Source organism: Citrus sinensis, chromosome 2 (assembly GCF_022201045.2).
Source record: "Citrus sinensis cultivar Valencia sweet orange chromosome 2, DVS_A1.0, whole genome shotgun sequence".
Classification (NCBI taxonomy): Eukaryota; Viridiplantae; Streptophyta; class Magnoliopsida; order Sapindales; family Rutaceae; genus Citrus; species Citrus sinensis.
Window position 1 is genome coordinate 31,646,268 of NC_068557.1, and position 102,300 is coordinate 31,748,567.

At 33.8% G+C, this 102,300-nt stretch overlaps 15 protein-coding genes across 24 annotated transcripts; 5 read left to right on the forward strand and 10 right to left on the reverse strand.

Moving 5' to 3' along the window:
• Positions 1–15,017: 15,017 nt before the first annotated feature.
• On the reverse strand, positions 15,018–17,091 carry LOC102618952 (cytochrome P450 710A1-like). The gene has a single exon (XM_006467421.4). The coding sequence runs from the start codon at positions 16,888–16,890 to the stop codon at positions 15,367–15,369; it is 1,524 nt and encodes a 507-aa protein (XP_006467484.1). The 5' UTR covers positions 16,891–17,091; the 3' UTR covers positions 15,018–15,366.
• A 2,016-nt stretch (positions 17,092–19,107) lies between these two features.
• On the reverse strand, positions 19,108–21,826 carry LOC112495483 (40S ribosomal protein S14-3-like). Of its 2 annotated transcripts, none has more exons than XM_052435418.1 (6): positions 21,659–21,826; positions 21,088–21,207; positions 20,948–20,993; positions 20,425–20,510; positions 20,145–20,274; positions 19,108–19,347 (listed from the first exon to the last, which is right to left on the reverse strand). In XM_052435418.1, the coding sequence occupies exons 1-6, from the start codon at positions 21,659–21,661 to the stop codon at positions 19,331–19,333; spliced, it is 402 nt and encodes a 133-aa protein (XP_052291378.1). In that variant the 5' UTR covers positions 21,662–21,826; the 3' UTR covers positions 19,108–19,330. The 2 variants fall into 2 exon arrangements, with proteins under 2 accessions (XP_052291378.1, XP_006467483.1); XM_006467420.4 differs by lacking the exon at positions 19,108–19,347 and adding an exon at positions 19,550–19,891 and having other exon boundaries at positions 21,659–21,825.
• A 761-nt stretch (positions 21,827–22,587) lies between these two features.
• LOC102618006 (phospho-N-acetylmuramoyl-pentapeptide-transferase homolog) lies at positions 22,588–26,440 on the reverse strand. 5 transcript variants are annotated; one of them, XM_025095718.2, is made up of 9 exons: positions 26,290–26,440; positions 25,914–26,018; positions 25,668–25,751; positions 25,313–25,527; positions 24,689–25,139; positions 24,531–24,595; positions 23,746–23,939; positions 23,190–23,398; positions 22,588–23,040 (listed from the first exon to the last, which is right to left on the reverse strand). In XM_025095718.2, exons 4-9 carry the CDS (start codon positions 25,468–25,470, stop codon positions 22,858–22,860), a joined length of 1,260 nt encoding a protein of 419 aa, XP_024951486.1. In that variant the 5' UTR covers positions 25,471–25,527; positions 25,668–25,751; positions 25,914–26,018; positions 26,290–26,440; the 3' UTR covers positions 22,588–22,857. The 5 variants fall into 5 exon arrangements, with proteins under 5 accessions (XP_024951486.1, XP_024951489.1, XP_024951488.1 ...); XM_025095721.2 differs by lacking the exon at positions 25,914–26,018 and having other exon boundaries at positions 25,686–25,751; positions 26,290–26,436; XM_025095720.2 differs by lacking the exon at positions 25,914–26,018 and having other exon boundaries at positions 26,290–26,433.
• A 562-nt stretch (positions 26,441–27,002) lies between these two features.
• Positions 27,003–31,385, reverse strand: LOC102617721 (la-related protein 6A). Its single transcript, XM_006467416.3, has 11 exons — positions 30,995–31,385; positions 30,707–30,788; positions 29,245–29,339; positions 28,953–29,024; positions 28,794–28,873; positions 28,585–28,669; positions 28,156–28,203; positions 28,001–28,066; positions 27,792–27,929; positions 27,417–27,522; positions 27,003–27,306 (listed from the first exon to the last, which is right to left on the reverse strand). Exons 1-11 carry the CDS (start codon positions 31,241–31,243, stop codon positions 27,182–27,184), a joined length of 1,146 nt encoding a protein of 381 aa, XP_006467479.1. The 5' UTR covers positions 31,244–31,385; the 3' UTR covers positions 27,003–27,181.
• Positions 31,386–32,015: 630 nt separating this feature from the next.
• LOC102617237 (protein DUF642 L-GALACTONO-1,4-LACTONE-RESPONSIVE GENE 2-like) lies at positions 32,016–36,824 on the reverse strand. 2 transcript variants are annotated; one of them, XM_006467414.4, is made up of 3 exons: positions 36,520–36,824; positions 33,685–34,182; positions 32,016–32,795 (listed from the first exon to the last, which is right to left on the reverse strand). In XM_006467414.4, exons 1-3 carry the CDS (start codon positions 36,617–36,619, stop codon positions 32,200–32,202), a joined length of 1,194 nt encoding a protein of 397 aa, XP_006467477.1. In that variant the 5' UTR covers positions 36,620–36,824; the 3' UTR covers positions 32,016–32,199. The 2 variants fall into 2 exon arrangements, with proteins under 2 accessions (XP_006467477.1, XP_006467478.1); XM_006467415.4 differs by lacking the exon at positions 36,520–36,824 and adding an exon at positions 34,405–34,620.
• Positions 36,825–39,812: 2,988 nt separating this feature from the next.
• On the forward strand, positions 39,813–41,775 carry LOC102616924 (prefoldin subunit 6). The gene is made up of 5 exons (XM_006467413.4): positions 39,813–39,979; positions 40,069–40,139; positions 40,269–40,393; positions 41,174–41,234; positions 41,468–41,775. The coding sequence occupies exons 1-5, from the start codon at positions 39,901–39,903 to the stop codon at positions 41,522–41,524; spliced, it is 393 nt and encodes a 130-aa protein (XP_006467476.1). The 5' UTR covers positions 39,813–39,900; the 3' UTR covers positions 41,525–41,775.
• Positions 41,776–49,295: 7,520 nt separating this feature from the next.
• Positions 49,296–54,935, forward strand: LOC102616145 (potassium channel KAT2). Its single transcript, XM_025094793.2, has 11 exons — positions 49,296–51,111; positions 51,194–51,409; positions 51,530–51,685; positions 51,785–51,842; positions 51,953–52,270; positions 52,744–52,983; positions 53,103–53,201; positions 53,299–53,331; positions 53,432–53,617; positions 53,723–54,449; positions 54,646–54,935. Exons 1-11 carry the CDS (start codon positions 50,933–50,935, stop codon positions 54,786–54,788), a joined length of 2,355 nt encoding a protein of 784 aa, XP_024950561.1. The 5' UTR covers positions 49,296–50,932; the 3' UTR covers positions 54,789–54,935.
• LOC102616435 (mannosyl-oligosaccharide 1,2-alpha-mannosidase MNS3) lies at positions 54,849–58,596 on the reverse strand. Of its 3 annotated transcripts, XM_006467412.4 has the most exons (7): positions 58,403–58,596; positions 58,186–58,311; positions 56,984–57,924; positions 56,448–56,709; positions 55,984–56,181; positions 55,716–55,864; positions 54,849–55,550 (listed from the first exon to the last, which is right to left on the reverse strand). In XM_006467412.4, exons 2-7 carry the CDS (start codon positions 58,261–58,263, stop codon positions 55,301–55,303), a joined length of 1,878 nt encoding a protein of 625 aa, XP_006467475.1. In that variant the 5' UTR covers positions 58,264–58,311; positions 58,403–58,596; the 3' UTR covers positions 54,849–55,300. The 3 variants fall into 3 exon arrangements, with proteins under 3 accessions (XP_006467475.1, XP_024950562.1, XP_024950563.1); XM_025094794.2 differs by having other exon boundaries at positions 58,186–58,596; XM_025094795.2 differs by lacking the exon at positions 58,186–58,311 and having other exon boundaries at positions 58,403–58,595.
• Positions 58,597–62,531: 3,935 nt separating this feature from the next.
• LOC102615651 (nuclear intron maturase 1, mitochondrial) lies at positions 62,532–66,449 on the forward strand. The gene is made up of 2 exons (XM_006467409.4): positions 62,532–65,022; positions 65,107–66,449. The coding sequence occupies exon 1, from the start codon at positions 62,661–62,663 to the stop codon at positions 64,752–64,754; it is 2,094 nt and encodes a 697-aa protein (XP_006467472.1). The 5' UTR covers positions 62,532–62,660; the 3' UTR covers positions 64,755–65,022; positions 65,107–66,449.
• Positions 66,450–66,638: 189 nt separating this feature from the next.
• Positions 66,639–67,344, reverse strand: LOC102615359 (hypothetical protein). The gene has a single exon (XM_006467408.4). It carries the CDS (start codon positions 67,278–67,280, stop codon positions 66,846–66,848), a length of 435 nt encoding a protein of 144 aa, XP_006467471.1. The 5' UTR covers positions 67,281–67,344; the 3' UTR covers positions 66,639–66,845.
• A 1,108-nt stretch (positions 67,345–68,452) lies between these two features.
• Positions 68,453–71,910, reverse strand: LOC102615077 (probable hexosyltransferase MUCI70). 2 transcript variants are annotated; one of them, XM_006467407.4, is made up of 4 exons: positions 71,554–71,907; positions 71,016–71,219; positions 70,213–70,773; positions 68,453–69,227 (listed from the first exon to the last, which is right to left on the reverse strand). In XM_006467407.4, the coding sequence occupies exons 1-4, from the start codon at positions 71,804–71,806 to the stop codon at positions 68,872–68,874; spliced, it is 1,374 nt and encodes a 457-aa protein (XP_006467470.1). In that variant the 5' UTR covers positions 71,807–71,907; the 3' UTR covers positions 68,453–68,871. The 2 variants fall into 2 exon arrangements, with proteins under 2 accessions (XP_006467470.1, XP_024950354.1); XM_025094586.2 differs by lacking the exon at positions 68,453–69,227 and adding an exon at positions 69,498–69,796 and having other exon boundaries at positions 71,554–71,910.
• A 371-nt stretch (positions 71,911–72,281) lies between these two features.
• On the reverse strand, positions 72,282–75,802 carry LOC102614591 (probable hexosyltransferase MUCI70). The gene is made up of 4 exons (XM_006468127.3): positions 75,550–75,802; positions 74,864–75,067; positions 74,162–74,719; positions 72,282–72,983 (listed from the first exon to the last, which is right to left on the reverse strand). The coding sequence occupies exons 1-4, from the start codon at positions 75,800–75,802 to the stop codon at positions 72,628–72,630; spliced, it is 1,371 nt and encodes a 456-aa protein (XP_006468190.1). The 3' UTR covers positions 72,282–72,627.
• Positions 75,803–77,515: 1,713 nt separating this feature from the next.
• On the reverse strand, positions 77,516–79,528 carry LOC102614771 (uncharacterized). The gene is made up of 4 exons (XM_006467406.4): positions 79,090–79,528; positions 78,758–78,904; positions 77,994–78,071; positions 77,516–77,906 (listed from the first exon to the last, which is right to left on the reverse strand). The coding sequence occupies exons 1-4, from the start codon at positions 79,444–79,446 to the stop codon at positions 77,700–77,702; spliced, it is 789 nt and encodes a 262-aa protein (XP_006467469.1). The 5' UTR covers positions 79,447–79,528; the 3' UTR covers positions 77,516–77,699.
• A 451-nt stretch (positions 79,529–79,979) lies between these two features.
• Positions 79,980–81,559, forward strand: LOC102614485 (uncharacterized). Its single transcript, XM_006467405.4, has 4 exons — positions 79,980–80,557; positions 80,676–80,816; positions 80,918–81,001; positions 81,106–81,559. The coding sequence occupies exons 1-4, from the start codon at positions 80,075–80,077 to the stop codon at positions 81,211–81,213; spliced, it is 816 nt and encodes a 271-aa protein (XP_006467468.2). The 5' UTR covers positions 79,980–80,074; the 3' UTR covers positions 81,214–81,559.
• A 9,480-nt stretch (positions 81,560–91,039) lies between these two features.
• LOC102614198 (gibberellin 2-beta-dioxygenase) lies at positions 91,040–93,131 on the forward strand. Its single transcript, XM_006467404.4, has 3 exons — positions 91,040–91,685; positions 91,848–92,202; positions 92,560–93,131. The coding sequence occupies exons 1-3, from the start codon at positions 91,279–91,281 to the stop codon at positions 92,833–92,835; spliced, it is 1,038 nt and encodes a 345-aa protein (XP_006467467.1). The 5' UTR covers positions 91,040–91,278; the 3' UTR covers positions 92,836–93,131.
• The last annotated feature ends 9,169 nt before the right edge of the window (positions 93,132–102,300 follow it).

Consider the following 102,300-nt stretch of genomic DNA (forward strand, 5'->3'; position numbering starts at 1 on the left):
CCAGAAAAAAAATCTTAGTTCATTATCTCCTAATTTGATTTAAATTTTATTCCAATTCTCGACAATTTAATAGATATTAAGAAAAGTCTCAACCATTTAAGTTATTGATTAAAATAAAGTGATAAAATACGTAATGATCTAATGAAACTTAAAATTGATTGGAGAAGCCTGATGGCCGAGAGTGCCAAGTAAAATATTTTACTTTTTTTTTAATAAGTAAAACTTTACTTGGATGCGATATAAGCAATTTATTTTAGCTCCTTTTTATAATTAAGCACAGCCGAACTAGAACATTGTTTAGGACCTTACACAGCGGCCGTCTAGGAGGTGATCCAATGGTTGGTTTAAGTTTTAATGTATCCAGGTGGGGTGGACTGGTAAAAGACCTGAGAGAAGAGGAAAATGCAGTTGAGGACGATACTCGCTAGTGCTTCGAAGGACAAGTTAGTGGAGTATTAAAGGAGAAAAAGATAGAGCTCACATGAACCTAAAATTTAATTCTCAAAGTGGAGTACAAAAATGTGAAAGAACTTACTTCCATGAGTTTGACCGAACCTTCATATATTGGGAATTTGGGATGCGCTCCAGGGCGTCTGTTGGTCCTTGTGGACGTATGGCCTGATCCGATCAGCCACACTCCTTCTCAAATAGGGGCATTCTTATATCTTAGATGAGGGTCCAAATATCTAATGACTTTTTCGCTAGGTCGGATTTGCATGTAACGCACCTTTACCGGTAGATCGGCTTGGGATCACATGGTTGTCCTTAGGTTTTCATGCATTGGCCTTCGATTGGCACCCTTAATGAACAAACAGAGCTCAAGTGTGCCACAGCTCTCTAAATGAGGCACTCTTTGCTGGATGTGCTTCCATCCGCACTTCCCCTTGCAAATGACCTTTTTTATGAAGAGTTCTTATGAATTTATTATTATTATTATTATTATTATTATTATCATTATCATCATCGTCGTCATTAATAATATGCTGAGTTTTTTACTTATATCAATTTTAACAGTATGGCCTTAACAATTAAGTAGATATTGTCTGCTTTGTGTACATAGTCTGTTACGATTTTGTTATCCAACTTTATAACCCAAAACTCATAAGCTTAGTTAGGAGAGTCCATGACTTACAAATCAGTAAAGGAACTCACTTGCTAACATATATGTCTATTTAGTTAGGAGACCTCATAAGATATTCATCCAGAAATTAGGTCACAAATCAACTATAATATCAATTATAACAACCCAAGCCCAATAGTCAAATAAATATTGCATGTTTTGGGCATATAGCCCATCACAGTTTTATTATTGGGCTTGCAACCCAAAACGCGTTTGTTTAGTTTAAAAAACCCAGAATTTATAAATTAATCCATAAATTCACTCGCTAGAGATATGAGATATTACATCAATAATATGACAATTCGTTGATGGAATCCCTTCTCTTTCAATGATGCCCCCACTTTGGCGATGTGGATGCTCCCATTAAGAACTAAGAAACATCTATGAATTATACAATCCTAGGGCGGCTCTAATTGCTTATCTCTTTAATTTTTTAGGTTTATCCTTCACAATTCCATTGTTTTCCTTATCATGGACGATTTACGTACTCTTCATTGAGTATTTGGGAATGGTATATTTATGCTCAAAATATTTTTTAGGTAAATGAGAAATTGTTACTCAAAGCACAATTATAGAGTTGAAAAAATTAAAAGAAAATACAATTGTCCCACAAGGGAAAGAAAACTGAAGCATGAAACGTCTATATATGGCTACTCATGTTCATATGGGTAAGAATATGAGTATAGAAGCTCTCTCTTGTGCGAGCTTGATTCTTGAGCTGATTGGAATTAAAAGCAACAGACAAACTAATTGTAATTTTAAACTTTTAAATTAAACTTTTAACTAGCGAAGAAGACCATTTGAGAATATAAATTGACTTGCTCCATTTCTTTTTTTAAAGAAAAAAAATAACTTATTCCCTGCATGTTCATTAGCGAACACAAATAACCGTACAAGACATACAAAACCATGCAAAAACCTACAATAATAATAGTATATAAAAAATGAGTCATCATATAGTACCGCGCTGTATGTAATACAGCTGCTTCAACAGTGAAAAAAAAACTTGAACAACCGGTATTTTACCGGTTGTTCATCTAATAATTTTTAAAAAATTTATTTTTAATGTGAAAAAAATAAGGAAATTTATAAAAAATTAATATTAAAAAGATTTGAGTGAGAAAAATATTTTTAATTTAAAAAAAAGTTAAAAAAAGAGTAAAATAATCATGTTCCAATTTTTTTGGTTAAATATCAATATATTAGGTGGACGTTTCAAATTAATTTCACATGTCCCTAATTTTCGTTAAACTTTCTCAATAATTGGTTTATTTGTTTCCACTTCTCAATCCACTAGTTTCATGTATAATATTCCTACTAAATTCGTTAAATACAAATTTTTTAGGTTAGATTCCAAGTAAATTCATTTCTCGTTAAATAAGTTCCTAAATTTGGTTACACTTTCTCCCTTTTTGGTTTATATGTTTCAACTATTATTTCACAAATTTTACGTTCAATATTCCAATTTGCTTGGTAAGATTTCATTTATTTGGGTTAAATACCGAAATAATTTTTTTTTGTTAAACTAGTTCCCAATTTTGGTTAAGCTTTTTCATATTTAGGTTCACATGTTTCAAATTATTAGTCCACTAGTTTTGTGTTAGGTATTCCTACTAAGTTCGTTCAATACCAATATTTTGGGTTAGATTCTAAGTAATTTTCATTTCCCGTTAGATGAGTTCCTAATTTTCGTTAGATTTTCTCGCTTATTGGTTCAAATATTTCATCTAATTACTCCTCTAGTTTTGCGTTGAATATTCCCATTAACTTGGACAGATTCCAATTATTTGGGTTAAGTGCCGAATTTATTTTTCGTAATTTTATTTTTGGTTAAATAAGTCCCTAATTTTGGTTATATTTTCTCCCTTGTGGGGTTATATGTTTCAATTATAATTTCATTAGTTTTGTGTTCAATATTCCAATTAACTTGGTAATATTTCATTTATTTGGGTTAAATACCGAAATAATTTTTTTTGTTAAATTAGTTCCCAATTTTGGTTAAGCTTTTTAATATTTAGGTTCACATGTTTCAAATTATTAGTCCACTAGTTTTGTGTTAGGTATCCCTACTAAGTTCGATCAATACCAATATTTTGGGTTAGATTCCAAGTAATTTTCATTTCCCGTTGGATGAGTTTCTAATTTTCGTTAAATTTTCTCGCTTATTGGTTCAAATGTTTCATCTAATTATTCCTCTAGTTTTGTGTTGAATATTCCCATTAACTTAGATAGATTCCAATTATTTGGGTTAAGCACCGAATTTATTTTTCGTAATTTTATTTTTGGTTACGTATGTTCCTAATTTTGGTTACACTTTCTTCCTTGTGGGTTTATATGTTTCAATTATTATTCCACTAGTTTTGTGTTCAATATTCCAATTAATTTGATAAGATTTCATTTATTTGGGTTAAATACCGAAATAATTTTTTTTGTTAAATTAGTTCCAAATTTTGGTTAAGCTTTTTAATATTTAGGTTCACATGTTTCAAATTATTAGTCCACTAGTTTTGTGTTAGGTATTCCTACTAAGTTCGTTCAATACCAATATTTTGGGTTAGATTCCAAGTAATTTTCATTTCCCGTTGGATGAGTTCCTAATTTTCATTAGATTTTCTCGCTTATTGGTTCAAATGTTTCATCTAATTATTCCTCTAGTTTTGTGTTGAATATTCCCATTAACTTGAACAGATTCCAATTATTTGGGTTAAGTACCGAATTTATTTTTCGTAATTTTATTTTTGGTTAAATAAGTCCCTAATTTTGGTTATATTTTCTCCCTTGTGGGGTTATATGTTTCAATTATAATTTCACTAGTTTTGTGTTCAATATTCCAATTAACTTGGTAAGATTTCATTTATTTGGATTAAATACCGAAATAATTTTTTTTTGTTAAATTAGTTCCCAAATTTGCTTAAGCTTTTTCATATTTAGGTTCATATGTTTCAAATTATTAGTCCACTAGTTTTATGTTAGATATTCCTACTAAGTTCGTTCAATACCAATATTTTGGGTTAGATTCCAAGTAATTTTCATTTCCCGTTGGATACGTTCCTAATTTTCGTTAGATTTTCTTGCTTATTGGTTCAAATATTTCATCTAATTATTCCTCTAATTTTGTGTTGAATATTCTCATTAACTTGGACAAATTCCAATTATTTGGGTTAAGTACCGAATTTATTTTTCGTAATTTTATTTTTGGTTAAGTAGGTTCCTAATTTGGGTTATATTTTCTCATATTTACTTTTATATGTTTCAACTATTATTTCACTAATTTTGCGTTCAATATTCCAATTAATTTGGTGAAATTTCAGTTATTTATGTTAAATATCAAAATTACTTGTATTACCGGAAACAATAATTTTAATAAGTTGAATTATGTTTGAACCCTTACTATTTTATAAAATATCAACTTACCATATAATACTAAAAAACATTTATTGTAACCCTTAATCTTTTCCAATATTTTGGGTCCTTAACCTAATTCCCTTTTATATATATCATGAGATCTCTTGAACTTGATTGTATATATACTTGAGCTTTTAGTCTCTATACATATTTATTCTCATTTTATCATTTTAGTTGATTATTTTTAGTTATTGTTAAAATAAATTAATGCATTTATTTTCATCTCTCTCTTTACTTTTTAAAATAATTTCTTTAATTTTTCAAAACTTCGACAGTAAATAAAAAATAACATGTAAGAGCGCATGCAATTGCTATGCTTCTCCAAAAAATTATTTTTAAAAATTATGATGGCATAAGTTATAAAAAATATTTAAGCTAACAAAACTTGAAACTTTCTTAATCTATTTGTGTTGAATTTTCTTTTTTCTTTTTTTGGGATCAATTGACTTCAGGAGATTTCTTGAACTTGAAATTATTTATACTTAACTTTTGATCTTTATAAATGTTATGCCCATTTTATAATTCAATTAATTATATTTATTTATCTTTAAACTAAAATAAATCAAGAATTAAGATTTTTTTAATTCAAATTAAATTTTTACCACTGTTTTCTTTTCAAATTATTTTTCTTAATTTCTTATTACTTCAACCAAAAATTTATGCTATTAATTATAAATATTAATATATTATACTTGTATTATTATCACTATTATTATTTTTTTTACTCTTACTAAAATTTTTATTATTACTATCTTGCCCCATGAGATTTGTTAACAATTTTTTTTTAATAATGAGTATCCTTCTTTTTCGTTTTTAAGTATGGATATAATTTTTAATTTATAAAATAAGTTCTTAAATTTTCAAGACTTAACTAAAATAATTTTTAAGAGTTTATTATGACTAATATGGTTATGAACATTTATTACTATAGTAGCAACACTTTATACCATACCATTTCATATTTATTACTATACCAAAATTTGTTTATTTATTTTATGATTATCCCATGAACTGTGAAAATTAACTTTTATATTAAAATTGAAAAATTTCTAAATTTGTATTACATTGATCCAATTCTACTAAGCCGCAATTTATTTATCTTTAATTAATGCTTTAAACACAGTAAACGCAATTCAAATTCAACAATATTTTGTAAAATAAAAAAATAAAAAAAATCAATGCAATCAAGAAAGAAGAAAATATATTAAACATTAATTTTTCTTCCTAAATTAAATATTGAAAGGATATTTTTCTCTAATCGGTAAATTCAACACCGCAATTTAACAATAATGTCGACTTTTATTTTTAAACTATTTTTTTATTACTCCGAATTGCAATACATTTTTATAGGTCATAAAAATTAATAACCAATAATGAAAGTATCTTTATTTATTCAATATCAATATTCATTACTTCAGGAGATATGATCATAAATTTGATTATCCCTTGTACAAACAAAATAAGTTAATCATTTTTCACGACTTAAACAAAAATGATCTTAGTAGCTAAAATTATTTTTTAAAAGCTTAATATATTTGGATGGATATTCCAACTAATATGATGTTACAACATAACACTATGGTATAAGAAACAACATTCACTGATACGATTTTGGTCTGCACTTAATAATGGAGTTTCACATTAATAATTTCACTCAAATTCCAAGAGTACAATTGAACCTTTAGATATACTAAAAAGTAAAAAAAAATACACAAAAATAAAAAAAAAACACAAAAATCTCTCATTTCAACTTTTCAATGCTTGCTTGCTCTTTGAAGATGGAGAAATCATAGAATACCTGTAGAATAAGAACTCAATTTATAGATTAAAAGAAGTTAAAGAGAATTGCTCAATTGGAGGATGAATTAAACAAAAATTAAGTTCATTTACAACCGAATTAGATGGTAGCCAATTCTTGTTCATTACTCAACTATATAGCATTAGTCCATTCAAAAACTTATAATTTTTAACAATATTTTTTTTAATTGAGTATCATTCTCGTTTAAATATCCCTATAATTTTCCATTTACCAAAATAAGTTATTCAATTTTTAGGACTTAACTAGAAATACAATTATTTAGGACTCAACTAAAAGAGTTCTTCAATTTTTATCATGACTAATATGGCATTAAAAAAATATAACCCAGCAGTTATAACATAAGATTATAATTTTGGCGTATTTTTATTATTTTTTAAATGGTTTGTTGGCATTTGTTTGTAAATGAAATTACAATGCCCTATTAATTTATCCAGTGCATAAAAATATTAATCAAATAAAAACTTCCATTCATCCAAATAGGTATATGAGAACTTTTTACAAGCTTGCGGGAAAATAATTTTAAAAACTTTTAGCATCAAATAAAACCAATACAAAACTAAATCAATTTACAATTTTCAAAAGCTAGATTTCAGATGCTGTTAGATCATAAGGGTCTCTGCATGTATAAAAGAAAACCAAATGATATTAGAAAATAATTCTGCGAAGCAATAAACAATATTCAAAATTTCAAATGCTGATACATAGGACCGTAATGGGCGTAGGAATGAAGACGGCGGCAACTGCTCGCTTGTTGGCTTGTGAGGGTTTGACGTGAGTGAGCGTCTTTGATGGTTTAAGGAGAGCGGCTAGGGTTTCCAAAGAAATGTCATAATGTGAGTATTTATATTATTAGTAGAAATTGGAAAAAAAATATGAAAGTTTTCAAATTAATAAAAAAGATAATAAAAGTTTGATGAATAATAAAACTTCCATAGATAGATTTGTTGTAACCATTCAAAATCTCAAAATTCATTTTTGTAATTTGGTAAATAATATTTTCATTTTTACCCGCCAAGATAAAACTTTTTTATGTGAAAATTTTACATAATACATATATATATGTATGTATGTATGTATATATATGTATATATTTTGTTGATATAAAATTAATTATTTACAACTATATTAATAATTTAATATAGATGAGATACACTACTATGTAAATATATTAATAATCAAATTATGGCTATCAGTTAATTTAGTTGTAAATCATTTGAGTTCAAAACAAAACAGTTGAGGTTTGAATCTATGGGCGCAAATTTAGTTGTTATTAAGCTATACTGAAAAAAAATCATATTCAAATTCAATTCCTTTTACCACTAGAATAAAATTATATATATATAATTTAGTTAGAAGTACAACGAAAACATTTTTCATTGCGCATAAGATAAGATTATAACAAGTTCAACATGCACAAATAAAAATAGATTCATAAGATTATATTTCTCTCCAATAGAATAGAGAGTTTCAAAAGTAAATTTAGTCAAACATACTACTTAATATGAAAATGGATTTATAATTTTTATATTTTTATATGGTTTTATATAATTTTATTATTTTTAGTTGTTATATAAATTAACTTAATTTTAGAAAAATATGGATATAAATGTAAGATTGAACAATTTTTGTGATAATTGCGCATCATTCATTATACCAAAATACAAATCATGTAACTATCTAGTGAGTGCAGTATTACTCAAATAATTTGATTTAATTTAGAAATATAATTGCCATGCTTAAATTATATAATTGTAAGTACAATATAATATAACATTATTCAATATTAGTTGCATTTAAATTGTAATTATCCATGTCATGTACCATTATGAATTTGGTTAATGTTTAACAAAAAAATTATTATAACAAAAAAGATTAAATAAAGTAATTAATTTTACATAAGTTTGTATGAATTAATTTGCATAAAAGATTGTTTGTGAGTTTTATTTAAAAGTATCAAATATTAGATGCTTTAAATTTGTGGTATATATAAAACATATTAATGTTAGCCTCTAATAATAACAACAACAATATTTGAGGGGTAATTACATGTTTGGAATCATAATAATTCGATAGTTGGATGAACATTACCCTCATTTTAGTAGGTAGAGATTTAAATCCCTATATGTGTATCATGAGATAGTAAGATTGATTTCTTCCAAATATTTAGAAATAAATTGATTTCATTATATGTTTAGATATTTAGATATTTAGATTGTAATGCAATTAAAGATGATAAAATTGTTTTGATAGTTTCTTAAGCAAAATATCATTACATTTATAACATAATAATAAAAATAGCTTAATTAATATATAATTTATTTTAATTTATTATATTTAAATATTATTCTCATTAGTACATAAGTTGCGTTTTTTAAAGCAAAATATCATTTAATTTATAACATAATATTAAAAAAATAATATAATTATATTTTTAAATATAGTAGCCTAATTATTTAATTATATTTTTTCATTAGTACATAGTTTAAATATATTAACTATATTTTCCATAAATTAAAAGAAAAAAGAAATATTTTCATTTTTTAAAGTTGAGGGGGTCTTTGATAGTTTAATAATTTGGAATTGATTTTCTTAATATTTACCTAAAATGAGGGATCTGTGTGATAGTTACCTTTTAATTTTGGCCTCTTTAACGAATTAAAACGATGGTACCAGTGGCCGGTTACGTGCTGAATTAAAAAAATAGAAAAAAGCAGCTGTACGAGATACAGCGGCTGTATTTTAAGCGGACCCATAAAAAATTGGATACGATTAGGTAGATTCGGTATATAATTAATTAACTAGCTATACCGTACAAGACATGCAAAAACCTAAAACAATAATAGTAAATAAAAAATTGGATACGATTAGGTAGGTTCAGTATATAATTAATTAACCAGCTAGATAAAATATAGGGAAAAGGCGAGGGTTAAGAATCCAAAATCATATCCCGCACATTCCAATCGAATCCCGAGCATGGAATTGACATATTTTGGTATAAATAATTAAAATCAATTAAAAAAAATAAATCAATCGTTTTCGCCAATCCCGTACACATGGAACTGACCCTCCGTCCACAAACAATCAATTTTCGTGCGGCACAAGCGACAGCTATTTTGATCGTCTATTTTTAAATAGACAGCAGCCTCCGTGTTCGTCTTCCGCGTCAAACGTTCCTCCCTGGACGGTCACCAAATTCAATTAGTTAAGTACATTTACCGAATGTTGACAAAAAGTCCACGACGGGATCAGATATAAAACTAAAATATATCCCATTGGAACGAAACTTCTTTCCACTTAGATATCGCAGAATCATATGGCAACCAATTTTTGACCTTTGGTCCGTGGGGCAACTGTTGCGCCATACAACACGTTTTATCGCAAGTAGCCGTTGGATTGAAATTAAAGTGATCTGACGGTCAAAAACTTCACACGTTGTAATTAGATGACGCTGGTCAACCCGGTTACATCACCAGATTCTCCAACTCAGTTGCCCTGGGCACAAACAATTACATCACCACGGAGCAAGTCACGTCGGGCGCTGGAACAAAGCCCTGCCACGCCAGACGCCACAGAGCAAAGCTGCTACTTTCCAGAAGAGGGCCACTTACTCAGCGCGTTCCCTCCCTCTAGACCGAACGGAGTGCAAAAATTGGATAGGGTAATTTTTAAGGACCTCTCTTGAGGTTTAGTGTATTAATATCTAAATAAAATGTATTATCGTAATTATAGATATCTTTTCTACCGTTAGTATAAAAATACATAGAGCGTTAACCGTTAGTATAAAAATACATAGAGCGTTAATATAAAAGGATAAATGTGTAAAAGTATATTTAAAATTAAAAAAATATTTTATCCGATCAATAAAAAATTTGACCAACTTGCTTGCTTTTAACCCAGCCTTGACCAGCCGGCCACGGCTCCACCAACAGCTGGTGGTGGTGCTTTGCCATTGCCGGAGTACCCTCCTCACGCTGGCAACCAACCTCATTTACAGCAGCCTCTGAATTAGCTCCATCCACCACCAAGTATTTACCCAAGAGCATGACTTTTGTCTCACAACAACTAACACGTCGCCGCTGCCCCTTTGGCCATCGCCGACGCTGCCCAACTGCCGTTGCCATCACCCTTGAGCCATCGATACCATGTAGCAACCTTTGAGTCCCAAAACCCAACTGCACAATCTCTCAAAACCCTTGCTCGCGGCTTGTGACTCCATAAACCAATGTTGCAATTTTTACCGCCGGTGATAGTTCCATATCATCGTCGTCTATCTCCTCAACCAATCCACATGCAACCCCAACCTCAATAACATCTTAACAACCATAAACGCACAAATTTTTTTCAACCTGCAATTGCGGCCACTTTCAAGCATCAAGCATCAACAGCCATTTCAAGCATCAACAACTATTTCAAGCATCAAGCATCAAGCATCAACAACCATTTTCATTTTGAGGCCGTTGATTGAGTTTCACTGCCAACGAAATCCTCTTTATACCCAACACACCATCAAGCATCAACAACTATTTTATTGAAGTGCGTTTTCAAAGATTTTGTCTCTGCTTAGACACAATCAAAGATTTTGTGGACACGAGTTTTCAAAGATGGTTCTAATTCGATTTTGTTGATTCTAATGTAGTTTATCATTTTTGCGAGAAGGTAATTTTAGTGATTTTAAGAGTCCACTAACGGTCAAACTAACTGATAACTAAAAGGTAAGGGAGGCATTTGTAATTACAGCAATACATTTTATTTAGGTATTAATACACCAAGCCTTAAGGGAGGTCCCTAAAAATTACCCAAACTGGATATGGTGATCTGATCATCTCTCTTTTAAATTCTAAACGGTTTCAGGAGTTTGGTGGAGAATTAATTGAGAATTTTGACCATTGACTTAAATTGATTGTTGTACTGGTATTCGTGTTTGTGGTCTCAAGGATTCAGATGCAGGAGTTTGATTCAGTTTACCTTGTTAATGAGAGCTGGTGCATGCAAATATTCATCTGTTCTTAATTGTTTTGTTTTTAGTTAAATTAGTTGCACGAAGGAACAAAAAGCTGAATCTGACGCGTGGTGCCCATGGTTTTGTCGGTTGCCCATAAATCATTTAATTATGTAATAGATATTTCCAGCCGTTAGATTAAGCAAAGATTCATCCAACGGGCTTGTCTAATACAATAAAAAAGTATGGTATGGTCAACAGTTGCACTACAGCTGGGTGCTTGTTTAATAATAAATTTTTCTTATTTATTTATTTATTTTAAGTGTTTAATAATAATGTTTAAATTATCATAACATAACTACATAAGTTTAAAAAAAAATTCATAATATACGTTAAATTAAATGTGAAAAGAACTAAGGATGAGAATGTGTGAGTTGAAAGTTGAAACTTTGACCTCAAATATATGAAATTTTGACTTCACGAAATATAAAATCAACACAGACATTCAAATATGTACGTTTTATTTCTAAAGTTATTTGATATGTAACAGGTCAAAAATAGATAATATATTTCCATGAAAACAAATATATAACATTGACATTTTTAATAATATTTATAATATAAGAACTAATTTAATAATTAACTTAAATTATAGTGATCTAAAAGAACATTTGCACACCGTGTTACATGGAATCAAATCTTTATATAAAATTAAAGAAGGGAATGTTTCGAGAACTTAACCAGTTGTATCACCCCCATTGTCTAAAAAGACAAGAATAAAAGTTACGTGATAGTGTATTTGTTACATTTCTTTTTCTTTTTCTTTTTTTAATAAGTATCTTAAGCTTTGTATAGAATTAAAAAAAAAAATTGTAGGTGCACAAGAATTTTAAAAATTTAAATAAAATCGCGGTTGATTGCACTGTACATGGCTGTGCGGTAGTCTTGCCCTTGTCTCGGAACACTAGCAAGGTACAAGAATCACACGTCTTTATGACATGTTTGATTTGAAAAAATAAATTGAGAGGAGAGGAGAGGAGAGGAGAGGGGGAAAAAAAAATGAGTGAGAGATGAATTAACAGGTCAATCAAGCAATAAAAATAATATTGACCATTTTTTTCTCTAATTTTGTATCTTTATCTCTCCTTATCAGTGTTTTCACTCTTCTCTTTTCGTCTCATCCGATCAAAAGGGGACTTTTTAATTGGTCTTTAAAATTCTTGGGACTACAAGTGTACAGGATCATATAAACGTATGTTTGACTATTTATCTCTCAACTTGCTCAACGTCCAAATGAAAGTAAAATTAAAAGGCCAATCAATGAAATTGAAAGGGTCGAGACCAATTGAGCTGCCTTATTTTGATGAAAGATCAAAATTTTACTTTACGTCTTGAAATGTCATACATGCATTGCTTGCATGAACGTTTTTCACGATAATCGAAGCCAATTTTCTATTTTCAGCTCCTATTGGCTGCTACTTTCTGACCATAATCTGCAGATATTTGCCAATTTTGACCAACAAATTGGGTGGATCTATTCAGAATTTCTGCCCATGTGTGATAAAAAATGGTTTGCTTCTGGAATTTTCTGTTGAACAATCTTCTTTCGGTTGAGAGTCGCGCTTTCTAGAATCTAACAATAAGTCTGCTGTGGTAATAGATAATTGGGTTATGTTTCTTTAGTTAATTTTTTCAACCTCCATGACATTTTTTTTTTAATTTTTTATAACAAAACACTGATATTTTAAGCGGAAAAATCCAACAGAGCGATAACTTTAAAATCATAAGGGTTAATGGTTACCACATTATTTGATTATTTTTAACTAATATAAATGATAACTTCGACCAATTTTATAATTAATTCCATTGCCCCTTATCAATCTTCAGTTTCTATCAAAATTTTTTTTTTGCATCCCCACTTTTCCAAATCGATGAGCATTAAATGCGCATAAAATTAGGCTGGAAATAAAATAGTTAACATGAGGTGCACAACCCCTCCCCCCCCCCCCTCCCTTCAAGGGCACGTCTACTGTATCACTTTAATGATCGTTCACTTCTCGAATTAGGAAAAAAAAATTAAAATTTGAAATTGAAATTATTGATAACATTTTTTTTCACAAAATATAGTCGAAAATCGGAATCGAAATCGAAATCGTGGAGCTTGTCTCAAACTTAGAAATCAGGAATGAGAGACTAATTCCTAAGAAGTGTGGAAATTAATTTCTCATTCTTCGGACAAACCATTTTCAACCCCACAATTCAAAAAAAATAAAAAATCAAATGAAACATGATCGAATTTTTGCAGCATCAATTTGCAACCGACGAGCAGCAAAAGCCATGACTATCGCATGCTGGTTGCCAAACGCAGCAAAGCCAATTGTCACGCTTCGTGGAAGTCGAACCACCAGTAATAACAGTTGTGGTGTTTCGATCTAATGATGCCGATGATGATGATGATGGAGCTACCGCCATTGCTGCCGACGATTATTATTATTATTATAAATAATCACAATAATTAAAATATAAAATAATAATTATGAAAATAATTTAAAATAAACATATTAATGAAAATTCAATTCATTTCATTTCAAGTCTGATTTCTATAATTCAAATAAACAATTTATTTTGATTTATACCCCTCATTTTTAAGTAGTCTTTTTCAACTTTCTGTGTAGTGAATGCAGCATCAGGGTCTAGTCGGTGGAACCGGTGAACCACGCGAGCTGGTTAGATGCGTGGGGCAGAGGGCTCGTAGTACCCCCTTCTCTTGATCCAGCCTTTTCTTCGCTTCGGTAGTGAATCACCTACTATCTTGACTCTTATACAAGTTACAGACAAGATTTTCTGGTAAGTCGGGGAAATACAACAATTTTAAATTTGTTGGGTTCAATCCAGTAACATTGAGGTGAAATGACAGATAGTGATGGGTGAATTTCAAGGGAATCCCCGCACACAACATCAGTTGTGAGATTTAAGTCTCGCCGGCACGGTAGGGGGGCTGGGGGCAATTTTCTTTAATGAAAAAAACCATGCAATTATGTCTAATCGGATAATAAATCACCTAAAAAACAAATTAACGGGCCCATAAACAATTAATTCAATTTGATAGTATGACTCACCTAGAAAAGGCAAATTGAGGGACCCATTAACAATTAATTCAATTTCATTAACCTACGAAAATTTTAACATCATAATCATTGACATTACAACGAAAAGAATGCCCACAAGCGAAGATAAAACTTATTCTCCACCGTAATAAGCACATACAGTTAATGTGTTTTAACAGATATCGATCAGCTACAAGGAAATTTAATTTAATCTTTCTGTATGTAAATTAAGTATAAGCTAATAAATGTTAGTTAAGTGCCCGCTCGATGCTAAATCTGTTAAATAAAAACAGTTTTAAAAAGACTTTTGTGGCTAGGTTGCAACCATATCGCCGGTATATGTACACTCCATAAAAATTTAATGTATATGTCATACTTATTTTACCTATTGTTCAATCATTCATTTAAATAATGATTCAATAATTCATTTAAATACTGTCTAGGCAATTTGTTTTATTAACTTTTTCCTTTTAAAGAAAGACTTAAAATTGAGTTCTGGGTGTGTATCATTTTCAACCAATCCAAACTCAGGCAACTTAAAGTAAAATACGGACAACTGTACCCACAGAAACAGCAAGCAGGGGTTGTAATAACACATAAAAAAAAAAATAACTAGAAGGAAGAAAATTACGGGAACAAAGAAAATGACTTTTCTAGTAAATGGAATAACACTTATTCATTGATAGCCACTCTGCGCGATTACCAATCATCAATGTCTTAAGCTCAACACATCTTTTAAACCAATTAAAAAAAAAAAAAGTCTTAACGCACTCAATTCCTTTTTTTTTTTTAATTTTCTAAATAATCCTGGCCGTCCATCAAATATATGCACACCCACTGCCACAGGAGGAAAAAAATTTAAATAAATAAATAAATAAAAACACGTGATCTTTGACGGGCCTATGGAAACCGCGCAAAACAATGAACGCCAAATGCCGACTATTCGAACAGCAGCCGGTCATCAAGGGCATTTCTGTCATTCTAAAGACAGGTTTGGATAACGTGAGCAACGCTTAGAGAGAAAAACCTTGCATCCGTCCTTGGGTGTAATTGTAGGGCTGTACGTGATATCATCACAACCGTCCGTCCTATCTCTCTTGAAATCGAGCAATGTGGCGAACAGTGCTATGAAGAGCACCAAATGATTCAAAGCATACCTCTGGCCCACACATTGGTGAGCTCCAGCTCCAAATACCAAAAAGTTCCTTTTATAGACCTGACCCTCCTGCCGCTCTTCACTAAACCGTTCAGGATCGAAGCGGTCCGGTTCACTGAAACCCTGAAAAGAAGATTCGTAAACCGAAGGAAAAACAATAGTCCCCTTGGGGATCGTGTACGATTCTGTCAATGGGAAGTCTTGAACCGCAATGTGTGGGACAAGTGTCGCCGGTGCACGGTACCTCAGCACCTCACGCGCCACCGCCTGTGTGTACTTCATCTCCCTGACTTGATCAGCCGTTATCAACTTATCAGACTCCGGTGACCAAATCCTCGAGACCTCCTCACGAACTTTGCTTAGAACATGAGGATGGGAGTCGAGAAGCGTGACAGACCACAAGAGTGAGGAAGTCGACGCGTCTTGAGCTGCGAAGAGGAAGTCAAAGAGGTGGCCAGCGATTTCATGGTCTTCGGAATGAAGCGGCGGCGGTCTCCCGGCGGCCCGGGCGGCGGCGACTTCTTTGGCCTGTTCTTGCATCCAGAAATCAATCAAACAGGAAGGCTCGCCTCCTTCAGCCATTCTAATTTTGCTTTCTCGAGTACAAACAGCGAGAGTTTGAACTAAGCGTTCGACGGCTAGCCTGGCGTTCCGAAAGGCAAACCCTGGGAGATCAATAGGGAGCTTCATTAAGCCGACGTTGAAGAGAGTGTAGTCGGATTTAAACTTGTCCCTGGCATGTTGAAGCAAATAAGGTCCCACGATAACGGTCTGAGAAGTTTCCAGATTCATATCGCGAACGAGAAGCCGGAGAGAGATGGGGGTTTTGTCGGAGGCACACATCTTCTCCCATCTCTTCAAGTGTTCGAGGATAATAATCTGCTGGAGGGAGAGGTAGGTAGAGAGGGCTCTGAGTGTAAAATTAGGGGCGATCCGACGGCGGAGATCTTTGTGGTCTTGACCGAACATGTAGATGAGATTGTGTTCACCAAATAACTTCTTTCCAAAAGGATGGCCCACAAGCAAGAAAGCGTCGGGGCGGACGTTGGAGAAAATAAGATGAGAGAGCTCGGAGCTTCGTGTGAAGACAATGAATTTACCGATCACGTAATTGGCAGAAATACCAACGCGTCGGGCAAATGCTGCTTGGTCTTCCCAGAACTTGGAGGGATTACACACCAAAGAGATAGCGTTACCTAGAAAAGGCAACACAAAAGCGGGACCGGGGAGGTGTCGTTTCTTGTTCCAGTAAGTGAACTGCTGAATTAGCAAGAGCAGAGCCAAGAAAGACATTATACATTGAGTTGGAGTGAGAGAAGACACGAGAGAGTAATAATAATCCATTTCTTTTTTTCTTTTTTCTTTTTTAAAAAAAAATTGAGTGGTGAGCAGAAAGTGAAAGGCTGTGTGTGTATCTGAGTGTATTTATTTTGTTTTGTGGAGGGTGGGGGGTGGCAGAGAGGGAGGGTAGACGACGGGGTCACTATAACAATCGTCTATGAACGAGCCAGTGAATGAATATATAGGTAAACAGATTTTGGTGGTAGTTGTCTTTGGCTTTCGTTTTTGAATTCAGAATTTCCTCGGTTTCTAGATTGAAAGTCGCAAAATTGACCTGTGAAAAACAGTAAATAGACGGGTCACGTTCAGAGTAATGGGGGTCCCTTTGTTCTACGAATACAAAATAAGACGGCGGGGAAGGGGCAAAAATGGGGCTGAGCTAGGGGCTGACGTGGCGGGTACAGCTAAGACTGGTCAATAAAATTACTGTACGCCCCCCATCCACTTGCCTTTTGCATGTTCTAATTCGATTTGTCTTTGTCCAATGTTCTCATAGGCGTCTGTTGGGCCGGGGCCCACCATTGTCAATTTTACAATGTGATTTTATCTATTTACTTAGAAAAGCTGTCATCAAACATTATGATCGCTGATCATGTCCCAAGATAGTATACATATAATTCAAATTGATAATTTATGATTTCCACTTTTTTACCTAATAATAACCATGGCTTTCAGTGTTTTTTGCTTTTAAAATTTATTTATTGTGACGACATTTTTATGTGCTAATCCTTCTCGACTCTGGTTTTTATTTATTTATGTCACATAAATTTTTTAGGCCAATAATGCATCAATGGTCGTAATCGTCACTAGCTTTGAAGTAAAACTATGTGAGCAAACACATTATTTAATGGATGCCGAGTCTGCGAGTCCCGGTCCCGGATGATGCCAGCTCTTGTCTGACTATTGAATATAATTTGGGCAAGTAGGTAAAGAAATTTGTTCTCATTTTGACATTAAGAAAATCAGAAAATAGAGATTTAATTATCGTGAGTCTAACGAAATGAATATACCCTTAATTTTATTTCAAACCTTACCCGATACATTGTTCCAATACCAAAAAACAAAAAAAAATAAAAAAATAAAAAACTTTATCCAATACATAATCCTAATTCATACTAGATAAAGCTTATTTCAAATTAAAAAAATATAGATAAATATTTAAATAATAATGCTAGAGATTCTTAACATTTAAATTCAGACTTGAGTGTCCACGCTATGTATCACTTTCACGGAACCAAGATTTTAATTTAATTTATGCTGCGTTTACTTTTTGGATTGGAGTGTGAATCCTTGGATTAGGAGTGTGGAGTGGGAGTAGGTTGTTTACTTACACTAGAATGGAAGCATAGAATAGAGATCAGAATCCAATTTATGTGTTTACTTTGTCTTGGATTAGGAGTAAATAGTTTCAAATTACAATTTTATCCTTATTTAAAGAATTATAGTTTTTAATTACAAAACTAATAAAAAATATATTTAATGAATAATATTTATTTTATTATATTTGTAAATTTATTATAATTATTAATATTCTTAATTATGAACAATAAATTATTAATTTTAATATAAAATGAAACCTTATTTTATTTTATTTAATATAATTATATTAAATTTATTATTATATAAAATAATAATATAAAATTATTTAGTACAAAATTAATATTTTCTTAGAATAAACTATTTATTATTATTAATATTAAATAAATATAGTACTATTATTTTTAAAATAAATATAATAATATTATATTTATTAATTCTCTGTTAATATAATAATATTATGTTAAAATAATTTTAACTTAGAATCAATGTAAATTATTATTTAGTTAAATATAATATTATTATTCAAATAAATATTATTTATTTTATTTTATTAATTATAAAATATTAAATTAAATTAAATTAAAAATGAAAGGATAAAAAGGGGAGAAGTGGGAGTGGATTCCCACTCCCACCTCCCCCAATGGGAGTTCCACTCCCACTCCCCACTCCAAAAATGAATGGGACCCACGGAGTGGGATTCCCAATCCGTGGCCATTTTAAACAAGTAAACGCTGAAGTGGGAGGAATCCACACTTCTCACTCCCACTCCAACAAGTAAACACAACTTTAAAGAAGATTTGAGATTACCTTGAAAGCATATCATTTAAAAAAATTTAAAAGATTGGGATTACAAACCCAAGAGTGAAAATAATTTCTCCCATGCATCCATTAGACGATGAATATAAAATTATTTATTATTCATTAATTTGACTCAACTCAAATGTTGGTATCATATTTAAACGGTTATGGCGTGCAGCAACATTCTTATGCTGCTATTATTCTAATGTTACACAATCCGTTACAACGGATAGAGAGAATTATCAATTGAGGTACGGTGCCTTTGTCCTTCGTCGTCGCTGTCCCCACGCATGGACCGACTCACGTCCCACCTTTCTAATAATGTCTAGCCCTGGACGTAAACTTCATCAACCAAATAAAGCAACAAGCATTTTCAGTGTTAGTCCATCTCAACTATCAAGTACGTCTCCCAGTCCCGGCCCTAGGCCCAAGGCCCATGGCCATGGAGTAGTAAATGCATTTGCTGGCAATGTCAATGTAGCCGTTCACTGTCCCATTTAAGATCATTTACATTCCACCAGTTGTTTAAGCAGGGAGGTTGATATGCAGTCTCAAAGACACATCATAAATTTCAAAATTAATTAAATGACATAACACGCAATGCAAGACACCAGTAATGCCATATGCTCTCAAGGCCACCTATTGTTTTTACAAAAAGCAGGAAAATAAAATCTTTTAATAGCGACAGATAAAACTATAAATTAGTTCCAAAATTGAAAAGTAACTTCAACTAACTTTAAGGAACAACTGTCCCATTCAGAATGCCCGCATAAAACAAGACAATCGGACAAACAAGACAATCGGACAAACAAGACAGCTTAAAGCCTTCTTCCTCTTCTACCACCCTTTCTGCGTGTGCTATCAGTGGGAATAGGGGTCACATCCTCTGAAATATAATACAAGCCCAGAATTAACAAACCTTCTAAATCTTAGTGGAAAAGAAAAAGCAAGACTAACACAATTTATGAGCAAAGCTGATTTCCAAAGACAAGCAGTCACTAATTTGTTACTAAAATTCACTCACAAGCAGCTCATGTAGTCTCCATGTACAAGCACATAGCTCATGAATGTTCAAAAGCATAGAAAAAGATGACTGTAATCTAGCAATATATCTCATCAATGCAGCGCAAAGGCCTTACCTATGCGACCAATTTTCATCCCAGAACGAGCAAGGGCACGAAGAGCAGACTGGGCACCTGGACCGGGTGTTTTGGTTTTGTTCCCACCAGTAGCACGCAGCTTAATATGAAGAGCAGTGATTCCAAGCTCCTGAATTATATGAATGGAACTTAGTCATGTATATTTGAAATAAAAGGTAATTATAACGAACATAAAGTCAGACTGCGAACATAAAGATGACAGCAAGAAAACTTTAAAGGGATTCATACAATCAAGAAAAGAAACAAAAGATATCAAAACCTTGCATCTGGTTGAAACATCTTGTGCTGCAAGCATGGCAGCGTAAGGAGAGGACTCATCTCGGTCAGCTTTCACCTTCATACCACCTGTGCAAAAACAGACCATAATCTTATGACAATATGCAAAAATGGAGACAATTAATTAATCTCATATGCAGGCTAAAAACACCAAAAGCTCCAACATAAGTCATGATCGTAAAATTAGAGAATTCGAGGAGAATCAAATGGATAGAAGATGACAAATCGCTACCAAGAACCAGCAAACCAAAGAGGTAATTGAATGGAATTGCACATAAGGCTTATGTCTGAAGTTCTCATTCTTGCGTGTAAGAATAGAAATTATAAGCTCACACATGCAATAGCATTCAATGAATGCAGTGTGTGCATTTAGACCAGAAGACAAAAATGTTCATTCCCGCAATGAATATGCGAGAACTACACAAACAATACCAACATCCTTAATTAACCACAGCATTGAAAAATTCTGATGCCCTTTAATCCTGAATGATGAGAAAATAACTAACCAGTGATACGGACAAGGGTTTCTCTGCCTGACAGATCAGTCACATGCTGCAGTTTCAAGCATACAAATAAAGTCAATAATAATCATCACCAATAGCTTACTGCAAAATCGGGTCAATGAACGAATACTTTTCACACTTACAATAAATGTATCATTGAACGATGCAAAGATGTGGGCAACTCCAAAGACATGCTCCCCATCTCTCACAGCAGGTCCTAGAGTCACATTCTCTTCCTTAGGCTCCCTATTCTTTCTCCTCGACTAAAGAATCAGAAACATTGTGAACACTAAACATGTTAAAGTCCGTGGAATATTTAGTTTAGCATTTACATTACACATAACCAGAAACAAATTTTCTAGCTTTAAGCTACTAAAGAAACGCCATTAACAAAAATGTTTTCCATTAAACACTTATAATACAGGCTTTCTAATAGTAAGAGAAGATTGTTTCTCCATTAGCATACAATCAAATCATCTCACAAAAAGACATTGACAAAAGGAAAGTCTGCCATAAATATAAATTTGAAACAATCAATTACATTATACTAAGACACAATAAAAGAAAAGGAATTAAATTTTCAAAAGTCGTATACCACGAGAGAAACTAATATACAGATCTAGCGTAAATTTTGCGATTTGACAAAAAAAAAAAAAAGATCGAAGATGCAAAAAAATAAACAAATGAATAAATTGGATTGAGATATGTATTTACCATGCCTGCGAAAACACGAGATGGATTGAGAAGGCTAGGGTTTGTTCCTAGACGAAAGGAAAATGTGAAAACCCTAAACAATAGACTGATGCACTCGGTCTCTCTATAGAGTTTATATGACAGGTTGGACTAGGGTTTTACAGTCCCACGAGATCCGATAGTTTTGAATTTATAAACTAGACCCATATTTATATCTAAACTATTAAAAGGCCCTTACCTTTTTTCGTTTTTGCATTTGTCGTCATAACGTTTTATAGGTTTTCCCCCCCCCCCCCCCCGAAATTGTTATAGTTTATAATTATATCATATTTACTTTAAAAATTGTAACATGCAATCCCAAATCTGCTGCAGATCTAGTTATATGTACTTCTTAATACAAACTTAGAAGTATGTCCAACATTAACAAAAAAAATTGGTATCACCATATTTAAAACAATGCATACCCATTTAAAAAGAATGATTCTCATGCCTTTAACATCTAGTCGAGTGATTTTCAAACAACTTTATTTGATTAATCACTCGAGTTTAAATCATAGAAAAATATCAAATTAAAAATGTTAATTTAAACTTTACCAACCCTCTAATTGAATTACCAAGCCCAGTGGTAGTCCTTCATAATTAAATCTACATTTAAAGGAAAAAATGACTTGTAACATAGATCTTCAAAACTTTTTGATCTTGGAGACTTGGACCATGCAAATAATATTAGAAAGTTAACAAGCATTCGAGTTTATTTTAATGCCGTGAAATAGTAGGTCACAAATTTCGGTGTCACACATTCCATTTGTTGCATGAACTAATTCACAGTTGGAAAAATCATTGTTCACCCAAAAAAATTCCAAACACGGCCGATCATGCTCCAAAGAGTTACCAACTGTAATGGCAAATTGTGCAAGAAAGCAATTTGCCAACAATAGAATGCTAATGGATACAGCTTAATCAACAATTGATAATTGTATTCAGGCATATTTGGATCAAGAGCAGTTACAGCAAACCCTCCAGTAAAAAGAGAGGAAAGAAAAAAAAAAAAAATGTATTCTATATACATGATTCTACTGCTTTCCTTTGCACATTTATGCAAGAAAATGGTAAAAAAATAAAATAAAAGATTGAACAGACAAAACAGGTGATTTGGCCGAAGAAAATTGTTGATTCTAACTCTCAAAATAATTGGAGATAGAAAGAAACTAAGTCAGAAACTATGCTGCTATAAGACCTACGTATCCAGCAAATAAAGCCAACACTGAAGATATAACATAAGCACCAGCCACAATCATCGGTTCTTTAAGCCCACACAATTCCAAGTGATGATGAAAGGGTGCCATTCTAAACAACCTGCGCCCACCTCCCAGCAGGTGCTTGGTGATCTTGAAGTACAACACCTGAAATATAATTGCAATTAATTATCAAATCCAGGAAAAGTCATGAACTTGCCAAAAATTCACCAACGCATCAATCCTTTAGACTCTAGATGACAAAAAGAACCATCTTTAAACTGCTTTGGGAGAGCAAGCATCATTAATAAACATACCTGCATGATAACTGATGATGCTTCCACAACAAAGATACCAGATGAAACAAATAATGGAAAGAACATTCCAGTACAAGCAGCCATCGAGGCTAATGCACCACCAAGGGCCAAGGATCCAGTATCACCCATAAATACAGATGCCCTGTACCGGTTGTGCAATAGAAAACCAACACATGCTCCTGCCATTGATGCTCCAAATATTGAAAGTTCTGGTTCGCAAAGTAGATTTGCAGTCAGTAAGACATAGTAACCAAAAAGGCTTGTTTAAATATTGCTAATAAGTTTCTAATATTGCAATGAAATATCATAACCCATCCTGAACTAGAATAATAATCTTAACCCTGTTATATGGGAAGCACCGTGGAGGTGATGGGACACTCTAAATAGCATGGATTTTGTTTCAACCATGATCAACAAGAAGACAAAATGAGCACACAAGGTATAATTTAATATAAATTGAAAACCATAACACATGATTACTAATAATAAAATGTCATTTTCACCCTCTAAGTGGAGAGGATCCTCATATTGTAAGTTTAAATTCATTTTTACTAACCAGAGCATATTGGAAGCACTGCAATTGACATTCCAATAAAAGCCAATGCTGCAGTTCCACCAGCCAGCCCATCAAGACCATCTGTCAAATTAACCCCATTTCCCATGGAAACAAAAGTGAAGGAAGTCAACAATAGATAAAATTTTCCCAAGAACAGAAGGCCTAATGGTGCAGGTAAAGGAACCAACATTTTCCTGCATTACAAAATGAAAAATAGATTTGAGTGAATTCATCATTCAACCAAAACTTCGCGAAAGCCCAAGCAAAAGCACGTTGGCACTACAGCTGTCATGTTAATACATTGTTTTTGCTAGACAGATTATTACATCAATTTCAGAAGCAGAACCCTGAACAATTGATTCAAAAAGCCTAAAAAAGAGTGCCAAGTAACGCTTTTGAAAGATTTTATAGATATAAGTTTATTACAAATATTCAACTCCAAATGACATAAAATCCTGTTTAAGCAGATATGGTATGACAGATACTCCGAATTTTTGTCAAATTGTTCCTATGATCAGTCTTCCAAACCATAAAAATCTTAACCATTCTATTCTAGCATAACAAGAGTTTCAACCCACACCATGATTTCTCATATGAGAGTTAAGAAATTTTGGCACATGCTAAGCTCAGCCCATCAGACAATCTATACTTCAATTTGTGATATCCTAAAACCTCTGCAATATTGAACAAAACTTGGTACTCTGTGGCAAGTTTGTCAAAACAAGAATAGATATGTGAGTTACCATCAGATAAATGTTGATCAGATTAGTTACAAGAAGCTATACATGCCATAAGGAGACGGTATGCTTGTAGCATCCAACCAAAATGAAAACCACGTCCCAACTGCTACCTGTAAAGTATCATGGCTCAGGATTATTCAAAAAATAGCTAACAGAAATTCTTCACACAATTAGCAAGAAAGCAGCAATGGAAAAACTTTTACCTCCAAAATTAATCTTGACCATGCAGACAACCCACTACTATGATTCTTTACGAGGCATATCACGTCATCAATTAGCCCAATTAGAGCAATTGCTAAAGTTGCTGCTGATGCTCCAGAAACTTGAAGAGATGAAAAACCAACTGTGGCTATTGTAACAGCTATGCCAATTGGAACAAAAAATAGTCCACCCATTGTTGGCGTTCTGCCTTTCCTGGAGTGCCTAGCAGGCCCTTCTTTTCTGATGATCTGACGAATCTTCAGACTTTTGAGCAATGGGACGCATATATATCCTGCGCAAGAGACTAAAACTGCTGAAATAAAAAAGGGACGGGTCAAGTAAAAGGGTGCCAAGGGCAGTCTGACAATCTTCCATGCACACCAATCCACAAATAGAAGCAGCACAGTCAAGAAGGTTATCAGTCCAAGATTGATAAATAACCCAAGTTTGATCCTGCAATTACAGTAAGTAAAAGATCAAATCATACCTAGAAAATACAAAAGGTATAACCCATCTCATAAAGTTAAGATGTATAATGTTTTGCATGAAACATGGAAGCAGTTCAATATCAAAAATAATAATAATAATAATAAAAACAACAACAACAACTGATCTGACACACTTGCCTGTGTCTTCTACGTGCTCTCCCAATCATAGCAAGCCTATGAGCAGTTAGTGTTAGAGCGTCATTATTTGACACAAAAACACTAGGCAAGTCAGTATCAGAAATAGAATTCAATACAATTTCTCCATCACTCTCTTCTCCTTCACTGGAGGAAACCATGTACCCAACAGTGCCCTCATCGTCACTCCAGTTATCAAACGAAGCAATATCAAAATCCTAGAAAAAAACAAAAAAAATAATAAAATAAAAAGTAAAAATAAATTGAAGTCCCAAAACACAGGATTATTCTTTCATGTTTTGTAAAGCCTCATTTCATTTAAATACACAAAGCGTTGTTTAAATTAATAAATTAATACGTCGTTGAAGGCTCCAACTTGAACAGCGGTATATTGCAATTGATAACCGTGTGTTCTGCTGACATTTGATTTTGATCCATTTAACTGCACAAAGCCAAGAAACAGATAAGCAGTCATCAAACAGTAACCAAATGAACCTTTCGATATGAAACAAATAATTAAAATCTAAAACCAATTTCCAGTTATCTAATAAAAATGGATGATCTAATAAAAATAGAGAGGTCAAACGAGTGAGAAACATGATACCTCGGGAGAGAGAGACCCCGAACGGAATCGGCAAGAAGTTTTGGCTACAATTAAAGAAGAGCTTCGGCGAGCTCGAAAGTGGCCAAGATGTGATTGTGAGTGACGCTGAAATGACGAACAAGATCGCATGATTACTTAATAATGATTGGACTGCTAGAAGACACAATCGAAGTGGAGAGTATTCGCAACAGAACAAAGTTAATTAAGATGTTGCTGAAGGAAGTTGGAGTTGGCGAAACAGAACAGACGAGGCAAGGCCGTTCAAGGAAAGAAAAGTATATTCGAGCCAGGAAACGGTTTATTTACATATAAAATATATAGTGTAAAATACTCTGCTTCTTAAATGATCAAAAGCATTAGTTAAAATAAGACATACCTATTATGTTGTTAAAACGGTGGAGGGAAGAAGAGAAAGCAGGCGCTCGCTTTACTTTGGAATCCTCGGAACAACATTGTGTTTGTGGTCCACTTAATTTTTATTTATTTATTATATTTATTCAATTCAATGTTAGATGGACAGAGATATGAATATTACTCTTTTAATTTTACAACTCTTGTTATTGAATTAAGTAGATGTAAATAAATAATGAAACAATTAAGTTATTTTTTTTAAAGCTGAAATTTTAAATTGATGGAACCCGAACGTGATTATTCAAGAGGATACATACATATACCCTTAATGCAAAGAAATGAGGCCCATGGGGCTCAACTCATGAGTCATGCCCTCCTGAATGTGATTGTGTGTCGGAACATTTGTTTTGATATCACGTCTCGTCCCTCATATGGAAGGAAACTTTTGGAATCCACCACTAGGATCGATTAGTGAAGAATAAACTTGGTTAGCGTAATTTCTAAAGCCAAACAAACTACTACTATTACTACTACTATTATTATTATTATTTGTGAATGGTTTTGTTCACTACAGACTATAAAGTATGGCATGGCATTTTACATTTTAAAGTTAGTTGATTCAGGTAATGGAATCTATTATTAAGGCCCCAACCCAACATAGTCATATGAACCAGCCAGAGGTTTTAGTTTCCACACAAGCAAATATTTTTAAAATATATGTAAAAATACAAAATAATATCGAAAACATCCAAAATATTGCATGTATAACTCAGATCGCTACTTCATGAGCTAATTGAAATCACAATACCCAGAGAGTTACAACCCCTGTCATGGCAAGAACATTCAAACCAAGCCCAATTTCCACGTCTATACAACGTACATATAAAATACAATAGATGAAGGGACCATATCACGTGCTAACTCTGATTTGAGATAGGAGGCCGACCTCGTCCCATTGAGAATCCTCTGGTTCCATCAGGCATTCTAGGGCCAGGAGGTGGCTTCGTCGGTTCAAGAGCATGAGAAGATGTAGTCCCATGGCCTGCCGCGGATGAGATAGTCAATTGAGTCACATGAAAAACATAAATTTAAAAAGATGGGATAGGAAAAAGAACCAAAACCACAAGCAAATGCACTGGTTGGTTTAAATACCCAGGCCATTGGGCCCACCCCGGTATCTCTGTCTCCTTGATCGTCCTCGATTTCTTCCTTTCTGCCCATCATTTTTCTCCTTGGAATTGGATAAGTGCTCTCCCTCCTGAAAAGAATAAAGCAGCAACACATAAAAATCTTTATCTGGCTTTTACTCTCATCCGATCATTGCTTATTCCTCTTCTCATGTCAACATGAAAATGAAAATAAATAAATAAATAAAAATATAGAGCTTTGACAAAATATTCTACAACAGTTTAAACTCTTACCATTCATATTATCATATGTCAATCAACAATAAGCTCTCAACAGCACAGCTTTAAATCAAATAGAAAATACCAATAATTTCATAAAATAGCATGTTAAAGGACTTGCCTCTTCGTCAGGTGTATCATCATAACGATCATTCGAGTTTTGATGCTCCTCGTTGCCAGCTGGATCAGAAGTTCGACCACTGTTGTTCTTCTCATAATCAGATCCCCTCCAGGCTTGCCTTCTCTGCCCATAATTTCCCTGTAACAGGTGACCTAAGATTAGCTCCTGTTAACTACGCAAGAGGATATAAGGAAATAAGGTTAAATTACCATTCTCTTAAGAAGCTTGACCCGCAAGCCATTTCTCCAGTCCTGTTCATCATTCAAAGTAGCCACCTGATCCAAACACAGGTCAACCTTTAAATTAATAAACTAACATCATAAGCAAAATGCAGTGTAATTGTGAATGTTTACTTGATACTCACAGCTTTCTCAGCAGCCTCCACAGTCTCGTACTCCACAAAAGCATGTAACTACAGACAGAAAGCAGAACACTACATAAACTGGATCAACAAAATCAAGCTACTACTACAAACACCAGTTATCATCACCTTTTTTATCAACAAAAGTTTTAACAGATTATTATAGCAAGTTAACTGTTCACATCTGTCTTCTAATCCTTTTCAAGGGGTAATGATTAAAATCATAACACCCTTTATCCATTTCACAACAGTTACAGTTTACCACCAGCCAAAGGCACATGTGGACATCTCCATAACCATAGCAATGACTCCCAATCCAGTAAAACAAATGGCAGCCAGGAATAAATCAATTTTTAGTGAAGAATGCAGTAAATTAATCATAGTGTAATACAAAACCTTTCACCTAAAACATTGTCTATATCAGTTCCATACCTTATTACTAACCAAGTACTCATATTTGCTGCTTTTTTTTGACTCTTCCACAACATTTGGATCACGGATGCAGATGCTTTTTATTCTGAAAAAAAAGAACTATACAATCAAATCGAAAAAAGAAGAAAAATAGCTCACTGAATAAAACTTTGTAAAGGAACAATTTTTTTTTTTTTTTTTTCATTTTACTTTAAAAACAAAGTACATACTTTCCAGCTTCTGCAAATATTCTCTGCATGTTCTCTACCGAGTGATCCTCAGGTAGATTCTCTACCAAAACAGTGAATAACTAGGGTCCACAAATTAGATGCTATAAATTTATCAAATTAACATAAGAATGAAACAATCAAGTTCATGCAATTCATTACCTTAGGATCCCTGACTTCAGTGACTGGCAGAGGATTAAGGCGCTTTACCTTCTTCCCATTTGAACTCACAACCTTTAATTTTTATTTTATTTAAAAAGGGAAATTAGGAAATAATTAAAGAATAAACACCCTTTACATCATAGTTAACTGGAATCATTGAATTATTAAGAAGCTACCATTAACATCTGCCTCAACGCAGAAGGCACAAGTGACGTTGCATTTTATCACTTCAGATATGTAGATAACATCAACACCCTAATCATTATTATTGCAAAGGAAAGAAGCAGCTTACAAGCAAGGATGATTCCCTGAGTGCAGCCACTATCCATGCATGGTTTCGGGTAAGCCTCTTCAATTTCCTAAAAGAAGCAATAACTGATATTGGAACTGCAAGAAAGACAAACCATAAATATGAAAATAGAGTTATAGGAAAAGATTGATACAGGTATTCCTAATTTCCCATCATATAAAAAGATAGATACAGGTTTGAAAACTTTAAGCAGTTAGGAAGCTTTAAAATAAACGTAAATCATTTTAGCCTCATAAGCATGCAGCCCAAAGAAACCATCCAATAACACAGGAGCTAAAGAAGAATCAAAAGATGGAAACAAGATATGTATAAAGATTCCGGTGTATATTCTATTTTGGATTCTACAACTAAGGATCAAAGAAAAATCAGTACTTTGTCATGGGCACAAAACCAATATCCAAATCAAACAAACCCGAATCTTAGCTATCAGTAACATGTACCGAGAAAGTGACAAACTAACCGAATCCTTGGGTTATTAAAATAATTCTACCATTTGGAAAAGTGGATACATTAGAGTAGGCATTATCAATTCTTCCCATTACCCAAAATATCAGGTAAATAACAGAAATAGTTCAAATCGCAGTAGAATGTAAAGAGAGAGGAAAGTTCAGAATAAAAATATTTCAGTCTAGATGGCCAGTTTCTGGAACCATCAACAATACATGTCAAAATGCAGGTAAAAAGACCACATAATATGTTAACAAAGTAACAACTTTATTAATATCCATGAACAAGGTTAAAGGAACCTAAAGAATTCCTCAAATAGAGAAGGAATCAGACAGCGGTCAATTGCATAGTCATTCAGATTGACACCCAAAAGCTCGGCACAGCGAAATGGCTGCACCAGGAAAACATCCAGGCTAGCCAATCTGTCATAAGTACCTGCTTTACTTCATCACCTTCATCATCTCTATTCTACAAAATATTTCCCAGATTTAATTTTGCACTAAAAGCCATATTGATTGTTTTCAACTGATCCATCTTTATTCTCCAAGTTAAATTATTATTTTGCATTTTAGTTAGTTTGGAAATCCATAGTTTCTGAAAAACAAAACAGCAGGAGCATTAGTTTCTCTAACAATGTACCAGATAGATGTGGCAAGTTTCTTTTATTCTACCGCACATTGAATAGCAAGTTGGAAACTTAACCAATTTATAGGTCAGCAAACCATAAATCCTACTTCCCCAGAAAAATCACGCCCTTACTCCATCATAGATAACATATTGTAGTTCATCATAATTTCCATGCACTTAAAACTGTTAACACATCATTCGTATGGGAAGTGGAAATTGTCAGTGGAACTCACAGCAGTACAAATTTAAGAGACCTTTCAATAACAACTTATTTGAGCTTAACACTACATACCATTACTTAAACAATTCTCAACACATACAGTTTGATGTTTCAAGAGTTGAAAACACAAATACATGGCAGAGTACTTACCGAAACCTTCTTTATTCTTTCTAATCAAATTCATCATATACTTATCAGTTGGCAAATTCTCATCACTAAAATAGTATTCCACCTGCAACACAATAAACAAACTCGTGTAGGTTGCGTTTGAGAATTCAAATAAAAGTATCAAAACGAAACCTAATGACAACATAATTCATTGCCAACACAATTAAAAAAGCGTTTCCATCAGCAAACACAGACACCTAAAGGGAAACCAAAAAAGAAAAAAAAGAAGGAACAGTAATTAGAAAAACACGCTAGCACTTTAATAAATACCTGCTTAATGATCCTTTGTTTCAGATCATCAGTGAGAACAGCTGGAGTAGAGGAGTTCTCGTGATCTTTAATCGGATCCTCGCAGTGGTCGTGATCATGATCGTCATCTGACGGTGGAACTGGAACATCAGGGATGTCGTGCTCGGGTGATCCAACGGGAGAGAAATCTGGATCGAGCCGAGGAGACGGTGGGTTCGAATCCACGGCCGGGATGGCGGTGGTAGAGGTGGGACCCTCTAAGCCGTCCATTTTCTGGGGACGGAAGGAGAGGGGTAGAGGACGAAGAAAAGAGTATTGAGGCAAGAATAGGCTGAAATGAGATTCCCTTTAGGTAAAACCCCTCCCGCCCATTCTTCTTTCTTCTCCTGCTCTCTCTCTCAAGTTGCTTTTCTAACCTCTGCTCCCTCTTATAGGACTCATGGGCATCTTCGTTATTTCACCATCCTTGAGTTGAAAATTTTTGGCAATTGCTGATGCGACGACGTCTCTTCTTCCCATTCAAACGATGTCGCTTAAGAAGTTTGAGCTTTTAAGTCAAGCAGATTAAATGATTAATCTAATTAGTAATTACATCTTATCATTAAAAAAAAAAAATAGTAATTACATCTAATTTTTAACCAAATTTCTATTTATTCATCATCAAAAGATTGTTATTTCATATGCATTGAAGAATAAATTTTAATTGAATTTTTAGATGAAAATTCAATTTTCATTTCTATCAATGAGTAAAATCTTGTACCTTGGTAGTACAAGGAAATTCACCATTTTCGGTCATTTTGCAGCCAAGTATATGGTTACGCGTTTTATATTAAAGGAAAAAGTACGATCGTATAACAAGATTCTAAGGAATCAAGAATACAGGCATGTAGTAAGATCATGAAATGAAAAGGGTCCTTATTGGGTGGAGAAAGAATATTTGACCTTGTGTTTGTTTTACAATAGGAATTTGGATGCACTCATATTGTGGCAAATTGATGCACCTAATGTATTTACCAGGAAGCAAAGTTAAAGTGCAGTAAGATAAAGCGAAGATACTTTCTCATAGCAAAGCTCTCATACAACATAGACATGGGATTATGGTTTTAACATTAACACTCCATGCCAGACCTATTAAACCATGCTTAATAACAGTACACAATTGCTTGCCAATCTAAAACAAAACTAAAACAAGCAACCAAAAGCCATCCCCAACGCCTAATCCCAACCTAAAACAGAACTAAAACAAGCAACCAAAAGCCAACCCCAAGGCCTAATCCCAATTGTCCAAATACAATTCTACTAGAACCTGAAAACCACACCCTCACGTCATCCACAACCGGACCACATAATGAGCTCATGTCATCTGTTCGTGTATTGTAATACACGCTGTAGAATGCAATACGTGTTCTATCAGCTTTGGCAGTGAAATTCACATTAGCATCATGGAAGGTCGAGTTAGCATCCTCTGTGTAATGTACTATTTGGGCTTGATCCCCAGCAAATGCCATGACTGCAAGTGGTTGCTTGCATTTGTCCCCAGCGTGGCCTAAAGAAAATGTCAAGCTGTAATCCTTGTTTGCCATGGTTTCAACCATTTGAGAGATAATGCCTTCCTTCCCTGAGAGTAATTCGATGGCACGTTTTCCTTGGGGGACTGAGTAATGGTAGGAGTCGATGTAACGGACAGCTCTGTTTGATTCAACAATCCAACCAGGCAATGAGGATGTCTCTTCATCGAGGTTGGTGGGAAGCAAGACTCCTAGCGATACATTTCTAAACATCCACGGACCTTCTTCAAAATCGCCATTGACTACAGCATTGTCTGCGAAGATTGTAGCAATGGGAATGAATATTAGAGAATTATATCAACAATGCTGTACATTACATCCCAATTCAGTTTTTGAATTTAACTACTACTTTTATCCAATAAAACATAATTTAGCTGGGAGCGATTCTAAGCAACAATTGACAAACTTTCCGTTAAGGGCAAAATCTTTCATTTAAGGGATTACAAATTGGGAAGTGTCTGAATTTCTATCTACAAAACCAAACTTATTTTTTTAATTTTTTAATGATTCTTTTTTTTATTGCAACAAGGCCCCTTTGTCAATTATTATGCGACAAAGTTAAATAGTTCTCTATAATAAAAAAATGGTAGAGTTCAGTAATTTTTCTTTTAATTCCTTATTGAAGTTCATGTTAAATATAGGGGGTTGAATGATTGGGTGCGTATTTGTTTTAAGGGGGGAAGGAACACATACAGAGACAGATATATATTTCTACAACAAGACGACTACACTATCTACATGAGCAAAAAGAAAAAAAAAATCTACCTTCATCTAAATTATATGTACGACAACTCTGAAAATACAATAGTAGCAACCCACCACTCGGCATTAACCGGAGTTGATTATTTTCTTCTTCTATGCACCTAGAGGCCCTCTACTTACTGATTATTCTCTTAATCCTGTTTTTCAAATTAATCCTGCTTTGCCATTTACCAAACATTTATTATTTTAATTAAAGCCATCAAGCATTGAATTCTTTGGCACACCCCCACTTTAATATATCGAGACTCCCAAATGAAAAATGCCCATCCCGGGGCCCCCTGCTTTGGATGCTGAGTAAAAAAAAGCATCAGCTCCATACCCTCCCCGCCAGGGTCCAGGGCCTACAGACACAAAAGAATATAATAAAATAATAGAATTTACCTTTGGGCTTATCAGGAGCGAAAAGCTTCTTGATCGCAATATCATCAATGATGGGCCCACAAGTGGGGTCATCTTCCATGCCCGGGTTCTTAAAAAGAAGCTTCACATTGTCGTCTTCTGCCTCAAAAGCCCACGCGTACGGGTCCCACCCTTGCACGTTATACAATGTCTGCAGGTCTATGGTCTGTGATGCAGGTGGCACGGACACGTTCAGCGACTCCAGCTGCGCGCACGTGCGCGCCGCACTGAACGTAACGGAATACGTAGACCCTTTTTCAACTTTCACTTCCTGGCTGATCTCCGCATCGTTGCCTAATCTAACAGCGTGAGAACCCTGTGGCACAATGAGGATCATCCCACCTTGTTTTTGCCCAGATGAGACCAGCTCTACGGTGCCGTTTAATTTCCAGCTTGGAATCTCTGTGGGCCCATCTGCTATGGACTCACTCGGGAAGCCGTGCGACGGGGATGTCTCAAAATCGCCATTAGCCACTAAACCTGCATGCAATATGAGGAAAGAATACATATTAGTATTCTACTTTTCTTTTTCAGATTAGCAAAAATACTAAATCTATATCCAAAATTTGGTTCGAATTTCTCCATTAGCTAATCAATTTTAAGATGAAATATTCTCTTATTAAATTTATGTTGTGGGAACCAACGGTCTACAAAAATAGGGTCACATATTATCAACGTGCTAACAAAAGAAAAAATTTGGACCTTGATGTGGAAACGATGAAGGATTGTACAATTGTGTAATGGGTTCACCTATCATAATAATGGACCCATGTACTAGTGCCGCACCAAACACTGAAGAAGCTTGGCACCCGTTTTTTGAAAATGAGGCAGCTAGGAATTACAGGTTAGGAGCCTAGCAAAGAGAGAATAGGACTATTTTGTTCCAACATAGTGTCAGAAGCACTATACAAAATCATTCTTAATGCATTAATTTTAGTCAAAAAAGTCTACAGCGAACAAGATATTAAGAGATCGAGTCCCCTCACAGCAAATTTGTAGGAACAACAAACCCAGTGGATAACCTTATCTACGTACGGGCCTCAGAACTTTAGAAAGCGCACCCGCACAAAACTAACAACGCATTATCAAGAAAATATTAAGAAGTGGATAGCAATAAAGAAACAATAATAAAGCTATTTAGTCCAATCTGTCATCTGTCAAAGCTATCGGACGAAATACGAAAATACTGTGTACTTAAAAATGGAAAGAGGATAATAAAGAAAATAACTTAAGGCGCGAGAATGAGACGAGACTCGTCCAATCCAACTTGGACCAAGAAGCCGCGTTTACCGCGTGGACCCCACGATTTTATTGTTCAGCTTTGGCCCATATTTTCAACATAAGTCCTTTCCGCGCTTGACTACTGAGTGGAAAATTGCTTTTTACCTTTGACAAAACATGAGTTGAAAAACGCGAGAAGGGAAGGGGTGCATCAACTCCCAAAAATCGGTGATAAAAATATATATTGTATAGCCGGCTCCCTTCTCTTGACGAAAAGAACCCCTGTCGTTTTGTAGAAATTAGGAAAAGGTCTCTTCATTTTTATTTTTACGCAGGCGGGAATGTGCTGCACTAAAGTCAAATCGCCCACCTTAGGGCTTAGGGCTTAGGGCTTATAGAAGGAAGAGAAAAGTGAATCAACATGGTCCATGTTAACTCTGTCACCCACCACACCACACCTTCAATGCATCATTCTCCTTTCCTCTTTATGTGTATCGCAGCATGCCCGTGATTCAAGTTGTAATGCTAGTACTATTAGTAGCATTCTATTTTAGACATGAACAGAAGCTTGAGGTAATATCAATGCAAATCAATGGTTGATTAAAGTCCGGCAAAACTAGCCGGGTTGAAAAGCTTTCTGCAGAATGCTGAAAGGTGGGGTGCACTAAAAATGCTATTTTCACCAACATCGTAGACGATGTAGGCTACAAAATATAAGCGATTAAAGAGTAAAAAACCAACAATCGAAGAACACAATAAACAAACAGATGGAGAATCAGCAAACTTCAAACAGCAAGAGGAATAAAGGGAATGCTTTGCTAACTCATCAGATTATATGATAAAGGAGCTCCGCGAAACACTCAATGGTGGTGGAGCCGACAATTTTGAAGACTCGGAGACCATAACATAATTGCTATTGAAATATTTTAAATCACACATACTATCATTTTTAAAAAAAAGAATTAAAAATAAAATAAATAAAAATCCCACAAAGTCGGTCACTCAAACATAGAACTACGCAAATAACTTTAAATAAAACAATAGCATCGTTAGGGCCTCCCATCCCAGCAAAATATGCACTTTCATCAACAAATTTGGCATAACAAATAATAATGCATAAATAAAAATGGATGTTTTAGAAGAGTGGCAAGCAACTGGTGTTTGGCCAATGACCAAGTTCAACTAGTATATTTAGGTGATTTCTGAGACACAAAGTCACAAATGCAGAAAACTTTGGAACGTAGAACATAACGGCAAGAAATTTAGCTAAAATATCATATCGCTCATGTTTTTTTTTTCGGTATTCGTACTTTACAACATGCTCTTGACCACTTGACCCACATTGATAAACTAACCAATTAGAGAAAGAGAAGGCACAGTGAATATCAGATCTCAGAAATAACAAAAACCCAGAACGCATAAATCTCGTAGAAATGGAGGCACACAGAAGCAATAACAATTAAATAAGGGGGAAAAGGCCGCACTTTCCAATTTTGGATGAATAAATACCAAAAGTAACAACAAATCTCATCTAAGCAATAGATAGAAAATGCTGAAATGTAAGTGTACGAACAGTTAAAAGGAGTGAAAACATACCATCTTCGGCTAGGATTGAAGAAGCCAAATGAGCAACAACAAACATAAACAGAGAAACCCATCTAGTTATTGAAGAGCTTTTCACCATTTTCTCGGCCATATTTCTCACTGCTCAACTCTCTCTCTCTCTCTCTCAGTAGCTGCTGTGTGTGCACTCTGTTTTGAGGCAGAGAAAAAAGAGGCAGTAGTGTCCTTATATTTATGCAAGATTCCGGTTCTGTCGTCTTTACTCTTTAAATTAAACTAGCTGTTAACTTTATTTAATCGGCATTACTTTTTCTGTGATTTATTCCACAAAAACAAAAAGGGCTCCTTTAATTTTTCGGCTTCAAGAATAATTGAAAAAATTGTCTTCCTGGTGTTTCCCACCACTCTTATATTTTATTTAACTATTTTTTAAATATTATTATTACCATTATTTGCTTTCATTGCGGGTTTTGATAATTGTGTTGTCGCGGCGGGCCCAGTGCACCGCCGTGGCGCCGTACACATTTGTCCAATCCGATTCATTCATAGTAACTGGCCTTCTGGTGATTTTGTGTAACAGCTGCTTGGATTATTACTAAAGTTCGGCTATTATTAACGTGCAAAAATGATCGGGTGGGTGTTATCGCGCACTTTGTTATGAATAACCGGTCATGTGTCATCTTATTATTAGTCGAGCTGTTAGATGCCAACCAATGATCAAGTTACACACATGCGTGACGTGCGCATCTAATCAGTTCTCTATTAAAGTGTTTAACAAATGTTTATATATGTGGTCTTATAAGTTAAATTATGAATTATTATGTAATTTCTTAAATTAGACATATAAATTATTGGTATGATTTATCAAACTTTAAGTACATTTTTATTTTATTAGACTGAATTAGGTAATGATAAGACATTATATGATTGGATTGGACCGAAAAATATTTAAATATTGTTTGGGACTGCATCTAAGCGAGTGAGTTAACACAACTTAGCTGCATGACAGCTAAACCATAATGTATTAATTAGGATATAATTTCTCATAGCATATATAATTAATTTTAAAATTGAATGTCTTAAAATATAATAAAATTTTAAACAAATATATTAAAATTATTATATTTACAAATGTCATCAACTTTTACCCCCTACAAATAGTGATTTATTAAACACACAACAATAGTTGTAGTTTTTTTTTTTATTATTAGCAGTTCTAACTTCAAACTTGATCTGAAACAAGCCCTTAATAATAATGTTATGCTTAAAGTAGTATAAACTTGAATTTAATTAGAGATTGACAACAAATTTCAGTACGGTACCCTATTCAAAATTAAGGGTTAAGAGTCTAATTATGACTCAAGATATTAAAGTCTGACCCTATCAGATTCATAATTAAAACTTTACTAAAAAGTCCTAACTTAACCCTTATCCAATAAATTATTATTATATTAAAAAACAAAAACACAAAACATACACATTACATTTTTGTTTTTCAAAATACTTGAACTATTTAAATACTTTGATATGTAACTAAAAAAAAAAGTCATTGTCCATGCCCACTGGTCGCTGTAGTACTATGACTAAAGCGTTTTGTTTTTCTCTATCAACTGGTGGTGACCGCATTGGGCAACTCAAAACAAATATTTATTAATTATTTTTTAAAAAAATTTATTAAAATAAAAAAGGTCATAGGGACGGATTTTTAAAAGATCATTTTTTTTTTTTTTTTTAGTCATAAGGTCGGGTTAGTATTCAGCCAATCCTATCCAAACTTGGCTATTATAATATTAGATTTGACTGAAAGTATAATTTTATTATTAGATAAACAAAATATCAAAATATTTTATCATGTTTATTTAATTATGAAATCAGTTGAAATGAATGCAAAAAAAAAAAAATTCTAAATAAAAATTCAAAATTAATTACAATATTCATTCTACGGACTATTAAATATTTAAGATATGTTTGCTGAAAATAATACATATTTTTAAATGTAACAATTAATTCTATTTTACATTTATTATTTTTTATAATGTAAAATATGATTTTTTTTAATTAATATTTTAATAAATATGTTATTATATCAAGTATCTCCATTATGAATTATATTTTGAATTCTATATCCTTGTTGTTGCTGTTATTATTATTTCTATATAATACATATTGCTAATTCATAATATTATCATCACTTACATAATTTTCATAACACAGCAACATGTCATTTTGCCGCTTGCACATGATTCGATATGTGTGTGCGCGTGTGTGTAATTGCCAATCAAACTAAAATTATTTTAAGAAATAATATATTAAGTTGAGGAAAAAAAGGTGTAAAATATATATTCATACATATATATTAAGAGAAAGTTTGTGTTGATTTGGATTTTGGCCCTTAACAGTTACCACAGTCTAACAGATTTGTTTAGAAATGGAAAAAAATTTGGATCCAAAGCGAGTTCAAGTGAATTATTCTTTCGAATAGGAGTTGAGCTTTTAACAACCCTTTAGATATGTTATAAAATGCTATATTTTTATTTTCACAATTTTGACCTTACAAATTATTTTATAAAAAAAAAAAAGTCATCTTTCCAGACTCCACTTTATTCTTCAATGCCGTAAAAAAAATACATAGATTTTGTTGATGTTTTAATTAACTATAGAAGAAAATGCTTAAATTATTTTCGACTATAGAAAGTAATCTAAACAACAATATAAATTATTGCAATTCACATAAGAAAGTCTATTGAATTTAAAAAAGTTTGCTTAAAGGGTTGATGTTAAATTTTTTATGAAGGGAGAAAGTCAATATCCCATGGGATTTAGTTTGAGAAATAGACATGAAGAAAAAATATTCTGAATTAAGATTGTTAGTAAAATGGAAAGTGTTGAAATGATTTTTATTATAAGAAAAAATCCAAAGCGAAATGAAAATATTATTATGGGAGACCAAATAAAATTATGTTGATAGAATTTATAGAGAGAAAAAGTTTGGTCAATAGAGAGAGAAAACAAGGATATAGTATGCTTTAGGGCTGACAAACGCCTGCCGTGAGGGGAGAACCGAGAACGCATGGGCTCATAAAACGATTTTTTTTGAAAAGTAAATGTGCGGAGATATTTTTGTAATCAAAGTGGTAAAGGGGCTTAATAAGAGTAATTGAGGGGTGGAAATAGCATCAGTCTTCGGAATAATCACGAAATGTTGTGCATGCATTATTATTTGAAACGGCCCAGACTATCAAAATTCGAGGGGGGACCATGAGAGTGTGGGATGATGCAAGTTGGGCTGCACGCAAGGCCCATCAGAAAACACTGAAACTGCACGCGTCTGCCTCGTTGCAATTGCGCACTTCTAAGTTCCAATTGAGTAGTAATAAACCAGAAGCTAACGCGTAAGCGGCAGAAGCAGCAGCAATGGGATCGGCCGCAGCTCTTCGAGAGCTTCAACGTGAACTCGAAACCAAAGCTAACGATCTCAGCAAACTCCAAAAAGGCGAGACTTTTTTATATCATCATATCATATAAACTTTGTTGTCTCTATAATTCGTATGAAAACCCTAACCCTCTTTTGTCCTAAACCAGATATTGGTAAAAATCATCAAGTGAGAAAGAAGTACACTATTCAGCTTGGAGAAAACGAGCTCGTCCTTAAGGTCCGTCGCATGACAATCATTTTGATATTGATTTTTCTTTTATTTGTTGAGGTTTTAAGATTATACATACATGTCTAGCTTCTCTGTTGTGGTTTATTTATTTATTTTAATTATTGTATGTGTTCTTAGGAGTTGGGTTTGTTAAATGAAGGAGCAAATGTGTATAAATTGATTGGTCCAGTTCTTGTGAAGCAAGATTTGGCAGAGGCTAATGCCAATGTGCGCAAGAGAATTGAATACATCTCTGCTGAGTTGTACGTTTCTTCTTACTTGGTTAATTGGCGATTCTTTGCAATATTTTTACTTTTTAATATATCACACTTAGTTTCATGGAAGTATGAATTAAGATAGATTAAGTTAGGGTGCGTCTTGCTCTTTGCTGATTCTTCAAGTTGTCTTATCTGGGTTTGAAGAGGGGTGATGTACGTGGCATATTTGTTGCAAGGCAAAGGCATTACCATCTTTATTGCAATTTGTATTGATGAATTACAAGGATGCAAAATTGAATCAAAAAGCTTTTTTTTCTTTTTTTTTTAATCTTTCTGCATATGATTTATTGGCTTGTTGTTTTCCTGCTTTATATTGTATAAAAACTTCATTTTCAACTCTTAAATCCTTATTTCTTTTTATAATTTTACTGTCATATTTGTTTGGAGTTAGATACAGATTTTCAATATTTAGCTTTTTAGGTATCGTTCTTGTCTTACATTAACCTTGGGTTACTGTTGGGGGCAGGGACTAATTAAATTTCAGGTTTTATGTGTGAGGTGCATGGCAGTTAAAGAAATAATTAAAGGATTTCCTATTTTGGCCACAATCTATTAGTTGTATGGTTTTGGTGGATGTTCATACTTCACACTGCATACAGATTAAGGTTCCTGTCCAAAAACCATTATCTCAACAATCTATAGTTCCGTGGATTGTCACGTTCCTCTTTGTATTTTTCACTCATTATCATTGATGTTATTGCAATTGTTTGGTATAAATGGTATGGTCAATATATCCTTGACCTTTAAACTGCGATTCTGCTCTAGGAAGCGACTTGATGCAACTCTTCAGGATTTGGAAGAAAAACAAAATAGCAAAAAGGAGGCGGTTAGTTTACTCCCTGTACTTTTTATTTGCTCATTTTGCTTTTTAAATAATATTTTGAGATGGAAACAAAAAAGTTAGAAGATACCCATCTCTTGGGTTGTGGATCTTGTAGCTAACAGTTGTTACTTTAATCCGTATTGCTGCAAAATTGACTTTAAGAATTTGCTTTTCTTATCTTTGTAAATCTTACTTTGATGTCAATAATTGATTCAAATTCTTTTGTTGTCTCTTAGATCTTCAAAGTACAACAGAGGATACAATCACTTCAGGCAGGAAAAGCTAAGGCCTAATTAACTTTGTAGGAGTGTTCGCTTTGCCCACAGCTCTGTTTCTGTTTTGCCTCAAGGGCGACTTGGTGTTCTTTACTGTTAATTTTTGAGGCTATATAGTTGTGCGTTATAGCAAGATTATCAGCGTTATTTCAGTTATTGTGGGTTGTTATGAATGAAAATCAGTGTCAATTTTGTCTGTGTGTGTGTTTTGTAAGAGGACTATTGTGTTTTATCCAAGTAAATCAATGAAATGCATATGTTGCTTTTAACTTTGAATAAGGAATGTTAAGTCAGTGAAATGTCAAGTCTCTACACCTTGTTTGCAACCAGCAGTGGCTTGGTATTAATAATTTGTTGTGGTTCATTAGAATTTCAAATGGGAGGCTTGTAACTTGTTAGTCATTCAAGACTCATGCAGTACAGTTGATCATTCCAAACTAACAACTGCAAATTTGCAACAGTGGTCAACTGTCTTTAACTCTAAAGTCTAAACCAGTTGGTTTCAAGTATTTGGATCTAATACTGAGATGACTTGGTATTCTACTCTTCATTCTCTTTTATCAGATATGTTTTTATAGTAATATACGATTAAAATTTAATTAGTTTTATATTCTTATCTAAAAATTACTAATTGTATCTTTTTAAAACATCAAAAAAAAGAATCGATTCAGCATTAAATCTAAATTAATCTAAATTTTGGTTTCAAATGTAGCGCATATTGATATTTATGATTGATTTTGTTTATGACTTTCAACGGCAACCAAAGTTAATTGCTTTAAGATGTATGCAATAAATTTACGAATGGAATAGGAAGTTGAACGGGAGAAGCCAAATGGCCCGAAGGCAAATTTTATTGATTGTAGCACAGATATGTATTAACATTTAGAACTATAAGCTACGAAATCCGATAAGTTAGAATATTTGTAATGTTGCATTTTTCTGGAGTAAATCTGTAGACCAATTCTACAAATCAAGCGCTCCGAGGAGGGACTCTCAAAAGGTTACAGACTGTCTGTCGCTATCAATTTAAAAAAAGAAATTGAAACAAAGTGATCGTGTCAAGTGTTTGTACAATAACTGATGCGCATATGCCCCGAATGATTATCCCATAGATTCTATTATTATTTAATATTTTTTAAATTTCAGTTCAAAAGTCAGCATTATCTCAATATTTGCTTCGGTGAAAAAGACTTTCTTTTCTGTATTATCTTGAAGTAGTAGTACTTTATGACAAGATCTAACCGAAATTTAGCTCTCAAGTTCATTATTAACGTGTCATTTAACTAGAGACCTAGTTGCAAAAATGAGGGCAACTGGACTGAAATATGAATCTCAACAACAAAATGTAAAAGAGGTTCAAGCAACAGTGAAGTTCTACAAAATTTTAACAGCATTCATTGCACATCAAATCACGAGTTATTATCATCTGCACCGCATTTTTCTTTAAGAATCATAATCCCTTGAAGGCTGTTGCCACCACCACTACGCAACCCAAGTACCCAACCCAAAATGAACAACCCTTAATTGTGATGAAAAAAAAAGAAGGGAAAATCTCTTGCACATGTATATCGTCACAAGCCGGATCAAGTCCGGAATATTAATTGCTATTAGTCAATCACCACCACCAACAAACAAATCAAAGGGGAAAGATTTATGTGAGACTATAAGACAGTTTAATAATATTTTATCGTATAAGATGGTGAACTTCATAATTAAATTTAGGATTTGGTTATGTTGGAATTACTCTAAAGTAGAGTATTTATTCATAACCACACAATTAAAATTATAATAAATTTATTATTATTTATCACTTTTTATGTGTAGTTGAGATTGTACTTCACCATCGATTTGTTCAAACTTAACCATAACTTTAAATTTAATATTAAAAATATTGCGTTCTCCCACACTCTGGGTTGGTGAGACAGCCCCACAAAAAATCTTTTTGCAACCAAAGCATATGCTCTGACGAGACGACGCCATTTATGTGAACCGCAAAACGCACGACACGGCACGCGCTAGCTACAGCCATCAGAGGCCTCAGCTGCCCACTAAGGTATACACTAATTGCTTGAAAACTTGCTTGTCCGTACAAGTTCGTGCGACAAAACCTGAATGATTCCTGACAGTAATGAGTCACATTGTCATTGATTTTAATTCCATTCATCAAGCACAAAGGAATACGCCAAAGATAAGAGAAATCGCCCAGTTTGATAGACGAAGTCAAAGGAGCATTAACAAAGAGTAGGTGGCGATATTTTCCCGATCCCACCAGCTGCGGGCATGTATTGAGATTGTGATTTGAGAGTTTATAATCACGTTTCAGGATCCTATTATCCGTATGTATCATACGTTACTAATTGTCGCTAATTAGGATTAGTTGTTATAAACTAATCCTAATTAATCGTCGCCAGTCTACTAAGGTAGCGTTTACTTTTTGGATTGGATTGGGAATCCTGAGGAGTGGGAATCCTATGATTGGGAGTGTGGAGTGGGAGTGGGAGTAGGTTGTTTACTTACACTGGAATGGAAGTATGGAGTAGAGATCAGAATCCAATTTATGTGTTTACTTTGTCTTGGATTGGGAGTAAATAGTTTCAAATTACAATTTTATCCTTATTTAAAGAATTATAGTTTTTAATTACAAAACTAATAAAAAATATATTTAATGAATAATATTTATTTTATTATATTTGTAAATTTATTATAATTATTAATATTCTTAATTATGAACAATAAATTATTAATTTTAATATAAAGTAAAACTTTATTTTATTTTATTTAATATAATTATATTAAATTTATTATTATATAACATAATAATATAATATTATTTAGTACAAAATTAATATTTTCTTAGAATAAACTATTTATTATTATTAATATTAAATAAATATAGTACTATTATGTTTAAAATAAATATAATAATATTATATTTATTAATTCTCTATTAATATAATAATATTATTTTAAAATAATTTTAACTTAGAATCAATGCAAATTATTATTTAATTAAATATAGTATTATTATTTAAATAAATATAATATTATTTATTTTATTTTATTAATTATAAAATATTAAATTAAATTAAATTAAAAAATAAAAGGGTAAAAAAGGGAGAGGTGGGAGTGGATTCCCACTCCCACCTCCCCCAATGGGAGTCCCACTCCCACTCCCCACTCCAAAAATGAGTGGGGCCCACGGAGTGGGATTCCCACTCCCTTCTCATTTAGAGGAAGTAAACGCTGGAGTGGGAGGAATCCACACTCCTCACTCCCACTCCAGCAAGTAAACACAGCCTAAAAGGAGATTGCTAGTTTCTGCCTCATAACATTTTCATCTTCACCGGACGCTTTTCTTAATTCCTCATCACACGCACCATTGACATCAAAATTCTTCAACGAAAACCCCATCCTAAGATCAAGTAACAATTGCCCTTTATCAAAAGACGAAATTTTTTGAAGTTCTCATGTTTACGGTTTCGCAATCATCCTTCTAGCTAGTACTTCCATTGCGCGGCAGCAGCTGTGACTTCATAGCACGCGATCATTCTCTTTTTCCTTAAATTACTTTTTATGAATAGGCATTTACAAGTGGAGTACACAACTATACATATCCTAATAAATCACTGCAATAATACTTTAATCAGAATTTATCTACATTTACCGAACACGCTTTGTGAAGAAACAATTAAACATGAATAGAAGATCCTTGTGGCTACTCACAAGGGGAGTTCGGTTCGACCATTGGTTCGTTTAGGATGATAATGAGCAACATTATCATAGTTTTTAATTTGGTGTAGTTATTCGTCGTGTTCAATTATTTGGCACCGATCTTGCGTAGTATATACATTCCAACATCACGTCAGTTGTACTTGGAGAATATTGCGCGGCAGGGTTGATGGATTCGATAATCATGGCAACCAAAACCAAATTAAAGGACTGCGAGCAAGGCTTGCAGCAGCACGAACAAGTTGGTACGTTTGGAATGATGATATGTAAATGAAATTATTACGTATACAAGTGAAAAATATACATGGTCCCGTTTTATCAAACATTAATCTCACTTTGTATGTATACATGGATATATGTTGGAATATTTGGCTTGAGTTAATAATTAGTTCATGGACTGTGCTGCCAAGTTTGGCACTTTCAATGAGAAAGACTACTCAACTTTGCTAAATCCTCATCAGTCCTTATAAGCCCTAGATTGGATGCCGAACTTTGAGTCTCTTTGCTTTTGTCTTATCTAATCTTTGGCCGACCTAATAGAAGAGCATGAACGCATGTTCATTTGAATAATCATTGTTTCTTAAAACAGAAAGATTCTCTGTAGATCTCAATCTAACACATGCCACCAAAGTATAGCAAAAATGGCAAGTGGGTATTCTAAAATCTAATGAAATACTGGCCATACACACATACACACACACATTAATTGCTAAAATAGAAGATTTACAAACAAGAACTAATTAAGAAATACAAATAGTAAAAAGCAGTGATCTCGATGGATGAATTAGGTTAGATATTAGCGCAAGTCTGTTGGGTGTGTAAGTACCAACCACTAAACAAATTGTGGACCATGAAATTGGCACATCACATGAGATGACTGAAAAAAGGTACCATGCCACTGCCCCTTCATTTAATTCTCACCACATTCACATTGTTGGAGATAAAGATTGTTTCAAGGCAATATTGGAGCAACATATTGGCTCGATTTCAATGGCCCCTCTGTCACGTACTGTCCTCGATGATGATCAACTTAATGGATCATGCGCTGGCCGATCACTTTGTCGTTTGGAATATCTTCAGAATCTTCATTTATTTTGTGATACAAATTAAAGGCAATCAGGGTTTTTCCGAAACATGCATTGTTTTATAATGACATAATGTTTATTTTTACTCTATATATATATCGTTTGCCAAAACATGCATTTTAATCTTTACGTAAGAAAAATGCATGAAAACCTAATTATTAATTTAGGCTTGAAGGTTTTTGTACGCAAAAAAAAAAATAAAAAAAAGGGTTATCAATTCAATTATCCGAGTGGTTATGCTTATCTATGTACTGCCAAGAGTTTTTGATTGATGAAAGTGCTTTTGACAGTAATCCACAAGCTTCCAGTTGCTAAAAGTGCTTTTAACAGTAATCCACAACCTTCACGCCTTATGATATCCTTTGTTTAAAAAGAAAAACCTTCTAATTAAATTCCAAACTACCCAGACTATTTATTGAATGTAGGGTTCAAGTTTCCATCGATACTCGAATTCTGGTCAAAGTTTCAATAATCGTAGTGGACTTGTGGTCATTTTCTAAATCTGAGCTAACCACCAAATGAAAAAGTTTAGCCCCGCGCATATATACAGAAAGGGAAAACAATGATTGTACTACGTAGCCTCTGGACCTTGTTGCTTGTTTATTATCTTTTTCACTTATCCTTTAGCTTTATTTTTCTTTTAAGAGGCTGGGTTTGGTGGGGTGTGAAAAATTGGCCCTACAATTTTGGGTTTGTGTTACGAGTTTGTGACATGCCTTAATCATGCAGGTAATGCGACTGCAAATTGACCTCTACATTAAATAAACCCTTCCGTGGACCAAGAACCACCCACGCTCATCACGTGCTTTTCACGTGTAGACACAAACATACCACCACCGAATCTGAAATGTGCATCACCATTGTTACTTGAGGATTTTAGCCCGCTGGTGGTAAACTGGTAGTGGGTAAGAATTTCTTAGTAATCTAAATTCTGTAAATTTATTTGACGTTAAATTTGAAACTTCCTGAATGCAAATTTTACATTTGATCGCATGCATATTTCAAGATATATAACTTAGGTTGTGAAATCTCCCAAGGATTAAATATATTGCGTTTTATACACGATTTTCATTTTGATTGTCACTCTCGTTTTCATATTGGAAGAGTCAAAAGTTTCTAATGAGTACGCGATTCGTTTATGTTTAAATCCATTAATATGTGGTGCAAGAACCCCCTTGTCACACTCTAAACTAAAGCCAATCCTACAGATGGGGAACTTCAACTTTCGAGACCCGAATCAAACTATGACATATTTATATATTCTTTCACTTAGCAATATTCCAATATCCTTTTGAATTGTAAATTACTTTTGATGTGATGGCATCTAACAAATTATCAATATGATTAGAACACGCATTGCCTTTTTTTAAGTCTCTGGTATATGTTATGCCAAAAATTTTCCACTGTTCCATCGCTATACGGGACCTAAATTTGGTGAACTGCATTAAAGATTCTCTACTTTCTAAAGAGACCCTGGATTTCGTTAATGAACTTAAGGACCACTACAGCATGGACAAATTTAATTAGAAACTTGTTGTAATTAATTTCTAATTTAGCAGTGGACTCTTATTTTAGAGGACCACTGCCCTATGATTATCATTTCGCCCGTGGCCTTCCAGCCATCACGAGAAATCGCTCTCTTTTTCCTCATTTGTTGTAAACTCTTTCATTTTGTTTTATTTTTATTTTTTCCAGCGTCTGATTTGATCCACTAAGCATGTGTGTGGCATAAAATTGTTTAAAGATGCGCCGTGCGAAACAGTTGGAAAACATTGGCGTTTCGGTAGTCACATGAATTGGATGTTCTTCCCCCCTTTGCAAAACAAGATTTATAATAAATCAAGTTGAAAAGAACTTTCGACATTATATTTAATTTCCTAAATTAATTTTAAGTTTTGTGACCGGGATTTTCTTTTCTAAGCCTAATCGATCGCCATACTCATTCGTCTACTGAAATGACACTTCAGTAATTTCATAACAAAGAGTGTCGGCTATGTGGATGTTGCCTTGCGCATACCAATTACCAAACAAATTAATAACAGTAAGTATTTTTATTATTCAAATCCGTAACCACAGATATATCTTTTCAAATATTCTCTTGGCTTGGGTGGCTGAGTGCTGCTGCAACTGAAAATTTAGGCCCTACTTATTGAGAGGTCAATAAATTTAGTTTCACAAAGGGTGTCTATAATTTCTTAATTTACATTTATGTCTTAAAGCTGTCATGTTCATTTTCTATATGAGAAGAAAGGATAAATTTTGAATTACTCGCTTGTGAATTGACTATTTTTAAATTATCTCATTTACGTTTGAAAATATTAAAAATACCCCTATTTTTGTTGCAAATGTAAAGAAAAAAAAAAAGGAGATTGATTACTGTTTTTTTTTCTTAACAAAAATAAGGAGTAAATTAAGGTTTCAAAAAAAAAAAAGTAATTTAAAACAGTCAATTCGTGAGGGATAATCTGAAATTAACACAAGATAAAATCATTACTCCTACATATAGTTTTCTTAAATTAAGTTTGTATCTCGAGTTACGTAACACTACCTACTTAAAAAAAATGCTTAGAAATATACCCATTAATTTAATTTATGCGTCGGTCATGAATATCCATGAAACTGTTGGAACGTGGGTTTGACTTGTTTATCATACAAAACACCCAACTAATAAACAATAAACAGTCTATATGTTTCCACGACTTCGTTACCCTTTTTCTTTTTCATGTGAGTGGCTGCTAGAGAGCTCTGGGTGTAGACAAGTCTGCAAGAGTGTAGGAGTGGGGATGTGTCACGGGCTTCATGAGTAGAGCCTATCAAAACTGAAACCCCAATGAAACTTAAAGAGTAAACTGACCTTTAAAACCTCTTAAATAATGTGTGTGAGAGAGAAGCCAAGCCAAGTAGCCAACATTTGAAGATCGTATCCCTTTTCCAGCCTAATTGTGTAGGACATATCTCATATATATATATGTGCATGTGGAAGATACTGTGCAAATGCCGGTTTATGTTATTGAAAGCTCAAGCGAAATAAATTTACATTTCAATCAACCGCCTTAATGTTTCATTAATTCTTGAATTTTCATTTGTAACAACATTGAATGAAATGCAATGCATTTCATGTTAATGGTATGCGAATGGGATGACCATCTCGTTCATTCATAGAAGTTAATGGAAATGCTAACTGTACTCGAAACTGTAAATTTTCTGTGCAAGTGGGCTAAATACAAACCAAACCGGCCAGTGCCGCCCAGTCCGCTACTCGCGCGGAAAGAATCTTGGGGATGATGGGTCCCAAGTAATCCTCACATGCAAAAAATAAATAAGAACTTTTTCTGGGGGCTCCTTTTCGTATAAAACTATAAATGATAGACAAAGCCATTGCTTAGGTAACACCTATTTTCCAGAAACATTTTTAATTTTGGAACCGAAACGTATGTTTGTCTAATCAATCTTTCATTTTCTCGTCGCTCAACTTTTATTATAATAGCTCTCTATAAAATTCCTGACACTTACCAACTTGATGTCCAAAGAAATGTGCACACGGTTAGTACTGAAAAAAGTATTATGAACAGTCAAGAGAAAAAGAAAATATCAATCAATGTTCCTGATCGTTCTATTAGGGAAAAAGTTTGTCCTAATTTGGATAGAATTTAGTAATAGATATGTACTATCTACATGGGCCATCATCATATCAGTAAAAGGTCGGCGGAGCTAAAAACGAATAAAGTGTCTTTTTAATCCTCGAAAGAGAGAAGTTGGATATATGGCGGGATTCCGTTTCACACTTATGGCTCTGGTTGCGCTCCAAAAACAAACAACTTAAGGCTCAGGATGGCTGTCAAGGAGGAGGAGAAGAGAGAGTGAGTTAAAATTGAGTTGTTGGGAGGGAGGGGTGGGTATTTCACAAACAAGTGTCGATACCTCTAAGCAGAGCTTCTATTGGTCCACGTATCGTCCATAAATCAAAACAGCCGCTTATGCTGCCTGGTCCATTTCGGCATTCTGAGACTGAGATGAACACACCAAGATATAAATATTTTCACTCAAATCTTGTCCTAGCGAAGGTTTGTCTTTCCATAGATCATTAACATCTCCACATGTGTTGATGATGGAGCTCCCACCAGCGCCATTAACATTACCATTAGCAATACGACAATACACCACCAGCAGCACCATTATCACAGTCATTTACCCTCTTTTTACAAATCCCCTCACACTCTCTCAGAAATCCTTCACTGGAACCGCATTATGCAAGCTTCATGTCTGCCACTTCCATTGGTTTCCAGTTTGTGCTCTCTCATCCCGTAATTCTCGTTTCATGCTTGCCTTTTCTTTTTCTAATTATAGAAACAGGATGGAAAGTTGTACTTATATATTTTCCTACTTCCGTATCCATTCTTAATGAAGCATTAGTTCCTTAAATCTTCTTCATAAATCACAATCGTTTCAGGTGTTTCAGGAGATTATTGAGATAAAGGTGATTAAAAAGGCATCTAAACCCGTGTCGTATAAGTCACAGGCTTCCCTTATATATAGTCGTTCTCAAGGGACTTGAACCCCACCAAATTTTTAACAGACCCTACTGTAGCCTCAAGGAATTCAAACACCGAAGATGTCTTTTTCTTGTGCCAAAAACTTCTTCCAACGGTTCTGTAGTGACGAGCTCCATGTGGAGAGTGTTGCCCATGGCAGTTTTCTCTCCAGTGATCTCCTGCCTTCTCTTGGAGCTCGAATAAACCAAGCAACTAAGCTACGAAGATACATCATATCCCCCTTTAATCCACGTTATAGGTGATGATTCACGTCATGGTTTATTCAAATTATTTATTTCTCTACTATGCTGCTTCTCCTAATGTCCCACTCCTCATTTCAGGGCTTGGGAGATGTGGCTGGTCGTTCTAGTCGTTTACTCAGCCTGGATCTGTCCATTTGAGTTCGCATTTCTGACATACAAAAAGGATGCACTTCTCATCATTGACAACATTGTCAATGGTTTCTTCGCCATAGATATCATTCTCACCTTCTTCGTCGCATATCTCGACAGCCAATCATATCTTCTTGTTGATGATCCCAAGAAAATTGCAATCAGGTAATAAGAGTTTTGCAGCCTCAATCAAAATTCAAACAAATCAATTAATTGACAGTGAAATGATGCTTGGCTCTATTGGAGACACTCAGCTTTCTTGATATGATCCCATCCAACTTACAGGTACATGTCTACCTGGTTTATATTCGATGTCTGTTCAACGGCCCCATTGCAGTTTCTTGCTCTCCTCCTGACAAATAACATCAGTGAGCTTACTTTTAGACTCCTCAACATGCTTAGACTCTGGCGTCTTAGACGAGTCAGCTCTCTTTTTGCAAGGTTGGTAATTGAGTTCAAACTTGAATACTTTTCCCCAAAATTTCGAATTGATACAATGGAAGAATCACCGTGCTTACCACCCACCTTGCTTTCCTTCAGACTTGAGAAGGACATTCGGTTTAACTATTTCTGGACTCGCTGCACGAAGCTCGTCGCTGTAAGATAATACAATTTTCCACTTGTTCCCTATCTAAGATCATCTATATGACCTTCACTCCTATCGTTCATTTAAATCATGGATTTATTACCTTTCTTGTTTACTTTCAGGTAACGCTATTTGCAGTACACTGTGCTGGGTGCTTTAACTATCTGATTGCAGATAGGTACCCTGATCCAGAGAAAACCTGGATCGGTGCAGTATACCCAAATTTCAAGGAGGAGACTCTTTGGAACAGATATGTAACCGCAATGTACTGGTCTATTACGACTCTGACAACAACTGGCTATGGTGACCTGCATGCTGAGAACCCCAGGGAGATGCTGTTTGATATCTTTTACATGCTATTCAACTTGGGATTGACATCCTACATCATTGGAAACATGACAAACCTTGTGGTTCACTGGACCAGCCGCACCAGGAATTTTGTATGTGGTCTTTCATTTTACATTCTTCTCATGTTCTTGACCTGCTAAGAGAATTCACTACATTCGACAGATTCAAGAAAAGGAAAGAAAATATACCTATCTATATTACAGAATGTTGTAAAACAAATTACAAGTCCCACACAACGTTACTGCTATAAAAACCCAATTATTTCTAACACCCCCCCCCCCCCTCCCCCCCCAACAAGAAAAAGAAGAAGTATGTTCTCCATATGCACTAATTTTAAAAAACTATACGAAAAGCTGCAAAGAAGAAAACCAAGTAAGATTTCTGTTTACTTGCCAATTGAGAAATGAATATGGCTGACGCACTGCATACAACGTGACAGTAGTACATCTTAGCTTTAAGAATATCGAGTCAGTTTGTTTAACTCAAGTCATCCTTTCTAATAAAAGAAGGATACTATGTTTAGCCTGGAATTGCTAATGAAAAGCAACTGGTTCTTGTGCTATAGAGGGAGACAGTCCGAGCTGTTTCAGAATTTGCCACACGAAATCACTTGCCCCCTCACATACATGATCAAATGTTGTCACACATATGCTTGAAGTTCAAAACTGAAGGATTGAAGCAGCAGGAGACCTTGGTTGGTCTGCCGAAAGCCATTCGCTCAAGCATTGCACACTACCTCTTCTTCCCCATTGTGCAAAATGTATACCTCTTCCAAGGGGTTTCTCATGATTTCCTTTTTCAACTGGTAATACTTTGATGGGCAATTATACATGTACATACTGCTCTTCCTTTTCTCTTCTATAGTATAGATGTGCATTAATTTACCCTTAAAAGACCCTGATAAGGTCCACTCTTTCTTCAAAGGTCTCAGATATGGATGCAGAGTATTTTCCACCCAAGGAAGACGTAATTCTGCAGAATGAAGCTCCGACAGATCTTTACATATTGGTATCAGGAGCTGTGGTGAGTGAACTTCAATTTCCTGGCGAACAGTTTTTCTATAAATCAGAATCAATTCAAATTTATGTTTATTTGACTTGAAAATAACTACTTGTTACAGGATTTGATACACTATGTTGATGGGCAAGATAAAGTAAGTGTAACTGTAAAACTTTATAGTTTTTTTCTACACAATGCAGTAAAAAGAAAAACACAAAAATAATGAGTTTCACATTTGCACATGCACCATACAGGTCCTAGGAAAGGCAGTAGCAGGAGATGCTTTCGGAGAGATTGGAGTTTTATATTACAGGCCACAGCCCTTTACAGTGCGAACCACCGAACTTTCCCAAATACTAAGACTGAGTAGAACTTCTCTTATGAACAGTATACAAGCAAATATGGAAGATGGACACATTGTAATGAACAATCTTTTCAGGGTAAGTATAACAAATGGACAGCTTCTAGAGTAATATGATAATTTATTGGTTTTGCATTCTTTTTGTAACAAAAAGGATTTGTTCTCTGGTTTTACTCCTTTACAGAAACTGAAAGATCAAGAAAGCATAGGATTTGAATACCCAACTACAGATCCAGGAATAATTCTCCATGAATGCATTGGAGGACCAACAATAGGAAGCAGTTTAAGTGCCAGACACCAAGACTATCCATATGGAGATTCATCAATGTGGGAAACAAGGAATTTAAATTTCCTGGGACCACAAGCTACCGACATTGAAGCAAGCAAGGATCAAGATAGCACTGCATGTCCAGTGGACGTAAATTCAAAAGTTGAAGATGGTCAAACAGAACTGAATGCAGCAAATCAAAGGGGGCATATTGAAATGGTAAAGGTTCTTCTTGAAGGAGGAAGAAACGGAAACAAACCAGATGCTAAAGGATGGTCACCAAAAGCTCCAGCAGAACAGCCACTGAATAGAAGCATGTATGACCTATTACTAAGTTATGAAAATAGGACACCGGATGAACATAAAGTGGAGATTATGGGACCAGAAATATCAGATAACATATGGAATACTCGAAGAAAACATAGAAGACATGAATGGCCGGACGTCTCAAAGTCCCATTCAAAGAGAGAATCCATAAAACTTGGCTCATGCATTTCTAGTTGTTCCAGTGGAGAAGTGAACAAATCAAATAAGAAGAGAATCACTATTCACATGCCATATCAGAACACAAGAACATCACAGAGGCATCTTGGGAAGTTAATAGTCCTACCTGATTCAATAGAAGAGCTGCTCAGGATTGCTGGTAAGCCATAAACCTGAATATTTAGGAAATCAGTCACAAACTAAATATCAAATTTGTTTGACATAAATGCACTAATGAAACCAACACAAAATGTGATTCCAAACCTTGAAGAGAGTTCAGCAGACTGCCTCAGTTGTTTCTTCTTTTCCTTCTTTTGCTTTAACCATTGTCGTGCCAAAACTTTGTGAAACTGCAGGTGAAAAGTTCGGAGGCTACAAATTTACAAAAGTTGTCAATGCTGAGAATGCAGAAATTGATGATATATGTGTGATTCGAGATGGTGATCATCTGTTTCTCCTTCAAAATGAGGGTGAAACCATGGGTAAAGATGTGAGCTAATACCATATTAAAAGGGTATGTCATAGACACGTAGAAAGCTTGAAATTTATGGGCCATGTATACCAAAATTATTTATAAAAGAAATAGACTACATAAGCCGATCAAATGCGACTCCAAAGCTGTCAATAATACTACAAAAATTGAGAAGTCAATTACAAATTGCTGCACTTTACTCAACATTTTTGAAGGAACCCTTCCAGTATAATTAACGAAAACATCCAAAAGAACAGTAAAACAATTACATGTTACATTCTTGTGAGAATTTAATGGGCCATGCAGATTGAGGTATCCAGGGAACTTCATTCTGTGGGCTTTTGAGGGCATAATCAGTCCATCATGCAGTGCACGAGACACTGACTGCAGCCCGGCGAATCAGCTCAACTGCATGACCATGTAAAGGATACACCAAGTGATCACGACAACTGGTTAAGTCTGTGTCCACCAATACACTAAACCTTGTTCATGCTCCTGTATACATGAATGCTTAAGAAGCAGTGGTAATATGATTCCCTCTAAATGGTACCTCTAATTGGAAAAGGATGAGCTTCTGAATTAAAAACAAACTGATCCAAAGGTATGACAGAACTATCACCAAACAGCAAGTATAAATACTTCAATGTTTCACCCAAAAAGAAAGTCTCCATCTTGTCTCTTCTGTGAGGAGGAAGCATAGTGACATCATCTAAAGATGTGTATCCCCCAGAATCAACTTTTGTGTATTTCTCAAACGCTTCAAATATCTGCCATCCCCATTCTCGATACCTGCATTACATTATAGTTGCTGAGATAACAACAGAATTGTATTACAAAATAATAATAGATTTGTTTTAAACAAAATCCCCTTCATACGCATAAGCATACGATTAAACATGTGTGTCTGCAGTATGAAGTTGAGGAAACATAATGCCCAAGAATATCAAAACATACTTTGGGTCCTCTGTGATACGATATAAGACAAATAGTGATTCAACAGTTTCAGGACGCAATAAATTATGGCGATCAGCATGTTTAATTATTATGTCATTCAAATATTCCGAGCTCTTGTTCCCACCATCAAGGCTGCCTTCATAATATTCCTGCTTTGTAGAAAACCAGATATTAAAAAAATAAATAAATAAATGATAATATGAAAAGAAATGCAGTAGTTTGCAGCTAAGTATGAGACGAGGCACAATAACAGTAATATACAACTAACCTGTGTGTGGAAATAAGCAATTTCTGGAGAAAGACCAGTAGAAGTTACTGAATACATCTCAAAGCATGTCTTTGCCAAATCTTCTGCAAGCTTCAAATTTTCCAGGTCTTCGAAGGTTAGCAAATTGTCTTTCATAGCCTTTTCCTTTGTGATACCTTTAGTGGCACCAAGTGCCAGAGTACCAGGCAGGAAGCAAACCTAAAAAGACAGTAGAAAGTTTACCAACACCATATGCATATTTACAACATATTTGTGCATATACAGAAAAAACTATTTGTAGCATAAATCAAATTAAATTGCTTCCTCACTTTAGCAACTACAGTAATTGCATAGGCAATTCATTGATTGAGAAGTCTAAATTTATTCAGCTGTAGGAAGAATACTCAATTCTCAATAATTTGGGGTGTCTGACACGTTCAATGGTCACTTAGCAGCTAGATAGATAGCTGTACTAAACCACTTACCAAGTGATCCATTTTTGGACTATATGATCCCGTCGATCCATAGGGCAATTCTCCCACAAAAACCAATCCACTGGGGATTGATTTCCGAACAAGAAGGTGTCTGACACCCTTCATTGCTTCCTCATACATGTCATGTAGGTATGTCAAGTTGCTACTGTGAGTGGTTCCTTGTTGAAGCCACACCTTGATCAGGTACTCATAGTAGCTGTCACCTCGGGATCCCAGTCTGATATTTTCTCCATTAAATTCGCCAGAGTGAGGGCTGCATTTCACACCAGTTAATATCAATGAATAGTATGGCCAATATATCTCCACAGTGATAACAAATCTCATTAACCACAAAACTGAAAACAGTCAGTTATAGTGTGCTAAACATTATAGATTTGACTTCATTGCTTCATGGAAACTAAAATGAACACTTTCTTAAAAATGAAAATGTAATCAAGAAAAATCAGACACAAATAATCTGGAAAAACTTCTCAAAATATTTTTCCTTCTGTTGAGTAATAATGAGACATTTAAACGCATGACCACACCTTATATAAATGGGAACCAGTCCTTCCACCTTTGGAAGGGTTTTAAGATGTTCCAGAACTTTCATGGCCTCCATACTGTATTTTGGATCACCAGAAACTGTAGAGAGATAGTTAAACTCAAGCTGCAAAGTGGAAACCTCAGACGTACTACTCAAGCCATCTGGAGCTGGATGTGCTGTAGAATCCCGTAGAACAACATCACTAAAGGGAATAGGAGTCGGACTAGAAGTAAATGCAGTAAGGAGACGATCAGCCAACTTTTTTGCAATGTCTAGATAAACAATTGGCCTTGGTCCCTTAGCTGTTGGGTTCATCTCTTGCTCTCCCCCACTTAAATGATATGCACTTAAAAGACCACCCAGAACACGTATGGTAGTTTCAAACAAATTAACCTGGCCTTTCTGACTGATTCTATCTAAAAGGTGTGTTTCAATCCACGAACCTGCTTCAGAAACAATGTCATCAGCACTCATTATCATTGCAGTATCAAGAGCATCCACAACAGTAGCACCCAGACCACCCAACCCATCAGTTCCAATTTTGCTTAAAGGCTGAAGCTCATCATATCCCATTGCATATTTTTTGTAACCCGACCATGCATGGATAAAAGCCTCCTTAACATCACGCTGCCGATCCATCCATTTTGAACCTACATTTGTCAGCTTAGGCCCGCGATTAAAACTATTATTACCAACTTTTTCATCAGGAGTTAATCGAGGAGGAAGCCTAGGAGGTTTTCTCCTCCAAAATCTTCCAAATCTGCTACTCGTATTTACGCTCTTATATTCTTCAGTAGTTCTAATACCAGATTGGATAGGACTTTTATGTGTAAGCATAGCATACATTAAACCGAAAATCAATAATAGCAGTAGAAACTTTCCTGTACTACAACTAGTACAATCACGCTTTATGTTGCTGGTAAACAAACTCTGAGTGATCACCTGATATTTTTACCCCGAATAAATAAATAAAAAAAATTAAGAACAAGAAAAATAAATAACAGAAAGATGTAATATATCACACAAGCTTTGAGGTAAACCAAGTAAAAGCTGAAATCAATAAGCAAGCTTTGCTTTGCTTCTAAATTTTCCTTATTATTCTCAAGAGACAAATATATTTCACAACAGTCAAATATTATGATCAACATGCAATATAAACTAAAAGAAATAAGAAAGATCGGGATCTAGTTATATTATGGAAACCTTGAAGAAAGATCGCGGACGAAACTTTGCGTTATCGTAGTGCACATCTTTCATAGAATAGGGAAGATTTTTCGACATGCTCAATTTTGATTATATTTAGCTAGGGTTTCACGATCTGCCCTGCCTCTGCGATATAGGCGATTCCGGAAACAGAGAGAGGGAAAAAAATGAGAATTTGATTTTTTACGGAAAATTTCGATAGCATGAAATGAATTACCAGCAAAGTAAGTAAATAAGGAATTATTTTGGCCTTTAGGCGGCCGGCGCAGGGAAGCGAAATGATACGCGGGAATCACGGATCGGAGCGAATAGAGCGATTGTCTTTGCCTTGGCCTCTGGCTCTTATTAAGGCTTGCTTTTCAAGTCAATGGACCATCATCAATTCAACTCATCTATTCATTTATGCTGCGTTTATTTTTTTTGGTTTGGAGGAGAAATTTTGAAAGGTGAGAATTTTTAAATTAGGAGTGTGGAGTGAGAGTGAGAATATAATATTTATTTAAATTAAATAAAAATATGAATTGTTAATTAAAATTTTAATTATTTATTTATTTTGTTTTGGATTGGAAGTAAATTATTTTAAATTATAATTTTATTTTTATGTATAGAATTATAATTTGTAATTAAAAAATTAATAAAAAATATATTTAGAAAATAAAATAAATATTTTATTATATTTATAAATTAAAGTAATTAATAATATTCTTAATTATGTAAATCATAATTTTTTATTAATTTTAATTCTAATATAAAATGAAACATTATTTTATTTTATTTAATATAATTATATTAAATTTAAATATAATTATATTAAATTTATTATTATATAAAATAATAATATAATATTATTTAGTACAAAATTAATATTTTCTTAGAATAAAATATTTTTTATTATTATTATTAAATAAATATAGTACTATTATTTTTAAAATAAATACAATAATATTATATTTATTAATTCTCTATTAATATAATAATATTATTTTAAAATAATTTTAACTTAGAATCAATGTAAATTATTATTCAAATAAATATAATAATATTATTCAAATAAATATAATATTATTTATTTTATTTTATTGATTATAAAAAATTAAATTGAATTAAAATTAAAAAAAAAAGTAGAAAATGTCCCACCTCCCTAATAGGAGTCCCACTCCCACTCCCCACTCTAAAAATAGGTGGGGCCCACGGAGTGGGATTCCCAATCCTTCACTAAATAAATGAAGTAAACACTGGAGTGGGAGGAATCCACACTCCTCACTCCCACTCCAAAAAGTAAACACATCTTTACATTAAAGATTCATATTTCACCGATCACAACCTCATGTTCAGGGTTTTTGGTTACATTTCTCAAAATAAAAGTTTTTTTTTTGTTAATTTTCTTAAATTTAACTTTTGTTTACTAAAAAATATAAAACAAGTAAGATGAAAATTTTAATGAAAAGTTGTATTATCATTATAATCAATTTTTGGTCAAAGTCAAAAACATAAACATTTACAGATTTTCTGATCGTTATGGAAAGCAAAGTAAGTAAAACAATTACCTACCAATAAATGAATTAATTCGTACCGAAATGTTTGTTTTGTATTTTTTCAATTAGAAGCATTATAGAAGGAGAAATTATTCTCCAAACACCTCACGAATATCAAAAGTGTAAATAAACACCACGAGTTTCTAGTAATATTTAAAAATTATCTCAAATTTTAGTTTTATATCAACTAATTACTTTTTTATTAACTCTGTGAGTTATTTTTAAAAAATTTAAGGTAAAAAATTATTTTTTTCCTTTTAACCTTCAAAAATACTATTTTACCTTCTTGAATAAATTTGGAGATAAAATAATTTTTTATCTTAAATTCTTTAAAGTTAATAGAAAAGTCCTGGTTGATATAAAATTAAAGGTGATTCTAAGATATTATCAAAAATCAAGAATGACTACTACATTTTGTATATTCTTGAGCCGGTTTAGCCAAAAAATTCCCTTGTAGAAAAGAAACGAAAAAAGTTATCTAGATAGTTTAACTATACATATATACTCTCTTTTAAGAGCTTACATGATTTGCCTTTATGCTCCGGTTTTCTTATACATTGCATTTCCAATTGTTTTAGTTGCTCTTCTTGAATCAAGCATATCGCTGTTCCATCATACCACCAAATATTGCTAAAATTACAGTAACAGCACAATAGAAGTCCCTAATAGTAATAGAACAATTGACTTACAGTAAGGAAACCCATTAAATAGAAAAAAGTTTTTGTAAGCAGTATCCTCATATCGGCTTTACCGAGGAAAAATACTTCGTTTATAAAAAGAAACCTCAGGATAACAGGAAAAAGTGAAAAAAAATTATTATATATACCCATCACATTTTGGTGAAGGAAAACAATCACAAATATGCATTTCTGGAGAAATTTATGATAGCTAAAGTGGAGTATATATTTATTGCAACAGTAAAGGAGATCCTTCAAGATTAAAGGACACAATACCCAAATTTAAGGCATGGTAACATATAAAGGCAAAAAAAATTTGGCCGCTTAGCAAATTATGAATAAGCTAGAAGTTGATAATAAATCATCCCGTAAGAGTGCTGTTATTTTTTAGATGCTTCCGCGTCGTCTATAAAGCAAAAATAAACCCTCTTGGGATTGACAACGATATTGTCAATCTCGGTGCTTACACTTTTCCACTTCTTTTCAAACAGTTACAAGTTCATCAAGAATCCACACCGTCGACTCTCTCATGGGTTTCAATCGAAGCCAAACCTTGAAGTACTTTTTCACATTGATCTTCTTCTTTCTTTCATTCATTTCCGTTTCTTGTTCTCCCCCATGCCGCCATGATCAAATCCAACCCACAACAACATCCCCATCAATTAACAAACCACCCATGACTCGGTGTCAAGTTTTGTACGCCAAGAAAACCTGGCCATTTTTCATCAACAATCAAGAGAGGTACAAGAAGAGAAAGAAGAACACCAAGAACCTGACCAGCAGGCCGGCTCCTTTCTCAGTGATGCTTCCAAAGGGTTTCGTTCCCCCTTCTGGCTCCTCTCCTTGCCATAACATGAAGCCTGACTTGGTTGCATTTTACTGCGATCTCTCCACGGCATCAAAACCCTAGCTATCTTAATTACAGTGTAAGCCTACACAGGATGTAACTCGCCCTGTTAACACAAACATATACATTATCAAGATGCATGGTTCGTTCTCTTGGTTTAATTTCTTCTCGTTTTTCTTGTCCCTCTCTTCTTTGACTAATCGTCAAAAAGTTTTGTTGGTCTTGTAATAATAAAGGATACTGAGCGTAATAATAGTCCAAAGATGAATTGAGTATTAATGAAAAAAATATACGCAGTTGAGTTGAGTTCTAATCTTTTCTCTTGTTTTGTTTGTTTCTCGTTTTTCCAATAATGTCAACAATTATTGTATAGTACTAGGAGTACTTCTTTCATAAATAATTAACGGTTATTTCTTCTTCTTGCAGTAAGTTAATTTTGGTGCATTCTCTCTTTTGTAACTGTGTTGTTGTTTGGTTAAAATTAAGTCTAGGCAAATTTGAGATATGACGAGACGACGGTACAAACAATTATTAATTATAAAAATAGATCGGATGGTCAAGTTTCGATGAACAATTTTGACTGGAATGTTATTCCTGAATATTTTTACACATTTAAATTCAGACTTCAAAGCATTAATGATCTGCCTAAAATGCGATAGATGTTATACGGAGATGTCTGTTGCTTTGACATCTGCTATTAGTGAAGATGTATTGCGTCCGTGCGTGTGTGTGTTAATTTCCCACGAGCGTTGCGGAATATTTGGACGGTGGCATGTGAGTTTGCATCGTTTGGAGGGCACTTTTTTTCATGAGCGATGGACATTTTCGTAGCGTGTACTGCATTGCATGCAAAATCTTGTTTAGTATTTGTTATTTGGGAATAGCTGGCTGCTCTCCTTAAATTAATATATATAGATGTACATATAGCCCCACTTAGGCCGGCATGCGGAAGCTAATTTTAATTTTAAAGAATTAATTAATTGATGTAAATATGTAATGGCTAGCAAGCTTCATGTACTGAAGCCTGTAATTGAATGGAGTTCAAGTTTCACTGAGATATGATCAGATGAAATCACATAGTTATACTTATGATTTCTTCCCTGCGTTGGTTGAAGTTTCCGAATCTGCGACCACACGCGTTGTCCCGCATTTGCATTTTGTAAGTGAAAGATAAAGTCGTGAAATCACCATAATGGTCAGGTCATATTAATTTCCATCACGTTTAGGTTCACATTCCGTTTTCAAAAGTAAGTTTTGAAGAGGGCATAGAAGTCATTTTGTTTAACGAAAAAGGTCAAAGGCCAAGTAACTGGAGAACGAGACAGGCGTGTAATTTGCGAAGCTCAGTTCATCAGAGTTCAAAATGCTGCTTGTTCGAAAATCGAATGAAAATTAAAGCATGAACAGGGAAACAAAATGTCACTGAGAACACCCATCAAACACCTTCCCTCCATTTCCTATCGCGCTCTCTGTTTCTGCTCTACAATCTCCTCCACTCGCCAAACCCAAACAAAAACCCACAATCAGCAAAATCAAAGCGAGAGCCAACAGCAACACAAGGATCCCTACACCCTCCTCAGACAAGACCCAATAGAAATCCTCCTCTCACTTTGGGTCAAAACCTTCTCTTCACCAGCCACATTTTCCTTCCCAAATCTCACAGGCTTCCTCTCCAAGCTCGACCTGTGGGTCCTCGCTTACCAACGCGCTGCCGCTCACGTGACCGGCACGTTCCCTCCGCGTAATTCCCTCCACTCCAACACTCTCCATTCCCTCCTCTCCCTCCAAGACGCCGTCGTTCGCTCCCGCTTTCGATGGCACCAGAAATCCCACCAAATCCTCCTCAGCCCAAACGACACGCCGTTGGACAAACTCTCGAAAACGAAACTCAAAGCCTTTCTCGATTCGGGAGATCCCTTGTTTCAAGACCGGGTGGTTCAAGAGATCTTGCTGATGCTACTCGAACCGGTTTTCGAGAGTCGGTTTTCTTCCAAGTCACACGCGTTTCGGCCTGGAAGAAACGCCCATACGGTTATAAGAACCATCAGAAGTAACTTCGCTGGCTACGTGTGGTTTCTGAAAGGTGATTTAACTGAGCTTCTCGATCGTGTTCAATTTGACGTTATTTTAAATTGCGTTGAGAATGTTGTTAGAGATAAGAAGGTATTGAGTTTGATTAAATCAGCACTCAAAGATTCTAGTAATAGCAGAATTAAAAGTGATGGTAATTGTGAAGGGTTATTACGTAAGAGAAAGAAGAGGAAGAAGAAGAAGACGATCCTGAAAGCTAATGAACCAAAACCAGATCCTTATTGGTTAAGAACATTCTTTCATTTTGCGCCTGAAGAGGCGGCTAAGGTACCTTGTTATGGTCATTGTGGAATTTTGAGTCCTTTGCTAGCTAATGTATGTCTTAATGAATTGGATCAAATGATGGAGGAAAAAATTGTTAAGTTCTTTAAGCCTAATAAGCTTGATTCAGTATGGAAAGATTCAATAAATGATGGTTGTCATAACCCTGCTTGGCCGGAGTTTGTTCCGTTGAGTGAGAATGAGAAGACAAAGAAAATGGATTATGTTCGATATGGTGGCCATTTTTTGGTTGGTATTCGAGGGTCTAGAGAGGATGCTGTCCAATTGAGGGAAGAAATAATTGAGTTTTGCGAGAGAAGATTTGGAACAAGATTGGATGACACAAAAGTGGATATTGAACATATAAGTAGGGGAATTCAGTTCTTAGATCATATAATTTGTCGGAGAATGATACATCCCACTCTTAGGTTCGTAGGAACTGGTGGCAAAGTTGTTAGCAAGAAGGGTGTAGGGACCATGCTTTCTGTTACTGCTAGCTTGCAGCAATGTATTCGCAGGTTTAGGCGGCTTCAGTTACTCAAGGGCGATCGGGATCCCGAGCCATTGCCTTGTATTCCTATGTTGTACTCCAGTCAAGCTCATAGTAATTCACAGATGAATAAGTTTCTTGAGACTATGGCTGATTGGTATAGATATGCGGATAATAGAAAGAAAATCGTTGCCTTTTGTGCTTATGTGATTCGTAGTTCCTTGGCTAAACTTTATGCTGCTAGGTATAGACTGAAGTCTCGTGCCAAAGTGTATAAGAAAGCTTCTCGTGATCTCAGCCGTCCATTGAGGGAGAGGAGCAGCAATTCTGAACCTGAATATTCTGATCTTGTGAGGAGGGGACTTGCTGATGCAATTGAACGTGTCCAGTTCTCGCACATGTCTTTGATTCCGTCATGTGATTACTCTCCATTCCCTCGGAACTGGGTGCCTGGTCATGAGCGGGTTTTGCATGAGTATATAAGACTCCAAGACCCAAAATTCTTTTGTGACTTGCATAAGTCAATAAAACATGATGGTTTGTGCTTGCCTCAAGATCAGATATCAGAGATTGTTTGGGATTTTAAGACTGTGGGAGTCTGGAGATATCTGTCTCATGATGATACAGTAACAACAAATGACGCAGAGAAAATTGATGGGGCACTTTGATATATTTTAGGATATACTTGATCCCGGACTTGGAGTCAAACTACATGGATAATCAACCATAGTCTAAACTTGCCGAGGAAGTGAAAAGCAAATAAAAGATTGGACATAAGGACATTAGAAAATGGTTTTATATCCACTGGAGTTGAACACCATATATGTGATTACAGAGCGGTAAATGCTTGTAGGTGAACTTATTCCAGAAATAACAGATCAGCTAGATCAGATTTGTGTTGTCACGGTGCAAATCTTGAAAGCTAGTGCCAATCAGGTAATCCCCAACTTGTGTGAACCATCAAGATCTGAAGTTTTTGTTATTTTCATATTAAACTATAGCTAACAAACAGATTACTAGGTGATTGTTCTATCTCGACCACTGGTGTGGGAAACCCTTCCAAGTAGAACTGAGTAAACTCTGCAAACCTGCATGCTAAGTTAAATTTATGCTCGATTTATTTCCTTAGAACACTTCTTGAATTCTTCCTGCCAACATCCTCATCATCTTCATGTTCAAATGCTTGAATTGGGAAGGATGGGACGGGCCACTAGAGGCCTTAAAGTTGATCTTTCTGGAAGAAGGATCTTCGATGAATACATCGGAAATGCCGGTCCAAATGAATACCTTTTTACCCTCAATGCAAGTTGCATTTCTCGAGTAACTTTCCCCACAATTTTGGTTCCATAGGGGACTATCCGGTTAATGGGCTTAATATTTGTGCTGCTCCTGCTTCTTACACTTTCCTCAAATAAAACCCAAATGATCTGTAATAGCCAAACAATGCCATGGTTGGAAAGGGATGACTCCCAAGAATTTCACAAGCTTCTTGCTTACAGAGAGCTTCACAATGGTAAATCTTAGCTTCATCACTGTTACTTTCAATTAGTTAAGCCGCTATGTTAGTGTATGAGCGGATATCGATGGGTAGTTATAGACTTCATTTGTGGTTGTTTGGTGAGCAAGTTATTGGATGAAACTTGTAATGAGGTGTGGTTTACAAATGTGTTTAACTGCACTTGCATGAGTGCATTTGTGGTTGCGTTGGGAACTACTTGTATTTGATCACTCTTTACGCGACTGCTTGCATGTTTCTTCAATTAAATTTACATCTTTTGTATTATCACGACAGATTTATCAAGAAGACACATAGCAAGTGATTAATATTATGAATTGCGAGGGAACACTCACAAACTGAAACAAATAAAACAATGCTTCGAATCCTACGGCATCGGCCTTTGCTTATTTTGTTTTACGTAACCTTGGTTTTTCACATCATGCTTATCAGTTATCAATTGTCGAGGTCAAATGTTGCCGAGAAGCCACTAGGTGCCTGAAGCGTGGTATATCAGGAACGATGGCCCAAATAAAAACATCATCTTGTTCTTGGTACCCACTATATTTTTTCATGCGACATTTCTTATCTGTGCTCTAAATTGGGCGTCATACAACACTTGTCTTTTCGCAGAGTCCTAAGTTTTTTTTTTAAAAAAAAAAATTAAAAAGATTAAAAATCGCTGATTGAATTTTCCATTAATTTGTTGATTTGTTTGAATAATGAATTAATGAGACCGCAGCATATATTCACATTCCGAATTTTGCTGCCATTTCACGCCAGGAAACCAGCCTTGGATTCTCTCGTCAAAGTTGACAACAGACGCTAATCAGTTACTTAACAAGCAAAGTCTTTTTTTTTTTTTTTTTGAGAAGACTTAACAAGCAAAGTTAAGTGGCCAATGTACATAGAAATATATTTCTCTTCCTTCCTAAGAAACCCAATACATAAAATTACTAAAATCTAACGTAACATCTGTTAGGGAAAGTTAAGTGACCAATATACATAGAAATATATTTCTCTTCCTTTATAAGAAACCCAATATATATGCATAAGATTAAAAAATAAAACATCTGAAATCTAAAATTTATGACAGTTTGAATATCTGACGTTCAATTAATTTATAATTCATAACAAAAATCAACATGTCTAAATAAAGGATATCATAAAACATTTATTTAGAGAATCCCATCCCGATAGAGCCGGCGAGAACAATACTAACACGAACACACGACACATGTAACCAAATAAACTGCTGCCAGTGCTAATTCTCATCGAGCTCAAAGGCGGAGATAGGAAACGACCGAGCGAGCCCAGTAGAATTAGCAAAGGTGATTTTCTTGGAATCCGGAGCGTCAGTATAGATATCAGAAATTGAAACCCAGATCAAGAGCTCCTTACTTTTGACTCCAGTGAGTCTACGCATCCGACGGTCCTCAACAAAACCCGTCACTTCCGTATCGTACGACACATTCCTTCCGATGGAGCGGAACTTGTGCTCCGTCCGCTTCTTCTGCTTCAACCAAACGAACCCAGTAGCGCGATTATAACCCACCTCAACGAGGTCGTTCAAGGGGAGAAGCCCTTTCGGGAGGTTGATTTCGGCCAAAAGCTCGTGAGATTTTTGCTTGCAAATGGACTCCCCATGATAGATCTCTGCTCCCTCTTGGTTGTTTGCTATCAGTTGCTGTTGCGCCATTTTCTTACTTTCTTTCTTTCTTTCTTTCTTTCGTTCTTCTTCTGTCTTTGTGAAATCATGAGACAAATTGGGTATGTATTTATAGTATAAATTTCATGCTCTTTCGAAAGTACCAAAATGGGCTTGTAGACAGTTATTATTCCCCCCTTTTTTTTCTCTCTCTCTCTCTCTCTACACAACCCGAAGGCTTGAACGTCATTTAATTAATTGTTTTAGTTGTTTCGGTGCCTACCACGGTACCGCCCAACTCTCACCTCTATGTAATGTAATGCATGTGCGCGTTCCATTTCGGCGAACAAATTCAACCTTTTAAACAAGAATTGGATTTTTATTTTTTTGTATACGCAACTATTTTAAAGAGAATTCTTTCGGTCATTCCAATTTCTTGAAATAAAAATTGAGGCAATAGGGAGGGGTGGGTGAACTATCTGTATGAGAATGAGACTGCTCGTATTTACATATCCAATAAAATCCATGGGTTGATGCGTGCTGAAATTGATTAAATAGAGATTAAAATAATATTGTAGATGAAGATGTATAAATGAAATTTGTAATTTGGGTGAGATCGGTGTTGGTGCTGGGTGGTGATAGTTGAGTGATGATGGACAAAGACAAACATACGTGGCATGATGCTGTTGGCTCTTGCATTAATGACATATGACAGTAGTAGATAGTTCCGCCATTGGCTGATGGAAATGCGCAGCACAAGAGGCGTGAGTGAACAAAAATTATATATATTCACATTGAAAGGTGCCAATGTGAGAGGTGCATGATCTTTCTCACACCATATTTCAAGGATGACATGTGAAGCAAGCTTCTTTTGCTCATACACATACATATGTAGTTTGTTTGCATTATGTAGATGCCTAACTTATATTACTAACAAATTCTGATCAGGTCCTTAAAATATGGACCATAGCTTTTAAGTGCTAGATGGCCTATATGATCTGAAAATACACATTAAAAGAAAAAATAAAAACTATTTTCTTGGTAGAATTTAGATACTTAAATTTGAACCTATTTCTAAATATTTAAAAGTAAATAACCCTCATCAACACACACAGACTACTCAAACTCGAAGCCACTAGCCGATCAGACGGCTCGTATTTATCTCTTTCATTCTTAGACCAAATACACTTTTTTTCAACTAAGAGCATCTCCAAAAAGCTCTATTAATTTTACTCTTTAAATATATATTTGTTTACCCATATGATAAAAATGAGAATGAACCTATTTCCAAATATTTAAATTTGAATCTATTTCTAAATATTTAAAAGTAAATAACCCTCATCAATACACACATGTTACCCAAACTCAAAGCCACTGGCCGATCAGACGGCTCGTATTTGTGTCTTGCATCCTCAGACCAAATACCCTTTTCTTCAAATAATATGCTTGCTTTGCTCTGCTGTTTAATCAAGCAAAGAATTATACTAAAAAGAACAATTTCCTGCCAACCTGTTATCGTTCATTTGTTTGTCAGCTTTTCTCCTCTCTTGTGAAAAGTTCGCTAGATAGATTTTCTTTCTTTCTTTCTTTCTTTGCTTTTCTATTTGTAACTTTTAGTCAGAGACAAAGTCAATAACGGGATTTAACTACCCCACATTTTCAAAAGATAATTCTGGCAACTGCTACAGCTGCTGCCATTAATAAACAACAATTCATGGCTTGCCCTTTTGGTTCCTTTGCCGTTGCTGGCCTTAGATCCTTCTTCATTGGCACCGATCCCAACTCTTTTAAGACTGTGCCTATACTCAACGGCAATATCCTCAAACACTTGCTCCTCAAACATGTTCAATTTGAGCTTGGGGCTCATGTTATCTCTCACGTATGCAAAAGCCAGTTGGTCTCTTGGATTAAATGCTTCCAATTCACTGAACATAAGGCATGAAAATAGATTGCTCCTCAGTCCATGCTTCCTCAGTATTAGAGCACTATCTGGTACATCTGCCGATACATATTATTAAAAACACCCATCATTTTCATTTTTAATTGCACGGCTAAGACAATTCAAAATTTTTTTAAACGAATTAGGTTACATATCAATAATTGATCACCTGCCACATGCATGCAATATAAAATAAACAATGAGATGCATTTGCTTGCGGTTGCAGATCCCAAACAAAATGAAGTTCACGCATATATGCATGCAAGAAACTTAGACACTCAATTCGATATTTTGAAAAACTGCGACGTATACACGATAAAAGCGCAATATGCTCTATGGACCAACATCAATTATTAAAACGTTTAAACGTTTATTTGTCCTTCAAGGACCACAATTCACTTTATGTACAATACAAGGCATGTTATGTTATCCCACACACTACGGCTAGGTGTATTAGGTGGAGCAGTGAAGTTCGGTCTAGTCTACTTAACTTTAATAAAAGAAAAATAATGGAACTCTATTATACTGCAAGAAATTAGTGATGCTGAAGCTGAAATGCTATTCTCGTTCTAGCTGCTTGGCTATGCTGGGCTTAAAATATTTCACCTCTAGACTCCAGTTGCTTCCCCTACAAATCACTGACTTCAAAATTAATAATAGACCTTTCAATGGTCAATCTATGCCGAGTCCACTTACCTTCGCTCAAATAAAAAGTTACCCAGTAACTTGATGAATACTCAGTTCCTTTACACAGAGAAAAGAGTACCTCGATGACGAATGGGCTAAAAGATGTGTTTTGAAGAAACTTCAACACTAATTAAGCAGCACTGGGCAGTCATCATTGACTTGCTAAAGCACATCAATGAATTGGCATTATGTAAAGTTTCTATTGTCAATTACGGGGGTGACTTTATCCCTAACAAGGGATTCTGTGTGTCTTCATATGCCACGGAAACAGATATGAAATGATAGCATTTCATCTTGATTTTAACACTTCTTGGAAAACAAATCACTTGGAAGTATGAATTAATTAAATTTAGTTACCTGAGGGATAGGGCAGTTTATTGGAACTCCATGGCTGCAATCCATTCTCACAATATGTCTCCATTTGCATCAGCAATGCATTGACATCTCGCCATTTCTTCCACCTTGCAGTTGCCATAGCTTCTTCCATAGTATGAATAAAAAATGGATGTTTCGATATTGCCATATCCACGTTCTCCGAGACAACAAGTGCATGGATCAACAGCAATGGATCAGCCGTTAGCTGCAACTTTGCGTCTACCCAAATGCTGAACTTTGAGTTTGGGAATAATCTATGAACCAAGTATTTAGGTATCACTCCATTCATAGCTGGATTCTCATACAAATTCTTGCTTGAAACTTTTACAATTCTCCAAGCGCCGATTTTAAATTCGTTGGATTTTTCATATATTAAATGGTGATGTTCGAGCCCTTTGAGGGTTGTGTCATCCACAAACATGAAGAAACATACAGTTTCTAAGGTTTTGGATCCTAGGCCTCTTGGTTGCCGGATTTTGTCGTGGTTATTGAAAATAGCTGAGACTACAACAACGCCATGGCAATTTTCCATTGCAGTCCTATCTGAAACTCATAGATGAATATAGAAGTACAGAGAAAGAAATATATTAGAAAAATTAAAATGTAAAAGCTCATTCATGTTTGACTATAAATGAATTTCATAAACAGTTCTTCAAGTGAAAAAGATATGGAAACTATTCATCAAGATCAAGTCATCTCGGTGGTTGTTCATACTGAACGCAAAAAGATTTCAACAAGTAGAGCAAATAGGAACATTCTTGAAAAAGAAACAATTTGAAACTAACCAGAGTCACTTATAGGAAACTTCTTGAAGAACCCACAAGGAAGATCTAAACTGTTATTCTGATGATCAAAATAAGCTATGCTCTTTTTTGTGCCGAAATGTCCACCAAAACTATCAGCATTCCCCTGCATATACTTCAAAACCGGCGGAAAAGCTGAAGAATTTCCACATAAGTCTTGGATTTCCTTGAATACCACCTTATAATCTGAAGAGAAACCAAATTACCAAACAATTCATTATCAAGAAAGAAAAAATGAGGAAAAAGAAACGCAATAATCTTGTTCGGAATAACAAACTAACCCATCACAGAAGAACACATTAACATTCATTCAAATTCATAATCAGAAACAAAAACAGAAACTGATTACAACAGGGGAAAAAAAAATTCATCTTAGAATCGTAGTATCAATGGTCAGACTGATAGTGCCCACTCAGCATTAGCACAAAAAACAACTATGAGAAACTTACAATTAAGTCACCAAAGCTGATAATCTGAGCTCACAATTTCACAGAGAATGAGATGAGAGAAAAATTAAAACCTGAGAAGAGGACTGAAGATGAGCAAGAAGAGCGGCGAGCAGGGAGAGCGTACTTGTGCTCTCCATAAGAATGAGGATACGTGAATAAGGGAGTCTGAATTGGATCAAAGGGTGGGTCCTTGAAGCCGCATTGCGAAGGAGAGAGAGAATTACGAAGAGCAAAAAACAGAGTAGAGGCGAGATAAAGCAGAGAGAAACAGAGGAGTTTTGATTGGAAGAGCAGAGGAATTTTGCAAGGAGTTGTCTTCCCCATAAAGATTCACCGTTTTCATGAGTTTCCTCAACTTTCATCCCTTTTCATGTATATCAATCTTATCATATCACGTGTCGTTTTCAAAGCTTTGGTTTCTTCACTTTTTCCTGTTTGTTTCGGTTACAGTCTAATGAGCCGTACGCTTTAAGATTTTACATGACGACCGAATACAATATATATCGTTTTGACCGAATACAATATATATATTTTTTTTACTTTCCCGCATCCAGTTGTAAACCAGTAAGTTGTAACAGTAAATTTTCAATAGAGGCTTTCCTAAAAATCCAATTAATTAAATAATGACATGTAATGTACTTTTGATTGTACACTAAAATTTCCCTATATTCCTTTTTTTTTAAAAAAAAAAAAATTTCCTCCTTTTGATCAAAACTTGATTCCAACTGGATGGAAATTGGAAACCGAGAGTCATAAATGGACGGTAGCAGTGGCCAGTGGGGGAAATATAATGAAACAGGACAATAAAATTAGCTCGCTTCAGCCTATTTACAGTAGGGCAGCAGAATCAAAGCTAAAACATATGCTGTGTTCGTGTCTTCTAGCAACTAGTGGAGCCAAAATAAAACAAAAATAAATGACAACTAGTCTTCAAAACAATGATCACCCACAGCCACTTAAATTAAACTTAGCATGCCCTTAAACAACTAAACAATGATTAAGAAAACAACTATTCTCTCTGCCTACCTGTCATTTTTGTCAGCTATTCCCTGTGAAAGTTCGTTGGTTAGTTAGCTTTTGCTTCTTTTTTCTTTTCTTTTTTTTTTCCCTTCTCTCTCTACATAACAGTTAATTCGAGACTAAAATCATTTATGGGCTTCATCCCACACTTCTGAAAGATAATTCTGGCACCTGCTACAACAGCTGCTATTAACAATCAAATCGCTCCTCGCCCTTTTGGTCCTTTGGGTTGTGTAACTTTCTTCATCCCTGATACTGCTCCGAACTCTTTTCAGATTGTGCCTGTATTCTGCAGCTATCTGCTCAAGTACCTCCTCCTCGAACATGTTCAATTTGAGCTTGGGGCTCATCAAGTCTCTCACATATGCGAAAGGCAGTTGGTCTCTCGGATTAAATGCTTCCAACTCATTGTACAAAAGGCAGGAGAATAGATTGTTGCTCAGTCCATGCTTCCTCAGGATTATAGCAGTATTTGGAACATCTGCTAACACATAGATTAACATCATCACTTTCATTTTTAATTGGAAACTAGTGCTTGAATAAAGTCATGGATAATTCATCAATCACAAGCAAGATCATTCATGTGCAGATACCAAATCAAATGAATTAATGTATGCAATTGGAGACATTTCAATTTTAATTTTGATATCATAAGATAAGCAACAATTTGCTTTTGTGAAAGCAATGATTTGGTATTATTTGGTTTTCAAGACCGCAGTCAACTTTGATGTAGAAGTAGGTGGCGAAGTTGGGTCTATTTTAATTAGAGGAAACAAAAAAAAAAAAAAGATTTAGGGAGGATTCTCTGTCATTTTCTTTTGTCCTGTTTTTTTGGCAAAAGAACAATGCATGAGGAGAAGGAATATGCTAAAATGCTAAAAAACATGTGCAACTTGAGGTTTGGGCCCTAATTTTTCCCAATTTTATTAGTTTCACTAATTACTTGTTCAGCACTACTAATACTAAAACTCATTTGTAATTGATGTTCTATTTTAAAAGTAAGTTTTTAGTAAGAACTTAATTTTACTTGATCGCTAATGTTTATTGACTGCCCACCTACTTATAATTTACAGCTAGTGATTTTAATCTCAAATGCACCCCAAATATAATAGAAGTAAAATGGAAAGGAATATTAGTATGAGAGGTAGGGGATTACAAGCTCTTCTTCTCCTTCTGATATTACTTCACAGGCACTTGAACCAGCAAGTTCACTCAGTATTTTGCTACCTAAAGTAATCCCAGCTTCCTAGTTTCGGAACCTAATCAGTATCATATAATAAAGTGCAGCTCATGGATTGATCTCTGAAAATAAACTGAAGAGATGTGCTTTTACAGATGATTTTAAAGAAACTTCAATGCTAATGAACCAAGCAGCAATCATTCGCCGGTTAAACAAAGCACATCAATGAGATGGGCACCACTCTTAATACTCTTCTAATAAAAGACATCATGCATCACTGTAAATGAATTCCCTACTTAATTTAAGTGGACTTGTGATTTTGACCCAAAACTATTGTGAACTTTTAACAGGTATTGAATTACAAATTTAGGCATACTTCAAACAAAATACATGAAAGAAAAATAGAAAAAAATAAAAAGGAGGTAATTAAATTATCAAATGGAGAACCATGGGCTTGAAGATTGAACAACTGTAAATACCTGTAGGATAGGGCTTATTGGAACTCCATGGCTGCAACCCATTTTTACAATATGTCTCCATTTGCCTTTGCAATGATTCAACATCCCACCATTTCTTCCATCTTGCAGTTGCCATAGCTTCTTCCATTGTATGAATAAAAAATGGATGTTTCGGTATTGCCATATCAACATTCTCCGCCACAACAAGTGTATGAATCAACAACAATGGATCTACCATTAGCTGCAACTGCGCATTTATCCAAATGCTGTACTTCGAATTTGGAAATAGTCTATGAACTAAGTATTTAGGTATCACTACATTCTTTGCTGGATTAGAATATAAGTTTTTCCTCGAAACTTTAACAATTCTCCATGCACCTATTTTATAATCAAGGACTTTTCTCGGAATTAATTGGTGATATCGAAATCCTTTGAGGGTTACATCATCTATAAACATGAAGAAACATACATTGTCTAGGGTTTTGGATCCAAGGCCTTTTGGTTGCCGGATTTTGTCATGGTCATCGAAGATAGCTGATACTACAACAACTCCATTGCAATTTTCCATTTCAATTCGATCTGGAAAACACCAAAAAAGCATATTAGAATAAACTATGTAAACATAAAGTCATCTATGTGCTTTTCTATATCCAACAACTTAAAAAACAGTGCAACAAACGAAGGAAAAAGCAATTATTGATGATTGATAAGTATAGAACTAACCAGAATTACTAATGGGAAACTTCTTGAAGAACCCACAAGGTAGCTCCTCACTGTCATTGGAATGATTAAAATATGAAAGTCTCCTATTTGTACTAAAAGTCCCACCGAAAGTATCACCATCCTCCATCATATACCTCAAATTCGGGGCAAAAGCTGAAAAATTCCTACACAAATTCTGGATCTCCTCCAACACTGGCCAATAATCTAATCACAAAAAATAATAATTAAACAACCGATCCATTATGAAGCAATCAAAAGCACTTATAGTTCAAGCACATAGAATACGCACTGGGAAGGTATTTCAAGCCTTAATTTCAAGCTTAAGTTTTTAGGTGAAGTAATATCATGGTCAAGTTTGATCCTTATGTCAAATTCCCCAATACTAACTTTATTGGCTAAATAAATATTATATTAATTCACACAGAGGGAAGTGGGTCGCCTTGTACACGACACATGCAAACGTATTTTGAAAAAAACAAAGAGAAAAGAAAAAGCCAAATTCAAGTGTGTGATCACAGAGACCAAAAACGAGCCATAATTATACATGTATAACATGCAAACTACTCATAATTGAAAAAAAGGAAAATCGAAGCCCCATTATCTAACAATCAATGGGCAACAGTAATTCAATACATGAATCATAAAATATAATCCCATTTACGTGAAATAACAAAAGAAACGAAAACCTGAGAAGTAAACAGGAGAGGAGCAAGAGGAGCGGTGAGTGGGGAAAGCGTGGTTGTGCTCTCCGTAGGTAGAAGGATAAGAAAAGAGAGGGGCCTGGATTGGATCAAAGGGCGATGATCTGAAGAGGCATTTCGTTGGAGACAAAGCGTTGTAAAGAGCAAGAAACATAACGCTGAAGAGATACAACAATGACGTACATAACAGCTTCGATTGGCACAGGGGTGGCGTTCTGTACTGCGCGTATTTCCCCATATATTATCTATCATTTCCATAACTCACTCCCTTTTCACCTCCTCAGATCTCATTCTCATCATCATTTCTTCCTCTAATTTTTCCTTTCCTTCTGTTTCTGTTAACAGCAAGATCGTACGGCCACGAGGACAGCCTTCAGTATCTGTTTATTTCCGAGTTCACGTCCATCAAAGCTGTTATGGTCTCTACTACCTAAATGCCCTATCTAAGATATCTTTACTTGTATCTATCTATTATGATTGAAAACACGACACTTATATTTGTCACGTCTATTGATCATATGTATATTTTTTCTTTCAATTACGGATTTTCCTTTTTTAATCCAATACGCTTTGCATCATATTTCTCTCATAATGATACAATTTCATTTATAAGGGAATTAAATAATTTATAACTGAGGTTACTGCTTGCTGCATTCTCCTACCTCTAATACGCCCATGTATCTTCAATGCATTATTAATATTGATTGAGCAGCTGATATATTTACATGAATAGCGACGAACAATCTTATATAAATCATTAATATATTGAGTTAAGTATCTATTTAATCCCTATATCAAAAAAAAAAATTACCTCAAGATATATCTACTGTAAAATATGTTACACTTATACCCTTATTTTATTTTATTTTATTGTTTTACAATAATATCCTTACAACAATATTCTTGAGGATATTAATAAAAAATATTAATTTATCAAATTAATCTTAAAAATGACATAAAATTTTGTATTAACTCATATATTATTATTTTACTTTTATGATTAGTTTATTAAATTTCTTTTTATAAAAATAATTATTAGTAAGATTATTGCAAGAATATTAAATATTGCTTTAATTGCGGCTGATATTAATTTATTTATAAATAATTATTAACAAGATTTGTAGCAAATTTATTAAAAAAAAGAACTATTTCTATCATATTAATATTTATTGGTTAATTTGATAATAAATAATTATTGGTTAATTCTTTGATTAATTTTTTATAGGTAAATTAATTAATACCAAGAATGTTGTTGCAAGAATATTATTGTAAGAGAAAAAAAAAAAGAGTAATGGTACAATCACAAACTCTTGTACAAACTGATGTGGTATAATAAAATTGGTTGAATTAAATATCTCTTAGCCCACATAATTTATTTTCGTTATTTTGTATTTTCATTCAACTAATGAATTAATAACACATCAGTTTGTACAAGAGTTTGTGACTCTATCATCACTCAAAAAAAAAAAAAAGATAAGAACATAACATATCTAATTGCAGGGATATTTTGATCTATTTTTTAAAATGTAGGAACTAAACGGGAACTCAGTCAAAATATAGGAATTAAATAAATATTTATCCTAGGTCCTACCATGGCTTTTAATTCTACTAATAGTATTATATCATGTTAGTTTGTACAGCATATATACAATAATATTAGGGATCTAATAATTAAGTTTCAACTTAAACCCTAATGTCACTCATTTATTGAATGATTGATTTCATAATTAGTAAAATTATTTAACCACCATTTAATAGATGAATGCCGCATTAATTGGAATCCAAATTAAGACTTAGATGTTAAAATATATGGCATTGCTCTTTTATATATATATATTAACATCTTAAATAATTTTTTCCCTGGTGTGAATTTTATTAAAATATAAAAAGATAAGAAAAAAAAATCTACAAATTAGTAAAGAAAATCGAAAATTAGGAAGCCCCATGAATCTACATGTAAAACCTTTGCTAACAGAGGCAGGCGGATTAAAATTATTATTAATTGTTATTTGTACGATATTGTTTGTACAGAACTCTTATTGATTACAAGTGCAGTAGAATCATCTAATAATGACATTGATCTGTTCTGTTACCAAAATGGTGAGCAAATCGACAGGTAACACAAATAGCTCTGGTTACTTGTTCTTCCTCTTACTTGTCTCTTGGATGTCACGTTTGAGCAAATTGACCACGTTCACAAACTTATCAAAGTCGTCGATGACTTCATAGAGTTGGGCATCTTGCTGATCCGGAGGCCATAGGAAATTACTTTGCATCTCGTTAAATTGTTCCCAATTTGAGAATGCTTCTTTGGGTTGCTCTAAAATCACGTTAATGATTGCCTGAAAATTTTAACGAGCACAAGTTCTAATACGTGAGAAAATTTTATGGCTCTCGCACTAATTTAAGGAAAAGAGAAGTAAATTCACCTTATACAGCGGACGTCGAGCATCAGAAATGTCCTCTTCATCTAAACACTTGCAGTGGAGAGCCTTTTCAAAATCCCCCTATAAACAACGTACCAAACTGATTTAAAATCCTCAGACCCAGCTGGGAGTACAATATATAAGAAAAGAGAAGATGGAGCTTATCCATTTACACAAATTTGTCATTAGACTGTGAAGCAGAGATTACGATTAAAGCATAACATGTGGTTTGCCGAATTAATAAAGAAATCAAAATTAGCATTTTTGGATTATAAATACATTTGAAAGTTCACTGGATCTTTGGACTGTGCAAGGTGTTTGATAAAGTCAGCAAAGTGTTTGATGATTTGCCTCAATGCGAATAACTACACCAGATCATTATCAGTCCTCCCTCAAATCTGGCAGGTGACTTGTAAATTCAGATGTAGTGTACCACTCGTGACAAGAGTAAGTGACTCAGCAGCAACGCAAAAATCTAGAGCATGAATGGATAATGCTCAATCCAGAACCAAGACGAATGAATATTGCTGTAGCAACAAGGACAACCATCGGATAAATTCATTCTGAGCTACGAGATTAACAGCTAAGAAATGTACTGAGCTCTACTGGAAGTGCAAGAAAACCTTTTATTATTATTATTATTATTTTTTTGTACATACTGAGTTGTTAAAAATGAAATGAACCAGTGATGCATTCATATTTTTTAATGTTTGCAGCTTTGTTGTTGAATTAGTTTGCCAATTTTAACCATAAGAAACATACATCACCTTGTAGATGAGCATTTCTTCACGCAGCATTTGAATCTCATAAGCTTCATGCTGTTTATTTTCATTTTGGGCCTTCTCCAATGCTTTTTCCAATATAGTCACTGCTTCAGCTTCTTTTCCGCTCATTTCCAGCTTTGCAACAGTTCGCTTGAAATACAAATGTGCAACAACTCAAACTCACACACATGTATTGTTAATTGCATTTTTTCAATCAACAAATTATCAGCCAAACTAGATATTAGAACTTACTTTACCTCAAGATTTTACCATTCTAATGAGAAATTTGAAAAAAAAAATAAAAAATGGGATCACTTTAGAGATGCCTAGCTAACCTGCAACTTCTTGAAATCAGGATGTGCCTCTTGAAGCAAATCCTTCAACTCAATCTCAGCTGCTGCCAAAGATGTTTCATCGGCGCGTGCATGGTGATAATCAATCAGTCTCTCTAGGGCCAATTTGCCTCCATGTAGAACCCCAACAGACATAGACCTTGTAAGAACACCATGATTCTTATGCTTTCTCCAAGCACGGCTTGTGTAAGCCCAGGCAACATAAAAGCTGGCAAAGATGACAACGGGTGTTGCTGTCACTGCCATGGCTCCATATTTAGTATTTATAGTGATGTTAGTGAACAAGTTTGCTATGTCATCCAATGTTTTTCTCATTGAGGGGTATGAAAAAACAGACATATTAAATTTGTCAGCCTATTCTTAAGATACCAACAAAGTTTCTCCCCATGTGAAACAAAACCAAGATGTAGAAAATAGAAATGGAGATCCAAATCATTACGTGGACAAGGAGCAGTGTAACAGAAAGCTTTTCAAAAAGCAGTAATATTCCGATTTCAATCTTGCTATGCGAGTAAGGAACCAATCAAGTGTTTTCTCACTTATAAGTGCTTTTCAACAAAATATTATAGCATTATTCCTAACCCATGTAGGAAGGAATAGAAAAAAAAAACTTTTATTGTCTTCTTTGATAATCTTTCACATAATGTTTCGGAAAAAAAGCATTTAGGCCACGAAATTGGGGAAGAAATGGACCACTACGTGTGCTATGTGCTGACAACCAAGTCTAAAAACCCTTAAGCACATAATTATAAGCAAAAAGGCTTTTGGGAAAACTGTAGTCGAGTAGCAAGATGCCTCTAATTTTCGGTAAAGCAAAATTACTTGTGTCTGAAGCAATTAATGATGCCTTACTTCAACATTCACCTTAAGAATATTTTTTATACGTGATTGATTATATTTGTGTAAAGTAGTAGCAGTGACGTAGAAATTGCAATAAATTTGCTCTATAGTGACAAAATCCATTTTAATGGAATCTGCGCTTTGCCTAAACTTTTGCCCCTCAGTTGCCATGAGGGTTAAGCCAGTAACCAAACTTGGATCAGGCCATTCATCAATTTGGATTTCACTTTCAAAAGGTTCAACTCGCCGCCCATTTGGGAGGGTTTTCAGTCCTGTGATTTGTGCACATGACGGTTCTTCAACGCCTTCAGAAAATGATAACAAAATTGTAAAAGGGGCAGTAGGGGCATCACTGGTTTTGACGTGTGCTCTTGGTATTATGAGTTTCAGTAGTAGGATGAATCCGAAAGCCATTGCTGCAGGTCCAATGGAAATGTATCAGAAAGCTCCAAGGATGTCGGTGTTGCCACACCCAATTGGTGGGAGATATGCGCTGAATTCATTCTTGGACGTCAGTGTTAGACTGGCGTCCAGTAAAGCAGAGCCCTTTTATTGGCCCAGGTACACTGTGCCTCCTGGCCCTTCCGCGGAAGATGTCAATGCCATCAAGGTCCTAATCTCTAAACTCCACAAAAAAAGCTTCAAACTTGTGAATTGTGTATAGTATTAGTATGTTTATTAGAAATAAGCCATAACTAGATTTTATTCAAAATTATATATGTTTGTAGGCGGAAGCAGTGAAGCAAATGAAATACGGGAAGCCTGAATTTGCGGTGACCCTGTTGAAAAAAGTTTATGAAGACTGCAAGAATGAGCCTGAGCCAGCATACAATGTGGAGATGGCGTTGGTTGAAATTCTCATCTACCAGGTACACAACTTGCATATGAAATAAAAGAAGATGAATGAAAAATTGTGCTTCATATATTCCCTTTCTGATAATCACCATTCAACGCGATTTTGCTTAATCAGGGCAAATATAGAGAAGCCTTGGAATGCAACTGCCTCAAGGATGAACAACGTATCCCGTCCGACGGTCGATTCCCTTTTTACAAGGTTTGTAATTCTTAGCTATATTACATTATCTATCACGAACAAATTGAAGAAAATAAATAAATAAATAAATTGCGTAGTGACAATTTAGTATTTTACTGGAACAGGCAATAATATATACCATGTTGAACATGGAGGAAGCAAAGAAATGGTGGGAAGAATTTGCAGAAACCATCGACGATGAAGAGTTTGATCCTACCAAGGGGTTTCACTAATGAAAGCGCTGACAACTTGCTCGTTGTCGATGCAAGCGAACATAAAGCATTTGCTGAGGGGAGTAACGGAGCTAATGTCACGGATTTTCTGTGGCAATCACCCAAAGCCCAATTTCTTAATGGGCCTTATTGTTCGTTAATGTAGACTCAAGCCCGCCCAAAAACTGGGCCGAGGTACGTTGCATCCAACTTTTTATTTTAGTAATGGGGGGACACATTATTTCGCGTAATACATGTACAACTTGTTTTACTACTAGTGAAATCACGTTCCACAATAATACTAAAATTTGTTGTTAATATGTAATAAATAATTTTATTTTATTAATTTTTTATTTTTTTATCTTGATATAATTGGTAATAAAATGATCTCTTTAAATTTAATGATTTTATTTCTTAATTGACTAATGATAATTTTAAATTTTCGTAATATGTAAAAGGATATACATGGAATTTTATAAAATATGATTGTAATATATAAAAAATATAATTAATTTTCAAAATATAATTTTGCAAAGCTACATTTTTTTTCTTTTTTTTTACCAAAATTTAATTTTTTAAAAAATTTACTAAACATTAAAATATTTTTTTAACTTTTTAAAATCACTTTAGAACATTTCAAAATCAATCCCCAACGAGCTCTGAATCTCTCCCCATTTTAACACAAGGTCTTGGTGCAATGCAAACGAAGTGCTGGTCTAATGCTGACATCCTAATGACGTGAGCTATTTTATTTTGATTATCGCATGTTTTAATTTATTTTTTAATTGATTGGACAAAGAAACAAGCAAATAAAATATAAGAAAATTGTCCCGAGGTTTCTAGTCTGATGTTTCAGTCCGGAGTGATAAAGCGATCTTCTGGGCTCACACGCACTACCACGTAGATTATGTTTTGGCACAAAATTTACATTTTACTGGCACATGCAAAGGGAAGCCTGATTTTAGGTTTCCATTTCCCATGCGCCACAGCGTCAGATTAGAGTTAAAAAAAGAAAAAAAAAAAAGAAACAGAAATAAAAATCATTCTCGTTGGTCGTGGCTTACACGAGGCCCAGCCATGAAAACCACTCGGTGCGATGACGAAGCACCCAATGAATGAGCCACGGCTGGGCCGGTACACGTGATGGGTGGGCTTCGGCGTGGCCCGTATTGCACTCCTTCCAGACTGTCGGTTCCTCTTATCAGTGCATGTGCGGCGAATGGTAAAAATGCTATAATAGTATCACCAAAACAACCATAATATATATATATATATTTTTTGAATGAACCATAATATATTATTATATCATTTATTTAGCGCATCTATTTTTGGTGGCCATGAACCGAAATCAAACCAACTTGATATCATCATCATGTAAACTAAATTCGAGGCATTTTTTTGGGCACTAACATGTACCTACGTGCACCGAACTAAGCAAGTGTCAGCTCAACTTAACAGCGCGTGGCATGCTAACGTGTCAAGTCAGATCTAAAATTCTTCATTCAGTTCACTTCAGTCTGCCGTATGCTTCCAACGTAATAAAAGAGTTTGTTGGTTACCTCGGTGGATATATGGTTAACACTTCAGTTTCCCGCATACACGTATCCGGACAACATTTTTCCTCACTCTATTCATCTGTGTTCTTTTCTTTCAGTTGAATAGATAACCCATGACTGATAACGGATAACGTAACGATGTGTTTTTTTTTTTTTTTTTTTGCTTTTGACTTAATTATATATTGTGTATACGTGACATGTTCATTTCTCTCTTTCAAGATTCCTTCAAAATGAAACATTAACCATGTCTTGCCTTTTATTTAAAAAGAAAATTCACAATTTCACTAAAATAATCTATAATTGGTTAATTACTTTGCAACTTTTTTTTTAATTTCTTCTTTTCCTCATTTCCAATCAGCCAACGACACAATGCCATTTTTTAGCTACTTGGTAAAATTAGGTCAAAAAGTCAATCAACTTGATCGAAGTAAGAGAAATATGTGAACGTATAAAAGAAAATGCCATGCATGAACTACTCAAACCAGTAAAAAAATGATATCAATTAAATACCTATATAAGTACGAGTTCAAAATCCCTTGACAAAATGATCGGCTTCCCCTGTTTTAATATCTTTCAACTCACCTGTTTTAATTTCTTCTTTTCCTCATTTTGAAATATATTAACCATAGGGGAAGCCGTTGGACCTAGTCAAAATGCTTGAGAGCACGAGTTCCAGTTCCTTTGAAGCTCTCTTAATCTCATGTTCTAAATAATATAAATTAAAATAATTTTTTTTTATTATTTGTGGGAATAAATTTATGAGTTAGTGCTTGTTAGACATCCAGGATATACTAAAATGTATACATTTAGAGTAACCTAGAATGTATATATTTAAAATATCAACGAATTTCAGATCTTAATATATCTGTGGATTGTAACAGGTTAGAAAAATAAAGAAAAGTTTAGGATGTAAAAGTAATTTAAGATAATAATAAATACCATATGTATTCCTAAAGAATCATTGACCAGATTGTGATCAGTGATAAGATTGTAAACGATACATTTTCAGATTTGGGATTTAACGCTAAGCAAGTTAAGTTTGTCCGACGAAAGTTTTGGTGGGCTCATACTATTTTTGATATATACAGACCACAAAGACACGAAAAATTGGTGGTTAAATTAGATCAGATCACAATGAAGTTAAAGATTTACCCATATAACACACACACACACTGACACACACACATGTATATAAAACTGTGAATCTTAAATAATTAATTATATACGATATGATCTTTACCCTACACCATTTTATTCAAACCGCGTGCTCTGGCCATCTCTTTCTTTGGCCTGGAGTTTCCACAGCGTCACAAAGATTTGCTTGTCACGTTTCATTCAATCGAAGCAATTGGCTTTGGACCACACTCATAATTGAAATAACTCGACGCTAGAGCCCAGAGCCAGGCTATACCATCTTTAAGCTTTTAAAGTAAACCACTCTCTTTAGGCAAAAACAATGCTAAATCACAAAGACTGCTATCTTTATGGCTAATAAATTAATTCAGTTTTTCTCCGTCGTTATCTTCTAACAAATATAAATAAATAGATAATTTATTGGAGGGAGTCAAAAAACTTTTATGAAAAATTAAAAAAGAAAAAAAAAATTATAACCTTTATTGACCAAGCTGACTGGCGCACAACCAAAATGACCGATCACAATCTAACAACTCTGAGAAAGCGACGGACTCCAATCGTCCACGTTTCCACAGCCCACTGTTTGTGCGTGTGGGCATAGGGTTAGAATTTCAGCAGGTGTGTAAATATGTGTTTGAAGTTTTTTGAAAGAAGCTGCGGGATTGGACGTCTGAAAATAGAACGACATTTGTTTTTTCTTTTTCTCTTTTATCCCCAAAAGAGGATAAATAATAATAAGTTGAGGGAAAAAAAATTCAGTATTGATGATTCCTTCGTAATTTAATTTAAAATAAAAATTAAAAACAAAAACAGAACTGAAGAAAAGCCATTGTTTGGTCATTTCAAAGCTGAAACAATTCATTGCATGGCAGTCGTTTATCCAGTCCGCTGAAAAGCATTGATATTTTATAATATCCTTTTTCTTGGAGAAAATTTGCAATGTCACGTACCCACAAAAGATCACAGATATCTTACCAGTCGATAGGGAATCACAGGCTTTTGGCCTAACAGTAAACTACTGCTCTCAAAGATAAGTAAGACTGCGAGAATCGTTTTTTGAATTTTTATAGACTCAAATTTTTTTAATTAAAATAAAAAATTTTATGGACTTAATTTATAAATTTTTTTTTTTATAAAATTTGAGTAAAACATAGATTTTTTTGTCTGTGAGTGTCATTTATTTATTTTATAAAATTTAATATAATAATATAAATTTTAATTATATATTTAATTATAAATATTAATATAATATTTATATTACACAAAATGTGATGTGTAATCAATATTAAAAAAAAAAAGAAATCACAGAAACGCAATCATCAATTTATTTATTTATTAATTTTATTTTTGATTTTTTTAAAAAGGAATGATCAAGTTTTCAAACACATAATCTCATGAAATATTCTTTTAAAAAAAAATTCCATAAAATATTATACGTGCCATCTTGACAAATTACCGCTACTGTGACTTAGAGTCCCCACAGTTTAGAACTTAGCCCTATCCTATTACAAGTTACAGTAATTGTACCCAAAAAATTTGTCCCACAAATAGTTTTCAGAGAATGATTTTCGTACTGCCATTGAATCTTTTGATTTGATCAATGCATTGACTAACACCATCACTGTTAGAGAAAAGAACGTGATGATTCATATCCTCATCTCGATGAGATTCACTATTTTTGTATGGCAACCACTTGTTTTTGCGACCCGTATTCATAGTTGAACGCATCTCGAAGATATGAATTTCATCGTTGAAGAAAATGACATTAACAAAACTAGCATTAACAATTGTCATTGATGTACCCTTTTACAGACAGATTGATATGATGACACTAAGAAATGATAAAGCGTGATGAGCAATAATGTCACGAATAGGATTATTTTGTTAAAATTTTTATGAAGTACTTATATTACATCTGTTATTAAATTAACTTATGGTGACGTGTCACAATATATTTTTATATTAAAATTTTTTAAAATACATAATTATGTAATGTACATCAACCAACAATTATTATTAAAGAGAAATTTTAGGTGCAACTGTGGTACGGTTGCACCGTAGCATGATCCTATTATTAATAACACAAAAAACATAAACAATAAAAATTACATGCATGTTACTAGTAAATTAATGTATATTACACAATTACGTGTCTTACCAACTTTCTTCTTATCTTGAAAAAGATTGAGAATTACAAAAAAGAAACCAAAAAAAAAAAAAAAAAGTGTGCTTGTCTGTAAAGTCACTGATTTGATTGATAAGTGCAAGGATCATCACTTTTTGATTAAGGCATGTGGCTAAATAATCTCGATTGTTCTCGTGACTTGTACTAGTATTATCTTATCAGTACGACTTTAATCATATGGTAAAATGACTTTAGCAACTGTTTAGGATTTAAAATGCATAATTTTACTTACAATATATCGCTGATGAAGTCGTTGAAACTTGAGGCATAAAATTATAGCAATGTTCTGAGTAAGGGGTCAATTTAGCAACACCGGAAGATCCTAAATTTTTATAATTCCTTCACCGCAATCTATGTTTTCATTTTCCTTTTGACAAAACACCTAACAACGTCAAAATTTCATTGACTTAAATTTTAATATAATTATAAATATATAACATGTAAAGTAGGCAACGTTACGCGACATAATTAAAACAGATTTAAATGCTTAATCCAACATTGATCCTAGAATTTTACATTAGTATTGTTATAAAAATAATTAATAGGTAACATGACATCGATTAAAATTATTCAAAAGGGGGTTGGTCATTCATTCGCTAGCCCCTGGTCCCTTCACAGATAAGGAAGACTCTGACTCCCGTAAAGGAAATGTCAATTTCACAGCCATGAGTCAATCTTGCAACAGAGTTTGTATTGACCACTCAATATGCAGATTCAATGCAAGTTTCATTTTCTTGACAAAACATTTCAGCCTTAATTTATATATTTCAGAGAACAAGGCATGCGTCAGTGATTTGTTCACGTCTTGATGTTTCCTTTGCTCCCTTTTACCTTTTTTTTTTTTAATATCACTTCCCCACTTCTAAATGTTAAGTTATCATGCACGTTATTTCCATTTCAGACACTGTTTTTTTTTTTTCTCTTCTTTATAAATAAACCTTCTACAATTTCTGCTAACCCCCCAATTAAAATGGTAATTTAAATTATTTTAAAAAAATATATTCAACAAATAATTTTATATGTGGCTGCAAGGCTGCAACCTTCCCCAGGTGTTGAAATGTACTTTCAACTTTTAAGCTGTTAAGAGTCGGTCTTATTTGGCCACTCAAGGTTGGGAGTAGGAAGCAACGAGCAATCTGAGGTTATGTAGAATAACTACAAATTAATAAATATTATCCTGATGATGTTAAGTCTGCGTTCACACGTTTTTGAAGACATATTGCATTCGACTTCTAGAAGACAGTGTTGTTTCAAAATTTGACTAAATTATTCGAATGTATCGATGTACACAAGTCATTGAAATTTGCTGCCGAGGAGCAAGTAAATGGCCTTCCAACTGGCAACTTAATTAATTATAACAAAATTAAAAAATACTGCTGCTTATTTGACTATTTGTTTATCGTCCTTAACAAGCACTAAGAAAGCGACCAAATTTCTGCAGTTTCGTTGTTTCTTTTCTTTTAGGCAACATTAATTAATATACATGTTTGATTTGTGGGGTTCTCTTGATCTTAATTTGACACGGTAAATTCAGTTGATTACTTTCTAAATTGATAAACAAATTTGAAAGAATAATATTAAATATAAAAAGTTATTTACCTATTAAAGACTTTCTAATTTTTCCCGTCAATTGATTAACTATAAAATCTGGAAATCATATAAGATTTTCAAATCAAAACCCATTTTACAAGAATGAATAAACGAGCCAATGGTTATTAAATAGCAATTCAAGATTCGTGCTCTGATACGCAATATCATAATCAGGATTAAGTTGCCGACTTGTTAATAGACTATGCGGAAATTAAAAAGTTTCCTAGTTTACTATGTGGATGGATAAGTGAAAATCTTTGTCCGGTGAAATTCGAGATGTATGATCTTATTAAATTTGACCATTTGTCTTCATTAATGTGACATTTCATGGAACATTTCTTTCGAAGTTTTGCTTCTTGGAAAGATCAGGCTCGTAAAGGCAGCACTATTCACTTAGTATCCTAACTCTTGTGGTAATAATTCCAGGAGAGGTTAATTGATCTTACTTACGCAACATGCATTTACGATGATTTTTTGTTAAAAAAAAAAATCCAAATTTTACTATCTTTTATTTTTATAAGAAAATGGTATCATCATAGTAAATAATTGGTCTGTTTTGATAGATTTACTAGATTCCTATACTAATGAACTAATTGTTGGAAGAAGATTACAAACAGTCACATATTTTAAAACGCAAGTTTCAACATGTGCCTGCACTTTTATTTTTTAATTTAGGCCCGTTTAGCATTAAGGTGTTGTGTCGACTGTTATAAAAAAAATTTATAACTATCAAATAAAAATTGACATTTCAGAATAAATATGATTTATAAAAAAAACCCTAAAGAATTATAAAACATTTAATATATAAATATAAAATAAAATAAACTTAATTTTTAAACTAAAATAATAAATATTTATCAAATATTTTATTATAATAATTTTAAATTATAACAATGCTCTCACGTTTGACAAAATAGCACCTTAGTGTTGTATTATTGTTAAATAATGATACAAAGAGGAGAGCTTGTCAATTTATAACGGATAAAGGAAGGAAAAAGAAAATTCACAAGTTAGTGATGAGATCTGCGTTCCAATGGAGGATGCCAGATTGCCAGATACAATCAATCACATTCACTTTTGTATTTGATTTTTTCGGTCAAAACACTTGATTACAGCGGCGTGAGAATGACTTGTTCACATCAGAGTCTACATCAACTTTTTAAAGGCATGAGTAGGGGAATGATTCATTGTTCATAGTTATCTTGATGGTGCCTATATTTCTGTAAATGGGTTTTCTTTTAACTTTAAAATGACATTTTCGATTAGCTATTTAGCTTGGCCGAAACATGTACAGGAAATTATGAGCATTATTGTTTTCCATTTTTTTGAAGCATGCCATTAGTGGAATATCATCACTTACCATCATAGTAAGATTCAAATCTACACGCATCCTCACCACAATCGATATTTGATACCAATTTCGCATTTAATTTTCTCCTTAAAATAAAGATATAATTCGACTGAAAAAAGGGAGAAATAATTAGAGGGATATTGAGAAAAATAGTTATTACATTACTTAATTATATAGTTAAAACACGTGACATATTACGATTTGTTTTTTTTTTGGGGGGGGGGGGGGGGGGGGGGGGCGCAGTTCTACCAATTATATCATGAAATGAGTGTGAATTACATTTGTTCGCTTTATTTTCCCCCTCAAGATCAGAGATAATGGAAAAAATTTCCACTTCTTTCTTCTTATCACTTATCTTCTCTTATAATCATCAAATCATGAGCTAAATTATTCTCTTAAATACTATTAAACTAGCACTAAGTTATTATCATTTGAAAATTAATGACTAAACAAAAGTATAAAACAATCCCCCACAATAAAAAAATGAAGTTTTCAAGCATGGTAGGTTTGAAATTTAATTGAAGCCAAAAAGGAAAACCGATAACATACCGTATAAATAAAGACACAATGCTAAAATTTTGATGGATTTAAAGACAAAAATTACTTATAGTTTAGCAATACAAACCTTTTTTTTATATATAAAAAGTAAGTTTTTTATTAATTCACATCAGTGAAAACTGAAAATATTTAATCTTTGCTGGTAGAGTTCAGCCATACAATAAGACTATTGTGTCCTAAAGTTAATTCAGCTAAGGAGTGGGCATAAGCAATAAATTATTCAAAGATGCATTGATATTTTACATGTTGAAAATCTTTATTGTTACTTTGGAGATTATCCATAAAATTTTCGATTTGCTGCCCTGCTTGTTGTTTACTAATCTTGCAACTTTCTGACAGTCAATTTTTACGGCTTTAGATTGAAACTCTGTATTTTTAGCCGCCTGAAAATCTCGTTTTACAATTTCAACCGCTGAATATTTAACATTTTCACCAACTTGAATTTGCTTAATTGCTGCAAATACAAATCATATTTGGTAAGCATTATCTATCGTGAAAGACTCTTTATCTTGTAATAGGTAAACATTCTCATAATTTTCCTCTAAATTTAAAATCATTGCTATTTAATGAAAATCTTATTATGCAAATTGAAAAGGAAACCTATCGTTCAAAAAAAAAATGAAGAAACATAATTACTGAAAATTTCACAACGCAAATTGAAAAGGAAAATATATATTAATGAAAATCTTGTCATGGGACCAGAAAAAGAGCAATATTTAATGAAATCTTTATATGCAGTATCTTCAATTGACCAAATGATAACAAAAATCACATGATTTTTTTTTTTTTTGAATAATTTAGGTAAGGTATCAACATCTTATGGTTCGGATGAGAAAGAACCCGAGGCATTGTAACCTCTTTTAAATAAATAAATTCTTAGATATAATTTAAAAAAACATATATAAAATAATGGGACTTAGTTTAGTCTAGCCCATCTTAGGACCATCCGCACATCAGCAATGCTCATGCAATAAATTAATGAAAAAGGAAAGCCAAGGAAACAGAATGTGAATCATCACGCTCTCAATGTCAAAACACCTCGTGGCAATAGACTTAGCAATTGAAATTGCAATTAATTGACTCGTTATGGTCAATGGAGCGATACATCGAGGAGCAAAGACATGGGACCCCACAAGCCCAGATTAAAATATTATATATATACACACATATTATTTTTCTTTGTTATTTGCACATTAGATTTTTCAGTCTTGTGTGTGTATAAAATTATGATTTTCTCTTGGTCTGATTATGTATTAAATAAATAATTTAATTATTAATAGATAATTAATAAATAAAAATTAAATTTTATTTATATATTATTATTGAAAGATACATAATAATAAATTTTAAAAAAATTAAAAGAAATCAGACGAGGGGATGATCTTTTTCTATCTAAATTTAAAAAATAAAGAAAAGAAAAAAGAAAAATCAAAAGAATTTAAGGCCCTCGATAGCATAAATACCAAGCAGACGTACAAAGCCAGATGGCTCGTCTTTATAGTTAGTAACGGCTCTGTTCTGTTTCTCCCCCTCTCCCTGTCGTTCATGCATTAGCAAATCCTCACCCATTTAAATTCATCATCACCCCCACTTCCGAATTTCTCATCAACCCCCTTTCTCCTCTGTCTCCTCTCTATGTGCTTTTGTGTTTTCGGTTTTTCATAACAAAAAAAAAAAAAAAACGAAAGGAAAAAAAATTAGAAGTAGTAGCCATGGTGGTTCAGTCACAGCCAGCAGCATTAGACCCTTTATCAAATTTAATCAAATCATGCAAGCCGACGAGTCTGTTCACAGAAATTCCTGAAGTAGACCTCACGGACCCTGCAGCTAAGACTCAAATAGTAAAGGCCTGTGAGGAATATGGCTTCTTCAAGGTTGTTAATCATGGGGTGTCATTGGAGCTCATGAACAAATTAGAAGCTGAAGCTGTCAAATTCTTCAGTCAGTCTCAGTCTGAGAAAGACAAGGCTAGCCCTCCTGACCCTTTTGGCTATGGCAGCAAAAGAATTGGCCCTAATGGTGATGTTGGTTGGATTGAATATCTCTTACTCAACGCCAACCCTCAACTCACTTCCCACAAAACTCTTGCCATTTTCCAAGAACGCTCACAGAAATTCCGGTATAATAATAACAACAACAACAACAACAATAATAATAATAATTCAACAAAGCCACCTCTTTTCCTTGTTTTTCTTGTTTGGTTTTCATTAGTTTAAAATTAAAAGTTTTGGACTTACATGTGTATGGATATGGTGTTAATTTGGTGGTTGTGTGTATGCAGGCGTGCGGTGGATGAGTACATAGTAGCAGTGAAGAAAATGTCATATCAGGTAATGGAATTGATGGCAGATGGGCTGAACATAACGCCAAGGAATGTGATGAGCAAGTTATTGAAAGATGAAAGGAGTGACTCGTGCTTCAGGCTGAACCACTACCCGCCTTGCCCAGATCATCAGCTGCAAGCATTGAGTGGTAGAAATTTGATTGGGTTTGGGGAGCACACTGACCCTCAAATTATTTCTGTCTTAAGATCTAACAACACATCTGGCCTCCAAATCCAACTCAGAGATGGCACTTGGGTTTCAGTCCCATCTGATCAATCTTCTTTCTTCCTCAATGTTGGCGATGCCTTGCAGGTAAATTAATTTTGCAATACTTCCCTTTTCTTCTCTCTCTCTTCTCCCCTTTTTTATTATTTTTAAAAAAAAATTTGAGTTAATGGACTTTTTGATCTCCTTAGATACTGTCTTTTATGGGCCTCTTTTTATGTTTTTCTTCTATATCTCTCCAAAAGCTAAAAGGTTTATTACTTATTAGCCACCTAGACGTTTTTAGAAATTATAAAATAGTTTTGAGTGGTAAAGTTACTTCTCTAATTTCTATGATGGCAATATTTTTAATGAATTTTATTATTATTATTATTATTATTACTACTTTGTTTTAAGGATTGTGATTTATTATTACTGATGTGGGCATGGGCTTGATTGATGCAGGTAATGACTAATGGGAGGTTCAAAAGTGTGAAGCATAGAGTGTTGGCTGACACTAACAAATCAAGAATTTCAATGATATATTTTGGAGGGCCACCTTTGAGCGAAAAGATAGCGCCTTTACCAACTCTATTGGCAGAAGAAGAGGAAAGCTTGTATAAGGAATTCACATGGTGTGAATACAAAATGTCTGCATACAAGTCAAGGTTGGCTGATCACAGGCTTGGGCTGTTTGAGAAAACTACTGCCAAACGATCTGGTCAAATTTCCCCAAATTAGCAAATATTAGGGTTTTTGTCGAAGTTTTAAATAGGTTTCAAAAGTATGGACAAAACTTGCCACAGATGGAAAACAAATAGGTTGTACTTATTTTATTTTATTTTTCAATTTCTGCCTTAGTTCTTAAATGCAACCACTACTACCTATGTACTATTTATGCAAGTTTCTCATCTTTATGTATAATACACCGTTAAATATATTATGTTATATTTCCTTTAATCACCGTAAGTTTAATGTTTCTTATAAAAATGATGCTGCTTAAGTGTCCTTTTAATTGGAACATTCCCATTTCTACACTATTTTTATTCTTTATTTTTTTTTTCAAAAATTCATTTATCGGTATCACAACATACAGAGAATACTGAAATGTTTGTGAGACATGACTATTTTCAAATTATAACACACTATATATAGTGGTTTTTTTATTTGAAATTTTAAAGTGTGGGATAATTCAGGAAAGTTTTAAAACTGTACGGTTTTAAAATATTATGAAATTTAATATTTTAAAACGGTAGGATTATAAAACATTATGAAATTAACAATATATATATATATTTCCACACCCGATTCAATTACCAAATCAGTTGTTTTGTAGCCGCTTGAATATGAGCTCAAAGCAGTTTGCTCTTCCCGTTGTATTAGGTTTTAAAAAGATAGGGAATGAGAAAAATTCAAATTAACTTTTTAGTCTCCAACTTCATGTTGTTATTATAAAATTAGATATATTAGAATTTTTAGTCCCACCTAAGATGCCACAAGCAAACATTATCATACAAGTAGTAAGCATACAAATCGATGGGGAAAAAAAATCAATTATAAATCATCGATTTTAAGAAGCATCCTTTATTTTAATACCTTATGGATCAAGCTAAAGCATAAAAATATTAATATCAATATATTACAAGACAAATTAAATTGCATTTAAAATGGAGTTTTTTCTTGTTTGATCTTGACTCTAGTGGATCCCTAATTTCAATATGTATATATGTATGTATTTATGTGTGTATTTATGTGTGTGTATATACACACACACACACACATACATATGGGTGTGTGTGTATAATTCTCTAATGATGACATCTTCATTTGAAAAAAGTGAAATTGTCACTAACAAATAAATAAGTACATATTTTAATATACTAACAAATTGCATTGAAATATGTGTTTATTTGTATTTCAATAACATCTTTATTTTATTAAAATGAGAATGCACTCATTAGAAAAAGAGAATTTGTGCGTATGTATGTATATGTATGTGTGTGTGTGCGCGCACATGCATATATATTGAAGTTTGTTTTTTTTTTTTTTTTTTTTATCTGCTAGTAGCATCCTCACTTTGTTAAAATAAATATGCTCTCATTATTATATATATAGGTATTTCTCCTAACAAAGTATTGTGATTTTTATCCTCACATGGTATAATATAGAATTGTTAATTGTTAAATTAAACTGGCATTGAAGTATTAATTATGCACCATTCTTGGTGCCACAAATGTTCACCTTATCAACCATATACTTTATAACTATTGTATCATTAAAACTTGGGGGATTGTTAATTTTCCTCTTTTGAAATTATTATATCCCACTTATCTCTTTACCGTTTTTATAATATTAAAAAATTGTCACTAAACTTTAAAAAAAAAAGTAGGGATAAATGGATTATTTATTTGATAATTTATCTTATAAATATAAAATATATGTTTATTATAAGAAAAATGTTAAAAAAATCAAAAAATATAAGAAACATATCTTATTTTAAATATTTTTTTTATTCACACCAAAACATATATTTTCTTATTTTTAACACTTAGATTTTTTAAATTAATTTCTATCAATATGATTTATTTAATTTATAATAAGTATGAGTAAAAATATATTTAAAAATAATGATATTTCTGTAAAATTATATCGCTAAAGAGTGATTGGCTATTAAAAAAAAAAAAAGTGATATATACTAATTGTTATATGAGAAAAACTGACAACCTCACTTGAAATTTACTGGAAGCGAAGTCCCAATTATTGCATACGCCCGTACAAAAAGATGCGCGTCATTTTTTTTGGTTTTTCTGGGCAATTACTCAATTAGGTGTCGCTCTTTCTAGATATAATGGGTTATGGAGAGAGGGAGGGACAAGCTAAGCTCCACATCCTCGTTCAAATAAGAGAGACTGCTGAGCTGATGACCAGATTCTGAAAATGAAAGATTTTACTTATTAATGAAGATTGAAGAGCTTTAGTGCCCAAGTCTTTTCATGAAGAGTTTGTATTGACTAACCAACTGGTGTTTTACCATCTCAATCCGACATTTCAATTTATGATTCGGCATTCCATTACCTCTTCCAATAAATGAGATGGCATTACAATCCACTAATTACATGATCAGTAAGTATTGGCATTTTTTTTTTCTAGCTCAGTGATCATCGGCATTATTGGACGCATTTTTGTAATGACATTTTTTCAATTGATTGGAAGTGTCAAATATAATAGAGGTCAGTGTTCTAGTTATTATTTACTGTAGAAATTTAGGATCTTTCATACTTTTAATATTTCAGTCCAAAAGTTTATGAGTATAGTTTAAAATTTTGAACTTATCAAGAGGTGAGATCTCCACCTTAATAAATAAGAATATATTTATCTCTACTTTAAAATATAGGAGAAAAACCAGTGCTCTCTCCACTGATTACTACGAAAGGCATGAGTAGTAATTAGCAGCATTTAAATTGCCAATTGCCCCCAACAATAAGTTGATATTATAACTTTTCAATCATCCATACTTAGATAAACTCTTACTCTTAGAAGTAGCTTTCCCACTTCAAAATAATGATCCGAATATTATGTTTTTTATTTTTCAAAGTATTGGGATGAAATGGTAATAATAAATCGATCATTTGGTTAAATAAAGTAGTTGATTATTTTAAGGGATATGGTTCGCTATATTCCCCTGATTTAGTGCTTTCACTTGCTATTTTTTATTTTAATAAATGGCTCCTTTAATCGAGGTTTTCTTCAAAAAGAAAAAATAAATAAATAAATAAAGTTGACGCACTTGGTGTAGAGACTATAGTGATGAACCATTGATAAATTAGGCACTATGCTTAGTAGCAAATGGTTGACATATTCAATGTGTAACAGGAAAGTTTTTTCTTTTAAGTCTCTCCGATTTTATACTGTTGAATATTGATAAAAAAAGAAACTTGGGTCTTTCATGTTTTTCACTTTTACTCCACAGCTCCGCTTTATAGTCTGTGGAGAAAAAGCACAATTTTTGACTTCTTTTACTATTACAACTTTATATTATTATATAAGTCTAAATGACGTGTTTATTGAAATGTGCATGCATGTCAAGTGTTGTTCTATATGTTCAAAAGTCAAATTTATCCTTCTTTTTTATTTTTTATTTATTTATCATTCAACAGTACAGTTCAAATACTAAAATTAGAATGTCCGAAATGTAATCGGCAATTAAAATAAATTTAAGAACATAAGCGGTAAAAATGATAAATATTGGGAGGAACTAAGGATCCTCAACCTGTACAATGTATAGGAAATCAACATCCATTCAATTTTCTTTTGGTTCTTTTGTATAGAAAATGTGGGTTTTATGAGTTGATCAAGTGCATAGTAGTTTTTCCCTTCTAGCTAGCTACGACTACAATGCATCTGATGCATTTGATAGATCGATTTGAATAAATGTGAAGTTTTTACATATAGTAGTGGTATGACGAATATAACTATTTTTCCTAATTTATTAGTGGTATGAAGAATATAATAAGGGGTTTGGTTATGTTGGAGTTGCTCTAAGGTAGAGCACTCCTTTATAACCACACGATCAAAGTTATAATGAGTTTTTTTACTATTTATCATTTTGTGTGTGTGGCTGAGATTTGTGCTCCACCGTAGATTTGTTCCAACATAGCCATAGTCTATAATAAAACATAAAGAAACTGGTGCATTACAGAATTTTCTTGTACTTGCAAAATCACTAGTGGATCTGATCTATTATAGTCTGACCCTTTTTCTTCTCCTCATGCTCGACAATTGTACTTTGTTGTGTTATAGATACTTGCCAACGATAGAACACTTAAACAAATTTGACAGTTTTTTTTAATTACATGAGACAATTGATCATATTACAATTCATATTACATGAGATTACAACTAATATTTACAATCAGATAATTACTGAGATTAGTTTACATTAAATTTTATATAGCATTGCCCATATTTTAACTCGAGAAACGTTAGCTCCACTCACATTTTTGTGGGGGTGGGGCTTGGAACCACACATATTTGACAGTTACTCCTTGAATTTAGTACTTTTGAATCAAAAGCAATTAATGTCAAGCACCCAAAGCAATTAGGTCAGCGAGGTAAAATAATCTTTTTTGGCAAAATCGTAATATATGATGATCCCAATTATCAAGCGTTTTGTATATTATGGAAAACTTTAGGAGCAAGGTGATAATAACCCTGGTATATATATTATATATGTGAGGTAAAATCTTGGGAATATATAAACTGCCATGTATATAACATACAGCTTCATTGACATAAAGAGGTGTCCGACCAGTGCCCTAATGTTTGTAGAATTATTAAAGGTTCAGTCGTATTCTCTGCTTAGAATCCAGGAACATTATTTTTGCACGGATTCCTCAAAGGTACTTGATATAATTTTCTCATCAGCGCCCATTTACCTAAAAGGAAATACGATCCAAAACATATATGGCAAAAAAATGTCCTAGTGTTTGCATTGTGCCTGCCTATTTTTGACCTAGTCATCCTTTCGAAACCTAGCTCTCTAATATGATTGGTTCCATTTCCATATAGTCAACATTTTTCACACAAGATTTTTCTACGTACATTAAGGATAATGTACTAAGAATTTGTTGCCACAGACATGGTACTAACAACACGTGAAAGGTTTTATTATTTCAATCTTGATGAGCTGTTTGAGTTTACTGTGTCGTGTTGACAGACAATAAAAGATATTTAGAACATGAGCTGTTTTTGTTGGAAACGATTTCGATCAGCTACTACGATCTTTGAGAAGAGACGCTGCACTGACATTGTATAACTAAGGAGTAACGACGTGTGTATATATATACACACACACTTCAGCTAAACACATCCGATGGTAAAAGGTATATATATATATATATATATATATATAATATGGTCATTCTCTAATGCGGGCGTTCTCATTTTATTTTTATGTGGATACACTTTAAAATCGTGGGGTTTAAGAGAATTGGTTTTTAACTCTCTTAAATTCTATGATTTTATAATTCATTAAAAAATTAATCCGCATTAAAAAAATGTGACATACTTGAGAATGATTTATATATAACATATATAAGAGCTCAATTTGCGATGGAGCTGCTCTTAATTGTTTTGTGTACGTTGTTTACTTATTTTAATTGTTGATGGTATAAAGGCATCTCTAGTGCCCAAGTCTTTGTCCCTGCTCCCTAATCTTCAATGTTGAAGAATATTGCCGATTGTCTACCGTATTGATTGCTATAAACTGATGTTTAACGAATGTGTCTTTCATATTTGTTGTTTTATAATCATGTAAATTTGGTTGAATGAAAATTTTTCTTTGTTTTATTTGACTTTTAAAGAAAGGTATGTCCTAACCATATAAATGAATTTGTGTTTCATCATTTTGTTGAAAAGAAAATTATATAAAATAAATTAATTGACGTGTAACTTATGCTCTGACTAACTAATAATGAGATGCGCGCAGATTTTTATATTTTTAATTATTAATAAAAAGATGAAGATCCTCTTGTTCTTCTTATTTTTTTTTTCTCTCTTATAATCTTTCCATCATATTAATCAAGAAAAATAAGAAACTTCTTTGCGGATCACCATTGAAATCAAATGAGATTGTTCCAATAAATCTAAGAAAAGTGCATAAATGCCTCTAGAATATATCATTAAATTCTCGTAAATAGAAATAATAATAATAATAATAATAATAAATTAAAAAAACGGCGGAGAGCATGCCCCTTTTTTTGTTCGAAAGGTCACTTTCCAGTCAAAGAACCAGTCACAATAAAGAATTTTCCTTCGCAAGAGCATCAAATCAAAAGAAAGGGAGTTTACGTAGGTATATTATTTATTTTCACGACGAGAGAAAAAGTTATCCCGCTAGTTTGGGCAGTTTGTTATTGGCTGAAAGCAACTTAGTTGAAGCTTTATCAATTATCACGGCCAGCTGCTCAATCTGTCTCTAAGTTGGTGCTTACGCAAGACATTGCGCCATCTTGTTGTGATCAAAATTGAACGGTTGTTTTCAACCGCAAATCTTTGCTCCTCTTCAAGTTCATGCAATCCAGAAAACACTATTATTAATTATTAGTAACTTTTTTGACATTCCCTCTTCATAAATTAGGTTACTTGGCATTCTTCCAGGATTTGGTCTTCTTTAAACTTAGTCGTTGAAATTTGAAAACTTTCTGACAAGTGCTGCTGCTATTGGATGTCGCTCTCACATTGAATCGTGTTTATTCTTTCGGCCGCCAGGTTCACTGAATTCATAAATGCCATAAATAGTTTCTTCTGCTAGCATATATAAATCTTTTTTATATTCACAATTATAATATATTTTTTTTCTGTTTAATTCACTATATTTTGAGATTTTATTTATTAAATCTAAAATTCATATAAAACATCTAGGGTTCCGTCTGCAACTATCTTTTGTTTCAGCTATGAAAGTTTGAAAGTACATAAATTAAACACCACCGGCTTTGCATATAAATTTACAAGTTGTAACCAGATTTACTTGATGATAGAAAAATCGATATATCCCTTATTTTACAACAACAGTTGGTTAAATTTTACAATGTATGCCTTAATTAAGAAATGGACACTTAGACTAGTCGAATCGAACCTGCTTAATTTGATGAGTGTTTTACTGAAAATAATATATTAACCCACGGGGAGATTATTCTAGTATTCAAATCCACAGCGGCACAGCTCAAGTGATGATATTGAAAATTGGTTTTACAAAAAAAAAAATAAATAATAAAAATCGAAAGAACGAACACGAGGAGCACTACATCAATATCATGTGGGGGCTGGAGTTGTCTGAAGAAGAACGATAAAAATGAAAAGTTGGTGATATATATAAAGACCAAAGTTGGATGAGAATTATGCGGTCCGACAAAGAAGTCAATAATCTCAAATGATTTTGGGCAAGTTGGTGATTATACAAAGAGGGCAACGAACGTTAAATTACATATGCTGTGGTCCTTAGGACCACTTTTGTTCGTTAGGTACCTATCAAGAAGAATAAAATGTTTGACATAAATTGCCCGTTTCATGGGACGTACAAGTGTTCCATTTATATACCACCCAAAGAGGACCCTAAATTTTTTTTTTTTTTTCTTTTCTTGCGGTATTCGATTGAACATTCCGCATAAGTATGACTTGGAAATTATAATTCAAATGGTAAGTGAATAAATATTTTGTTTTAACTCACAATGGGATGAGTCTTTTGATTTAACTCACGAGGAAGTCCACACTCACACCCCAAATAAAACAATAAGTGAGGCTCGACCCATTAGAACTTATTCTTCTGCCTTTTGTGTATCGGGGCAAAGGAGCAGCAATGTCCCAATTTACTATATCCACATAATGCAAATGATCTAATCTCTCTCTCTCTCTCTCTCTCTTGGTTGGGTGGGGGGGGGGGAGGGGGGGGGGGGGGAAGGAGAAAAAAAGACCTGGACGATATAAAAGGAAGGTTAGCAATTGAAAAAGAAAATGATTTGAATCTTTTACAACGAGCAAGGTTAAACAACACAATGATCTAACACATAGTCCTCATACTGTCTAAACTCAGTTGTAGATAAAATAAAAAAAATTTGTTGTTTGATGTGATGGAATTTTCCATCATCTCTATAAGGTGCATTGCACACTCACACTTGTGTTGAAAAGAGGAGGTGACAAGTATTCGCCCAATACTCTAACGAGTGCTTTTTCTATGAGCCTTTGTGGAAGTATTGGTAAAACAAATATCTATGTTCCACACTCTGCAGCTCTTAAATTTATAACAGTTTCTCACTGGGAGAAGCCCATCCCGAGAGCCCATAACTCCATCCTCGGGAAAGCATCACTGCATTCATTAGGCTGCTACTGCCAATGAGAAATGGGTCCGCAGTTCAGACTGTGTGCTATGCCGCCTGTTCACTGGGTCTGCAGTTCAGACTCTGAGCTGTGGCGCTTGATGTCCAATTACAGAGCCCATCAAAACCCAATCCGCTGTCACAGAATTAGATCGAAATCTTTTGAAATATTATTATTGATTTTTTTTTTTAAGATTAAAAAGAAAGTCTAGAACGCAAAAGTGTTTGTGAAGAGAAAAAAATATAACAGACTTTTTGGCGTAATTGTATGGGTGTAAAGAGTTAGAGAAAGAAATATAAGACTATACTTAGATTTTTTTTGTTCTTTAATGTAATTTGTAATAGGAAAGGGGTTCTGAAAGAAATACAAAGGGGTGCAAATAGTCAAACTCTTCCATGGATTCTCTTTGGACCATATTTGTTGCATCACGTTGGTCCCTTGTGTTGTCCATTTTGCTTTCATGAATTGTGGGCCCAGGGTATGGTATGGACCATAAAATTGTTCCAGCAACACGTCCTTCAAAATTATAAACTAAGTGGCCGTTTAGATTTTAGAACAACTGCGCTGTGACATTTATTTTAAGAGAATCCTCCTCAAATAAAGGGGTGGAGCAGTTGCCACAGCGCAGCTGCATAACACAGCTTCTCCAAACGAATCCTAATCATGTAATCTCATTGGACAATGATCCACACTTTTATATATATGTGTGTGTGTGTGTGTGTGTGTGTGTAGGTCTTATTGTATATACATATAGTAGTTACACGAGATAATATAAGGGAGGTCATCGATAAGATACTGAATAACATAAAGATCTTTAAAATTGATATAGATTATCTGCTCGATATCATCATCATCATCGTTGATATCATTAATAAGAATAAAAGAAAACTTTTAGACTTGTTATATATTCAAAACTAATATAATGAAACAAATATAAGAGTTTACTACTAGGTATTTTACTTAAAAAATGAGAGTGTTGTTCATACATAATGATGCTATGTACCCATTTTTCAGGGGATTATTTCAAAAAAAATTATTAATATTAATATTTGTTCTATTCTTTTAGTAATAATTGCTTTAGTAATAATTGAAGAACTCGATTTGCAGAAAAAAAAAAAAAAAAAAAGCAGATCTATTCTATACTCGATAAGTACCAATACATAATTCTCAAGAGAAAAAAAAAATGATTTCTTTGTTCATTAGATAACAAACTCTTTCTAAATCATGAAATTTCTTTCTTTTTTTAGTCACGAAAACTATCTAGAAACTATCAAAAAAATAGATATAATTCTAATATTGAATTTTAATTTCATGATTATTTTGAATTTTACC

Coding starts and splice junctions, on each gene's coding strand:
- LOC102618952 (XM_006467421.4), bottom strand. CDS start 16,890: ATGGATTATTATTACTCTCTCGTGTCTTCTCTCACTCCAACTCAATGT.
- LOC112495483 (XM_006467420.4), bottom strand. Junction 20,511..20,947: donor AACCCTTGTCCGTATCACTG/GTTAGTTATTTT, acceptor GTTTTTGCACAG/GTGGTATGAAGGTGAAAGCT. Junction 20,275..20,424: donor ATGTTTCAACCAGATGCAAG/GTTTTGATATCT, acceptor CATATAATTCAG/GAGCTTGGAATCACTGCTCT.
- LOC102618006 (XM_025095716.2), bottom strand. CDS start 26,042: ATGCGATCTTGTTCGTCATTTCAGCGTCACTCACAATCACATCTTGGC. Junction 25,752..25,913: donor CGGGGTCTCTCTCTCCCGAG/GTATCATGTTTC, acceptor GGCTTTGTGCAG/TTAAATGGATCAAAATCAAA. Junction 24,596..24,688: donor GGTCAAGATTAATTTTGGAG/GTAAAAGTTTTT, acceptor GATACTTTACAG/GTAGCAGTTGGGACGTGGTT.
- LOC102617721 (XM_006467416.3), bottom strand. CDS start 31,243: ATGGACGGCTTAGAGGGTCCCACCTCTACCACCGCCATCCCGGCCGTG. Junction 28,204..28,584: donor AGTACTTGGTTAGTAATAAG/GTATGGAACTGA, acceptor TTCTGTCTGTAG/TTACATGCTTTTGTGGAGTA. Junction 27,523..27,791: donor ATGATACACCTGACGAAGAG/GCAAGTCCTTTA, acceptor TATTCTTTTCAG/GAGGGAGAGCACTTATCCAA.
- LOC102617237 (XM_006467414.4), bottom strand. CDS start 36,619: ATGGCCGAGAAAATGGTGAAAAGCTCTTCAATAACTAGATGGGTTTCT. Junction 34,183..36,519: donor TTCAATCCTAGCCGAAGATG/GTATGTTTTCAC, acceptor TATTGCATGCAG/GTTTAGTGGCTAATGGCGAT. Junction 32,796..33,684: donor CGCTCCTGATAAGCCCAAAG/GTAAATTCTATT, acceptor CAATCTTCGCAG/ACAATGCTGTAGTCAATGGC.
- LOC102616924 (XM_006467413.4), top strand. CDS start 39,901: ATGGGATCGGCCGCAGCTCTTCGAGAGCTTCAACGTGAACTCGAAACC. Junction 39,980..40,068: donor TCTCAGCAAACTCCAAAAAG/GCGAGACTTTTT, acceptor GTCCTAAACCAG/ATATTGGTAAAAATCATCAA. Junction 40,140..40,268: donor AAAACGAGCTCGTCCTTAAG/GTCCGTCGCATG, acceptor ATGTGTTCTTAG/GAGTTGGGTTTGTTAAATGA.
- LOC102616145 (XM_025094793.2), top strand. CDS start 50,933: ATGTCTTTTTCTTGTGCCAAAAACTTCTTCCAACGGTTCTGTAGTGAC. Junction 52,271..52,743: donor CCAGCCGCACCAGGAATTTT/GTATGTGGTCTT, acceptor CTTGTGCTATAG/AGGGAGACAGTCCGAGCTGT. Junction 53,332..53,431: donor ATGTTGATGGGCAAGATAAA/GTAAGTGTAACT, acceptor TGCACCATACAG/GTCCTAGGAAAGGCAGTAGC.
- LOC102616435 (XM_006467412.4), bottom strand. CDS start 58,263: ATGTCGAAAAATCTTCCCTATTCTATGAAAGATGTGCACTACGATAAC. Junction 57,925..58,185: donor GTCCGCGATCTTTCTTCAAG/GTTTCCATAATA, acceptor TAAAAATATCAG/GTGATCACTCAGAGTTTGTT. Junction 56,710..56,983: donor CTGGTTCCCATTTATATAAG/GTGTGGTCATGC, acceptor TGTGAAATGCAG/CCCTCACTCTGGCGAATTTA.
- LOC102615651 (XM_006467409.4), top strand. CDS start 62,661: ATGTCACTGAGAACACCCATCAAACACCTTCCCTCCATTTCCTATCGC.
- LOC102615359 (XM_006467408.4), bottom strand. CDS start 67,280: ATGGCGCAACAGCAACTGATAGCAAACAACCAAGAGGGAGCAGAGATC.
- LOC102615077 (XM_006467407.4), bottom strand. CDS start 71,806: ATGGGGAAGACAACTCCTTGCAAAATTCCTCTGCTCTTCCAATCAAAA. Junction 71,220..71,553: donor ATCTTCAGTCCTCTTCTCAG/GTTTTAATTTTT, acceptor GTTTCTCTTCAG/ATTATAAGGTGGTATTCAAG. Junction 70,774..71,015: donor GTTTCCTATAAGTGACTCTG/GTTAGTTTCAAA, acceptor TATGAGTTTCAG/ATAGGACTGCAATGGAAAAT.
- LOC102614591 (XM_006468127.3), bottom strand. CDS start 75,802: ATGGGGAAATACGCGCAGTACAGAACGCCACCCCTGTGCCAATCGAAG. Junction 75,068..75,549: donor CTCTCCTGTTTACTTCTCAG/GTTTTCGTTTCT, acceptor TTTTGTGATTAG/ATTATTGGCCAGTGTTGGAG. Junction 72,984..74,161: donor CAATAAGCCCTATCCTACAG/GTATTTACAGTT, acceptor ATGTGTTAGCAG/ATGTTCCAAATACTGCTATA.
- LOC102614771 (XM_006467406.4), bottom strand. CDS start 79,446: ATGTCTGTTTTTTCATACCCCTCAATGAGAAAAACATTGGATGACATA. Junction 78,905..79,089: donor CTGATTTCAAGAAGTTGCAG/GTTAGCTAGGCA, acceptor TTGTATTTCAAG/CGAACTGTTGCAAAGCTGGA. Junction 77,907..77,993: donor CTCGACGTCCGCTGTATAAG/GTGAATTTACTT, acceptor TAAAATTTTCAG/GCAATCATTAACGTGATTTT.
- LOC102614485 (XM_006467405.4), top strand. CDS start 80,075: ATGGAATCTGCGCTTTGCCTAAACTTTTGCCCCTCAGTTGCCATGAGG. Junction 80,558..80,675: donor AAGATGTCAATGCCATCAAG/GTCCTAATCTCT, acceptor ATATGTTTGTAG/GCGGAAGCAGTGAAGCAAAT. Junction 81,002..81,105: donor GTCGATTCCCTTTTTACAAG/GTTTGTAATTCT, acceptor TTACTGGAACAG/GCAATAATATATACCATGTT.
- LOC102614198 (XM_006467404.4), top strand. CDS start 91,279: ATGGTGGTTCAGTCACAGCCAGCAGCATTAGACCCTTTATCAAATTTA. Junction 91,686..91,847: donor GAACGCTCACAGAAATTCCG/GTATAATAATAA, acceptor GTGTGTATGCAG/GCGTGCGGTGGATGAGTACA. Junction 92,203..92,559: donor ATGTTGGCGATGCCTTGCAG/GTAAATTAATTT, acceptor TGATTGATGCAG/GTAATGACTAATGGGAGGTT.